Source organism: Ochotona curzoniae, unplaced genomic scaffold (assembly GCF_017591425.1).
Source record: "Ochotona curzoniae isolate NIBS_2020 unplaced genomic scaffold, NIBS_Ocur_1.0 patch81, whole genome shotgun sequence".
NCBI classification, from domain to species: Eukaryota; Metazoa; Chordata; class Mammalia; order Lagomorpha; family Ochotonidae; genus Ochotona; species Ochotona curzoniae.
This window is the reverse complement of record NW_024467063.1, coordinates 163,674-305,299: the sequence shown is the minus strand read 5'-3', so window position 1 is coordinate 305,299 and position 141,626 is coordinate 163,674. Positions and strand designations below refer to the sequence as shown.

The 141,626-nt window shown below is 49.2% G+C and overlaps 3 protein-coding genes and 1 non-coding gene across 6 annotated transcripts; 2 read left to right on the top strand and 2 right to left on the bottom strand.

Moving 5' to 3' along the window:
• Nucleotides 1-41,231: 41,231 nt before the first annotated feature.
• TRNAR-UCG lies at nt 41,232-41,304 on the bottom strand. Its single transcript has one exon. It is a non-coding gene; the product is annotated as a tRNA-Arg (tRNA).
• Nucleotides 41,305-41,927: 623 nt separating this feature from the next.
• Nucleotides 41,928-57,420, top strand: LOC121168252 (DNA polymerase subunit gamma-1). The gene is made up of 22 exons (XM_040998166.1): nt 41,928-43,107; nt 45,755-45,950; nt 46,501-46,665; nt 46,787-46,933; nt 47,047-47,126; nt 47,811-47,993; nt 48,109-48,263; nt 48,431-48,557; nt 49,369-49,608; nt 50,411-50,525; nt 50,653-50,739; nt 51,051-51,158; nt 51,537-51,697; nt 52,386-52,439; nt 52,533-52,650; nt 53,348-53,483; nt 53,559-53,805; nt 54,962-55,084; nt 55,195-55,363; nt 55,524-55,732; nt 56,482-56,642; nt 57,083-57,420. Exons 1-22 carry the CDS (start codon nt 42,467-42,469, stop codon nt 57,157-57,159), a joined length of 3,699 nt encoding a protein of 1,232 aa, XP_040854100.1. The 5' UTR covers nt 41,928-42,466; the 3' UTR covers nt 57,160-57,420.
• LOC121168251 (Fanconi anemia group I protein-like) lies at nt 56,812-114,655 on the bottom strand. 3 transcript variants are annotated; one of them, XM_040998164.1, is made up of 37 exons: nt 114,558-114,655; nt 111,537-111,609; nt 107,745-107,875; nt 105,315-105,474; nt 105,180-105,237; nt 99,487-99,528; nt 98,381-98,504; nt 97,798-97,883; nt 96,186-96,312; nt 95,419-95,508; nt 93,802-93,938; nt 91,225-91,405; nt 90,249-90,336; nt 87,006-87,136; nt 86,505-86,575; nt 84,328-84,442; nt 83,241-83,363; nt 78,083-78,151; nt 76,780-76,881; nt 75,697-75,867; nt 75,497-75,618; nt 74,888-75,052; nt 73,918-74,097; nt 71,073-71,239; nt 70,678-70,751; nt 69,554-69,670; nt 67,582-67,633; nt 66,416-66,543; nt 66,251-66,319; nt 65,966-66,074; nt 65,495-65,682; nt 63,731-63,784; nt 63,591-63,650; nt 60,172-60,243; nt 58,662-58,757; nt 58,332-58,439; nt 56,812-57,502 (listed from the first exon to the last, which is right to left on the bottom strand). In XM_040998164.1, exons 1-37 carry the CDS (start codon nt 114,651-114,653, stop codon nt 57,440-57,442), a joined length of 3,999 nt encoding a protein of 1,332 aa, XP_040854098.1. In that variant the 5' UTR covers nt 114,654-114,655; the 3' UTR covers nt 56,812-57,439. The 3 variants fall into 3 exon arrangements, with proteins under 3 accessions (XP_040854098.1, XP_040854097.1, XP_040854099.1); XM_040998163.1 differs by having other exon boundaries at nt 65,981-66,074; XM_040998165.1 differs by lacking the exon at nt 73,918-74,097 and having other exon boundaries at nt 65,981-66,074.
• Nucleotides 114,656-126,995: 12,340 nt separating this feature from the next.
• LOC121168263 (retinaldehyde-binding protein 1) lies at nt 126,996-137,315 on the top strand. Its single transcript, XM_040998185.1, has 7 exons — nt 126,996-127,007; nt 127,209-127,337; nt 129,065-129,269; nt 130,530-130,708; nt 135,305-135,463; nt 136,834-136,944; nt 137,157-137,315. Exons 1-7 carry the CDS (start codon nt 126,996-126,998, stop codon nt 137,313-137,315), a joined length of 954 nt encoding a protein of 317 aa, XP_040854119.1.
• Nucleotides 137,316-141,626: the final 4,311 nt, after the last annotated feature.

The window sequence follows — 141,626 nt, the reverse complement described above, 5'->3', positions numbered from 1 at the left end:
TTTCTGTCTCTTCTCTCTTTAAATCTGCCTTCAAAAATAAACAAATAAATAGTGAATATTAAAAAAAAAAAGTGGGGGGAGGGCTTTGGGGGCACTTCAGGTCCTGCTAGCTGGCAGCTGCTTTTGCTCCAGTTTCTATGGTACCAGTGCCAAGGCCCCTCTGCTGGGCCCAGACTTCCTTCCGCACTGCGCAGAGCCGAGGCGGCGAGGGTGTATGAGGCCCCTCCTGAGGCCTGCTCTCTCTGATGACTCAAGCCTGCACTGGAGTCCCAGCAGGAAGCACCCCTCCACCAGCAATCAGGAGTCCCCTTTCTGCTCTTGTGCTATGTCAGCCAGTATCAGATCAACATGGGTTTGCAACGATCAGCACCAGCGCTACAAGCACCACCATCGCAGCCGCTGTGGGCTGGAAGGGAAGCAGGAGATTCCTGAGGTTCTGCTCTCATCTCAACAGCGAGATCACCCAGAGTTGGGGTGACAGTGAGAAAGCTGAGACTTGGCATAACAGGAGACACGTGGCCCACCAAGGTCACCTAGTAAGTCAGTGGCAAGACAGTGCCTCCTGCTCCATCTGCCAAACCCCTTCCATTCAGGGTCAGGCCTGTATAAGGGCTAAAAGAGAGCTTCTCCATCATGTCCCACACAAGATCCCGGCTCAACCGCAGGGGTCCAGGGCCAGGAGGGACGTAATGCGATAAGCAGACTGGCCATCTGGCTCAGGGACAGAGCAGAGCCCAGAATGGTCGCTTTTGCTGCCCGGTCTCAAGGGGCCCTGGGTTGCGAGACAGACTGCCAGATGGACAGGCCCTGGCCTGGGTCCGGGAGGCAGTCAGGGAGTTCCCTGAAGTCAGAGCTGACCGACTTTCAGGTGTGGAGGGGGCACAGGGAGCATTACCAGGCCCCACAAAGGGCAGAAGGAGAACAGAATGGGGGGAGACAACATCACTCCCCCACCCCAGCCTGGGCTTAGAGCTCAGTGCTCCAGGTAGGCCCAGTCTGCCAGGGCCACAGCCCCCAGCCCTGGGCCAGCCATAAACAGGGCCCCCTCCTGGGGAAAGGCAAACACATCTCCCCTGGCACCTTTTCAGACATGCATGCAAAACTAATTAACATGGGGAGACATGCGAGCAGCCGGCCAGCTCCACACCCTCGAATCCACGCAAACAAGGCCAGCCCTTGTCTGGGGGACCTGCACAAAGCTTTGTTGCTAATTTAGGCATCTGTCTCTGTCTGGCCTGGTCCTCCTGCCTGCGCTGGGGTTTTTCCCAGCCCCTTGGACAATGCTGGGAACAGGCCCGCAGATCCCTTATTCAAATCACACCCTGGACAATGAGCTCATTGTGTAGGCCTCAGAAAAGGGGATGCTAGAGGGTGGGAGTGTGTACGGGGCATCGAAGAGTGGAGAAGGGTGGGGGGGGGTGTGAAGAAAATGGGAACCCAGGAAAGTGTTTACTAACACAGCCCCTGCAGCTGCCTCAGGCCCCTTCCCCCGCGCCTGCCTGGCAGGGAGCTGGGGAGCAAGTCCTGGGAGTCAGGGAGGGACGGATGAGGGCCCTTTGGATAAACCTCCATCTGATTGGCCTTTCCAACTTGAGCTGCCTACTCGGCTACCTCTGCAGGGCCAGGCACCTTCCCACGAGGACCTCTGGGAGCATCTCCCCTTGCTTCATCCCGGCTTGGCTGAGCGCTGCGCAGAACCCGCCACGGAGGAGGCGATGGGGCTCGGCTGGGCAGGGTGGGCCCTGCTGTCCTGGCCATTGTCTTTTTCAGGCAACATTTCATTTTCTCCTCCTTCCCAGCTAATAAATTAGAGAGCAGAGGACAGTGAGCTGCAAAGGGAGAGGCTCCCACGGGCGGCGGGTGGGCAGGAAGGCAAGGCTGGGAGCTCAGCACAGATGGGGCGCACCCTGCCAGCGGCTGCTCACAGGGAGCCCCACACAATGAGCAGCATGGAAAGAAAATCTCGATACAGGAGCCTCCCTATCATATATATAAGGGAACATCAAAGAGTTCATTATGAAACAGCGATACACACACTTCAATAATTTCACTACAATTTTACTAAAATAAAGCTAGCTTTTAATTCCATTTTTTTTCCCAGAGATCTTTTGCAGTACCCTCATATATACATTCATGCAACTTCTAGTCTCTGAGGGGAGGAGCTGGGGCTTTGAAATACACCCCCCCTTCTTCCTCCCAGCTCCTTGTCCCACTGATGGCGCCTAGACAGGCTGACATAAATAGACACACACAGCCTGACACTGACACGCAGACACAAAAAGAAACACACACTCCCAGAGGCAGCCCCAGACACACACACTGACAATGGTGTAATGAATGCAGGCCAGCTAGTGCATTCAATCAGAAGTCTACAACCTGGGCTGCCGCCACTAGGGTGGCTGAGGGGTTACAGTGAGGCTCTGAGCCAGCTCCCTCCCCCGGCTCCCTACACCGCTGCTCCTACCCCGAGATGGCTGCTGCTACCAAGGCAAGTTCAAACGCCACTGCTGGCGGCCAGGTGCAAGGAAATGCCACCAACACAGGGACCTGGAGATGGCCTCAGTCTCAGGTAGCGCTGGCTGGATTGGCCTGGTTATTCCTAAGTCAAGACAGAAAAGTGCTTGGATGGTGCTGGGCTCCAGAGGAGACCTCTCCAAGCTGGCTGGGGTAGTCATTCTGTGTGGGACAGCCCACAGGTTGCAGGAATCTCTTCTTGTTGCAATAACATTTCTGAGAAAGCCACCACAGGATGAGGAGCCGTGACGACTACAGAGACCCTGCAGCAGGTGCTTCCAGGGATCCCTGCCTGCTGTCCCCAGGGTCAGCAAGCATCTGAGGCCAAACCACAGGAAACAGCCAATGTTTGGTCGTTGGGCAAAAAGAAAGAAATTGGTTAAGATCAACTTAATGGGCAGTTGTTCCGACAGCAGCTGCTGGCATCAGCATAGAACAAATTCCCTCTGAAACACTCTTCCCAAGCTGGACTGTTTTCATCCTGAAGGAGAAAAATAATAGTAACCAAAGACCTAGACTCACCTTGGGCCATGAGCTACAGCTGCAACAACAGAATACATCCCACAGAGAGTCCTGCAAGCTGCAAATGTGTGTGTGTCCCTCCCAACCCTCCGCCCCTGGGCCTGGGTCAGGACAGGGACCCACCTTCTGTCTTCTGCCACCAGTGCTCAAGCTTCTCTTTTCTCTGCCTTCTGACTTCAGAGCATGTCCTGGAGGGGACAGAAACAACATGAGGGGGCAGAGCAGGCTGGGAAACAGGGTGGTGAGCACCAGATGCTCCAGCGTGGGAACACAGACAGCTCCCTTCAGCAGCCTTGTGACTAAACTGTGTGCTGTCTACCAAGGCCAGATTCTGTGCACTGAACATTCTACAGTAAACCACACCCAGGGAGTCCAAGCAAGGGAAGCTCAGGGCCGGGCCTGGACACCCAGGACTTACACACACTATCCTGTGGCTCACGGCTATGGCATCTTCCTAGGAAGGTGCCTTCATCGACCTCTCAGAAGCTTCCCAGGAAATGAGAGGCAGAAGGTTGCAGAAGCAGTGTTCAGCTCCACTGTGCAGCTCACGACTGCTTCCTACCTGTCCGTGAAAAAGCCTCTGCCATGATGCTCATCTCGCTCAGCAGCTGCCCTGGGCCAACAGACCCTGAGTGGAGCATGCCTACCCTGAGTCTTCTGGTGTCTGAGGACCTAGGGCTCCGTTCAGAGACCTGGAACTACCTTCCATGCAGCTAGATGAGACACAGTAACCCCTTTCTCCCACCCCTATGTCCTTGACAAGCACGATACAGTTTCCAAGAGTAACTCACACACATCAACCTCACCAACACAACCATCAAAGTAGTAATAATGTAAAATCTATCTGTGCTTCTTGCTCCCTGGAAGGCTCATGGGAGGATGATGGAGAACAAGTGGCCACAAGGATAAATCTTGCTCAGTGATGCACAAGTCCACCTGACAAGACTCACACTCAGTAACCAGGAATTCTAGTCTTGGTACTCCCAACATCAACTGGATTCTTCTAAGAAGAAACCTTCTCCACGAGAACTCATCCAGAGGTCAGTTAGCATTTGATTGCATTTGAGGTGTTGCCCACCAGTCTTCATATAAATCCCGACAGGTACTGGCTATTCTGAGTCTTAAGACCCAAGGTTTTTTTTTTTTTTTAATAATGAATAAAGGATGACAGATGTCACAGTTCTATACAGAGCCTCTGATGGAATTTAGAGAATTAAAGTTCTAGCTGAGGCTAACGGACAGCTTAAGGTGACCTGGGGCAAAGCATGAAATAGCATCTGACTGTGCTTTCCCAGGCTCCATGGACATGAAGAGCGGCAGGGAAGCCAAGAAACCACAAACTCAGGATACTTGCCCTACCCGCTGTGCCTGCTAAGCCAGTGCCCCTTCCCACCTCCCAGTTAAGATAGACACGTGAAACTCCTTGAGATGCAGCTCAAGTGCTAGCAAGGACTGTGGTTTCCTTCCCTGAATCCCGGAGGCCTTGCCCAGAGCTCGACACATAATGCATGGTCAATAAACACTGAATGAATAAATGAGTGTGGTAGATGTGGCGTGGGAAGACTTCCAGTTCCTGCGTGGCACAGGTCCTTCGCAAGCTGAGAGAAGGTACCAAGGCCTAGCCCTGTGGTTGCCGAAGTCGAGGCCAGGCACCATAAGCAGTAAGAGGCAGACACTTGCTGTGGCACAGAGGGTTGAACTGCTTTTTGATACCATACCCTGTTACCAGAGGGCAGATTGAGTCCCGGCTATTCTGTTTCTGATCCAGCTTCCTGCCAATGCAGCCTGGAGAGTCAGAGGTGATAGCTCAGGTGCTGGAGCCCCTGCCACTCACATGGGAGACTCAGATGGAGTTCCTGGTTCCTAACTTTAGCCTGGTTCTGGCTGTTTTTGGATATCTGAGGAGTAGACCAGCAGAAAGATGTCTCTCTCACTCTCCGTCAAAGGCACAGGGTTGTGTGTCTGCTAGTTCTGCTAGTTTGGTCAGTATGGGGCCTAGCACTCTCCATGCCCACCCGTGTTGCATGTGGAAACAAAACCAGACCCTCAGCCAGCTCCTGACTCTGGCTTTTCCCAGGCGTCACTTCTGAGCTGACCTCAGACCCACGCCTCTGGCCCAGTCACTTCTTAATTTCCCCTTTCACTTCTTAATTTCAGTCAGGAGTTCTGTGCCTTCTCCCATGCCCTACTTCCTTTCCAGCAAGGATGCCTTAGCCCACCATCCCAATAGCCTGAAAGACCTGCTAGGAATCAGAATGCCTTCCCTGAAGACATCACTCCAAATTCTAAACTCTTAAGGTCTGAATCAGCCTACATTGTGTGAGGCAGCCTCTCTCAGCTGCTTGAGGGTGAGTTCTCTGCTCCCAGAGGACATGGGCAGGTGAGGGCTCCTCCCTGCACGTCAGAGAACCCAGGGGACCAACAGCCCAGCCACCCAGCCATCACCTGCCTAGGACCTTCACCCCTGATGGATGTGTGACACACCATCAAGACAGCAGTGTCACAAGGTGTCACTAGCCCTAGTTTGCTTCATATAGTAGTGAGCCCTAGGGACCCTAACAAGGTAGGCAGACATTTCTCCCTAATGTCCACTGAGCCCAGGCCTCTCCCTCATCCCACAGCCCATGACGTAACTACGAAAGAGAGACACAGGGTAAAGAAAGGTGCAGACTCAAGGGACAGGAGAGCTGTAATCTCAAGATGCTCTCCATCACTGTCTCCCCAGTGCTGGCCAAGGCAGTGATGATCATCCTAGGAGACAGAAGGTTTGGGCCGCCTAACTCTGTAGACAGAAGGACAGCGTGGATCCCTTCCCTCCCCCAAGGGACTATGGGAACTACTGCAGAGAACAACAACCCTGAGAAGGAGGAGGTCTTGCTTTCCCACGGCTAGGCAAGCGGGCTTGGGCCGATGTCCCAATATCATGCAAAGAAGCACAGCAAGGCTAAGATCTCAAGGCAGTCTTGGGCAGCGCTGGGAGGGATGCTCCTTCCAGGGCTCCCACAGCCCAGCATGAACCCTCCTGTCTACTTCTCCAGGTCTGTTGCCAGTTAAAGCAGGGGATGGGGCAGAGTCAATGCCCGGTGACCCCAACAGGCTCATGCTGCTCCCCAAACTCAGCTGATTCCTCAGGAGACAAGAATCTACTAGGACCTGAGACTTCTCCCACTTGGAGCTCCTCAGCCATGCGCCAAGCAGGCACCCAGATGGTATCTGGCTGTGAGCAGCAGACCAGACCCAGATTCCATTTCCCATCCCTTCTTGTCACACCAGGCAGGCCGCAGAGGAGGTCCAGTGTGCACAGTTTGGCCGCCAGCTCATGATTCATAATGAGGCCCCGGTCCCCCATTCCTCACTTCCCAGGTTCTTCACGAACTTGGAGCTTTGGGAGCTAGAAGCCCCTCTCTCTGAGCCAAAATTACAAGAGGGGGAAAATGGAGTATCTGAAGGGGGCAGGGCCTGAAGGCGAGCTGGGCCCCTCAGCCAGGGGTCTGTGGAGGTGAGAAAGGTTAGGTAGGCCCCTTTGCCTTCCAGGAGCAGAACACTGTGCCTCCCCCCAGAAAGCATCTCTGAGGACTCCTGGCTTGGCAGGGGACCAGGGCAGGAGGCCACTCCAAGAAGATGCTGGCTTTGAGCCAAGGTGCATCTCAGAAGCTTCGGTGCCCAGAGCAGCAAGGCTGCAGGAGGAGGGGCCACTGGCCTGGGGCACCCAGGAGCCCTCAGCTTGGTCAGCACAGCTGCCTCTTGTGCTCTGCAGTCTCCATGTGGTTGGACGATGTGGAAATCCCTGTTGGGGGAAGAATATCTCCTGTCATCTACAACTGTGCCTGAGCACCAGGAACCCTTCAACCAAAGATGTTTGGGACTATCTGCTGGCCTTACCTCCAGCCTAAATGCTAAAAAAGAGTGGCCTGCAAATCCAGGTCCTGACTTGTGTCTCTGAGGACAGAGGGTGACCTCACCCCAGGGACCCTTCAGGAGGCAGTAGGTTTGGTGCTCTCACTGCTGCTCCCTGGCTCCTCCTTGGTCCTCTGAGCGTACAGCTCACCAAAGGCCTCTGAGCCAGGAGGGAAGGCAAGGAAGCATGAGGATTAGTTACTGAGCATCAGGGACAGACATGCCTTGATCCTGCAATCTAGACCAGTAACATCCAACAAAAGCACACAAGTGCCACATGTAATTTTCAATGTTCAAGAAGCCTCATTAGAAAAGAAGAACCATTGTTTTAATAGTGTGTTTATTTACCCCATTCATTGTCATCTCAGCAGGTGACATGGGCCACATACCGTATCAACAGTCCTCGTGCGTCCAGCAGTTATCATATCGGACAGCACGGCTCTTGACTGCTGCAACATTCCCACGTTCCTGACAGGGTGTGGCTCACGAATCTGAGGCATGCACAGCAGGGAGGGAAGGGGAGGATCAGACTGTACCCTTGCAACCAGGTCAGGCAGCATCCAGGGCCATGACATGGATCACTTCATGATAAACCAAAATCAAGGACCAGGCAACATAAGCCTATTTGAAACAGAGAGGCGTAGAAATGGACATGCTTGATATTACTAAGGGACAAAGACAACAGGAAGGAGGCCCTGGAGGCCTTTGCGTTGGACACAGGCCTTGCTGGGGACCTCAGTCTGTAATGTTCCTGGACACAGCCACCTGGTCCTACAGGGCGTGAATACCAACACTCCAGCACTGGGTCTGGTGAATTTTCCACAGTGTCTCCCTGCAAGAACTACCCACAAAAGCTCCTCTCTGCTTTAGAAGGCCAGAACAAGTCGTGCATTTACCCCGTGCTTCTCGTCTTCTTACTCTGAGTCGCCATGCCAACACACAGTCATAATTACCGAGGAACGCGTCAATAGTGGCAGCATTGACAAAGACACTATATCAGGGCCTGTGAGCTAAGCAAGGTCAGGCTCCTCACAGCCCCCAGCTTCCTGCCCACTTCCTTTATTCCACTCGGATCCATCTCTTTCCCTTCATTCTTTCTGTCCCACCCAGATGGTCTCTGATTATGTTTTTTTCTTTTTTTTTTTCTACAGAGAAAGGAGCTACAGCTCAGAGTATAAAACACTTTTATAGCAATTAGGACACAGATTCTCCTTTCAGTTCTGGTTTAACTTGTGGGAAAAGTCATTTTAACACCGAGGCCTCAGTTCTATTTTTTTGTTTTGTTTTATTTTCTTCTGTGAACAGGGAGAATATTTTGGACTGAGCCTGTTTGGCAATTGAGTACATTTAACACACTTTCTAAATCGGGGGGGGGGGCCAACAGCGTCATCTCATCATATCTAAAACAGCTTCTATGATCAGTACAAGAGGTCCCAGAAGCTCAGGGAAACAAAAGAAAATTCAGACCAGGACTAGTCTGAGGCTACAGGAGCAGCAGGGTTTGAACCTCCTTGTGAGAAGGGCAAACATTTCAGAAAAATGATCAGGAGCTGAACAGTGGGCTCTGCCCGCTCTTAACAAGATAGGTGGGACAGGTGAGAAGCTCTGGCTAAGTGACAGACATCCTGCGGCACCTGGAAAGAAGCGGGACATGCCTTGGGGTGAGAAGGAGCAGGCAGCCACCTACCTACCCTGGGGGCCCTGCACAAGAGCGCCCCAATTTCAGAACACCCAGCGCAGCAACATCTGAACTTACAAAGGAGATAAATTGGAGGCTGATGATTAGCATCACAAAATGATTATTCCCTTTGTAAAAGGCTTCACTGCAGGGCTGCTTTAAATAGTGCATTTAAACCATGATCTGATTTGCTAAATTTGATTTATACACATCTACTGTCTAAGCGAGCGTGTGGCTGTATTTACATGTCTTCCCTCGGCACAGAGGAGGGGAGATGCAGGCATTATTTGGGGCTTTTAATCCTGGTGGACAGTAACTAATCTGGGGAGCTGGATCCTGGTTTTCTTCTGTAGCTGGGGTTTCACTTGTCCCCACTGCCTTGCCCATTCAGACTCTGCTCAAGGGCAAGAACCAGAATCTAGTCAGAGTGTGACCCCACACCAAGATGCAAACCCCTCCCCACACTGGGGCATGCCACTTTCCCAGTTCAGATTTCCAGAGAAACCTGTCTGTAGCAGAGTCCCTAAGTAAAGTTAGCACCCAAGGGGATCAAGACATATACTAGTATGAGTCACCACCTGTATGCACTGAAGCCAGGGAACTTGGGACTCAAACCCGGGCAGGTTCAGAAAAGCTGACTCTCCACCCAAGCAAGACAAAAGAATGGGCCAGCTGGGGTCTCCTGGTAACCCTGCCAGCATAATGGGAAAGCTGAGTTCACCCAAAAGGGTGTGCAGGTCTCTCTAACAGCATGGGCCCCTAAGAGACCCATGAGGGCCAATGAGAAAACAGTAACTGAACCATATCCAAAGGGCAGAACAGGTGAGCACTTCAAAGAGTTATTGAAAACATAATTAAATTATAAACTTACTCTGGTGCAAAAAAGAAAAAAAAAAAAGAAAGGCAACGCATAGCTTCTTCATAACACACATTTTCTATGAGGTTTTGGAAGTACTCTTATTCAGCTCATACCAGTTGCCAGAGAGAGAGAGATGGAGAAAGAGATCGGTCTCTAGACAGTGTGCTCAGGAACCAGCTTTCTAGAAATAACCCCCCACCAGAAAACTTAAGACAGAGTCCCCCCTCCCACTCTATGCATCTCAGACTCAGGAAGTTAACAACCCCCTAGCTTGGAATTATCCACAGACTCCACAGCACCAAGGACTGGGAGTTAACAAACAGGCAGTACCCGGTTCTGAGGGGACAGGAGGCTCGTCTCCCGGCTGAGAAGTTCACCAAAGCCTGGCCAGGAGAGGATGAGCATGGGACCTTGACAGTGAACTCTCTGACCCTGGGGAAAAGCACTTAACCTCTCCTAGCCTGGTTTCTTGAGGTTGACGTGAGCATTTGACCTACATAATAACCACCAGGGTTTACATTTTCTATAAATCTCACGTAGAAGAAACCCTCACCCCTAAAATTCTGGTGAGCTTCCTCTCACTGAATAAGGTTATAAACCCTTTTGAGCAGTGGAGAGGTCCTTGTTACCAAGAAACTCAAAGAACAAGCAAATAATCATAAAATCTATTTGGGGGGCCAAGGCTTTAGGTGAGGAGGCTGTGGGCTGAAAGGCAAGCCCTCATGGCTGAGGTAAGGATGTGTGGGAATGGGGGTTTATTTGAAAGATGAGTCCACGCCTGTGATAGGCATGCATGGGCCAGATGGCATGGTGGGGGACAGCTCTGAGTCCACATCCTGGCCATGGTAAAAGTCAACAACAAATAATAACAGTAACAAATAAAAGAAAAGAAAAGAAAGGAGAGTTCCACACCCTACCTAACCAGGAGAGGCCCGCTTGTGTGTATTAAGGCTTCCAATGAGGTTTGGCGCAAACCAGGGTTCTAGAAACACAATCTAGCATCACATTAATGCCCTCGGTCCCTGCACCCAGCCCTAGGGACTGCTTGAGGCAGCTGGAGCAAGGCCTGCACTGAGGTTATTCACCCAGGTGCAATGGGGGCAAAGGAGACACAAGATGTGTTTGGAGGCCCGCGTGTTGCAGACCAGCCCTGCTTCCCGTATCCGCCTAGATCTTGATCCCAAGGCCTCCTCGGCCCGATCGCACCAAGGCCGCCCCACCGGGCCAGCACAGGCTCCCCAGCCAGCGCCTCCCTCCCGCTGGACACACGCCCAGCCCGGGCACCACGGCCTCAGCGCGCGGCCCACCCAGGGGGCCTCCGCTGCGCGGGTGTCAGCCACGCGCCTCACGCTCCTGGAGGAATTGGAGGCGGGATGGATATGAAAAGAGCTCCAAGCGCTCGCGGCTCCAGACTCCAAAATAACGCCTTTGTTCCTCACGGCCCGCCTCTCCGGGACAGCAGGCCTGGGCGGCCGCGACTGAGGACAGGCCGCCTCAGGGTGACTCTTACCTGCGGGGTCCGCCCGGGCGAGCGGCGGCAGGGCCTCCCCCGGAGCCTGGGGGCCCGATGCGCGTTCAGCCCGCCTGGGCCCCGCGACCCACCTGGTGCCCACGCAGCCATCTTGCGGCCGCTCCTCGCGCTCTCAAAATGGCCTCCCGGGCCCGCGGCGCGCTCGGCCGAGGGGATACGGCGGAGCTCTCCTCTCCTTCCTCCGTCAGCCGGGCCACGGAGCCCGAGTCCGGAGGGCGCTGCGCCTCCTTCACCCCACGCCGTCACCGGGCTGCAGGGTGCTCAGGGTTCCGAAGGCCTCAGGCGCTGCAAGTGTGCTGGTGCGGACGAGGTGTGAAGGGTTTACAAAGGACGTTGCGCTCCGGCTCGCGCCGCGGTTTCCGACAGTGCCCGGTTCTCCGTAGCCCCGGCCCGGGGCCCTGCTGGGGCCAGCGCAGTCAGGTGCGGCACAAGGAGGCAGCTTCGCCCTGCTCAGATGCGGCTCTGGCCGCTGCGTGCCTCAGGCCCCGCAGACAGCCGATGGGGGGCAGTCCCAAAGAGCTGCTTGTAGGTCCAGACCGTCGGGGCCACCATTTGCTTAGCACCTACTGTGCGCTGTGCGACGAGCTCTGCCGAATTCTCCCACAAAACACACCCAGCCGGCAGCGGTATTGCTGTAGGCACTTCACAGGTGACACTGGGTGTAGGTCTCCGGAGCGTCGCCTTTCCGGTTGACCCTGATGGAAACACAGCCGCTCTATCAATATGATCCTACAAAATTTCTCTGGCCGCTGTTTTAGGAAAGTCGCGCAGGTCAGCTCCCACCTAACGCCCCGCTCTGCCCGCTCACCTCCTCCGCTCGCCTTTTCACGATCCTGGCCGCAAGTTAGTGCGGACGAAGAGGGCGCACAGAGCGGCGGGAAGCACGCCAGGAGGAAGACACCTGTTGGGGAGTAGCTGCAAAAAAGAGCAGAGACATCAGGTACCCCCCCCCCACGCCCGCCCAGTCTATTTGAAGGTAGCCCTCGTGGTCCCGAAATGGTGGCCTGGGGATGAGGACGCACGCATCCTTCAGCTCACGGTTGAAGTTCTTGGGCACTCCCCCTCACCTTCTACCACGCCCGCCCGCCCAGGACGGATGCTGGAACTGCCGGCTCTGCCTGCGGCCACACACTTGCACGGGCGCTGCTGGGGCCAGCCTGCGGCAGGGACCCTCTGCTACAGGAATTCAGCCAGATGAGAGCCGGTGCAGCACTGAGTCGGGCTGACCGCCGAGGACACCTCTCTCTTTTCCCAAAACAGCTGCTGGTGAGTTCGGAGAGTGGTGAAACCTGCCAAGGCTGGGACTAAAACTGTTAGAAATCCCAAGCTAACGGGTCCCAGACCCTTTCTTGGCGTTGCAAGTCAATTCGGGGGTCTTGCTCCCTAAATCTCTAAAGACTCATGTAAGTCCCTCTCCTTAGCCATCCAAGCCAAATTTTGTAACAGTCCCTTCTCCAGAGCTGAGCTGGCATTCCTTGTGAGCCCATCCTACCAGCTGGAGAGCCAGTGGGTGTGCTGCTGCCCTGACAAGTATACTGTCTCCAGCTGGTGTTTCACATGGAGACCCTGCTCATCCTTTGCCCCAACCTGGAGATAAAGCCCCTCGACCATGTATGCCAGGCATTTTATGCCAGGCACTTTAAAAGACAGTGTTTTTTCCTTAATTTTCACATGATCTTGCTTCAACCAGTGGCAACTGTGACTTGTCCAGACACTGAATGGCAGAGGATAAAAGATGTGAAAGATCCCTCTCTTACAGGCATGGTGGTGGATGGAGTCGGCCTCCCCCGACCCCAGCTGCCACCTGCCCTTTTGGAATCGTGGGTTAGATTTAGTCTTGGGGTCATCCTGGGTCTTCTATCCTCCTGTCAGAAGTTGTCCCCGACAGGGTTAGAAAGTGGTCCTGCCACCCTCCCCATGACCAGGCTCCACACCTTGTGAGCACAGTGCTGCAGCTGGAGGGAACCTGGTAAAGCTTCCTACTGACCAGCCCTGCACTCCTGGATTTTGAAACCACAGTCTAGAAGTCCAAGGAGCAGGTGACCTGCACTATTACCAGGATAACACAGGCAGGCAGGGGTGAGATACCTAGGCAGGGAGAGTCTGATATGGATGAAGCCCCAGCAGAGCCACAAAGAGCATGTGGAGGAAACAGCCCCCTTTCTGGTTCCCAGCAAAAGGTTTCACTCCAACTGATATTTCGACAAGAGATGAGAGCTTTCCTAACCCTGGTTCTGAGCAGTGCTTTTTCTTTCAATAATGTCAATGTGACAATATTTCTGTTTTTTCTCTGAAAGACAACCTCCATTGGAAAAAGTATGTCCGTTAGACCTGAGGTAAAAGAAGCAAAGACAAAAATGAAAGAAAAAAAAAAAACAGTGCCAAGGACAAAATCCTCTTCAGAGACAACAAAATCAGCAGCTGGAGGACAAGATGAGGTGGGGACACCACGAAGGGGCTTATGCTGAGGACAAGGCTCTAAAGCGAAAGAGGGGCACAGAACTATAGTTGGTGACCCAAGAGCCACCTTCCCTGGATAGTGGCGGGATGCTCCGGCCCAGTTCCACCTCAAGCAGGAGAGGCACAAAGAGCCAGGGTTTGTTCCAGGAAGAGAAGGGGGAGGGCAGTACCCCCAATTCATGGGAGGGACAAAAAATAGGTTGCAAGCTGGAGTGGGGGTGGGACATGAGGCTGACCAGTGAGGGGCTCTGGTGCCTGCGCAGATGGAAGCTGAAAAGAAGTTCTAATTAGCACAGAGCTGGCACGTTCCATTAATAGCTCACTCCCGGCTCCTGGATGCCACTGAAGGCAGCCAAGTTGGAAGGTGTGAGGTTCACCTGTCCCCAGCTCATTAACAGACCTGGGTGAGAACAGGCCTGTCCTGGAGGAAGACCAGCCCAAACCAGCTCCCATCTTCTCCCCTCCCCTCCAAAAATCTAATTATGAGTCTGCCTTCCGGGCACTTCTGAGGGGAGTCTGTTTAACCCAAGCTCCAGTGCTCCCAGACACAGGCACAACCAGGCCTCCAAGGACAATGTTCCCTCCAAACTTGAAATAAAGTTATTTTTAAAACACCCCCTAGTATACAGTCCATTTTTACAAAACCCTAGACGAATGAATCTAAAACCGCAGCAAAAGACATCAGGGCAGACCGGGCAAGCCTTGTGGTACAGTGGGTTAAGCAGCAGCTTGGAATGCCCACGTCCCATTGTGGATTGCCTAGGTTTGAGGCTGCTCCACTTTCCCCACTTTCCTAGCTAGCATTCCTGCTCATGTATACCCACGGAGATAGCAGAGGAATGGCTGGAGCCCCTGGCCCATTCTCAGCTGTTTCAGGAATGAACTAGCAGCAAATGGTTCTCTATCCCTCAGCCTTTTAAATCTAATAAATAAATCAGCCAATGTTAAAAAAGAAGAAGGTAAGCAGGCTGGCAAGAGGTTGGAGAAGTGTCTGGAGTGAGGGAATCAAATCAGCCAGGAGCTGTAAATACATTTGTCAGACACATGGACCTGCACACCTACAATACAAATGATCCCTCCAGGCACCCTCTACATGTGCGCGTGTGCACATGCCAAGCGTCTACAGTCCACACACACACACACACACACAGGCCAAGGCCTCGGCCCCTGACCGATCGCGATCATACAGCAGCCTGTGATCTCACCGATGTGAAGGTTCGCACCCTTTTCAAGGGTCACCGTGGAGAAAGGCTCCGAGCACATCTCACAAACGCGTTGCCTCCGCTGGCCTGGTGGGGAGAAGGAATGTCTGAATTGAATCAATTAGCTGCAGAAAACTTCAGAAAAGAAGTAAGGCCCTTTATAAAAACAAAGCCCACTCCTTAATCCCCAAAGGCAATCCTCTCCCCCATTCCCAAGGCCATTCCTCAGTAAACAAAGAAACCCCTCCTTCCACATCCACACCTCAATATTCATTATGAGCTGATGCTGGAGGCGGCATTCCAGCCGGCTAGAGTGCCCTAATGACTGGAGACCCTGGGGCAGGCGACTAAGGGGTGTCCCCTCTCTCTCTCTCTCTCTCTCTCTCTCTCTCCCCCCCATCTCAGCCCTTCCAGGAATGGTTTGTTCTTTCTTTGCTTCTCTCTCCTTCAAATTAGTGAATAAGCAAACCCATCACAAGCAAATCAAGGCGCAGACATCACTAACTCTACTTTGTTCATTTATTTTGACAAGTGCAGTTTAATTTTAATTATTTATGATAATACTTCATAGTAGACGAGTAAATGTGCCGGGGTATATTTGGTAACATTAATGAAGTCTGCCTAATAGGAACCTTCACTCTGGCACCGCCTGAAGAGTGGCCTCCTTCAGGAGCAGGGGTGAGGCCACTGGGCTGTGGGAGGGCTTGTGATTTTTTTTTTTTTGGTGGGGGTAGGGAAGTGTGGAACTTAATGGGTTTGAGGATTAGCAAAGGGAAAAATTAACCCGATTCTGGAGAAGAGGCAAACACCCAAGCCCATAATCGTGTGATGTGGCTCACGTGTGTTTAAACACCGCCAAGGCACATTCCGTGATAAGGAGGCCCAGGCATGCCCACATGCCACTTGCTTATTTACACACGAATCTCAAATGTGCAAATCAGCAGAAGCCCCAAGAAATCAGGCTCCCGGCAATTAAAACATTGAAATAAAATGGACTCTGCAACACAGAGTACTCTATTTCCTCAAAGTACCTCTGCTGCGTATCACACACCTCATATAGGCAAACACGGGAGGGGGGATTTGGTCGATAATCAAAAGGTGTGTATGAGGGGGGCTTCTTTCAGGTGATTTACATAGAAATGCTTCCTTCAGCACACAAGGAACCATGCGACCCAGGTCTTAGCCAGTGCCACACCATTTTAAACAAGCTGACTTATAACAGCCACCCCCAACCCTGCCTTCCTTAACATAACTGTTGATACAAGTGTAAGATTCCATATATATATAATATCTATATCTAGATATATATATATGAGCAAACACATATATATATATATATATATATATATAAATAATGTGCAATCATCTGGTCCAAACACATAGGTATCTAGTACACCTCAAAATGTAAGCAACAAAGCATTCACACCAGAATGATCTACAAGAATGGTATATTTAAGTCATGACACAATTGATGCCTGAATTTTAAGAATGTAAAGAAACATTTGGCTTTTGCTTTTTTAAAAAGAAAAAGGATGCAGGCTTCCTATTTCTCCTCTCTGCCTGTCTAGGGCAGTTTAAGCCCATTTCCAGGGCCAGGAGTGGGTTCTCTTGGAACCAGCTGCACTGCCAGCTCCAGGACCGAACCCAGCTTCTCTCTGAATCTGCAAGCCCAGATTGGGTCAAGCTCCTGGAGCCAGAACTACTCACTTTGCCATTGCTTGCTGCTTTTCCTTGAATGATCCCAAGGGGAAAGGAGGGGAGTGCAACTTGTCCTCAACTAAACTACACCAAAGACTGAGAGAACACAGCGAGTGTGCGAGGGCAACGAACATTCTCAGCCAAGTTCCTAGAATCTGCTTGGCCCTAAACACAGATGCCCCTGAAGGCTCCTGGCAGAGGGATGGATGCCTTGCCCACCTCCAGCTCCAGGCATCAGGCTCCCAACTTTTACTCGCCAGGCCCCAAGCTCCTTGAACCCTTCTCCTTAAAGCTGTGGCCTGGCTCTGGCGTGGGAAAGGCGGTTTGGGGCTTTTCACAAATCCAGTATCCCCTTGAACCAAAACCAATTAGCCTGGCCCAAGGTCCTGTCATTGAGGCCCTGGCCCTCTTTTCAAACCCCTGCGGCTCAATTGCGGTGAGGGGCTGGCCAGTGAATGCCAGGACCACTTAAAGTGGTGCTTAAGCCGGACCGGGCTGGAAGGAAGGAGCCGGCGCTATAGGAGCCTCAGCGGCCCATTCTCAGAGCCACTGACCAAGGTTTTGTTCAGCCACAGCTCCCACCCTGCCTCTATTTTTCAAAACCTTTCCCTCCTCTCCAGATTCCCAGCTGTCTGGAGGAAAGATGAAAAGCTCGCTCTAGCGAACTGCGAGACATCCAAATCCGGGCAGAAAAGGACGCCCCCCTGACCCCAAAAGGCCTTGTGCTCTTGGGATGGGATCAACAGCTCTAACGAAGAGCACAGCCACTGCACTCTTGATGATTTGCACAGCAGCCCATCTTCTGGATGAGAAGACTAAGACTCAGGGCAAGTGGCTTGGCCAAAAGCACAGCCCTTGACAGTCAAGTGTTCTGAAGGAAGCCTTTGGGGCTGTGACCATCATTCTCTGGGGGAGACATGGATCAACACCAAGAAAGACAGGTCAGCTGGTGGGGGAAGAGCTGTGCCAGGACAAGTTCAGCTAGCTCTCAAGGGCCCGCCCATGCCAAGTCTGCTCCTAGCCTAACTGACCATTCTAGAAGGGGATGGATGTGGGGGTGGGGGGGCAGATGCCAGTCTTCTAGGGGTCCTCCCCCGCACCTGTCTTCACCATCCCTTCCCTTCACACCCTACCAGGTGAAGACCCTTTTGTGATGGGCAGCTCTACCAGGGCGCCCTGGCTGTCGCCATGGTGACGCACATCCCACCTTAGGCCGCATCCATCCGGGTTGGCATAAAAGGAGCCCAACTCAGAGAGCGGGATGGGGAACTAAAACCCCGGCTACACACACACACACACACACACACACACACACACACGCTAGGGAGAAATGCCAGGAGAGGTGGGATTGGAAGGAAGGCTATGAAAATGGCGCCGACGGCCTCCAAGGGCCGCTGCTCCCGGGGCGCACACCCTGGCTGGAGACAAACCCTGGCGGCAGCCGGGTTTTCTGGGGGCACTGGTGGGGACGGAATCCTAGCGTCTGGGACTTGTCCGGGACCCACGGCCCTGCGCTTCCCGCCGGCCCCTGCCCTGGACGCCCTCCCGGGCCGTCAGCCGGGACACCCCAGCGGGCCGGGCTGCCGCGCGCTCGGGCGCGCTCGGGTCGGCGAGCGCGGCGCGCGGATTAGCCCCCGAGGCCGCGGAGGCGAGGGCGCGGGCGGCCGGGCGTGAGGGCGGGGCGGCCGGCGGCTGCGCTTCTAATCCCGGCGCTGCGTGTGGGAGCGGCCGGATCAGGGAATTAGCGCTGTAACTTCGGATTAGTAACGCTCGCTAAATGAGCGCCTAATTCCGACCCTTTATGCTTTTCAGCGTCGCGGCTGGGTCCTGGGAGGCCTCCTGGCCTGGCTCCCTCCGCGCACTGGTCCCATTTCCCGGGAGGTCGAACCGCGGCCGGTATCCGGCAGGCCTGGGCCTCGCCGCAGCCTCCTTGGTGGTGGCGTCCCACTAACACCAGCTCTTCGTGGGTCCGGGCGGAGTCCCATCTGGTCCGCCGCGTGCGGGGCTGGGCGGCCGGGACAGAAGCCGGGAGTGGGGGAGAGGACACGGAGGGGCAAAGGGCAGAGGAAAGCTCCCCCATATTTGACTGCCAGGCTTCCTGGCCGGCTGGTGGTCTTAGGTGGGACCTGCAACAGCGAGCCCCGGTTCCTATCCTTGGTGTAAAATGAGTTCAGGGGCAGCGCAGCTCTGAAATGCCAAGCACCCCCTGGCTTCCAAGCTGTAGCTTCAACTGTGGTCTCAAGACCCCCCCCCCCCAGGCATTTCTAGCATGAAGAAAGAGTAGCATCAACAGTAAGTGAAAGTGAAGCCTAAATTTGGAGAACCAGTGGCCTGAGGAGGCCTGCGGAAGGGCTCTGGAGCCCAGAGTTGGCGCCTGTGGCCTGGCTTTCAAGTGGCGGAGGCGGTGGGCGGGTGAACTAGCCTCTCTCTGAGGGCCTTTTCCAGTGGGTGTGGAGTGGGCAGGGGGAGATTAGGGTTCTTATTCTCACAGTCCCCCTCCCACCATTCTCTCCCTGTAGGGGCATCAGCAGATTCTTGCAGAGAGGAGAGAAAATACACTCTACCTCACCCCCATCCTGCTCCTTTCCACCCCCCAGTCCGTCGCAGGCCCGCCCCCGGTTTTCAAGCCTGACACTCATCTGAACTGTGCAGGACACGCAGCCACGCGGGCTGCCGAAGAAACAGCAAGGGGATGGGGTGGTGGGAAGCAGAGAGGTCCCTGGGCTAAGGATCTGGCCTGGCCCCAGCCCAGGCCCAGGGGCAGAGGGAGGGAGTGCTGGACCAGCCCCGCAGCAAAGTGCTGCTCTGGATTTCTCAGAAATTAGGTCGCGGTTGGCACACAGGCTCCCAGGTGTGCAGAAAGGAGAGGTGGGGGGCAGGCCAGGGATGCTGCTGGCCGCTTCCTGAATCCCAAGTCAGGCTGCTCACCTTGGGCCGGCTTTCTGAATGGGAGAAGAGGTACAGGCACACACACAAAAACCAGTGAGGGCTAGGAAGCTGGCCAGGAGAGCAACTGATTTCCCCCAGCCTGGCCTTTTGTTTGTTTTGTTATTTTAATTTTTATTGTCCACAGCCAACACTTCGGTGGAAAAGCCTCCCTTCCCTGTTAACCGCGGCCATACAGTTCCTCCCAGAGCCAAAAGAATTTCCATTTTGGAGGTACTATCTGAAATTCTGCCTTTTACACATGTAACCTATTTTCAGGAGAATTCTGTTAAGCAAAGACAAAAAGGGGCTTGATGGAATAAAGAAGGAAAAAGAGTTCTATTATTACAAGGGGACTGGGTAGGTTCTCAGGAGAAGATAGGCTATAGGCATGCAGTACCCAGGAAGAATACAAGGTGCCCAGCTTGGCACCCCTGAGCCGTGTGACCCTGGAGGAGTCACTTCACGCTCTCACACCAGCGCCCTCACTGTAAAAGGGATAGGAGAAGGGGCTCGGGTCTGGGTGTGGCTCACACTCCCCTCTGCCTGCCACAGCACTTCCTCCTCATTCATCTCTCAGGAAAGCACTCTAACCCGACGGGGAGGAGTCAGGCCAGGTGGAACCTACTGCGAGGTACCTGGCCACACACCCACGAGTCCTGGCTTTCCTAGGCCGCAGGGGCCCACTGCTTCAGCACAAGCTGAAGTGTCAGGGAGGAGAGGGTTCTTGCCGCTGCCTGGGGCTGAGACCCCCAAGCAAGGAGCCGTGGCAGGCCCCACTCTGCGCCCAGAGTGGCCGGGTGTGCTGCATTGGGTTGCCATGGGAACGGAATTCAGATTTCCCCCAATTGCTTTTTTATTTGCTAGACATTGTAATACATCTTAGGTTGCCACTTCTTGGGGGTAGGGAGGAGGGGAGCTGCCAGAGCGGGGAGCTGCCGCCTGCACCTTAACCCCTTGGGGAAGGTGGGCAGCGCTGGCGGCAGCCGCCAGCCAGGGCTGACTTGGAGGTGGCCTGGGACTGGGCTCCGTCGCTCCCTCCCCAGGCTCTTGGTTTGTATGCAGGGCAGGGCCCCCGGTCAGGGAGGGAGGCCCCCATCTCAGCCTCTAGCCATTGAGCGCACTGCCCGCCAGTTCTGCTCCGCTTCACGCTGCACACAGACCCCCCAACTGCACACAAAGGCAGCTGCCAGAGCCCGTGAAAAGTGATCAAATTATCAAGAACTTGACCTCGCTGAGGGGCGAAGCTCCGGCAACCCCCCCAGCCGTATGCTAATGGCGTTCAGGGGCTGACTCGTCGAATAATTCGATAAAGGCCGCATTGTTAGCGGCAGGGCAGCCCCCTACCCACCCCTTCACTCCCCCTACTCCACCCCCTACCGGCCGCCGTCTCTCTCCCATCGCATTTGCATCCCAAAATCCCCGTCCCCCGCTCCCGCAGCGGATTGTTCCAGCCTGATTTATGGGGTGAAGGCGAAGGCTGGCGCCTCCTCCGCCAGCGACCCCTCTGCAACCCCAGCTGCCTGCCGTCCCCCGGCACGCTTCACTTTGGGGGTCCTGCTCCTATGCCGGGGTGCTGTGGTGGAAGGCAGGGAACGAGGAAGACTAGGTGGAGGTGGGGGGCAGCTGGAAGCTCCTCCAGAATGCCGAAAGGGTCACCGGAGGGCCCAGGTACCTGGTCCGGGCGCGGCCGCTCGGTCGGGCTGGAGTCCGCTGTGCCGGCGCGGGGCTCCTCCAGGCTCCTGGCGCTCGTGCGGGCCGGGCCAGCCAGCGGGCGGGGCGGGCGCTCGGTCGCACGCAGAAGTTTGAGAGTCATTTCTACTTTCGGTTATCTAGCTTTATGACGGCTCTGCGGCACTCATACAGCTAGATAACCAAAGAGAGAAACGGGCCTCCCTTCGTCCCGTCGCCGCCGCCGCCGCGCTGTGGGCCCCACGTGCCGCCACCGGCTAGGCGCGGGGGCCTGACCCGGCGCGCGGCTCCGGGAGCCCGGGGCGCACGCCGAAAGCCGGCGGGGGACCCCGGCACACTCGTCCCCCGCCCGCCGGCTCCCACCCCCGCGGCGGGCACCCCGCGCCCAGCTCCCTCCCTCGCCGCCCGGCCCGCCTCTCCGGGCCGCGCGTCCGGGCGCCCGCGCCGGCGACGCGCTCCGACGGCGGCCCGGTGCGCCCGGTGCCCCGCGCCCTGCGCTCCGGCGCCCCGGCTGCCCCCAGCGCACTGGACCGCCAGCCCTGCCCTCGCAGGCTAATCGCCCCGCGGGGAAGTGACGTCATTGCGGGCCGCGGCCAATGGCCGGCTCCCATTCAAATCCCAGCCCCCTTCCCGCGCTCCGCACCACCCTGCCTTACAATGGCCTCGGCGTTCACGGCTTCTCCACCCGGGCCCGGGGAGTGCCGCCTCGGCGCTCGCGAGCAGTCGGGGTGTTCGCCCCGCACGCCTTTAAAGTACCGCCGATGCCCAAAACTCTTCCGCCTTGCCTCAAGGCCCAGCGACCTTGTGCACCATTGGTTAGGGAGCCCAGTTATGCCCTGGAGAGGCATGTCCTGGGAAGTGCTAAACTCCTCTCCAACGCGAACAGTGTGCACTTGGGAAGCGAAAAAACCCAGAGGTGAAAGCATTGCGTCTGTAACTTCTCTTTCCCTCTCCCATGCCCAGCACCAACCGGAAGATACTGCCTACGAGGAGAGGGCATTGAGTGTTCCCCTGAGCAAGCATCAGTAGCCACTTGTGCCCAGAGGTTCCTGGAGGCCAGGCCCTGGCTCTCAACCCTTGGTACCAGGCCACTGGGCCCCTCCCGTGCCACTGCTAATAAGCAATGCTGCGGGTGTTCAGTTAAGGGGCCTGGTACCTTGTAGTGTCCTAGGACAAAATTCAGTTCCTGGTTAAACTCACACTCCACCAAAACCGCACACAGGTAGTCACATCTCTGCCATCCGTTTCTGCCTCTCAGCACACACCTGGGCCACTCACTGCTGATGGCCATATCAGGGGCAAAGAACTGACGCCCTGGATTCCCCCTGACACCCGTGAGCTGAGCCTGGCAGCAGGACTGGGGGTGAGGGCACCCACTACAGCCTTCCTGATGTGAGGGGCCTACCCCAGCCCTTGCTGTTGCAGCCACCCTCCAGCTCCAAGCCCTTAGACCCTCAGACACAGCCCTGCCTGCCAGCTGCCCACTGGGAGCACAGGATTAAACACGAACAATGCGACATCTTTGCTTCCAAGTGGCCCCAGAAAAATGTTAAGTCCCAGTAGCGAGGAAGAAATGAGGCATCCCCAGCTGCAGCAGTCCGTACCCAGGAGGGGCAGAGATCCCTGCTGCGGCTCAGGGCATCCTGGGGTGGGTGAGTAGGGCCTGGGAAGCCGAGCCACCGTGGGTCAGGCAAACCCTTATAGGCTGGGCTAAGGGATAGAGTGGGTGGCCAAAACGGGATTGCATGACATTCCCTAAATCTCCCCTTCTGTATTCTCTGAAAAGGACACGTCTGGATTTTTTTCAAGTTTCAGATTTTGTCAAGTGTTCTTTCCACACTGCTTTTGTCTCAGATTTGTTCTATTTTCGTCCTGACCCTAAAATCTGAAACAGGCTGCCTCCCCTTTCTGGCCCAGCCGGCTAGGCACCCAGCAGGCCTGGTGAGCGCGTCTCTCCCCCAGATCTGGACTCACTGACAAGTCCCTTTTCTCAGCAAGTAAACCAGGGTCAATCAGAGCTGAGAGTGGGGAGAGACAGGGAGAGAGGCCAGCAGCATGGTTTAAGAAACCTCCTTATACGGGCCCAAAACAGTGCATTTCAAAGGATTTCCATAATGGGAATGGGGGAATGCACCCCTCACTTCCCTCCTACGCAGCTTCACTGCCATTACGGGAGAATCCTGCCCTCTTCCCTTCCAGTCTGGGGGTGGGGGTTGGCCTCCGGAGCTCTGGTTCTTCCTGACGGGCCCCAGGATGGAAAGGGTGGAGTTGTGAAGGTGGGAAGGGACCAGGGGTGCTCCTTGCACCTGAGAGAGAGGGAGACAGGAAAGGAGGGGAGAGGAAAAGCTAGGAGAGGGCCCCTCCGAGTGTGGTTTAAGCAAGATGCTGCACAAAATGGCTCCTCGGTGAGGTTCGCAGTAACACGGTGCACACGAGGCTAGGGCAGGCTGGGGCGCTGGAAGAATGCACTGAAAGCCGATTCAGTTCAGCCACGCCAGGCCCCCCACCCACCCCTCTCCCCACATGCTGCCTCTCTTTTTGGAAACCAAGTCCATTGCTGGGGACCCAGCATGAGTGGGGCAAGTTCTGGAATCGGGGACTCCTGTACCTCCACCTCCAGCAGCTAGATACTAAAGCCACACTCCAGGAAGGTGTCCGTGGAGATCCAGAGCCTCGAGGCCCTCAGGTCGCTCCGTTTGCCGGCCCAGCTCAATGCCAGGCATTGTGTGGCTGGAGCACTGGCAGCTGAGGCCAGCAGGATGCAGAGCAGCGGACTGGCAGCCCAAGGTGGGGAAGCCGACCACCACTGGCCAGGACCCCTTTAGCTGCAGTTCAGACTGGGTGTGGAATTCTTGGACTTTCCCCCTCAGCAGTCCCTAAGGTTCTGAATAAGCAGGCAGTGGGGTTTGGCTGGCCCCTGAGTTAGGCCGGCAGCCAGGCTCTGGCCATGGTGCTGAGAGCCACCGGCCTGGCTCCTGCTGCTTTGCCAGCCCTGACCTTCCTCCTCTGCCTCCTTCCTGCAGTCCTGCACCCAAGCTGCCAGGACACTCGAGGCTACCAGGAGTGAACGGCCTGAGACAGAGCTTCAGCGACAGGCATCTTCGCCAAGGACTGGAGAAAACACTTTTCCTATTCAAAGCTCCACTGGAAGACAAAGAACTGTGACACCCTAACCCATATCTACAGAAATCCCCACTGCTGTTCACCTCACTGTGTGCCCTGTAGGTCTTCAATTTAGGACACCTGCACAACACCACCTGCTACACTCGGCCCATACACAGGTCTAACCGCCTGCCCGGCACCCTCCCTTAGCGCGCGCACACACACACACACCTGTGCACAAAAATGCTGTTGTCCCTGTCAGCAGTGGTGACTGCTTGAGTCCCCCCCGCTGGCTTTGGCCCAAATCCCTGCTTCCTATCAGCAGCTGTACAACTCAGTGCAGGGTCCCTGACAACCCCCGGCAGTGGGCAGTGTGCCTTCCATTTCGGGAAGGATACGGGGCTGTTCTGACTCTCACCAACCTCCCTGTGCAGAAATCCTTATTCTGGAGCAAACGTGCCCAGATCTGAACGCTTGGTGCCCGAGGCTGGCGGAGCACTAGAGGCTCCAGTGCAGGCCAGTCGGCCTGGAATTGCTGCTCCTGCCCTGAGTAAGCGGAAGACAATATGTAAGTCCACGGTGCCATTTCCCCACTGCCACCTTCTCTCTGGCACTCGCCTCAGGCTGCAGCTTCCGTGAGCTGATTTTCCTATTGTCTGGAGGCTAAGGAAGGTGCCAGGCCAGCTCCTAGGGCTCCGGCTCCACCTGCACCTTTGGGGGGCCTTCCACACCCACTTGCATGTACACATGGCCACTTCTCCAGCAGCTGCCACCTCAGTGTCCAGGAGCTACCCTCTGGCCGCTGACTGGGAGCCAGATCCCGAACTCCAACCTCTTCCCTTTTTTCCCTTTTACGGCTTAGAAATCTGCCTCCTCCATGAAAGGGGCTCAAAGAGGGCTCCTCTTCTGGGCTAACACCTCCACCTCCTGCACCGGGTGCTCTGATCTCAGAGTGCCTCCCAACTTCTGCCACCTCCTTGCTCTTCTAAGGCCACCCGGGGTCACCTCCAGAGCAGTCTCTCGCCGGCCTCAGCCTACTAGGCCACCATCGCACCACCCCTCAGCTGAAACAGATCCAGAGTGAGGGGCTGAAGGGGGCAACGTAACAGAGAGGACTTCCCAATACGGCCCATTTCAGAGGGGAAAACGTCACGAGTCTTGCCGGGCATGGGTGCCAGGTGTTGCATTTTCTCAGGCTAATTTTTCAGGCAGTCGCTTGCTTTCTACCTTACCGTTTTTGTGGGGGGAAGGGACAAGAGGAAAGAGGAGAGTCAGGGGCGGAAGCTAGGAGGGGGACAGTCCCTGGAGCCCAGCAAAGAACCTCACTTCAGAAACATTTTCCTTCTCTCTGCGGGGTCCCCCACCTTTCCTGCAAGCCAGGGTCCTCATCTGGGGGGACAGTTGCCATTGCCCCCACGACCCTTGTCCTTGGTTTCCATGCGTTGCCCAGAGTGGCTGAGCTCCACTTCCCCTCTGCAGCAGAGCGCACCCCGCCTTCTCCTGCCAGTGATGAAGCGAAGCCCGAGGCTGAACCACCGGAGCTGCCCAAGAAGCCAGCCCCAGCCCCCTTCCCGGTCCAGCCGGCCTCCCAGACGCTGCCTTGGCCAAGGCCACCGCCCTCGCTCCCTCGCTCCCCAGCCTCGCCGAGACACGGCGGGCAGTGGCACTTACGGACCGGGAAAAACGGGTCGGGACCCCGTGAGGCAGCGGCGGGGGTGGGGCGGCTGCGAGAACGCCGGCTCCCCTGACCTGGATCCGGCGCTTCCCAGGCTCAGGCCCAGCTCCGGCCGCTCTGCAGGCGCCCCTGCCCCGGCAGCGCACGGCCGAGAGGCGCGGCGGCGGAGGCACGGGGCTCCCGGCCGCGCGCGGGGCTCGGGGCTCTGAGCGGCTCCCAGCGCCGCCTTCCCGGGCGGGCACGGCCCGCAGTGACGTCAGCGCGGCTCCCCCGCCCCCTCGGCCGGTGCGCACGGAGGGGGCGCAGGCGGGCGGCGAGGGGCGCCCCGGCCGGTACCCCGGCTCGGCCCGGCCTTTCCCGGGGAGTCGCGGCGCCCTCGGCCCTGCCCGCATCGCCGCCGGGTGGGCGCACGGCTCGGCGAGAACCGCGGCAAGAACTACCGGGGAGGGAAGCCTCGCAGGCGGCTGCAGACTCAGGGACCCGGGCTGCTTGGGGAAGAGTGCAAGCCGAGGGGAGGGAAGGCTGTGCCTCCAGCCGCAGAGAGAGCGGTTTCTTCTCCGCTGCCTCCGCCCCCCTGCATGCGGCTGCAGGTCCCGGGGTCCCCACGTGAGAGCCAAAGGGGTGTTGCTACCTCGGGGTACCGTCCGGAGCTGGGCATGCCCTCCAGGCTGGGTCCCGTTTCTCCTTCGCCCCCGGCGCGCGAGGCTGTGCGAACCCGCGAGGCCGACGGCGCCACGAGCCGCTGTCCAAATGCTGAACCCGGGCCGGCTCGCCTTGGCGGTCCGCTGCTCGGCGTGACCCACCGCGACCGGCCGGGGGCTCCGGGTCGCGCAGCGCGCAGCCCGGGAAACTTTGATGCTCCAGGTCGGCGCGGGGAGCCTCCAGGAAAGGGGGCGAGAAGCCAGAGGGAGGCGGGAGCCGAGAGGCAGGCTGCACAGCGCGCCTGCCCCGCGGAGTCGCCAACCTCCCCACGCGCCCCAGCGCCTCCTCCGGTTCCCTGGGCCAGGGTGTGTGGCTCCCAGCGCCACAGCAGGGGAGGTCCCTTCGGCTGAACTTGTCAGCGGGTCTCACCATCCATCACGGGCCAGACAGACGGGCCAAGTTCACGAGCAACGCTGTTAACCCCTTGCAAGCCGAGCGCTCGCCGCTGCGTCTTTCTTCTCTTGTCCTCTCTGCTGGCCACTTGCGCTGTCATCTTACTTACTCGTTCGGTCCCCACAGCCTCTCCAGTTGCTTAAGTTGGTTTGATCCTATTCTGACTGCTTTTCTAAAAGTCGTCTCTTCCCCCCGCCATTTTTGTGATTGCGCCCATTGTGGAAAAATTGGAAAGTTTAGAGAAATAGAAGATAGAATAACTGGAGTCAGTGTTTACATCTATAGGCCCGACTTTAAAAAGAAAAAAAAAGATTTTTTTCATTACTAAAACCTAGCGGTTTATGAGGTTCAAGAAGGGAAGAAGAGAGGGGAGGAGGGGGAGGATATGAATGCAAAATACCCCGTGTCTTTCAACCGGATGGAAATACAAAAAAGCCAGCCAAGAGGGAGAGATCAGAGATGGAACGGTGTCCCGGGTCAGTGACGCGAGGGTGAGGGTGGAGGGACTGGACCGGAGAGAGAGAGAGAGAGAGAGAGAGAGAGAGAGAGAGAGAACTAAGAGTCCCGGGTGGGAAAGCGGGCAGGGCCCTGCCAGTCATTCTCCTCCTTAAGGGTCCGGGTCCGGGTCGCAGCCACCCAAACCCAAGGGCCTCCCTGGTGAGACCACCTCCCAGGCTAGACGGTGTGTGCGTGTGCGTGTGTGTGTGTGTGTGTGCGTGTGTGTGTTGGGGTGGGGGCCCTCGCCCCAGCCGGGAACCCCGGCTGTCTCCCCGCGCTCCCGCCGACTCGGGCCGCTCTCGCCCCTCCCCCTACTTCCTATTGAATTGCCGGCGTCTGGTAGCTGGCGGCGACTGGGGCGACCTACCAACTTTTCCCCGGGGCATTTTCTCACCCCCTTCACCCCCCAGGGCTTTCTTTTCTTCTCCCGGCGCTCCTTTTGAAAGGAGGCACCCAGGCCCGGGACGTGTTCTGCAGTTTAACTACTTCCAAATTCTTTGTTCAGGTCACCCCGGGACTCCATTGTCCGCTTCTGAGAGAGCGGGCAGGCCGGCGGGTGCGCCTCTGCAGCGCAGGCCTGAATCCATTAGGCCGCCGCCCGGGCCCTGCGGCCCATTGACGCGCGCCGCCCCCCTCCCGGCCCCTCCGCTCCCGCCCGCGGCCGCCCTGCTGGAGTCCCCGGAGGCTGAGGCCCGTGCAAAGGTTCATCTGGGTCTCACCCTGGTGGAAGGGCTGGGCGAGGCTCAGCGCAGGTGCACTGGCGACTTCGAGCCCACCTGCAAGCCCACGGGGTCCTGTGGAATCCTGTTGCTTGTCCCCCCACCCCCACCCCGGCCTGAATCCTCTTCGCACGACAGGAGAGCGCCAGGCTGCTCCTAGCAGGTGCCCAAGTCGTTCTCTAAGGCTGGTCCCACCCTACTCACCCCCATCCCCAATCCCCTGCGCAGGGACTGGGAAAGGCGCGGGAGGCGCTCTGGCCCTGGGTGTGCCTTGCAGGAGAAGGGTGCCCAATCCTTCCTCCTCAGGCCTCACCCCAGGGACTCTGCTATGCCAGGCACTTCAGCGGCCCTGGAGGCCGCAAGCAGACGCCGCTGTCTCTGATCTGAGGGAGACCTAGGAGAGGCCGAGTATTGGTCTCGAACCCACGGAAGGACGCGCATGCAGCTTGAACGCAGAGGACTCGCCGCTGTTTGCGCAACTCCTCCCCACGCCCGAGGATTCCCTTCTCCCGCTCTCGAGAAGGCCTCGCTGGCTCTGGGACCATAGAGTCACCGAGCCCAGGGCCAACATGGACACCCAGGCCTGGGACTTCGTGAGGCCACTGAGGCCTCTCGTTTTGTCTAGTTTGAGGACGTGTTTAACTGTTCCAGGAGCGGAACTCCGGAAGGAAGCAGTGGGGGAACCCGTGGGCGCGGCGCCCTGGTCCGGGACAGGCCGTGGACCTCTGCAGGGAGCCGAAGAGGCGCACTGGATGGAGGCCGTGGCTCTGTGCAAGCCGAGGAGGGAGGAGGCAGGGAAGACGCCGCCGCCACCGCGCGCGGGGCCAGGACTCTGGGCGACCCAGACGCGGAGACCCGGCGGAACTTTACGCGGAGAGCCGGACCAGCACCCCCTGGTTCCTCCGCCGGCACTAGTGCAGTGTCCGCCTCCCATTGAACTCCCAGACCCGGCTGGATTGCTCCAAGGCTCTAGCGGGAGACAAGAGTTCGAGGGTCTTGCACGCTCCAATCCCTGGCGTCCTCCTTGCGCCCTCACCAGCCGGCCCGGGTTCTCCAGCCGCTGGCCCTGACCTTGCGGCTCTCTCGCCCTACGGCGTGGCTCTGCGCGCTGTCCAACAGTGCACTCTGGCGGGCATCTACGGGAGGTGCAGTGCACGGAGGTTGGCAGGCTGAGGTGGGCCAGACCGGAATCCGTGAGCAGGTGGACAGCTGGGCAGCTCGGCACCTGGACACCTGTCTCATGGACGGAGCCCAGAATAGAGGTGCCAGGGATGCCCTAGCCTACGAGGAGTCAGGCACCTCTTTCCTCTCTCGGGTTCTCTTTGCCTTTCCGCCTCCGCCTTCAGCGCTCCTGTCTCTGAATGGCTCCGAGATCTTTGAACCTCCCCTCTTCCCTGAAATTTTTTGACCAGACACATCCGCTGCAACTAAAAGATCAGAAGGACCCAGTGTCATGTTAACATCTCCTGCATCTTCCCCTGCCCTTGACAGCCATGGATTGGGTCTGGCATGGCCTCTGGCTCACAGGGGTCCATACCAGGCCCTGTAGTCCACCGCGATCTTCCAGTGCACTGAAGTGAGTCGCAGGCTGCACAGAGAGCTTAGTAGATTGCTGGTGGCAGCACTGTGGTCTGACCAGGGAATGAGCAAGTAAGGAAACCTGGAGCAGGGTGGAGCAGGGTGGAGCAGGGTGGAGCAGGGTGGAGCAGGGGGCAATGAGGCTAGTAGAGAAAAGCGTGCAGGGCTCCTGAGAGCGTCCCAGACCTTCTCGCACAGCTGGACCCCTTGCGGCAGTCTTGCTCCTTTGCATCGGGTGCTTGGGATAGGATACTAGCTTCGGCTGTAGCCCAGCCCTCCTTCTGTGTGTGCCTTCTCAGTGGCAGCCCCTGGAGGCCTCCCGCTGGCCAGCTCCCAACCCCAACACGATTCAAAACCGTCCAAACTCAGGTATGTCTTTTGAGTCGACCTCAGTGCGCCCCCAAGTGGTAATTGTGACAAGCACAGGAGACAATTCACCGGGAACTGAGACTTATTGATTAACGTTTAGAACGTTTCAGGATTTGCGTCCTTCAGGCTTGTTCCCAAGGGGAGAACCATCTAACAGTTTGCAATTACTGAGTGGAGATGCTGTGCCAAACGCTGTCCTCAGCCCTTCGTCATTCGTCTTCCTGGTGTCCTTCTGCGACAACTCGTCTTCCTCTCATCCCGCAGGCACAGACTGAGGAGTTTACCCCAGTCACAGGTGGTCAGTGGCCGAACCAGGATGAGGACTCAGAGTCCACATTCTTAACCACTCTGCTTTTAGTCACAGCTCTGTATTGTCCCATTTCCAGTTGCAATAATACAACTATCCACAGAACCAACCAGCCAGCACTTGCCAGACCGATTCTGCTGTCAGCCTCTCTCCATTCATCCGTGTTTTCCATGCAATGGTGGGTCTAGGGGAGACAGGGATCCTATTGCATCCATCTCCACACCTCCAGCCCGTGACACAGGAGCAACTTCAGATGCAGAAAGAAGTGGGCCCCGGGGGTAGGCGATGGCCTAGTCTGCCTTGTACCTGGGCAAGTGCTACACTGCTGGGAGAAAAGCAGCTGACAGCTGGTGGGCACCCTGGGCCTGGTTAATGCCAAATTTGTGTTAAGTATACCAGTGTGCCAGCACAGCCACTTATTTTATTTTTAATATGTGAGGGACAGACCCTGGCATGCCAATAGACAGGATCTGGGGACCCATAAGCGAATGTGTGTGGGCCCTGGATAGGCAGGCAGGGCCCCAGGCTGGCATGGCACACCACCAGAGGATCGGGTATGGGGGCTGTGGACTGCTCCAGAAAGTGGCTGGAGATGTGTGGGAGGGAGGACTGACTTCTGGGGGACTTCCACCAACCTGGTTACTGCACTTGCAGGTGAACAAGGAGGGAAACTGGAGGAGCTTTGGGGGCCAAACCGATACACCTACCCACATGGGAGACCTGAGCTGGGCTCGTTAGTACTGACCTTCACCTATCGGCACGCACAAAAGCCTTAGCTGAGGGGCCTGCTTGGCAGGGCTCGAACACAGTACCTGCCAGTGAGTGTTGGGGCAGCGGGTGTACCATATTAGGCTGGACCATGACACTAATCAGTTCAAAAGAGAAGTGGGTGTGGGAGCAGATTCTGTGAGGGATCGTGGGCTCACCTCTGTGGAATTGCCATACCAGGTGGTTTGCTCAAGAACTAGGGTAGTGACAAACTAAGCATGGAACTCAACAATACTCATGGGTATTGGGACTGGTCCAGGCTGTAGCACCCACAGGCACACCCAAAAATTGGGTGTGGGGCAGGCCAGACTACAGCATCCACCAGCACACACAAAGGCTGACACTGGGGGGTAGACTGCTGGGTAAGGGCCTAGCACCCACTGGCATGTGTGAGATCTGGGTCTGGGAGTGGGCCTGGTGGGCTGTAGTTGCTGATGGTGAATGTGTGAGTCAGGGCTAGGTATTGGTCTGGCAGGGTTGGGCTGCTTCATTTGTTGGCAGGTTTGTGGGTTGTCTCCGTAGGGAGTGGACTGGGCAGGGCCAGGCCACACCGTAGTTCAATGGCATGTGCAGAATCAGGATGGGGTGCGGGCCATGCCAAGCTAGGCTAGATTATCATACCTATTGGTTTACATGAAAGCCAGGAATGAGAGCATACTGGGCAGGGCTAGGCTATAGGACCCAGCAAGAGTTGGGACTGGGGACAGACCAGACCAGGACAGACCAGGCTGCAGCATCTGATGGCAAAGGCCAAGATGGGTGATGGGTTATGCCAGGCTGGGTCAGAGCAACCACTGGCATGCGTGAGCTCTGTGGTTGGCAGCAAGCTTGGTCGAGGAGCTACAGGGATAGCCCTGCTGCACTGCAGTTTCAACTAGTAAGTGAGAAAGCTGGAATGGGAGCGGCAAACTGGTATGGACATGGCTGCAGCATCCATGAGCATGGGTGTGGACTGGGTCTGGGAGTGCCAGACTGGACCAGCACCTGTTGGTGCTCACAAGAGCCAGGGTAGGTATAGGACAGGCTGGGCTAGGTCTCTGCACTCGTGGAACCATGCGAGAGCTGGGTCTGGGGGTGGACCAGGTGCGGCTGGGCTGTAGCACCCAACAGTAAGAGCCAGAATGGGTGTGGGCTGATAGGGCAAGGCCACTGTTCCTGCCAGGACAGGAAGTAAGCCAAGTCAAGCTGGGTCAAGGACCTACTGGTGTGTGTGTGAGATCTGCCCCTGGCAGGAGACCTGATAGAGAAGCTTGGGGAACTCCTCTGTTAGGTAAATGCAAGAACCAAGGCTGGGGATCCGGTGGCGTGGTCTAGCGGCTTAAGTCCTCACCTTGAACGCCCCGGGATCCCATATGGACGCCTGTTCTAATCCCAGCAGCTCCACTTCCCATCCAACTCCCTGCTTGTGGCCTGGGAAAGCAGTCGAGGATGGCCCAATGCTTTGGGACCCTGCACCCATATGGGAGACCTGGAAGAAATTCCTGGATCCTGGCTTCGGTTCGGCATAGCATTGGCTGTTGCGGTCACATGGGGAGTGAATCATCGGACAAAAGATCTTTGTCTCTCCTCCTCTCTGTATATCTGACTTTCCAATAAATAAATAAATCTTTTTTTTTTTTTAAAAAAAAAAAAGAAGAACCAAGGCTGGGAGCAATTCAGACCAAGCCAGGATACGGTACCTGCCAGCACATGTGTGGGTCAGGTCTGGGGGCAGGCCAGGCTGGGCTAGTTCATAGCACCCACTGGCAGATGTGAGAACCAGGACAGGGTACAGAACAAGTCCAGTTGGGCTGCAAAACCAGGCAGTTTCCAGGACTGGGGCTGGCTGGGCTGGGCTAGGCTGCAGCAACTGCTAGCATGAGTTGGAACTGGAGTAGGCCGGGCTGAGCCAGGCTGCAGCACCCACTGGTGGATGCCAAGGTGAGGTGAGTCATGCCAGTCTGGGCCATAGCTCCCACCAGCACACGTCAGACGTGGGGGGTGAGCCCAGCAGGAGAGCTGTGGGGGTTCCCCTGCTGGGCCACCACTCCTGCTGGTGAGTGTGAGGCTGGGACTGGGGCAGATTGGGGGGGTCATATGTCCGGGTGCTGCTGTGAAGGCACAAACGTTTTCCACACTGGCAGACTGAGTGAGGCAAGCTCTTCTCCGCGACTTGGGTGGGCTTTGTAGAAGAGAAGACTGGGATGTCCTCCAGAGGGGACATCTGTCTCTAGGCTGCGTTGGGTCTGCAGAGTCAGCTCCTGCTGCACCCCCCCAAGTCTGCACCCTGCCCTTCGTGTGCTAGATCTGCCAGCTGGCATGCTCGGGTGAGCCAATTCAATGTCTCTCTCTCCCACACACACACACACACACACACACACACACACACGTAATGCGACACACAAGTACACACACGCACATATAAGCACATAGCACATGTGTACATATATACACAGCCACACAATACACATATGCACACAATATAATACACACAACACACATGTACACATCACACAATGTGGCGTGCATAGGCACACATATGCCCACACATACTCACACATGCATGCAGACATACAAGCATGCACATGTGTACATTGGCTCTGCTTCTTGGGGAACCCTGGCTAGGATGGGCTTTGTTCAGGTGGTGGAGCACAGCAGGCAAGTGAGCCAGGGCCCTGTTGGCCTGAGACTGGGGAGCCTTCGGGACTCCACAATTATCGGGGAGCTTCTGCGGAGGCTCCAGAGTCCCATGTCACAGGGCCATGCAGGCCCACACCAGAACTCATCCCAAGGCATCCCTGAGGACTCCCGAGCAGCCTGGCAGAGGGCATGGGCTGTGAGCGTGCTGACTGGTGCCAGAGCCCTCCCTGGCTCTCCAGCCAGAGGTGAGCTGACTTCCCTGCTACCTGCCCGGATCAGGGAAAGGTTCCAGGGAAGGCCACCTCTGCCCTGTAGATCTCCTGGGCTCTCTAGGTCCCGGCCAGTGTTCTCGGGCCCCATTGTGGTTGTGGTGTTTGTATACCTAAGTTTTCATGCCTGGGAAATGGGTCACCCAGGAGGCCTGTCCTCTTGGGGACTGCTGCCTTGGGCTGACTTGAAGTGCTGGGGATGGTTTGGGTTGAGTTGAAAAGCTGGGATTGGCACCTGCGCTTGCCTTACTTGCCCTGGTTTCTGCTCTGGCCATAGCCCCCATCGCCTCTCCACAGTGTGGGGCTAAGAAACTAGCATGGCACAAGGACGAGACTGTCTTCATGTCCTCCCCAGGGCCTCCTGTGGGGTAGTGAGCTCCCTGTTTCTGGCCGTGTGGAAGCAGAGTCCCAAGCATGGGTCCCTGGGTGACAGCTCCTGCTCTGGGACTTTGACATGCTCCTGCAGGCCCTCGTGTCCAGCGGTCAGTGGGTTGCTCTCTATCTTTGCATTCATGCCTTGCTTCTCTGTCCCTGCGAAGGCTCTGTGACTTAGCTATCTCTCCATTCTTTTTGAAGAATGAAGTCACTCTCCCCGCTAAGGCCGCAGGACGCCAGCCAGGCCTCAGCTACCTCGTAGGGGCCTGAGACAAAGAGTATTTGGATCCCTGCCCTGTCCTCAGAAAGAGCCTGGCTGGCACTTGGCCTGTCCACAGACATCTCTGCCTGATGTGGTTAGTGCAATCCCCACGCTGCGACAGGTCCAGTTTTGACAACTTATGGAACAACCAAGTGTGTACCCCGGGGACGAGGGGCAGCTGTAAGCCAGGGCTGCTGTGGACAGTTGTACAGGTTGGACACAGCATGAGTCCAAGGTGGGGAAGGGTATCTTGCTTCTCTCCCACCAGGGATGCAGAGAGAGAGGAATAGCAAGGAAAGGGCCTATCCATATTAAAACCTTCAGGGCAGGGATATTTTCTTTAAAAACTTCAATCTTGGGGCTAAAGTCCTCGCCTTGCATGTGCCAGGATCCCATATGGGCACTGGTTCTAATCCCAGCAGTCTCGCTTCCCATCTAGGTCCCTGCTTGTGGCCTGGGAGAGCAGTGGAAGATGGCCCAAAACCTTGGAACCCTGCACCCATGCGGGAGACCTGGAAGAGGTTCCTGGCTCCTGGCTTTGAATCCATGCATCTCTGGCCATCGCAGATGCCTGGGAGTAAATCAGCAGATAGAAGATCTTCCTCTCTGTCTCTCCTTCTCTCTGTATATCTGCCTTTCCAATATAAATACAATAAATCTTTTTTTTTTAAAAAAAGTCCAATCTTGGGATATAAATTTCTTTAAAAAAACAAAAAACAAAATCCTACCTGGTTGACAAAATGCCACGGCAGAAAGTAGAGTGAGGGTGGATGTTTGGCTGAGCTGCAGGGGCCTCTGAGCCCGAGTTTGGAGCACTGGGGTCGAGTCCTGGCTCCAGCCTCTGACTCATGTATGGCAGCCAAATCCTGCACACAGGCTGGTGTTCACAGCAGGCATTCCTCATCTCTGTCCTCCAGGAGGGCTGGCTTGTCGGTGGTTATCCTCTCCCTGTGTCCGCACAAGGATCCCCGTGGATGAAGGCACGGCGGAAAGTCCATGAGAAAATGGAGTTGAGAGGTAAGTTGAGGGCTGGGTATCTGGCATCGCAGCTGAGACGGGGCTGGGGACGCCCACCCCGAGTACTAGAGTGCCTGGGTTTGACTTGGTCCAACCTTGACTCTCAAACTGAACATCTTTCTCTCTGCCTCTGAAACAATTGATTCATTAAAGAAAATGTTTATCTTGGTGCAAAATACTTTTAAGTGTATGCACAATTTTTTAATAACATGTGTTTTCTGAAAACTTTTTGAAGTGTGGATTTTGTATGTTTATACCAAAAGTTATTATTATTTTTAATTAATGTATTCAAAAGGCGGAGAAAGAGACAAACACACACATACACATTCAGAGAACTTCTACCTGCTGATTCTTTCCCCCAAGTGGCCAGAACAGCCAGGGCTTGGCTAAGCTGAAGCAGGAGCCAGGCGTTCTCATGTTGGTCTCTCACCCGGGGAGTCAGGAAGCCAACGTGTATCTAGGAAGCTGGATTGGGAGGGGAGTTCTTGGAATTCCAACCAGAAGTCGGGAGCTTCCTCTGGGTCTCCAATGTGGGTGAAGGGTCCCAAGGCCTTTGGTCATCCTCCACTGCTTTCCCAAGCCATAAACAAGGAGCTGGATGGGAAGTGGAGGAGCTGGGCCAGGAACCAGTGTCCATATGGGATCCCGGTGCTTGCATGCAGAGGATTAGCTTGTTGAGCCACTGTATTAGCACCCCTACCCCATTCTGGTTCCCGAGTACTCACTGTATAGTGGAAAGTCGTGGCTTCCATCTCTTAGCCAGAGGTACCAGGCACTCTGGGAGGCATTCTAGACATCGTTTGACATTCAGACATGTCAGAAAACCATGCACTTGTCCTTGACTGCAGGTGTGATGGGTCTGGAGGAGGGCTGGGCCACAGCCAGAACCAGGAGTGAGTGAGAAGCACGTCGTTCAGGGTGGCCCATTGCATCTCACCAGAAAGGCCTGCAGCATACAGCAGCCCCTGTTGACTGCCACTGTATAAAACTCAAACGACAGAAGTGACACACACCTCGTGTCACCCAAGGAGCCATGGGGAGGTGGGTGATGACAGAGGCTGACCTCTCCATGCCCCAGCTCACAGAGCCTTCTTATTTGAATAATGAAGGTACTTTACAAAAGTTCATGGAAAATAGAATTAAAGGACTAGTTGGGCCTCAGCTGTAGGCAACTGCCTAGGTCGCCTAGTGCCTAGACAAGTGTTGCACTGTAAATGTCAATTGGTGGGCATTCTTAACTAACTAGACACTGGAGTAAATTTGTGTTGTGTTAACTACACATAGTTTTTTTTTTAAAGATTTATTTATTTTTATTACTTCCTCTAACTATGTAAACATGCTAAAGAAAGATTTAAAAATCGTTTTAGAAAGAAGCTACAGTTAGGTATCACCTCCCTTGCATCAACCCTATGGGCTGTGCCTTACTTCACCGATACTTGGTGTTCACCAAGCCTGGCTTGGCACAAGCACCTGCCTGGTCCCGGCCAGCTGGCGCCAGGGAAGCATGACCAGTTGACTGGGTGATGGGGCATGCTGTCATGCCACTGAGCTCATCAGATGCCACCTAGAGCTACTTGCCTGGTTTCTGCTGGCACAGTAAGAATGATGTGACCGCAGCTAATCTCTGCCACATGAAACCAGATCAACCCATACCAAGGGGCATGTCAAAGATGTGATGAATCTACAACTTTCAGCAACCCTTAGTTAAAGGTCAGAAATCTCTGGAGGGAATGAGATGGGACAGCTAGGGAGCCAGCTCGGGGCCAGGAGGCGGAAGCCACACCTCCCCACTCTGTAATTCCGCCCTCCAGGAAGATGCACTCCGGCCAGGCCAGGTCCTGCGGCCACTGACCACTCCATTTCTCGGGCAGAGAAGTGCGTGAGAGCCCTGGCAATGCAGGGGGGCTCTAGCCGCTAACACAAGGTGGAAGGTAGAAGCATCTCTCTCTCACCCACCTTTCCCTCCCCATCCCAGAACTTGGCCTACAAATGCCCTTAAGACAGAAATGAATTGCATTTTTTTTTTTGTCTTTTCTGGAGATATGTTGAGATTCCTGAGACTAATAATAAAAACTAAAATTTATTATTGTTTGAGCACCTCATTTTCCTCTCAAGCTAAGTGACACCAACTGCAATCTCCTTCTTTATATTCTGTTCTCCTTATGGGGGAATTTATTTTCAGGCATAGATTTTTGTGATCTGATTGAATTTTTTTTTCTGGTTACTTGCTATGTTTTATGCATCAAATTGCCTATTAAATGTGTATTTTGTTTCAGTTTTAGCTTCATTTATCTTTGTTTTTTTCGAAAGACAGAGGTACCTGGAGAGAGATCTTCCAAGTGGTGGTTTACTCCCCAGATGACTGCAAAAGCCAGGACGGGGCCAGGCTGAAGCCTGGTGCCAGGGGCTGCACCCAGGTCTCCCATGTAGGCAGCAGGGGCCCAGCCTCCTGAAGCAGCACCTGCTGCTCCCCAGGGTGCACATTGACAGGAAGCTGGATCGGCAGCTGAGGAGCCAGGATTAGCCAGCCCTCTGATATGGAGCGTATCTGACACAGCAACGTCACCCTTGTGCCAAATGCCCACACAATATCTATTTTACCACATAAATTGTATATTAAGTAGTAATTCGCAGTTACAGCTATTAAAGTTGGATGTATGAAGAGTCTTCAGGACGTTCATGAGAAGCAAACATTATGAAATGACTGTGCTCTGAGCCCAGTGTGAAAGACTAAAGGCTAAAGTCCTTGCTTTCCATCCGCCAGGATCCCATATGGGTGCTGGTTCATATCCTGGTTGCCCCACTTCCCATCCAGCTCCCTGCTTGTGGCCTGGGAAAGCAGTCGAGAACAGCCCAAAGCCTTGGGACCCTGCACCAATGTGGGAGACCCAGAAGAAGCTCCTGGTTCCTGGCTTCGGATCAGCTCAGCTCCAGCCATTATGGCCACTTGGGGAGTGAATCAGCCAACAGCAGATCTTTCCTCCCTGTCTCTCCTTCTCTCTGTATATCTGACTTTCCAATAAAAATAAATGTGAAATTACTGTGCTGCTGCTGATGTTGTGGTATAGTAGGCTGAGCCACTGCTTGCACCCCTGACTTCCCGAATCAAAGCACCGGCTTACTGGCTTGTGTCATAGATGCCTCTCGTGCACAGGCTGTTGCGGAGCTGAGGTGAGCTGTCAGGACTGCAAGCCACAAGGCACTCTGCTGAAGCCGGGCTCTCCAGCACCAGCCTCAGCATCTCAGCGGGACGTCCTGCGGCGTAGCTTTGTTGAACACCGTTTTTACAGAGAGCTTACTCATTGGTTCTGCAAATATTTAATAATCTCTCCATCAGCAGGAGCTCTTCCATCCCAAGTCACAGCAAAAGCTACAAGGGTCGATGGAAATTTCAACACGGACTGGATACATGATGATAAGGGGGGAAATGCTGAATTTTATTTTGGGGTGTGGGAGTGGAAATTCCTGATTGGCTCTGAGGACTGAGCCGGCAGTTCCTCAGCCCTCCAGGAAGGGACAGTGCATGGTAGTGGTAGTGTTGGGGCAGGGAGCTGGGGAGGGACAAGGGCAACAAGCCTGCTGTTGTAGGTGTCAGGTGCTAGGGCTGTCCTCCACTGCTTTCCCAGGCCACAAGCAGGGAGCTGGATGGGAAGTGGAGCTGCTGGGATTAGAACCGGCACCCATATGGGATCCCGGGGCGTTCAAGGCGAGGACTTTAGCCGCTAGGCCCAGGTTCCATGCTAGGAACACGCAATTCCACAGGGCACCTTTCTGACTCCAAATTTTCTCTCCACTTGTCACATGCTTCTGTGAGAAGCAGCTGAAGAGAGGCTGGTACACAATTGTCCTCTGAAGCCAGCTCCGTGGGTCCAGCTCTTCCAGACACAAATGCCCTTGAGGTGCCTGCAGCCGTGGGCACAGCCCCTGTGCAGCGCTGCCCTAGGGACTGCAACCCTGTATGTGTTCTCCTGGGTTGGCGCAGCACTGCTTTGAGGACCTCAGACACCAGGCCTCCTTTGCCTTTGCAGCAGCTCCTGTGCTTGGGGCTGATCAACTCTTCTGTTTTCCAGATGAGGAAACCATCAAAATGCACAGTGAGTACTGTTCTGGTTCCCATGCGCCCTGGGACCTGCCACGTGCTCACCTGGGTCTTCACGTCCAGTCTCTTTGAGAAGCCCATTGATCAGGCACAAGAGAATCCCGATGGAAAGCCTTGGTAGCTTCTCTTGGTGCTTTCTGACAACGCTGAGAAGGGCAGAAGCCTCCGGGATCCCACGCCGACCGACGCATCATGGGCCACTGGGCGGCTTGCTGCCTTCTCCAGCTTCCCTTCCCAGATACCAGGTGGAGAGCCTGAAGCCATGATCCTCACCTGGGTCTCCCCTGTGCGTGCAGGAGCCCAAAGATCGGAGTAACCATCTGCCGCTTCCCCAGGCCGTAAGCAGGGAACTGGATTGCAGAGTAGCCAGGACACAGATGTCTCTCTGGTGCCACAGGCAGATTAGCGTGCTAGCCACTGTGGCCACCCTGCCAATCATGTTTTTATTTTAGTTTTTAAAGATTTATTTATTTCTGTTGGAAAGGTATATAAACAGAGGAGAAAGATCTTCTGTCCAATGATTCACTCCCCAAGTGGCCACAACAGCCGGAGCTGAGCCCATCTGAAACCAGGAGCCAGGAGCCTCCTCCGGGTCTCCCACGTGGGTGTAGGGTCCCAAGGCTTTGGGCCGTCCTTGATTGCTTTCCCAGGCCACAGGCAGGGAGCTGGATGGGAAGTGGGGCCGCTGGGATATGAGTGGGTGCCTTTATGGGATCCAGGCGCATGCAAAGCGAGGACTTTAGCCGCTAGGCTACTGTGCCAAGCACCGTATTTTTAAATATAGCAAACACATAGCGTTATGTAGGAAACCAAAAAGTACTGAATGATTGGGAGGAACAAAGAGGCGACCCACTATGCGCGCTTTTGCGTGCACTGGTTAAACAGAGGGTTCCGGTAGCAATGTAGTGGCCATTGTTATTCTGAACTACAGGAGAGGGTAAGCGATTCTTTGCAGCCTGCAGCAGCTGTACTGTACTAGAAGATGGAAAGTCTTCACAAACGTATACTATGAAAAATGAAAATTTATGTTATGAAAAAATACACGAAATTTCAAAATGCTTCATCTCCTAAACTTGGATTCCATTTTCTGTGAAATCTCCAGTGGCTACTGGATTTCAGATCAGATCTGCTTTGCCAGGTGCGGGGTCGGTGGGAGCAGCGCCAGCGCAGCAGGACGCTTGCCCCAGGGAAGCCAGCCCTGCGCGCCTCGCCTGGTCCGGTCCCCAGGGTCGCCCTTCTCTCCTGCCGGCAGCGGGGTCTGCACACTCCACGCCCCAGGCCCCCGTGCCTCTCGCAAGCCTTGACCAGTATGGGGTGCGACTGCTTGGCATGGGCCGGGGTGCAGTGCGAGCTCCTGCCGGGCTGCTTGTCCACCGGGGACTGACTGACTGAGGTCGAAGGGTGTGTGAGATTTTCTTATAACTGAAGACACAATTGTACCACCAGCTGGGGAACACACACTTAGGGAAAGGGTGAGCAAAAAGCAAACCACAGCCTCTCACGACCGCGGCAGGACTCGAACCTGCAATCTTCTGATCCGAAGTCAGACGCCTTATCCATTAGGCCACGCGGCCAGCCAGCAGCCTTTCTCTATTGAGCGACCTAAAACGTTATTATTACAGTCTAGCCGCTGGTTCGGGAGCAGCCCACCGGCTTTTTCAGAGGGGGAGGTTGGCCCTTGGTTTTTCCGTTTTTGTAGCGAGAGCCCACTCAGGATTCCCTCTGCTCCCCCCGCGGACGGGCCGTTCCATTAGTGGCTCTCCCATTGGTCGCGCGGGCAGCATCCGCCCGCCTCTTGGGTGGCCGCGGGAACCAATCGGGAGCAGACGGGAAGTTGCGGCTGCCGGCGAGGCTGCACGGTGGAGGTGTCCGGGCGCCCGGGGCTGCGCAGGCCGCGCGGGGAGACGCCGCGTCCTCGGCCGGGCTCGGGCTCCGTCGGCCGGGAAGCAGCGAGGTCTCCGCCGGTTCGCGACGGGGGCCGGGCCGCGGAGGGGCGCGGCGGCCTCTGCGCCCGGGGAGCCGCGCCCGGAGCGGGGCAGCCCGCAGACACCCGGACCGCGGCCGGGTCGTGGCTGAAGGAGGCCCCGGGGGCGGTGGCCCGATTGGCGGGTTCGAATCCAGGCGCTGGTGCTTTGGGAGGTGCGCTCTGCCCTCGGGCCGTAGTGGTCGGATACATTTGGGGAGCACCTGCCGAAGGCGGCGTACACGCGACTTCTGCGCTCGGGATCGCTCACAGTGGTCCGGTGTCACTGGACAGCTCTGTGACCCCATTTTTCAGAGCAGGAAACCGGGGCTGAAGGAGCTTACCCAAGGTCACAGCTCGTGAGCGCCAGAGGCAGAGGCCAAGGCCGCGCTGCCCTCCTCCAGCATCTGTGCTCCTGACTTTTGCAGCCTCCCCCAAGCCCCCGGTGAACTTGTGTGGCCCCGGCGTCTTCAGGAGCGTATTGATATTTCCCGGGGTGGGGAGAGGCGTAACAGAATTCACACCAAAGGTGCTGCCCCACGAGTGAAGGGCTGTCAAGACCATATGTGATCCATAGGCGTGCATACCTGCTCTAAATGCCGTCTGTTTCCTCTAGGGTTTGGATTGCGGGCAGCATGGTTGGACTGGTTGCACTGACAGGAACCCAGAGACTGAATGTGTCTCTCTGTGAAGCTCCCAGACAGTGAGAGCAGCCAAGCTGGAGCCCAAAGTCAGGGGTTCTGAATCCCAGCTGCGGCCTCCCTGCACCGACCATGAGTCTGAGCCGCTTGCTTTGGAGGAAGGTGGCCATGGCCACCACCGGCAGGCCAGGCCCGGTTCCAGCTCCGGGACGCTGGGTCTCCAGCTCTGTCCACATCCCCGACCCTGTCCCCAACGAAGGGGAACCGCCTTCGCCGCAAGTGCCATCCTCGGAGGGCGGGCAGCTGCGGTACAATCCCTTGCACATCCAGATGCTGTCAAGGGGGCTGCACGAGCAGATCTTCGGACCCGGAGCGGAGGGACCCGGAGCGGAGGGACCCGACGAGGACGCGGTGCGCCGCAGCATCGAGCACCTGGAGCAGCACGGGCTCTGGGGGCAGCCGGCCACGCCCTTGCCAGATGTGGAGCTGCGCCTCCCGCGCCTCTACGGGGGCGACCTGGACCAGCACTTCCGCCTCCTGGCCCAGAAGCAGAGCCTGCCCTACCTGGAGGCGGCCAACCTATTGCTGCAGGCGCAGTTGCCCCCGCAGCCCCAGAGCTGGGCCTGGGCGGAGGGCTGGACCCGCTACGGCCCAGAGGGGGAGGCCGTCCCCGTGGCCGTCCCCGAGGAGCGGGCCCTGGTGTTCGACGTGGAGGTCTGCTTGGCAGAGGGAACTTGCCCCACGTTGGCGGTGGCCATATCCCCCTCGGCCTGGTAAGTAGGGGCCGGGGGGGGGGTAGTGACCATTCAGTGGGGCTCACCTGGGCCCTCTGGTGTTGTCATGCGCTGGAACAGGCTCGCCCCTGCAAACAGGGACGGGTCAACAGACTCCCCCTGGCAGCCGGGAGCTGGTGAGAAAGGCCTTGCAGGGCACGCTGTGCTGTGCTGAGACCAACGGGGCCAGTGGAGGCGGGCTTGGGTTTCTTTATTCCTCTTGCAAGCTGCATCTTTGTAAAGAAAGCTGCGAAATGTTAAATGTGCAGTTGAACATGGTGCAAGCATGGCTAAATAGATCCGGTAGGCATTGGTGGCTGAAGCAGAGCAGTCTCAGGAGGCCGCGCGCTGATGCAGGTCCAGGTCCCTTGCAGCACAGGGGGACACCGGTCATTGTTCCAAAAAGTCACAGACTTTGGACCAGGCTGCGAGAAAGCCCAGGGAGCCAGGGCCGAGAAGGAGTTGGTTTTCCGTCTGCTACAAGTTGTTGGCCAATTTGCTTTTTCTCCTCCATCCTTTCACTCTGCCTTCTGAACTCGCCGTTCTCTTCCTCTCCGTCCCATTCTGCCCTCATGCTCATTCCGTTCCTGGCCGGTGGTACTGGGGACGTCACTTACTAAGTCAAGTGGTACCAGTGAGCTAACGCCTGGGCTGCTGCTGGCCCCTGGGGGTCGGATGGGTAGGTGGCTGGGACAGCACATGGTGCCCTGAGAGCAGTGAGTGCCTTGCAGCCTGGCATGCTCCACCACATGGCCGCACTCCTCAGGGCCGCTGTTCCCTTCTGGGAGGCGGGAGGAGCCTTGGGCAGCCAGCGCTGACCATCCACAGGTACGGTCGTCACCCAGGCTGCTCCGTGCTTTGGTTCAGAGTCACAGGAGAGTGGGGAGCAGTGGCCTGGGTCCTGCCCCTCTGGAATTTTTCTGCGGTGTTTGCATTTTATCATCCTCATTTGAAAATCAGGAATACTGTCAGCGTGCCTTCCTACACAGCTGCATCCGTGCATCTGGACCACAACTGTGGCTTCTTCTTGTCGCTAAGTTCCCTGTCATTTGCTGTCATCTTGGATATTTAGCATCATTAGCCTTTTCTTAGCTTCTTTTTTTTTTTTTAATGATTTATTTTTATTGGAAAGGCAGATACACAGAGGAGGAGAGACAGAGAGGAAGATCTTCCGTCCAGTGATTTGCTCTCCAAGTGGCTGCAATGGCTGGAGCTGAGCCAATCCGAAGCCAGGAGCTCTTCAGGTCTCCCACGTGGATGCAGGGTCCCAAGGCTTTGGGCAGTCCTCCACTGCTTTCCCAGGCCACAAGCAGGGAGCTGGATGGGAAGTGGAGCCACTGGGATTAAAACTAGTGCCCGTATGGCATCCTGGCTCATGCAAGGCGAGGGCTTCAGCTGGGCTATCGTGCCGTGCCCTTAACTTCTTCTACTTTTTTTTTTTTTAAAGATTTATTTATTTATTTATTTGAAAGGGATAATGACAGAGAGGGATGGATGAAGAGATTTTTTTTCATCTGTTGGTTCACTCTCCAAATTACTGCATCCACCAGGCTAAAGCCAGGAGCCAGGCACTCTATCCTGGTCTCCCATGTGGAGCGCCTGGACCGTCATCCTCTGCTCTCCCACGTACATTTGCTGAGAGCTCCACTGGAAGTGGAGCAGCCAGGACTTGATACAGGATGTCGGTGTCACAGTGGTAGCTTAACCCACTGTGTCACAGGACTAACTCCTGTGTGGTTTCTAAGGGCTTTGACGTGGTGAGCACCACGGCAAACATATTCACTTTGGCTTTTCCCAGCATTTGCAGTGTGAGGTAGATCATTTGCCAGCTTGAAAGCTAAGATCCTCTTCTTTTCTCTCCCCTCTGGCTCCTTGTGGAAACTGGGTTTATATGTGTTGAAGGCCCGTCCTCCCGTCTGTGAGGGCCGCAGTTTGCCCACACCCGGGGCTTTGGCATCAGCCATCGCTCGCTCTGATGCCTTGGCCCTCTTGGAAGTCTGTGGGCGGCCACAGGTGTTTGCTCCTCCACGCCTGGCCTTGTGGATCTCGCGTGAACAGCAGCCTTCTCCTGAGTCGGTGTCAGCCCCCAGCCGACAGTGCCCGCTTCTCCTTGACGCCAGCATACATGCTGTCATCCTGGCACTTGCCCTCCCTGCTCTCTCATTTAGGATGGTCACACTGGTGTGTGATTTGCTCCGAACCTTTCCCACCATGAGATGACTCCTCCGTGTGTGTGTGTGTGTGTGTGTGTAGCATTTGCCGTCTCCTTTGGGTTCCCTTGTCATCCTGTGTTCCTCCATTAGCTCGTGGGCACTGGCTGTTTGCACTTACAGACATGAAGAGTAACCGTGTTCCTAGAAGCCCCCCAGAGCCCCAGGTGTGCACTCTGGCCGTTCCACTTGACAAACACTGTACTGTCCTACACTAAGCTGCTTCCATGTGGCTCCTGATACTGCAGCACGGAGCGCCAGTGTTACCTGTGACAGTGCAAAAACTTCTGTATCTCCCTTCACCTGGCACACACATGCCCCAGCTGCCGTGTGGCCCTGAGGGTGAGGGTCACCCTGGTAGTGTGGGACTCGGTGGGTGCTGGGGAACAGAGTTGAGTGCCTCCGGGGTGAACCCGCCTATCTCCTGCCTCCCACAGGTATTCCTGGTGCAGCCGGCGGCTGGTGGAAGAGCGTTACTCTTGGACCAGCCAGCTGTCGCCGGCTGACCTCATCCCCCTGGAGGTCCCTGCCAGTGCTGGTGGCCCCACCCAGCGGGATTGGCAGGAGCAGTTGGTGGTGGGGCACAATGTCTCCTTCGACAGAGCCCACATCAGGGAGCAGTACCTAATTCAGGTAAGGCTCCTGGGGCAGACTGCAGGTGGCGGGGACTGGGAGCCCTGGTGGCAGTGCTTGGGGAAGTTGTCACCCTCTGGGCCCCAGTAGGTTCTCCTGTGACCCAGCCCCGCCTGTGGTCTCCGTACCCAGGATCACACTTCCCGGGCCAAGGCAGCAGCAAAGCCTGAGATGCCCCATCTCCACGTGCTCTTTGGAGGCTCTGGCCACAGCCTGAGCTCACGTCCTGCCTCAGCCACCAGCGAGCTGTGTGAGCTCCTCAGTATCTCTAAGCTCCAGTTTCTTTCACTGTAAGGAGAGCAGGTGCTAGCTTACGGGATTAACGGAGGAGGTGTGGACAACACCTGTGAAGTCTGTCAGAACCAGGCCTGGCATGTAGCAATGAGAAGTGCTGCTTTGTGGTGCCTTTCCAGCAGCCCTGGGGTGGGCGACAGTGGCCTGCGTGTGTAGGACTGTGCTGGGCTCAGGCAGCTTTGCAGACTGCCTCGGGCTGGGCTTGACACCAGCACGCCAGTGGCAGGCTGGCCCCTCAGTGGCATCCCACCCCCAGGGCTCCCACATGCGCTTCCTGGACACCATGAGCATGCACATGGCCATCTCGGGCCTGAGCAGCTTCCAGCGCACTCTGTGGATGGCGGCCAAGCAGGGCAGGCACAAGGCCCAGCTCTCCGCACAGAGAGCTCAGAAGTCCCAGCGGAAAGCCAGCGGCCCAGTGGTGAGCACAGGCTTCATGTGGGCAGGAGCTGGGTGCCTGGGACCCCCTCCTCGCAACAACAGTCAGCCTCTTGGGCATGAGGCCAGGCTGACCTGCTGTGCCCCTTGCCCTGGTCCCCTAGATTTCGTCCTGGGACTGGGTGGAAATGAGCAGCGCCAACAATCTGGCCGACGTGCACAGCCTGTACGTGGGGGGGCCTCCCTTAGAGAAGGAGCCTCGGGAACTGTTTGTTAAGGGGAGCATGAAGGATATCCGGGAGAACTTCCAGGTGAGGTCCTGGCTCGGGGCTGAACACGGGACTGCGGCTGCGGGCTTGCCCTGAGACCTAATGCTGGTTGTGGGTCGACTGTGCACTCCGTGTCTTCCCTGTTGCTTGTGCAGGCCCTGATGCAGTACTGTGCCCAGGATGTGTGGGCCACTCACGAGGTTTTCCAGCAGCAGCTTCCCCTCTTCTTGGAGAGGTGAGGGGTAACTGGGTGGGCCAGCGGGTCCTGGTCCCTGAGGGGATCAGGTGGTGCTGGTTCTCTCTCAGGCTTGGGACATTAGCTCATGGGCTGAAGGAACGGAGCCCATCTCTGTCCATGGGCCATTTTGTCCCAGGATTGTGGCTTTGTGCATGGACCCTGGAGGGGAAGGCTGGGGACCAGACCAGTGCCTTTGCTGCACCCACGTGCTGCCCAGAGGGTGTCACAGATGCCTTGCCTGTGGCCACCCGTTAGGTGTCAGCCAGATCTTGTTCGGATCTGGAGTGCCCTGTCCTATTTCTCTGACCTTGTGCAAGTTTCTGGGTTTTTCTTCCTCAGTGCTTGTCCGAGAGGCGCACAGATGTGCTTGGCCAGGTCAGCCGTGGGGTTCTTGGTTGCTTCTGGTGTATACAGTTAGGAGCAGAGGGCCTGGCACAGTTATCACTCAGCAAGTGCCCACCATTTTCATTTTTGGGACCCATAATTCCCATATTGCCTCAGAGAATAGGATGAAGACACTGAGGCACAGACCTCCGGTGCCTTACCCAGGGTGCGGTGGCAATGGAGTTGTCTGACTTTAAAGATGTGCCTGAGGGTGATTAGGGTGAATTTGCCAAACTGGCTCAGGGCCCGGGCCAAAGCCTTGCTTCCTATGGTCAGTTTCTGGTTTCTAATCCCAAGGTGTCCCCATCCAGTGACTCTGGCTGGCATGCTGGAGATGGGTGTTGCCTACCTGCCAGTCAACCACAACTGGGAAAGGTACCTGGCAGAAGCACAGAGCACCTATGATGAGCTGCAGCGCGAGATGAAGAAATCGCTGATGGATCTGGCCAATGATGCCTGCCAGTTGCTCTCAGGAGAGAGGTAACCAGGCTGCAGTGGAGCAGGGGCTGGGCAGGCGGGGGCCAGGCGGCAGGAGTCTGCAGGAGGCCTGGTTCTTGGTTGGCCTCAGCCCTGCACTGGTGACCCTGCTCTGCAGGTACAAGGATGACCCCTGGCTCTGGGACCTGGAGTGGGAGCTGCAGGAATTCAAGCAGAAGAAGGCAAAGAAGGGGAAGAAGAATGAGTTGGTCTCAGCCAGCAAGTCGCCCACCGCGGGGGCTGGTGCCCCTGAGAATCCCATGGATCAGGAAGGTGGGAACATGGGTGGGAGGTTGGGTGAGGTAGGGTGGGCCCTGGGAAAATGCCAGGAACCAGAGGCACTTGGGCAGGGGTTGCCCTGGCCTTCTGGAGTTGTGGAGCCTGGAGATGTCTTGTCTGGGAGGATCTGGTCCCAGATGTCCCCTTGCCATCCTGCACAGACCCTGGCCCACCCACTGAGGAGGAGGAGTGTCAGCGAGATGTCATGGCCCGTGCCTGCTTGCAGCAACTTAAGGACACCACAGAGTCCCTGCCCAAGCGGCCCCAGCACCTTCCTGGCCACCCAGGGTGAGTCCTCCACTCCAGCGTCATCCTCAAGACACCTGGTCTGCACTTGAACATAGAGACAGGGTGCATGTGCACCTTGCAGCCTGCCACCATCCTCTCCATCTTCCTGTCCTGCCCTTCCTTCACTGATCCACGGCATGGTGCTTGCATGGTGTGTTGTGCACCTACTGTGTGCTGCTGCATGGCAGGTCCTAGGGGGCAGAGAGAAGCGTTTCTTTCCTGGGAGACTATGGCGTGTGGACCAACCAGTGCAGTTGGTGTCCACTGTCCATGATGGGACAGTGAGCAGCTAGCGGGCAGCACTGATTCCCGCTGAGCCTTCATTTGAGCCTCAGAGAGTAGAAGTGATGGGGCAGGTGCAGCCAGGGTGAGCAGGGTGCTGACTCTGTACACATGTGCCCCTCACCCCACACTGCTGGTCCTGGCCCTGGTGAGCAGCTGCTGAGAGGCGCCGCTCAGGGAGCTGGTGCGTCTCCAGACAATGGCAGGCCTGCGGTGGAGGTGCAGCTGTGCCTTCTGCCTGGTTTCACACAGGACTTGGGAAGGAACCCATCCTTGCTGGGCATGGATGGGGTCCTGGCTTCTGACTAATCAAGTGGTATGAACATATGGTCTTTCCTTTCGAAATATTCTTATTTATTCCAGGAAAGTCCATTCCTGATCAAAGCATTCCAGGAGAGGGGGCAGTGACTGTAGGCTGAGGTTGTCAGGAAGTCCTGGGCCTTTGGAGAGTGGGTGGGTACATCATGGGAAAGACCCTGCTGCATCTCCAATCCCCCGTCTGTGACTGCTGTCTTTGGCCGTGGTGTAGGTGGTACCGGAAGCTTTGTCCTCGGCTAGATGACCCTGCCTGGACCCCAGGCCCCAGCCTCCTCAGCCTGCAGATGAGGATCACACCTAAACTCATGGCCTTGACCTGGGATGGCTTCCCTCTGCACTACTCAGAGCGACATGGCTGGGGCTACCTGGTGCCTGGGAGGCAGGACAATCTGGCTAAGGAGCCAGCGAGCAGCAGCAGCCAAGAGTTGGAAGGGGTGCCCTGCCCCTATAGGTAAGGCTCTGGGGGAGAGGGACTAGGCTTGGGGCTCCCTTCTCCTCCGGGGAAACTTAAAGTCAGCTCGGGCCAAAGGGAAAAGGTGGAGTCATCCCTCAAGGTTTCCAGGAGCTGGGGCCTCAGCACCTGACGGGGGATTGGGACCTTCAGAGTGGGGAGGTCACTGACACTCCTGGGCCCAGTGGCTTCTCAGAGTGGGCAGACAGGCTCTTGGAAGTAGTGGAAGACATGGGGCTTGCTTGCTACTGGCCAGTTGGGGAACCCTTTTGCAGCTTTCCTCATTGGTTCCCAAGCAACCCTGGGAGACAGCATGGCTCTCCCTGCCCTGTAGCTCATGAGGCCTAGCAAGAGCAGTTGACTTGAGGTCACAAGCCCTGACTGTGGACAAGCACATGCTGGGGACAGCCACAACATTTGATGTGGCTCAGAATTCAGAGGCTGGCTCTGTAGGGAAGGCAGGGTCCAGGTTTGATCCTGCTCCTTGGAGCCCATGGGTAGACAAGGGCAGGAGCCCCCGGGGCTGGGGCCCTGGTCCTGACTCTCCCAGTTTGTTCTCTCAGCACCATTCTTCAGGCTGCAGCTCACTGGGTCGGAGGAGCTGGGACCGGAGGCAGACCAGGCATGCAGCCCGTGCCTGCCACTAGGACACTTCCTTTTCAGTTTGTCACTCCCTAGGTCAAGCCAGGGAAGCGTTGTCCACTTCTGCCTCAGAGTTGGTTCTGGGGATTAAGCAGCAGGAACTGAGACTAAGCCAGAGAGGCCCCGGTGACTCAAGCTGCTGCCGCTGTTCTCTACACAGAGCAATCGAGTCCCTGTACAGGAAACACTGTCTGGAACAGGGGAAGCAGCAGCCCCAGGAGGCAGGCCTGGCCGAGGAGTTCGTGCTCACTGACAGCAGTGCTATGTGGCAGACGGTGAGCGAGGCTCTGAACCTGGGGAAGAGGCAGCCTGCTGGCTGCCTCAAGTACCCTGAGGGTGGCTGGTGGATTTGGAGCACCTCTGGCCCCTTGCCTCATCGTGTTGGTGTCTGGGTCCACCCAGGTGGAAGAACTGGGCTGCTTGGACGTGGAGGCAGAGCCCAGGATGGAGAATGTTGGCACTGTGGTGTCAGGCCAGCCCCCAGCTCTGGTGAGAGGATGCCTGCTTAGTGGTTTCCTGGGTGGGTGCTGCCCTGCAGGAACTCCCTCTTGCCTATGTAGCTTCCTTTCTTCCAGAGTTCTCTAGGTCTTGGGGTGGGGGGGTGGGGTTGAGGTACTACCCTTTCCCTGGGTGGCCCCACGTGATCTGGGGGCCAAGGAGCACACTGGGACCTTGGGCTTTCTGTCAGTTCCGAGCTCATCTGATGAGCTTCAGGCCCGTTTCCCACCCACCTATACCCCATGGCCCTTCCTGAATGCGGGTGTTGGTGCAGAACCTGATGGGGTGTGTGGTTCCCCCAGACTGCTGTTGGTGGCTGCAAAGCCAACCAGCCCACCTGTCACCACGGCAACGGACCTTACAACGACGTGGACATCCCTGGCTGCTGGTTTTTCAAATTGCCTCACAAGGTGTGTGTCCTGGCCTGTCCTGTGCTTGAGGCCTTCCGCAGCCGCCACTGTGATTCCAGCCGGGAAACTGGCCCTGCTGGGGAAATGACAGGAATAGTGGGAGCAAGTGTGATTTTGAGTAACTGCTCTTCTCTGAGCTTTTCTTTTGAAAATTGTGTGGTAAATATCGTAGAGAATCCAGTGACACAGGGCACGTTCAGTGTCCAGCACAGTTGTATACGTAGGTTCAACTAATAGCTGTTATGGGAGGACCAGGTTTGCCCCTGGATGTGGGGATGTAGGGGATGCAGTTGGGAGCCTGCCCTAGACTGATAGAGGTTTGGGGCTGCCAGCACTCTGCCACCTGACTCTGGCCCCTGCTTCCTTTATCTTCTTCAGGATGGTAACAGCTACAATGTGGGCAGCCCTTTTGCCAAGGACTTCCTGCCCAAGATGGAGGACGGCACCCTGCAGGCTGGCCCAGGGGGAGCCAGTGGGCCCCGGGCCCTGGAAATCAACAAGATGATCTCTTTCTGGAGGAATGCCCATAAGCGCATCAGGTAAGGCCTGGGAGAGCAGGTAGGCCTGTCTGTACCCCAGGTGAGGTGTCTGTAGTCCAGATCTGTTCTTCATGTTCACCCTGGGCCTTCTGACTCAATCTGGGTGGCCAGAGGGACAGCTTGGCTGTGGTCCAGAGGTTTCACCAACTTGTCCTGGTGGCAGATACCACAGGCAAATCTTCACCTCCTCAGCTTTGGTCTCCCTGCTTATTTAGTGTGGCACTAGACTTAGGGCTCTGACAGAACTACTTGGTGTAATGGCTGGAGCCTTAAATGTGGCAGACCCTTGGGGACGGCGATGCCATAAAGCCCTGCTGTGGGCTGGGAGCTGGGTCTTGGAGTGTGGGAATGGTCAGCAGATGGGTGTGAAAGACCATATCCAAGGCCGTTAAAGCTACCAGCATACTCGTGTGAGCACAGTGCTGAGATGGGTTAGTGCTCTCTGCTGTAGGTGTGAAAAGGGCAGTGGCTTAGTTCCCAGGAGAGGGACAGAAGCTGCCTCAGCCCAGACAGTTCCCAGCTGGCTTACCCTCCAGGCTGTTCTCAGCCCCAGACCTTGGCCCAGCCATGACCCAGCCTGAGTCCAGTTAGCAGCAAGGAGGTTGAGGTACTGCAGCCTTGAGGGATAGGGCATGGTGGGATGAGGGTGGATTCTTCTCCCCAAGACTTGCTGAGTTTGTCTCCACAGCTCCCAGATGGTGGTGTGGCTGCCCAGGTCAGCTCTGCCCCGTGCTGTGACCAGGTAGGGTCCACTGGGCAGCTGTAGGAACAGAATTGAGTGGGGAACACCCTGGGACCAATGCAAGTTATTGAGACTGCTTTCCTTCCACCTCAGGCACCCCAACTATGACGAGGAAGGCCACTACGGGGCCATCCTGCCCCAGGTGGTGACTGCTGGCACCATTACCCGACGGGCTGTGGAGCCCACGTGGCTCACTGCCAGCAACGCCAGGGTAGGTGTCTGGTCTCACCCCTGGTTTTCTGCACCTGGGTATCTAGGAATTGGGCCTTCAAGTGCCTTGTCTTTTGCCAGGCACAGGGACAAGAACTCAAGATCTGAGTCAGGCAGGACTCCAAGTTCAAACCTGGCTAAACTGCTTTTGCAAATGTATTTTTTAAAAAGATTCATTTATTTTTATTAGAGAGGAGGAGAGACAGGAAGATCTTCCTTCCGCTGTTTCACTCCCCAAGTGGCCACAGTGGCTGGAGCTGAGAGAATCCAAAGCTGGGAGCCAGGAACTTTTTCTGGGTCTCCCACATGGGTGCAAGGTCACAAGCAGGGCTCTTGGGATTAGAATTGGTGGTCATATGGGATGCCAGCACTTGCAAGGCAGGGACTGTAGCCAATGGCTATCATGATGGGCCTGCAAATGTATTCTTGGCACCTGTTTCTGGCTGGACAGTAATAGCTTCAGCTGTTGGGGAGTTTGGAATGAGGCTAAGTAGGGAAAAGACAGCTAGGTGGCCTTGTGGCCTCTGATGCCGACAGGTGGGTATATGTTACTGTGAAGTTTGAAGCATTGCTTAGGATGTTCTGTAAAGCTGTCCCCTTAGGAAATGCTCCATTACCCTCTCAACTATGGCTCCAGAAATGGGCGCTTGGAGGGTCGTTTGGATACCTAAACAGGCCTGACCTCATTCTCCCTGCAGCCTGATCGAGTGGGCAGTGAGCTGAAAGCAATGGTGCAGGCTCCGCCTGGCTATGTGCTCGTGGGTGCTGATGTGGACTCCCAGGAGCTGTGGATTGCAGCTGTGCTAGGAGACGCTCACTTCGCTGGCATGCATGGTGAGTCCGCCTTCTCGGGGGCCCTGGGGGCCGGGCAGTGTTCCAGAGCTTCTTGTGTCCTGTTGTGTTCTCCAGGCTGCACAGCCTTTGGCTGGATGACACTGCAGGGCAGGAAGAGCAGGGGCAGTGATCTTCACAGTAAGACAGCCACCACTGTGGGCATCAGCCGCGAGCACGCCAAAGTCTTCAACTATGGCCGCATCTATGGGGCTGGGCAGCCTTTTGCTGAGCGCCTGCTGATGCAGTTCAACCACCGGCTTACACGGCAGGAGGCAGCCGAGAAGGCCCAGCAGATGTATGCGGTCACCAAGGGCCTCCGCCGGTAAAGTTCCTTTCCCAGCCATGTTAATACTCAGCCTTCAGGCCTGCCACCATGCTCTTTACTGCTGATCCTGCTACCTTCCCCTTACCTCAGCTCTCTGTGTCCTTGAAGTCCTGAAGCTTGCTTTATAGTTAGCCTTCCTCGTTAGGATAAAGCTTACTTCACTAACAGTCACACGGAGGTCGCAACCCCAGTGCCTGCAGGGAATGAGAGCAAGTGGAGTGTGCAAGTGGGTAGCACAGTTGATGATGGGAACGCAGGGAGACTGACGTGTAGGCCGCTTTTGATAGAGGCTTTTAGTTGACCAGCCCTGCGAGCATCATCAAGTTTGCTTGCTGATAATACTATTAACTGTGCTCTAGGCCCTAGCACTTTAGTGAATCATGAGGGGGCAAGGGTACACTTACAGCTTCCTTAGGCATAATATACAGAACAAACTACTTTAGCCAACTCATTGTGGAAACCTACCTCCTCATGAAATAAGTGAAAAGTATCATGGTGCGGAAAAGGGGTGCTGAGCACCACCCAGAGTGGATGGTGGTGGTGAGGCTGCTACTGTGCTATGTGCTGTGCAGAAAGGACAGTGATGAGAAAGGAGACGGGGCTAGAGGCCCAGACAGTGAGGGAGGTCCCATTACTTCTTCAAGGAGGCGGGTGACATGGCCCTGGAGTCTCTGGGTGATAGCCTGGTGGTATCAGGGAGTCCAAGCAGTGGACCTGGGTAGTGAAGCCAGGCATGGCAGTGTGTTTTCCCATTTTCTGTTTCTCCAAGTCTTTCTTGTCCACCCTCCAAATTTGGAATGACAAACCCTGTTGAATGAGGTACCTGTAGGTCAATGAGCAGCTCAGTGTCCCAGGCATTAAGACAGTAAGAGCAGTGATGGCTCTTGTGTTGGTCTCTGTCCTCCTGGGCTACCAGGCTGGAACTCAGCTTTTGTGGCCCAATTCCTGGAATCCTGTTAGGGTTGCACTGCTTCCAAGTTGCATGACTCCAATGAGTCACTTAGCTTCTTGCACCTTTGATCTCTGAACTGAAGCCTGCAGTTTGGACAACAGGCTTGACTCCATAGTGGTTTTAGAAAACCAAGATGATCTGTGAACACCCTGGTGCGGAGGCGGCAATCCCACAGGAACAATGCGGATACTATTCCTTCAGGTACCGGCTGTCAGATGAGGGCGAGTGGCTGGTGAGGCAGTTGGATCTGTCTGTGGACAAGACTGAAGATGGCTGGGTTTCCCTGCAGGATCTGCGCAAGATCCAGAGAGAAGCTTCGAAGAAGTGAGAACCTTCCGGATCTTTTTTGGGGGGGGCGCGCGGGTCGGGGATCCTTTGATTTTTAGCTGAGCTGCTCAAAGATAAAATTTGCCCTCTCTTTCCTGGTCCCTCAGGTCACACAGGAAAAAGTGGGATGTGGTTGCTGAACGAGCATGGATGGGGGGTACAGAATCAGAAATGTTCAATAAGCTGGAGAGCATTGCCATGTCTAAGACACCACGTACCCCGGTGCTAGGCTGCCGCATCAGCCGAGCCCTGGAGCCCTCAGCTGTCCAGGGGGAGGTACCTTGTTACCCTTGAACATGGGGAGGAGGGTGCATGGCCAACACGCCTCACCAGTGTATTAGTGACGTGAGGGCCTCCAGCAGTTTGACTTCCGCCCCAGAGCTGAGTGAGGGCTGTGCAGATGAGCCCCTCACCTGTGCCCACCTCTATCCCCTAGTTTATGACCAGTCGTGTGAACTGGGTGGTACAGAGCTCTGCTGTGGATTACTTGCACCTCATGCTTGTGGCCATGCGGTGGCTGTTTGAAGAGTTTGCTATTGATGGACGCTTCTGCATCAGCATCCATGACGAGGTTCGCTACCTGGTGAGGGAAGAGGACCGCTATCGCGCTGCCCTGGCCCTGCAGATCACCAACCTCCTGACCAGGTACAACCCCGCCTCCCCGGCTCCTGCGTAGGGCTTTGGGTGGGAACTCTGGACCTGGCTGGGCAGTTTTTATCTCAGAAATGACTTTGCTTTTATCTCTAATTTTAAAAATGTATGAAAGTCATAACAAAATTGGCAGGAGTTGTTAAAAGAGTAGGAACATCTCATTCTGTTTTCAAAATCAAAGGTCAGAAAACATCAATACAAAGAAAATTGAGGTTTTTTTCTCTTTCACCCCAAAATATTTTCTTAGCTGCCAAATTTTCTTCTGTTCACAGAAAGTACTGTTAATAGGGAAGCCCAAGTCTAACTTAAAAATATATATTTTATGTATGGAGGTGTAATTTCTTACAGTAAGATTCTTACCTTATGTGGATGATTAAATGTAGTACCAAGTTCAGTGTTGATCTGCTACCCAAAACCAGTTTGGGAATCATGAACTATCCTGATTAGTGGGTAGATAATGAATGCTTATGAAATTTAGCATTGTCACCACTGTCCTCTTGGTCCAAGGGGTTAAGCTCAACAAAACTAACGTCCATTCCTCAAACTCTAGCTCAGTGGTTGGAAGTACTTTCAAAAATATGTATCAATAAAGTGTGCCAAACTGGAATAAAATGTGTTCCTAGTTGCATTTCAGTGGAGGATTGCTTGGTTAGGCCCTGCACTAACATGTGCTCCTTCCCGAAGCGATGAGCTGTGAGCACAGCATGGGTCCCTCTGCTGAAAGGAGCCTGGGTTTCTTTCAGGTGCATGTTTGCCTACAAGCTGGGTTTGCGTGACTTGCCCCAGTCAGTGGCCTTTTTCAGTGCTGTTGATATTGATCGGTGCCTCAGGAAGGAAGTGACCATGGATTGTAAAACCCCTTCCAACCCCACTGGGATGGAAAGAAGATACGGGATTCCCCAGGGTGAGCCATACCCCTTTGTCTTTGATACACACATGACGTGAGGGAGACACAAAGCAGTCCTGGTCAAGGGAGTACAAACTACACAAGGACATTTCTGCAAAGCTCATCACAGGAAATGAGTGATGTACCCGAGCGTCACACACTCCATCTTTAGCAGCCACACCAGAAATTTTTAAGGTTTATTAAATAAAGTCAAAGTACATTCCCAGGTGAAAAAACACCCATGCTTTAAATGCAAATAAGTAAATAAGAAAGCTTATTTTCTATATAAAATGTAACTAAGGCAAACTTACTTTGTGCTAAGAGAAAATGAACCCTCCTAACATGTAAGGAACTGTTCCCTGAGTTAGTCTCACCCTTTCCACACACCCTTCTGCCACATCTGAGCTCTCAGCTGAAGATCGGGAGCAGGCATCCTAACCAGTTTGCGTGTCTTGCAGGTGAAGCACTGGATATTTACCAGATAATTGAACTCACCAAAGGCTCCTTGGAGAAACGAAGCCAGCCTGGACCCTAACTGCCCGGAGACGCCTCTGAATTTGCTCCTGTGGAGCTTCATAGAGGTGGCGCACATTCCCAAACTCGGGCTTTCAGCTATGCTTTTTACGAAAGGCTTGCCCTACGCCAGGCATTTTCTCACATCAGGACCCATCAAGAAGATTCCTTTAAGTGAAGATGCAGCTGAGTTTAAAACCAAGATGCCAACTTTGGTTTAGGTTGTAGGACAAGTGGCACTGTTGCTTGCTGGGCAAAGAGGAAGCAGGAGCCTCACAGTTCACACTAGTTAACTCGGGAATTTATTTTTTCTGTTTCTTCCTGGGTGGTTCTTTCTTCTGTCCCTCCTGCTCAGATGCAGTGCCCTAGAAAAGGTAGAGAAGTCAGCGCTTACATGATAAATCTGAGGCAGCAGGGATGGTCATTAAAACAAATCAAAACAAAAACCTTACCTTACCATCAAAGCCTGTGTTAGTCATGCTTTCTCCCCATTCCTACTCAGGGGATGTAATTATGTTGGAAAAAGGTAGTGCCGACTCTGTCCCTTGGGACTTTTATCATACTGACAAGAGTCATACATAGCACAGGACGACACTGAAGGAGCCTCGGGCATCAGACTGAGGCCTGACCCTCCTGAACTCCAACCCCAAGTAGGTGAAGGGAGTAGACAGGGCTGGGGCATTAGGCCCTGGAGTGTGTGTCCAGAAACCATAAATCAAAGGTGCCTTATGTAAACTTCCAATTTTGAAACAGGGATAGGCCATCTTTTTGGCTGCTTGTATCTTAGACAAAATGAGAATTTTTATGTGCCAGGAAAAGAAACATTAGGGCTCCGCTTCAAAATGGGAAGACTAGCAGGTCAGGATGAGGCCAGAGGAAAAGGGGGCCGAGAAGCTGGCGTGCACTGAACTGGCAAGGCCTGGCCAAGTCAAGAGGCTCTGCCGCGAATAAGGGCATGGAACAACGGAAAACTGATACCGAGGACCCACACCAGGACTATTATGTCATCACCCTCCACCTGGAAATGTCTGCCCAAAATGTGTGCAGCCTGGACAACTTCATAGAATTCAAAGTTTTCATCTTTGCTTGACCAGCCTTAGCCTTTCCATGTCTGCAGCTGCCTCCGGACAGGCTATCAACAGCCTGCTCAGCAAGTGGCTGGGGCATCCTGCGCTCTGGGCAGCAGGTACTGACCTCTTCGTCTTCATCCTCCCCATCCTCCCGGAGGACCATGTCCAGGATGTTCCCTTTGATCTTGAAGTCTCGTGAAGTGCTGAGCTTCATGTGCTGCATCAGGTTCACCTGTGACAGGAAAGGAACAGCTCACTCGTGGGTGGTGCTGGGGCACCCCAAGCCATTTTTAGAGTACTCATGACACACTCTTCAGTTCCTATTTAAAGCAGGCACAATCCCAGTCAGCCCCTCTCCCCAAATTTCCTATGTGATATTTAGACTCAGGCCCTTGGATCAGATATAGCCAAGGCAATGGACTGCAGATAGAAATGATGACAGATAATTGTTTACCTTGGATTTCTTAGAAAGCTGGATCAGAAATTTTTCATACTGTTCAATGGCAAAGATGAGATTGGGGATTGGCTTGGTTTCCCGAAGAACTCTGGCCTATGGACAAAGAGAAGACTTCAAAGTTCATATTTGGTAGTTCTTGCAGTTTTTCTCTGAAGCTAGTATAGAACTGCACATGGGTTTGGGAAGAAAATTAGCCTGGGAGCAAATGCCAACTGAAATGAATGAATCTTGGACCCCCTATAGAAATCGAGTTGCTTCTCTGACACTTATTTTCAATTTTTATTTGAAAGGTGAAGACCTTCCATTTGCTGGTTCACTACTCAGATGCCTACAAGAGCCAGTACTGGCCAGTCCAAAGCCGGGAGCTCTGACAGCTCTGAACTCCATCTGGGTCTCCCAAACAAATAGCAGGGACCCAAATACGTGAGCCAGTAACCCCAGACACATCAGGAGGAAGCAGAGGAGCTGGGACTCAAACCTACATTCTGCTATGGAGTGGAGTTTCCCAGTGGCTAACTCCACTAGCTCTAACATCTGCCCACTGATTTATTTTTATTTGAAAGGCAGATGTACAGAGAGGAGATACAAAGGGCAAAGACTGTCTGCTGGTTCACTCCCCAAATGGCTGCAATGGCTATAGCCAAGTGTCTGCAGCCAGCTGATATTCTTAGATTGATTTATTTTTATTTGAAAGGCAGATATACAGAGAAAACAAAGACACAGAGGAAGATACTCCATCTACTGGTTCACCTCCGAGTGGCTGCAATGACCGAGCTGAGCCGATCCGGAGCCAGGTCTCCCACAGGGGTACAGCGACCCAAGGGCTTTGGGCCATCCTCAGCTGCTTTCCCAGACCACAAGCAGGGAGCTGGGTAGGGAGTGGAGCAGCCAGGATTTGAACAGTGCCTATACGGGATCCGGGCGCATGCACAACAAAGACTTTTGCCACTAGGCTACTGTGCCGGGCCCAGGAGCTGATATTCTTAAAATAAATATGCTTTTATATTTTCTTTTTCTGGTCTGCACATTAATTTTCAATTTAAATAACTCAAAATGTGAATTTTTCAAAATGATTCGTGTGTATTTGAAACTCATAAGTGAGGACATTGTTCTCATCTCTTGGAGATAATTCTATGACTGAATATGCACTACATTTTGAATTTGCCAACAATGTGCTGTACAGCCAATTTCCTGCATCCTCACCAATGTATAATTCGGCAGCTTCAATATATTCAGACAGTTATGCGGCCATTAGCACAATCGACTTTACAAGTTTCATCACCCTCAAGGTAAACCTCAGACCCTTTTTAGCTGTCATCCCAGTCTCCCAGTCTCCTTAAGCCAGTCAACTGGAGTCAGTCATGAATACCTTTTTGCCTCAGATTTGCCTTTTCTAGATCTTTCATGTAAGTGGAATTATACAACATGCAGTATTCTTGTAACTGACCTCTGCCACTCAGTGTTTTAAGTTCACCAGTCACCGAGTGCCCATCAGCAGCTTACTTACCATGGCTGTGCTAACAGCGGCGGTTTTCTTTTTCTTCTCCCCTGTAAGTGTTGAGTTATTACTCTTCTTATTCTAAAGAAATAGAAACACATTTTTGTTTTCCAGTCCTGAAGGTTTTTGGTGTTAGTGGTAATTTTCTAGAAGGCTGAAAGATGGGAAAATTTGGGTTATGCTGCATAATCCTGAACTATCAGCTCTTTTTCCTCATCCCCTGCCCTACCCTTCAATTTTTCCCTCTGTTGCTCATGAAAACGGCAGATGAAAACTGTCCTGGGCCAGCCAAGAGACCAGAGAGCAAAAGGAGATTTACAATGCCAGCTGTCAAGGTGTAGGCAGAATGGACACCTTCCTGCTGGGCAGCTGCCCAGGAAGCTACTCCGGGAGCCTGCACACCTCCCACTTCGAGGCCCTCACTGGATGCATATGTACAGTTGATTAGCAGGAACTCTTCCATATGTTTTACATCGTCAGGCAATAAAGAACTCCTGGAGTTAAGGATGGGAGACATGTGAACTAATAAAAAGATTCAAGTAGTGTAGGATTCTGACAAAGAGAATCAAAATATGAGTGAGGAAGGATGGGGGAGGGGGAGGGGACCCAGGTGTGAAGTACACAAAATGTAGGAAGCTCTGACCCAAGAACTTCTAGGAAGGAACCAACAAAACAAGCTTGAAAATGCAGAGAAGCTATTGTGCTGCAGCCTCAGGGTGACGGGAGCCTTGTTCCTTAGGCTAGCTTCTGGAGAAAGAGCAAGATTCTAGAGAGGCTAGTTTAAAGAAACCCACTTTGGGCCCAGGACGGCATGGCAGCTAGGGTGAGGTCTTACTTCTGGAGAAGGAGAGCAGTGACAGACCTCCAAGTATAAGGTGAGCCTCTTCCTAGAGGCCGCAGCCTCTGAAACTCCCTAAATCAACCCTGTTCTTGGCCAATTGCTATTCAACCAGGTAAGATCTTATAAAGACATTCTTCGGGGGCTTGCATTGTAGCATTCCACCTCTGTCCTTACTAACTCTGACTTTTAAATGGGCATTTTTTTTTAAAGTGTGATTCTAGGCAGGATGGTTTTCACTGCTTCCCATCAAGATCTAAGGTGCTAGGTAAGAAAAAGGGGCTTATTGCCCCAGGCTTTTCATTAAATACCTGTCAAAGATGGAAAACATTTGGCCTGCAGACCACCTAACTTGTCAATGAGGCACATTTGGATGGGGTAAAAAAAAAAATGCCCAGGGAATATGCAAAATGGATTTTACGTAATGTGAGGGAAAAAAGCTGTCTGGGAGGTACCTAGTGATTTGTAGAAGAAAACTCTTCAAAATGGGTTCAGAAATTAAAAAAAAATCTAAACTCTAACATTTTGGACTTACACAAGTACCCGGTATGAGTCTAGAGTTGGGGGGATGGCAAACTACAGTTCCCAGGACAAATCAGCCCACTGCCTGTTTGAGAATAAAGTTTCCCTGGAACATAGCCACAGTCATTTATTTGTATGTTGTCTGTGACTACTTCCATGTTACACTGGCAGAATGAAATAGGTGTGGCTGACTGTATGGGAGACAAAGCCTGCAACATTTTCTACTTGGCCTACTGTGGAGACTGACTAGCTGGGGTTAAGCCCAGCCCTGCTTCTTGCTAGCTGTTTGTTCTTGGACACTCCCATGAATTTTCCCCACTACTTAACATGAGAGTAACTACTGATCTCAAAGTCCTGACAGTGAATAAGGTGACACATGAGCAAATTTAACACACCAGACACAAGGTCCAGGGTTCTTCAGAATGTAGTAAATATGGCCAACAGCAATGTTTCCAAAGCCAATATTTATTAATTTTCTATAAAAGAATAATGTTATTATTTTAAGAAATATTCCTGGAAGGGTTTGAGAAATAAGATTGAATGTACTGATGGTCTCTTTAACATCTTTAATATGCTAATGGACACCATGAATGTTTAATGTAAGGAATATTTTGAATATCATTTTTCATAAGCCACCTCCTCCCCTGCCTTAGGTCTTAATCTATTTTATGAATTGTGGCTTTAGAGGCATCATTAAGATTTGGACATGGAGAAATTCAAACCCAAATTTAGGACTGGGGGGGTTATATCCCATTATAGATGACAGATGCGTTTAACAGAAGGGCACCTAAATCAAAATTTCCAAACAGGAAGCTTGAGGAAGCCAGCTCAGGAGCACTGGGCTCAGAAAGCAGCAGCAGCCTGGAGGCGAGCAGGCTTGACCACAGCAGGCTGCAAACCCTGGCCAGGTGAAAGCCAACGATGCTTTCCTGAAGCAGCCCACAAAACCAGTACAAAGGCAAGGTGGCAGCCCCAGTTACCAGTATACTACTGGACTTGAGGTACATCCATACAGAAGAGAAGGCCACTTGGTTACTGAGTCTCAAAGGGAAAGGGTTCCCTTTAAACGAATAAGAATATCAAAGTAATCACAACCCGGTACTTTAATAATTGGCCCTTGAATCTTGGATGAGACTGACACTTAGTGGACCCAATCCCTAGTTTTTCCAGGATCAGTAATAGTGGTAAAATGTTTACTGTATTATCTACGTGGCCTTAGAAGACAGGAGGTGTCCCATCAATCAAGCCAGTCAATAGGAATGATTTTATTTCTGGGAACATTTTTGTTATCATAATAGGGAGAATATTAGTATCTAGTTCAGGTCGGGGAACCTTTTTCTACGAGCCAGATGGTTCACACGTTATGTAAAATTACCAACTTAAAAATGAGCCTGGTACGAATTTATCAAATTTCTAGTTGCCTTGATAGGATCAGACCAAAGATTTCATGGGACTTACAATGGCCCACTTACCAGATACCTCCACTCGTGGTGGATAGAAACCAAGGACATGCTAAATGTCCAAAAATGCATACAACAGGCCAAGGTTTTCCTGACCCAAATGTGTCAATAGTGGTGTGTCTTAAAGAAAAAAAAAATAAAGGAAGTTCTTGTACAGCAAGAATCAAGAATTTGATGGGATTTAGGACCAGGTAACACTTGAAATTTCTCTACACTCTATAAGAGCCCTAGAGGGAGAAGAAAAGGGATCTGGATAAATGATAGAAAAAAGCTCCTTTTCTGGTATCTCAAGTGCTGCTCTCAGCCCTTTCGTGTGTGCTTGCTGTTACATTAATCACATTCCCCAAGTGTGTCTGTCAGTCACCGAAAAATAAGATGTTACTGAATCCCCGCATGCTTATCCCATCACTGCTCCAAACACAAGCCTATCAAGCTCACGCTGCCTTCAGTGTTTCCTTTGAATGAATCAAGAGCTTGCTGCAAAGTCCCTGGACTTCTGTTTCTATAAACAGGCCTCAGCCTCTTGGTAAGCAAGGAATTTGTATACACTAGCTTGCATGACCAAGCAGTCCCCATGAAGCAGGAAGTCCTGCCTCTGAATTACCCACCTGTACATAAGAAATGAAAGAATAACACAGCGGCGTCAGATGAGAGCCAGACAGCTTCACCTGCAGCAAAGAAGGAAACCAATGTAACTGTAGCAATAAAAGCTTTCCACATTCCCTAGGAAAAGTTGTATTTAACTCACCAGCTTTTCCATATTTTTCGGAATTCCTCTGGCGCTCCGGCACACCTGGAGATACTAACAGAAGATGCCCAGATTTAGATTATATTATGAAACTTCTGATGACTCTTGTGGAGAGCTCATCACTCTGACAGCAAAAAACAAAACCCACAAAAAACAATCCTTCCTTTTCCCTTTCCTCAGACTTCCCAAGCTTCCCAGATTATAAGCAGTGACGGTTTTTGTTTGACTTGTTCAGGTGACAAAAATTGTTTCAGCTGAGAGTTCCTCTTGGCCTCAGTCCGGAATAATCCCTGGCACTGTGGTCATTTGGGGAGTTAATCAGCAATGAAAGATTTCTTTCTCTCTTCCCCTGTAATTCTGTCTTTCCAATTAAAAAAAAAAAAAAAAAGAGTGAAAATCCTAATTTAGGAGCAGGCATTTGGTGTGGCAGGTAAGCTTCTGTTTGATGCCCCAGCACACACAAAGCAGTGAGTTCACATCTTCCCTTTGCTGTTTTTTTTTGTTTGTTTTTTACTTTTTTAAAAAACTGGAAATAAAAGAGAAGTAAAGCCACTAGTGGCTGCAATGGTAGAAGCTGAGCTGATTCTAAGCCAGGAGCCTGGAGCTTCTTCCAGGTCTCTCACATGGATGCAGGTCCCAAGGCTTTGGGCCATCTTCACTGCTTTCCTAGGCCACAAGCACGGAGCTAATGGGAAGTAGAGCTGCCAGGACACAAATCAGCGTCTATATAAGATCCTAGTGCTTGCAAGGCAAGGACTTTAGCCACTAGGATACTGCACCAAAAAAAATAAAATTTGAAAAATAATAGTAAAATAAAAATCTTTTCTTCTTTAGGCATGTACTACGAAATTATAAATAAAAATAAGAGAAGGAATAAATGCCCTTTTAATGCCCAGTTAAAAATGGTACAATTTTTAAAAAGACAGATTCATTTATTTGAAAGAGCTAGAGAAACAGATCTTCATCTGCTAGTTCACTCCTCAAATGGTCACAACAGCCAGGTCAGGACTAAGCCAAAACCAAGAGCCAGGAACCTCACCTGAGAAGCAGGAATCCAAGCACCTGGGTCATCTTCTGCCTCTCCAGGTACCTTAACAGGAAGCTGGATGGGAAATATAGCAGCCAAGACCCAAAGGGGCACTCTAATATCAGACACTGGCATTGGCAGCAGGAACTCGAGCCCCAACAGCGGCCCCCAAAACAGTATAGTGTTTTCTACAACATGAACTCAAATTTAACTATATAGCTATAATTTAGATAAAGCCTTCTAAAGTATCTGAAAGAAGCAATGAGTCTCAATTGGTGTACGTATCACACGTCAAGGAAATAAGACCGGGCACACAGATTTAGAATCGGCCATTAACTGGTTTTCCCTGGACTGTGGAGAGAGATCCTTATGCTATTTAAGATTTATTTTACTTAAAGTCAGAGTTGGAGAGGGAGCGACAGATCTTGAATTCATTGGTTCACTCCCAAATGGCTATAATGGCTAGAGCTGGGCCAGTCCAAAGCTAGGAGCCTCTTCCAGGTCTCCCACATGGGTGCAGGGGCCCAAGGCCTTGAGCTAGATCAGAAGTGGAGCAGCCAGAACATGAACCAGTGCCCATATGGGATGCTGGTGCCACGGGGGGCTACGTTTGGATGAAGCTAAAATAAAAGCATGACTCAAAATTAAGAGGTGAGAGCTCCACTGAAAGCATTCTGCAGCAGTAGGTTGTTGCACTGTGGGCAGCACAGTGGGGTGAATCTGACTGAGATACTCACATATCGGACGAGTGCTGTAAGGGTGGTGTACATTTTACAGAGGCCCTTTAGTAAGGTGTCCACACAGCTGCCTGATGGCAAGGCCGTCTGTACCAGTTCATGGAAAACTGTAAGCAGAGTTCCCAGTTGCATGATGACAGCTTTCTCAGTGGGATCATTCGCTGAGGCTATCTGAGATGAGGCTTCTTCTGAAAGGAAGTCAGCACATCTAATCATAACCAGCCTTATTTCCCAAAAGAAGTAACTGTAAAGATGAGAAGTAAACGAAGTACTACTAACTAAAGTCTAAATAGAAAATGAGCATTTATTATGCAGAGTGAATCAGTAATTATGTTCTCATGATCTTACCAATGCCTTTCACTTCTTTCATCACTCCAACTAACAGAAAATTCAGTAGAAGAGCTCCGACTTCGAGCAGTATTCCATTCAGATTTTGACTGACCTTGTTCTTGTCAGTTCTTAGAACCCAACCTGAACTCCTCTTACCTGATGGGGGTTCTGGGATCCCTTGTCTCTTAAGCTTGGTAATCAGCCAGTCCACTTCTTCCAGGACCTTCTCAGCCTGACCCAGAACAAGTAACTGTAAAAGGAAAGAATGCCTGGCATGGTTCATGAAACACAGCTGCTGGGCTAAGACATAAACTGACTATCTGCAGGTGGTCACAGGCTGAAGGACACAAGCCACCAGCGTGTACTCCTCCCAGGCAGGTGGAAGGAACAGTAAGGCTATGCCCGCTGCTCAGGATCAGTACTTACACAGACAGTGGGGGCAGCTGTTTTTAAATTCACCATTGCAAAGTGGTCTGTTTTCTCTACTTCTACATCCTAGGGAAGGCAAGAGACGAGAACTCTTGGTGGCAGGCCTGTTTCCTTGGCCTCCATCCACACCCAGACTATCGTACTGCAATCTCACATTAGTACCTCGTCAATGTCTCCCAGTTGTCCATGGATATCCTGAGACAAGTCACGCAGCAGGGTAACAGGACTCTTATACAAAACAGACAGGCTGAAGAACAAGTTCATCAAGCCCTTGCAAAATGAGGCGTCCTCTGGAGTAAAAAGGAAAGAAAATGAGTTAAAACCCAGTCAGGTTCTTTAGGTTGCTGGGGACAGGGGTGGGGTGTGTTTTCTAACAACTCATGTCCCAGGGATAGCCCAGTGCTGTGCAAACTCCACCCAAGTGGCTCTACTACACCCTTTCGTCCTGTGCCTCAAGAAGGGATATCTGTGTGACTAGTACCCAGATCAAGTGCATTATCAGCACTCTAGAGACACTCTCCCATCTTACTTGCCTACTTGCAGTATTACGATTTAGTTCTGTTGCATGTTAACTGTTTCTACATGCACTTATCAGTAAGTACTTTCCTCTTTCTGGCTGTTTTTGTTCCACATTATGTGAGAACCTCTCTGTGTTGTCAGGTGCAAATACAGTTCGTTTATTCTCATTGCTGTGTATACTTCACTACTGAACATATCAAAATTACTTTATCCATTCTAGTTCTAACAGATTTGTGCTTAACTTTTTTTAAAATGTATTTTTATTCGAAAGGCGGATTCATAGAGAGGAATGAGAGATCTTCCATCCACTGGTTCACTCCCTAAATGACCACAACAGCTGAGCCTGGGCTGATCCAGCCAGGATCAGGAGCTTCTTCCAGATCTCCAGCATGGTTGCAGGGGCCCAGTCCACAAGCAGGAAGCTGGTGAGGAAGTGGAGCAACCAGAAGTATAACTGGTACCCATATGGGATGTCTGTTGAGTCACTGTGCTGGCCCCTGTGCTTACCTATTAATATATTACTGCTATGAGAAATTTTCTACATATTTCTGTTGGGGTAGAATTGCTGGGTAATAGGCATATACTTAAATTTCCTAATTAGTTTGTGCCAAACAGCTACAACTCCACCAGCAGTGAATGAGAGGTCCAACTGCTAGTGGAGTTGGCCCATATTTTTGCCAGCATTTGGTATTGGTTTTATGCATTTTTAAAATTTTTGGTTACTCTGGTGAATGTATAATGCAGAGCAAGTTTTCCTTTCTAAATTATATTTAGTATACGAATTTATATTTAGCCTTTAGGAAACTTACCTTGGCTGTTTTCCTTGCAAATCTTAGATGTCCATGATAACATCTGCATAAACTAGAGAGATCATTCAGGTATTAAAGAACTTGCCAAAGACAGGTGTTGTCAAAAGAACACTCTTAGACCTTTTATAAGAAAGTCAACTGCCAAAACATAGGGCTAGAGTTAAAGAGATGATCTACTGAGATTAACATTAAAAATAAGTTCATTATGAAAATCTCTGCTATTACCCTCACAAAACAGCACAGTTCTATTCTTCTGTCTATGCCTTCATTTCAGCAGTCTGGGTCTGAGTCTCATGCTCCAGCTTCCTGTTTACCCCACTGCACTCCTAAGGTTCTGGGCTGAATCTCCTCTTTCCCATGCCCCCCGCTAGATTGAGACCTCTTTAAAGATCTTTAACTAGCAGATGTGGCAAGAGAATCCTGGCATATGAACAGAATCAACTTCAGGAATCAAGCACTCAAGGGAGCTTAGAAGAGGGTGAGGGAAAATAGAAGAGGGGAAAAAAAATGATTTTGTCTTATCTGTTGATTCATTCCCCAAAAGCTTACAGGTTAGGGTTGGGCCAGGCTGAAGTCAGGGACTCCACCTGGGACTCCTACGTGGGCAGCAAGGACTGCAGCACCTGTGTCAGTATCTGCTGTTTCCCAGGAGAAAGCATTAGAAAGTGGGATTGGAAGCTGAAGCAGAATTCGATTCCAAGCACTCAGATACGGAACATGGGCATGCCAAGAGGTGGCTTAACCTCCCGCACCACAATGTCCATTCTCAGACAGAATTTTCTCAGGTGAAGAAGACTTCGTCCTGGGACAAGAAGAATCTTGAATGACCAAACGCAACAACTCACAATCTGGGAGAGGCTTTCAAGCAAATAAGGAAGTAAAATGCAGTGATAACTATGTGCAAATGACTAGTAAGAATTCAATTTTGACTCACTGGGGAAGAAAAACCTTAGTGAAGAGGCTAACTTAGAAATACATAAACTGGTATTAAAAGATCTGCAGAATACAGCACCAGATAAGGAGGATGCAGAACAAAGTTTTGTATGAAGGGCAGGGCAGGGAGTAAGAACTGATGTTCATGTTTGCTTCTGCAAGAATAAAGAAACTCAGGAAGAATATGTAAGAAAGCAGAAATATGTAATTATCTAGAGGAAAGAACTGAACAGATGGGAACACATAGGTGGGGGAAGACTACTTACTATAAACTTTTTGATAATTTCTGGTTTTCATACCTCAAGTTAAAGGACATGAATAGGGAGCAAGAAGTACATTAAAATATCCCCACCCTCAAATTCTGTTTCTTTCTCACTCCTCCCTGCAGCAGAAGTAGCAGGACAAGAGAGTGATGCTAAAATAAGAGTAAATTATTTAGAGAAGGGATGATGTTAGCAGCATAAAGGACTTTCTTCCTGCTTTGTAGGATATAGGACAGGAGAAAGATCCATCGGAAGCAGGGACAGGTCTTAAGTCAGGGACTCCAATATGGGATCCAGACATCCACAGCAGCCGCCGGTCGCACCACCACACATACACCTGACTCAATCGGCTCTTACAGATTCCCACCCGCCTCTAAACTCAATATCAGGTAACTCTGCTGCGAGTCAACTGCTGAATGTCAGCTACCTTCTTACTATACTCTCATCTGCAAATCAAAATGAATCTGCTAAAAATTAATTAAGAATAAATAATTCTAAATAAATAAATAAAAGGAAAACCACCAAGAGTCAGAAAGAAGACTGGTTAAAAAAAATTGGAAATATCAGAGAAAAACATAACATTTTTTTCTTTAGTGTTACTTTCCCTTGAGAAACTGTTTGCCCTGTACAGTTGGTTGCATAAAGTATGTTATGGTAGAAACACTAGGCAAGAAGATTCATCTTATAGTAACACAGCCACATAATTAAACATATTATAATACAATAATGCTTGCTATCCAAAGGATGCTAAATGGTTCTGAACAAGGTACTAATACCTGAGTAGAGGAGGGCTCCAGCAGCTTGGACAAGCTGGACAGGACAGTCACTAATAGAACGGCTTCTTTGCTATTAAAATCTTCCTCTTGGCTGCTAAGCAAATTCAATAAGGATCTCTGAGAAAACAAACCATTCAAATATCAGCAGAAATGTTTCTCATTAGAAGAGATACTTAAGCAGAAATTTTGAAGACTAAGGTAGAAAATTCAAAGCTATCAAAATTTGGAGTAAAACACAAAAATAAATCCGGACTGAACAGTAGTTTCTTGTTTTCAACCATAAACTTGAGAATTCTTTTAAACTTAAAATCTTGGAACAAAACCATAGAATTTTTCTCCTCCAACCATTAGCCAGATGCATGCTAAGGAAGGAACTGTGCAGTTCCTAGGGATTTCTAACTCGCTGGGTCCTGTCCACTGACATAAGGTTAGCATGACAATCCACCAATACTGGTCAGTCTCTTCCAGCAGCAGTATAAGCTCCATGAGAACAGGACCATCTATTGTTCCTGTTAGGGGAAAAATATGCTTTACTCTTCATTATCTAAAATATTCTTTATTTATTTGAAAAACAGAGTGAAAGGAGAGAGAGAAAAAAAGAGAAGGGGACAGGGAGGGAGAGCAAGAAAAAGAGGATGAGTAGAGAAAGACAGAATGTCTTCCAGCAACTGGTTCACTCTCCAAATGGCACCCTGCTCGGGCAGCAGCTCGCTGAGACCAGGATCCAGAAACTCCATCTGTGTCTCCAATGTAGGGGTACAAACTCAGCTGGACCATCATCCTCTGCTGCTTCTCAGGTGTACTAACAGGGATCTGGACTGTAAGTGGAGCAGCTGGGACTCAATCTGGCATGCCCCAATATGGGATCAGGATGTCACTAAGCCGCTGGACCACAGGCCAAACCTCCATAGAAGATTTTAAGCAATCTGACAAAGCCAAATCATATCATGTACTCAACAGCATATTTTCTGTGTCTTGAAAGGCACTTGGAGGTCTCTTTAAGTCAACTCAGTGATTCCTCCTCCCTAGAACCACTTTAAATGCATTTGTCTTTCATGCTAGCAGTGCTGTCCTGTCCATTCTCGTCCGCTGTCCCTGCTGGCAGCACACCATAGGCTTCTCACCTGGAACTGTCGGATCTGGAATGCCGTTCTTTGAGTGATACTGACGTCTCCGTCTGCTTCCTCATCTGTGCCATCTAGGAAGAGAAGAGAGTTCTTCTTTGATAGGAGTTCAGGCTTTGTTCTGTTTTTTTGCTCTTTCAACAGTTAAGCTACAATTCTGGATAGCTAAATAAAGTCTGGGAGGCAAATTTAAATGTAATTTTTTAACACCACAGTCTACGGTCCAGTCACTGTAGTTACATGCAATCCTGTCAGTGCCAGTTGTGAATGCACTAGATGTCACTCCTTAGCAACATGAGGGCTACTCTCTAGTGGTGTCTGGCAGTTTCACCGAATCAAGGTATTTGGTTACAAAAGATAAGCCCAGATCAAGCCCATTTATTGGTGATACTCACCCAGAGCCTTGAAAAACTGGGGAATCTTGTGTTGATAGAACTGCTGCACAGCACTGACTATCTTCTGCAAGCCCTCTAAGCACAACAGCGAGATGCTTTTTCCTTTTTCTTTCTTTACTGACTCTTCCACTGAAGTAGGGACTGAAGTGTATCTCCATAGCAGGACCCTGAAGAGAAGTGACCTGATTTATCCTCACAGATCTGTTTATTGTTGAAAGACAGAGTAAAAGAAGATGGAAGGGGGGAAGGAAAGAATCTCTCATCTTCTGGTTCATTCCCCAAATGGCCCAACAGCTACTTTTGGCCCAGGCAGAAGACGAGTGAGGAACTCCATTGGAGTCTCCCACCAAACACGTGAACTATTTTCTGCTGCCTTCCCAGGAGCATCGGCAAGAAGCAAGATCAGAAACACAGTAACCCAACCTGAATACCCACTCAGAGATGGGATGCCAGTGTCACCGGTAACAACTTAATCTCCTGTGCTACAATGCTGCCTCTGTGATTTTATTTTTAAAATTTTTTAAAAGATTTATTTGTACTGCAAAGTCGGATCTATAGAGAGGGGGAGAGACAGAAAGGAAGATCTTCCATCCATTGATTCCACTCCCCAAGTGATTGCAATGGCTGGAGCTGCACAATCTAAAGCCAGGAGCTAGGAGCTTCTTCTGGGTCTCCCACACAGATGCAGGGTCCCAAGTCCTTGGGCAGTCCTCGACTGCTTTCCCAGGCCACAAGCAGGGAGCTAGATGGGAGGTAGGGCCACCGGGATTTGAACTTGTGCCCATATGGGATCCTGGCGTGTGCAAGGTGAGGACTTGAGCTGCTGGGATGCCACACCTGGCCCAGGAATTAAAAAACCAACCAACAACCTCACACAAGTTGGTCATTTGCCCATAATTAAGGTATTTCCATTATCCCAAAAGTTCCCTATGCTTGTTGATCTATTTCCAAGCAACCACTGATCTGCTTCCTATGCCTAGTTTTGCTGATTAGAAAATGTCATCCAAAAGCGGTATGGTCAAAATGTATCTTTCAAAGCCTACCAAGTTTAAGATTCATGCATCATGCTGCACATAGCAGCTTATCATTTTCTTGCTGAGCAGTGTTCCAGTGTGTAGATTTCCCCAGGCTGCCCACTCACCGCCAGCTGCTCATCCATGAGCTCATGGACATTGGGGTATTCCTAGTCTGCCATTACGAATAATACTATGAACATTTGTGAGCAAGTCGTTGCATGCGCTGCTGCTTTAATCTTTTCTGAGTCGATGCCTGCCTTAGTGGCAGGGACACTCTATGGGTGCTTAGCACGTGACACTGACAGTTTTTCTAATTACTTTGCAACACATCCATCATCTACTGCTTCCTGCATTAGCAGGAAGTTAGAATTGGAAGCAGAACTGATGCCTGAAGGCACACACTCAGAGACCCTAAACAGTATCCTAACTGCTGTACAAAATGCGTGCCACTGATTATGCTTTTAATATGTTTTTACCCAATGACTAAATATGTTGATCATCTTTTTGTGTGGCAACCTGATACATCTATACAGCTTCTTTAAATAAGTATCTGTTCAAATATTTTACCAAACTTTAAATTTAGCTATTTTCTTAATCAGTTGGTGTTATACATAGTCTGATTACTAAACTTTCATCAGACATTTTGACAGTATATTCTAATTTGTAGCTGGCCCTTTCAAGTAAGAACGATTTCTTAAAAACAGAATTCAAATTTTTAATGTAATTTTGTGAATTGTGATTCCGTTGCACCTTAAGAAATCTTAGCCCAAAACAACACTGTAAGATTTTCTCTTACGTTTTCTTTTAGTTTTATCACATTGGCTCTATATTTAAGTCCATGATTAATTTCAGGCTTATTTTTTATAAACATATAGATGTTCACTTGTTTCAAGCATTTAACAAAATTCTTTTTTTTTTTCTTAGCATTGAATTAACTTGGTAATTTTTAAAATAAAGGTCTACTTTATCCATCCATCCGTTTGAAAGGCCGAGTGACAGCGTGCGAGAGACATGTTTTACCTTCTGGTTCATACCTGAAATGTCCCCAAGAGCCAGGCCCTGCTCAGGTTGAAGCTGAGAGCTAGGAACTCCGTCCTGGCTTTCCCTTGGGTGACAGGGACCCAAGCACTTGGATCATCTTCCACTGCCTTCCCAGGCACATTAGCAGAAAGCTGGACTTGAAGCAAAGCAGCCTGGATGTAAACTGGCACTCTGACATGAGATGCTGCTGTTGCAGGCATTGATTTAACCCACTGTGCCACATGGTGGTGGCCTCTCCTGTTCTCATTTTCTGTGACTCTGCTTTTGCCTTTATTATTTCCTCTGCTCACTTTCCTTTTAATGTGCTCTTATTCTAACTGCACCCATATTGTACCTCAGCACCTCTAAGGTGAGAACTTTAGCCACTAGGCTACAAAACCGAGTTGGCCCCTTATTCTACTTTCTTAATGAAGATGCTTAAATGGGAGCTTGAGATTTAGAATCAACTACTATACATTTCTTGTACTTTTACATACAAAGTTATAATTTTTAAATTTCTGATTATAATAATTAAGGAGTTGTCCACTTCCTACTTTGATTCTGTTTTGCTTGAAGCACTTTAAATCTGTTATCAGCTACATTCAGTTAGAACTGTGTCTACTTAATGAATCATTGCAATACCCTGCATTATAATGTAACAATTCCCATTTGACTAAGTGCACATCAAAAGAGGACTAGCTGGTACACATCACTAACTTTTAAGGCATGGCTAATCTGATACTGTCTTTATGCTCGCTCCTGAGAATACATGGCAGGTAGCACAGTTTCTGAGGATGGGAGTGTCTTACCGTGTTATGTCACAGAGGTTCTGGAAGATCTTGTCTGGGTTGTGGCCATCAGGGCCACTCACATGCCCTGTTTCCTTTAGCTGCTGCAACTTCTGCAGAGCTACGCTCACGGCATAGCGCATAAACTCTGTACTGGCCCTGAGGACAGACAGGCTTTCTTCATGGCTTGGGGTATTATCCCTAGAAGACACAAAAATTCCCGCTGGTCTTGGGATCTGAGATGAGGCTTTCTAAGGGATCCTTCATAACAGCAGCGTCCACGAAGCTCTGAATGGCACCTTCTGCACACTCTGCCCTTTTAGAATCATCCTTTCAGTGTTACTTGACTTAACCCCCTGCCCAGACCCTTTACCTGGATAAAATTTAACTGCCAATTTAGTATTTTTATTTTTTTTTAAAGATGTATTCATTTTAACAGCAGAACTACAGAGAGAATGGGAGAGACTCTGAGGTCTTTTATCCACTGGTTCACTTCCCAAATGGCTACAAGGCCAGGCCAATGTCAGGAACTCCATCTGGGTTTCCCACATGAGTGGCAGCGGTCCAAGCACTGTCTTCTTCCCATTAGCAGGGAACCGAATGGAAAGTGGAACAGCTGGGACTTGAACAAGTGCCCTCATGAGCACTGAAGGCAGTGGCTTTATCTGCCACACAACACTAGTCACCCTCCTTTGGTTTTACAAAAACGTTTTCCCCCCTTTTGTTACTGTGTTGAAGCTACTTCAGCAGATTTTCCTGTTGAAATTCTTCCATATCTTTCTGCTCATTAGTCTACAGTTTCTGATGTTTCCTTTAATAATCTAAGGTAAATCTTTACACTACCTAACCAGGACTGTTTACCTTTCATTCCTATAATTTCAAATTATAACTTTGTAACTTTGTACTGTAAGAACTGTGTATCTGAACTAGAGGATCTAGGCAGGCATTCTTCACTCAGTTGTCACCTTTAAGTACTGAAGAGGAACCTTACCTGAAAAGAGCAGTGAGAAGATCTGACACAAATTTCATGGACAATAAACTATCATTCGTTTTGTGGGCCATTTTAGTTCTGCCTTTACCAGCTTTTTCACTGAGGATATCAGCCAGTTTCTTGTAACACATAAATAAGCTCAGAACATCCTCAAACTTATTCTTACTGTGAAAAAGGAAAGAGTGCATCAATGACAAGCATCAGAACACTGGGGCTCACTTTTACTAACTGTAATGAAAATCAGAATTCTTTAAGAAATGTTAGATGTAACATTAAAAGTTAGGGGACCTACCGTAACACAGTATTCCCAAATCACTGGCTTATTTTTTGGCTTCTCCATCATTTACACCAAATTTTATTAATTAAAGTTTCTCTATTAGAACAAGAGTTCTTTAATTCAACATTTGGGGAATTTTGATTAAATGGAAGCCTGCTAGAAGGACAACATTCACAAATCTGACTGGCTTGTGCACAGTACTTCCTGACACAGATATCTATGCATCAATGCATAGGGCCATAGCCTGTGGTCTGTTGAGTGTCAGCACACTGCAATAAGATGAATAAAATGAGAGTATTCATTAAGTATCAAGTGGAGAAATGACATCTTACCTGAAGTTACTTATGGAGAAATTATATTCTATTAGAACCTCACAAACTCCCATCACAAGAGATGCACAGATATTATTTTTGATGCCAGTATCATTGTTCTGAGAAAAATCTGCCGATTTATCCTAAATGACATGAGATAAAAATGAATAAGCTACGAAAAACCTCCATTTATTCAATGTAACTGAGGATTTAGTAATTACCAGTTCAAAGTCTTCTAGCTCACTTTTAATCATTCTATTAGTAATAGATTCCAACATATCATCTAAATCTTGGTAGAATCCTTCTTCTTCCTCCTCATCTCCCTGCTGTGTGGGCATCACTCTGCTCTTATACCAGGCCAAACAATGCTGAATGTAACACAGCAGATGATCCTGTAGGAGAAAACAAGTAAATTAAATGCTTGAACAGTGAAGCTGTTCAAAATCAGCAAACAACGCCTATCCATAAGCCCAAAGAGAGTTACTTAATTGCATCACAAATTAAACCTAAATGAAGTGTAAAACTGGAAAAAACCCAGTGAAGTACTGAACTAACAGAAGCACTTCTTCTCTCTGAACCTTTCCCAAAGCAAATGCACCATCACATGTGATCTCCGATATAAATACTCCTTGTAGCCAGCCTGTGAAGTGAAATGCTCTCTACAGTTCCTTGGAATCCCAAAACCTATTCTATGTGCTGTGACAGCGAATCCTTGGGAGACAAATGCAGCTTCTTGGACTGCAGCTGAGGACATCTCAATTCACACGAGGACATCTCAATTCACACAAGATGCACAAGTGAAAGCAGGATGTGACTAATAAAACCAGTCTAGACTTTTTCCTACTATGAGTTGTAAGCCATTTGGTATGGGGAGCTCATTTTCTCCTCTCTTCCCTGTGTTGCTGAGGCTAGAAGGATGAGAAAGAACACATGAAACCTGCATTTCAGCGAGGGTCAATTCCAAATCAGCCTAAGTCACAGCCTTCTTCCTGACTAATTAAGCAGAAATTCTGGGTATATGTGCTCCATGGTGACAGCCCCTCTTGTTCTAATGCATATGTATTTACTGTACATACTCAGAAACCTCTACCATTGCTCCTTCAGGAAAGCATGCCTTGATAAAGTGCAGTGCTATCATGGAGATACCTTTCTTGCAGATGGGTCAGAAAGAAGCAGAGAAGATGTAACAGTAAAACTTCATTAGAAGAACTAGGAGGAGTTTCATGGGAGAACGAGCTCCTGTTGAACATCAAGTCCATCATCAAAACAGCAAAAACGAGTGCTACATAAGGAGCGAGTCTCACCAATGGTTCTTGCAGACAGATTTGATCTCCTTGGGTCAGAATGCAAGCTTCTAACTTCAGAGGAGGAAGCAGATCAGGTTTTGGCTCATAAAACTGTTTTAACTGTGTATAACAAGGGGGAAAAAGTCATAATTCATGAATACTTCCTGTTTTCTAAATGGTCAAAGCTATGATGCCTTCTGTCTAATTCTCAGACTTTCCCAAGAGCAATGTGGTAAAAGTAGTAAGTACTGCTGTGGCTCCCAATAGCCTCTGCCCTTACTACAGGCACATTAATAATGATGATAACCTTTCCTCTTCCACTGCTATCCTATTCTCTTGTACAAATTCCTAAACTTGCAAAGGCAACCAACATTTTCAATATAGCTCGGAGCCTAATATAGGCTGCATCCTCACCTATTACCAATTCTGATTTTTAAAAAATCCACAGCCTGGTTCCTTCAGCAGCATGTGGGCATGTGAGCGTGTGCACACACAAGTTCTGGTGGTTGTACTCACCTGGTCAGTTCTGTCCCAGGCCCCATGATATAAACAAATCCATGAATGCTGCAATTCAGCCCATCCCTGCTGCCCACACTTGGCCCTCATGCACACCAATGGGAACTGCAGCTTAGTTAGGCTGCTCCACTTCTGATCCAGCTCCCTGCTTATGACCTGGGAAAGCAGCAGAGGAGGACATGAGGCTTTGACCAATGCTGAGACTCGGAGGAATCTCCTGGCTCCAAACTTTGGACCACCCAGCTCTGGCAGTTGCACCTATGTGGAGAATGAACTAGTGGGTGAAGATGTCTGTCCCTCTCCCTGTAGCTCCGACTGTGCAAGAAAAATAAGCTACCTTAAGAGAAAAAAGAAAAGAAAAGAAAATCCTTCTGGGAGCTTGGATTGTAGCTCAGGATGCTAAGCAGCCGACTAAAATGCCAGCATAACATAGGAGCACTGGTTCGAGTGAGTCCTGGCTGGCCCACTTCTGATTAAGCCTCTGCCAATGCGCCTGGGAAAGCAGCAAAGGAAGGGCCTGTTGAGCCACGTGAAGAGTGAACCACCAGAGGGAAGATATTTTTCTGTCTCTCTCCCTCTCTCTGGGTAACTCTCCCTTTCAAGTAAGTAAAACAAAATATCTTCTGATGTCAGATACAGACTGTTTTGTGACAATGTATCAGGTAGAAAAGTGGAGACCAACAACCCAGAGCAGCCTGATATATCCCAGTATGTTCACTGCATACCAATGTACTAGTTGGGAATTATTTTATATTGAAAGATCTGGAAGGCATCAACTGCCTCTCAATGTCTCGTTCTACTTTACCTGTGAGAGCAGAGTCTGCATGATTGAACTAGCCAGCTTTGAATTCCTTCGAAGAACATCATAGAATCCCTAAAGGGAAACAAAAATAAAGAAATAAACTCTAACAGAGAAAATTACAAAATTTGGACATTCATAACTTTAACATAGTATCTTTTTTACCTCAATTTCAGTTAGATAAAAAAGGATATCACATTTGCTACAGCAAAACACAACTGGAAAAGTTCAGACTCTGCCTAAGCTAAACAGAGATCTCATATCACTTAGAGCCAGATTAACCAACAAAAACTGTCACAATTTTTTTAAAAGAATTATGTATTTTTATTGGAAAGTCAGACACACAGACAGAAGGAGAGACAGAGACGAAGATCTCCTGACTGCTGATTGACTCAAGTGGCTACGGCAGATGGAGCTGAACCAATCTAAAGCCAGAAGCCAGAACCCTCTTCTGGGTCTCCCATGCGGCTGCACAGTCCCAAGGCTTTGGGCCGTCCTCGACTGCTTTCCCAGGCCACAAGCAGGGAGCTGGATGGGAAGCAAGGCCACCAGATGAGAATCGGTGCCCATATGGGATCCCAGTGCATGCAAGGCGAGGACATTAGCCACTAGGCTACTGTGCCAGGCCCACTCATCACAACTGTTAAGCAGAGGACCACTTTCTGTGGAGTACTTTGTCCCTTTCCATGCAGGGATGTTCTAGGCTTCTACCCTTTCCTCTCACATTAGCAGTATTCCCTTTTAGGTCATTCTTCCCACTTTGTACTCCCAAATTGCTGCAAGGCCCTAAACACTCTACTTTGAATGATCACAATTATTTTTCTCTATTCAAAATTTCTCAGTCTTAGTTTAAAACTGCTCAGATCAACATCGTGAAGAGAATTTCCCTTTCAGAAAATGGAAAACAAGTTATGTACTTCACCTGTAGGAAGAACTAAATGAGAACTGACAGGAAAAACGTCTAAAGAAACAAAAGATTAGCTTTAATGGGTACTGAAATGTATTATACTTGTATAATGACAATAAAAAAATAAGCTGTCTTGTCACAAGAACTTTATTTGTAGGAGAAACAAGCACAGTATATTAAAAGGTAGTGCTGGAATTGGTTAAAGTTAGATGTTTACATGACATCAAACCACAAATTATAACTAAACATAAACGAAATCATAGAAGTAGGGGCTAGTATTTTTGAGTACTGGACAAAGCCATTGCCTGGCATCCCATATGAGTGCTGGCTGGTGCCCAGGTTGCCCCACTTCTGATGCAGCTCCCTGCTTTTGGCCTGGGAAAGCAGCACAGGATGGCCCAAGTGCCGGCGGCACCCACCTAGATCAGCGTGCAGCGCCAGGCTTTGGCCCAGTGCTGACTGTTTTAGTTATCTCAGAGTCAACCAGAGGATGAAAGAGCTGTCTCCCGCTCTTCCTGTAACCCTGCCTTTTAGACAAATAAATCTTAACAAACAAAAAATATAAGGGGATATTTCTAAAATAGTAGCAGAAAATGGATTCTCTATATACAAAAATAACAAGATACTTTAAAAGAAAAAAAATGCACTGAAAAATAAAAAATCATTTATGTCTAAAAGGATCATAACTTTTATATTTATTTGTTGATTTATTTATTTTTTATTTAGCTGGATGGGAAGCAGGGCCTGCCGGGATTGATACTGGTGCCCATACGGGATCCTGGTGCATTAAAGGTGAGAACTTTAGCTACTAGGCCACTGTGCTGGGCCCAGTGGCCAGCTTTTAAGGGCCAGCTTTGCATAATGGCCTTAACGGAGATGGGCAGGTTTAGACTTCCTGTGTTAACTCTTATGTAAGTCATCTAAACAAAGTGAAACAAAAAGATTATTTTGAAATGAGTCAGTAGACCTAAACCTGTTGAGATATTGGTATTTTATTTGTATTTAGTTTGTAAAAAATAAATATACAAGCATTTCAGAATTATTATCCTTGATGCCCGGAGCTGTGGCCTAGTGGCTGAAGTCCTCGCCTTGAATGTGCCAGGATCCCATATGGACGCCGGTTCTAATCCCGGCAGCTCCACTTCCCATCCAGCTCCCTGCTTGTGGCCTGGGAAAGCAGTTGAGGACGGCCCAAAGCATTGGGACCTGCACCCGTGTGGGAGACCTGGAAGAAGTTCCTGGCTCCTGGCTTCAGATCGGCACAGCACTGACCATTGCAGTCACTTGGGAGGTGTCAACAGATGGAAGATAATCCTCTCTGTCTCTCCTCCTCTATGTATATCTTACTCCCCCTCCCCCCCAAAAAGCTGGTGGTTGGAAATTTGGATTATAAGCAGACCCCTAAATAAATAATTTCCCTAAAAGATCAAGGTGGCTTGCTGTGCAAACATACAGAGTGGTTTAACAGAATACACGGATATTTCCCTTCCTTGGGAGCATGGAATCTTGGCATATACTTTATAACTAGCCCCAGTAAAACACTTACCACCAAGCTTCTAACAAGTTTCCCTGCTAGACAACACTTAGCAAGTGTTATCACAAATTCCATTTCCAAAGAACTCTTGAAAGCAAGTACCTGCTTTCCTTCAGACCGTACATTGAGGATTTTGTTTTGTAACCTTTAAATACAGTATAGCTTAGGGCCTGGTGCAGTCGCCTAGTAGCTGAAGTCCTCGCCTTGAACGTGCTGGGATCCCATATGGGGATTGGTTCTAATCTGGCGGTCCCACTTCCCATCCAGCTCCCTGTTTGTGGCCTGGGAAAGCAGTCGAGGACGGCTCAAAGCCTTGGGACTGTGCAGCCTCATCAGAGACCTAAGAAGCTCCTGGATTCCTGCTTCGGACTGGCTCAGCTCTAGCCATTGTGGCTGCTTACGGAGAGAATCAGTGGTTGGATGGATCTTGCCGTCTCTCATTCTGTCTCTGTAAATCACTTTCTAATTTAAAAAAAAAAAAAAACCTTTAAAAAAATTGTAGTACAGTTAAGTCATGAGTTTTGCGAGTCCTTCTAATTAAATGTTTAATCCATGAGTAATCTTGGGGACCCTGAATATAAAGCTTAATTGTTTTAGTCCCTATTGTTCAAAGGACAATATTTTGTCCTATTGCAACAATTAATGACCGTTCTCAAAACTCCACTGATCAACCTACGTCATTTCAACTCGTTTGATTTTTCCAAGTCCTTTACATTCCATATAAATTTTAGGATCAATTTTCTAATTTTTACAAAAAAGCCTTCTGGGTTTCAGCTAGGCTTACACTGAATCTATGGATCTATTTGAAATTTAAAATATTTATACTGTGTACCCCAACCTGCAAACATGACATATCTCCTCATTTACTTAGTTTTTAACTTCTCAAAGAGCATTCCGAGGTTTTCGGTGTACCCACTCCTACATATACTTTATCAAGGTTAGCCTTAAGTATTTTACTTTTTACCTATTTCACATATGTGTTTCTAATTTCTCAATACCAGTATATAGAATTATAATTGGTTTTTGCATGATTGTTGACATCATGCCCCATAACTGTGTTAACCCACTTTTTTGGTAGTCTCTTGATACAGTCTAGAGTATTAAGACTCAAGACACCTTGACGTCTTCCTTTAAATCTGTGTGTCCTGGGGTTGGCACAATGGGTCCACCGGCTAATGCTTTCCCTGCAAGTGCCAGCATCCTGTATGGGTGCTAGCTCCTGTCCCAGCTGTTCCACAGCTTTTGGGCCCTGCACTCCTGTGAGAAATCCGGAAGAAGCTCCTGAATCCTAATCAGCTCAGCTCTGACCATTACAGTTCATTTGGAAAATGAACCAATGGGAAAAGATATTTAGATATTTCTCCCTCTCTCTCCTTTTCTATTTATGTTTTCCTTTCCGACAACAGCAAATAAATATTGGGCCCGGCACGATATGTGAGTGGTTGAATCCTTGCTTAACAAGCATTGGATCCCATATGGGGATTGGTTCCTGTCCCAGCTTCTCCACTGCCCATTTAACTCCCTGCTTACAGCCAGGGAAAGCAGGGCGAAAAGGCCCAAAGCCTTAGGACCCTGCACCCACGTGCAAGACACAAGAAGCTCCTGACTGCTGGTTTCGAATCAGCTCAGCTCTGGTCACTGTGGTCAACTGAGGAGTAAACCAACAAATGGAAGATCTTCCTCTCTGTATTTCTTCCTCTATGTAAATCTGCCTTTCCAATAAAAATGAAGAAATAAATAAAAATCCATAAATCTCTAACAACAGCAATAAGTCTGTGTTTTCTTCTTGCCTTATGCTCTGGATAGGATCTCTGCTAGAACAGAGAGACACTGAGAAAAACTATCTTTGTTCCTGGGAACAAAGGAAAAGCCATTCTTGCACTATTTACAGCAGATGTAGAGATAGCAGCAATCTGTCAGGTAAGCAAGTTCCCGTAGCTTCCTATGATGTTTCTGGGAGATGCTAACACAAAAGAGAAACTGAACAATCCTTCGTGATTATGAACTAAATGCTCGTCAAGAGACCTTAAAATGTTCTAACCGTTGATATGGCAGCATAGTCAAACATTCAAACAACTCAGTGAAAAATTGTAGGCAACAGAAAAAAATTCCAAAACAGTGAAGTCACTGCAGTTCCAAAATGTACTCTGACATTAATATCATCTTGTCAAAGAACAGTTAATGCAAACTGATTGACATACACCAATGACATGTATATACAACTTCTGATTGTAATTTGTAAAGTTACTATATATAAGTGGTGAGTGATAATAACATTAAATTTTGTTTTTCACAATCTGTATATTCTACAATCAGCCTAAAAGTCCAGTGCCTGTTACAGGCTGAGAACAACTCTTTGCTCCTGATAGTGCTATCCAAAGATATCAAATCAAATTATCATCAACTGTTCCCTGGAGAAACATCTCTAACACTCTTCACATCTTCTACGAAACATATTCAGAAGTATATGCCAGGCTTTGTCTTAAATGAAAAGATGAACAGTACATTTTAAAATTTCAAAATAAAATGTCTAAGGGATATCAGCTATTATTTACAATTTCTACAATTTTTGATTTAAACAGTTTGACTCAATATCATGATCTACTAGTCCTAACTACTTCAAACAACGGTTATTACTTATTGTATTGTTACAATCAGAGAAAAAAACACGATCATAAACAGGTATATTAATTGGAAATGACTACACTGTTTAGCTTACTTACTTCATAAAGCATGAGTCGGACATCAGCCTGCTGGCCAAGGCATCTCCTCAAACTATCTATAATCTCAAGGCAAAATGTTTCATTGGCAACAGAATTATAACGACTGTGAACATCCACAGAAACCTGAAAAACAAAACAGAGGCCAGTTTGTAACTAACTTACAGAAGTAGCTTCCATTAAAGAATAAAACGAGCCTCCATTTTGGGCAAAAAACCCAAAAGTTCAGATTCAGCTTTCTCCGTATGTTAAAGCCAAGAACTCAGGCCAATATTATAATCATCACCGTGCAGTGGTACGCTTCCTCTTGTCTGGGATAGAGTATTTAGTACCATCAATCACCTCGCCGATCCCTAAGGTTTCCTTGATGCTGTCAGCTGCGTAGGAAGGCACACCGATGACTTCATTCCACTACACATGACTTTACCGGAAAGGTCTACTACTTCCTTAAACAGCTTCTCCAACAGCTAAAAGGAGCTAAGCCCAATTCTATAGGCAGTCTTCTGTTTAGGAACAGAAATTACAAAGGATTGACAGTGCTTGATTTATGTAATAAAATTAGCAATTTTGGATCAAGAATTCTGCTCTACTTCCAATCTATCTCCCTGCTAACTGTCTGGGAAGGCAGCAAATGGTCCAAATGCTTAGTCCCCTGCCTCCCACAAGGGAAACTGGCTGAAGCTCAGTGCTGTCCAACAGAAATACAACAGGAACCAATATAAATTACACATGTAACTTAAAACTTTCTAGTAGTCACAATTAAGCAACAAAACAGGTGAAGACAATTCTAATACTGTAATACTCAACACATCCTGAATCTTATCTCAACATGCAACAAATATCACAAATTAATAAGGTATTTTATACTTTTTAACTTCACAATGAATCAAGATCTGGTCTGACTTTTACACATGCAACACAACTCAATTTGAACTAGTAACTTTTCAGTAGGAACACTGAAGCTAGTAGCTGACTGTGGACAGCACAGTCTGGACCACACAGTACTGTTTCAGGATTATTATCTGTAAAGGAACATGTGCATCACTGCTTCATCAACACTCTCACTCCAGGTCAGCATGAAGATTCTTACCTGACTGGCACCGATGGCCTGACTGCACTGGGAGGATGACAAGCTGCCTAAAACCTTAAAGTTCTTCAGGAGCAGCAAAAACCCAGCAACTGCAGATTTTCGGGCATCAAGCTGGCTACCTCAGGAATACACAGAGACGTTATCAAATGGTACTAATTTCAAAACAATATACCAAAAAAAGAAGTTATTTCTACCCTAAAGAAATATGTACAGAATGAAGAATAAAACTTTGAACTTATATGCTCAAGTAGGACACCAGAAGTTCAAGGGAAGTAGCAGTACATGAATTCTGCTGAAGTTTATCACCCCACTTAACCTTATGATTCTGTACGTAGTTTCTTCTATCCAGTTTTCAAATCTGTCTGAGCTATGAGATTCAGTTCTGAGAGGCTGTACAGCAATGAAGGGTAAAGGAAAGACCTGCTTTTGGTTGTATCCAAAGGAGAGCTTCACTTCATGTGTTTCATCTCCACACAGTGATATATTCACTGGCTGAGTTCAATGATTAACTCATGTCACAGACCCTACAACATACAATCTTGGACCCCGTGTGATGGCTCAATGGCTAAATCCTTGCCTTGCAAAAGCCAGGATTCCATATGTGTGCCAGTTTGTGTCCCAGCCACTCCACTTCCCATCCAGCTCCTTGCTTGTGGCCTGGGAAAGCCGTTGAGGACATCCCAAAGCCTTGCGACCCTACACTCGTGTGGGAGCCCCAGAAGAAGCTCCTGGCTTCTACCTTTGGATCAGCTAAACTCCAGTTATTGCTGCTACTGGAGAGTGTTGGGGGGAGGGTGGACCAGCGGATGGAAGATCATTCTGTCTCTCCTCTCAGAAATGTGATTTGCCTTTCTAATAAAAACACATAAATCTTTAAAAATAAATACAATCTTGGTCTATTAGCTATGCCTTTCAGTGAGGAGTAACAAAAAGCAGGGAATTTGGGGTCTGTATTACAGCATGATACTAGCCACCTGCAATGACATAATCTCGTATGAGTACTGGTTTCAGTCCTTCTGCTCCACTTCTGACCAAATTCCCTGCTAATGCACCTGGGAAAGCAATGGAAGATGGTCCAAGTACATGGACCCCCGCATCCATGTGGGGCAGCATCTGGCTCCTGGCTTCCACCTGGCCTGACCAGCTCTAGCCAATGCGGCCACTTGGGAGTGAACCAGCAGATGGAAGATTCTTTCTGTTGCCACGCTTTTCAAATACATAAAATCTTTAAAACCAAAAAAAAATTTGTAATTCTAGGTGTCAACATAGAGCTAGCTACTTCCTAGCTGCTCTTCCGGCCACCCATGCAGGTATCATAGCATGTTTAGGATATGATATTACTCTCTTTAACTTATATACAACTAACAAAGAAAAAGAAGTCAGGGGCCCCAATTTTAAAAGTAACTCGGGTCCCTTGACAATTGATCAGGGCTATTAGTCATTAGACTACCATTTTGATGTTCAATAAAATTAGATGGCCAAGTGTAATCTAAACTGCGGTGATTTCCTTTCTGGAACTGTTCCCAGGTCAGGTTTCAAAGAAACCTGCTGCTGTAAGCTTATCCTGAAGATCATTCTAACAGTAGTATAGCAGAGAACTTGGGATCACAAACTCTGAGGTTGGATTAGCTCCACCATCAACTACGTTCTGAAAGTCACTTACATTCTTACTCTAAAACAGGAACTGTAGTAATTTGCACCTTAAGGATTACTCTTAAATGTAAATGAAAAGAAGTACATAGAGCCCTTAACACAACACTTAATTTAATGAAAGTTCTCTGCTGGGTTAGGGAGCTGCAGGATCATAGGCGGTACTGGGAGACAGCAGTGGCAATTTTTTTTTTTTTTAAATATTTATTTAGCTCTATTGGAAAAGCAGAGAGGAGGAGAACAGAAAGAAAAATCACCTGTCCTTTGATTCATTCTCCAACTGGCCGCAACACAGGGAGCTGAGCCAAAGCCAGGAGCCAGGAGCTTTTTCTGGGTCTCCCACATAGGCCATCCTCTACTACTTTCCCAGGCCAAAAGCAGGGAGCTGCATAGGAACTATAACAGCCGGGAAACAAAGCATTGCCCATATAAAATCCCAGGGAATCCAAGGCAAGGAATTAATCTAGGAGACTACCACAAGAGGTCCAGTGGTCACTTCCAATCCCAACATTAGAAGGCATACATACCTGGCAAACATAGCTTTCCGCAGGACAATTATCAAGGAGTCTCTCATTGACATGCTAAGTTTAAGAAGCGGCTGAAAGAGAAAGAATCAGTACATAAAGAAGTTTACCTACTAACCTTGGTGTAAACAAGTCTACTTAGTAACTGTAGCTCATTTCTACTCACTGTTACCATTTGCTTACATAAAGAACTATGTTTCAATATTCACCATACTCAATAATGACAACAGTATACTTTTGAACATTAAAGTGAAACTGCTTAAATGCCTTCCTAAATCTTACTTCACTAACTTGAAAACAAGTCAAAGAAAACACAGTACTATGAAAACACAGCAAACACAGAAAACCGTTTGGCTCAGTGTTTCTGCCCTTTTAACACAAAACTGCGACGTTTCAGACTTCATGGGTCAGGATCTCATAGACACGCGTCTATAAAGACATCAGACTTCCAGCAGACATCTAAGCTTTAGTTTGGACAAAAGAATTAGGACCTGGAATGCTTACCTGCACTGCCTTGAGTAGACCCTGTACTGTCTGAAGGGGCAGAAAAGACAAAAAGTCAAAAGTTTCCGTGACTTTTGAAGAACAACTCCGAAGAACTAAAGGTGCATATGTGATGATATCTGAGAGCAGATCTGAAAAAAAAAAAGGCCTAAAATAACTAAAGACATTTAAAATAAAAGGAAGATGAATATGGAAAATAAAGCACAGAATATTTTGATTCCTTTCTGAAAGATATCAGGTACACCACAATTGAAACTTTTACTGTTTTTCTCCAGTCACTATAACCAGGCCACTGCTAGCTTTTTTTCTGGTGATAGAATATCACAGAAATTAAACTATCTGAAACAAAACGAGAAGCCCACCATACTGCCTAGGGAAGCAGTATAATCTCTACATCCCACACTAAAACCTGTCATTCATAAATTTTTAATATTTGCCAGTATATTAGCAGGGTCCTCGCAGGTCTACAAATATCATAAAACATGATGCCCTTTCCCTTGAAGAGTAATAGCTGGAAGAAAAACATATTTAAAGAACTAAATATGTAACCAGCACAGTAATATCAAACATCTAAGAACTGTAAGCATAGTTTATGGTCTACCATGTGGTAAAGAAGGAGCTGAAACAGAAGTTCAAAGTAGAAAGAGTTAGCTATGAGTTGCAAAAGGAAGTGAGAAGGAATTCTACACTAGTTTCTGAAAGGCAGAACATATATAAATGTGTGCAAAGAGCAAGAAAAGTTTAGTATAAAGGGAACATTGTGAGTAAATGTATACGGAACATAAGTAAACATATGCTAAAGGGACAGTGGAGAAATTAGTGGAGTTGAGGTGAAGGATACAGAAAAGAAAATAACGCAAGCTAATGTTTCAAAGTCAGTCTGGATCAAACAGCCAGGGACATGAAGGGCCAAGAGAAAGAGCACAATCCGTTATTATTAAAGAATATACGAGCGAAAGAACACAGGACTCTGTGAGGAGCCGGGGAGGGAGGAAAGTGCGATGTCTTCTTGGAACTGTACCTTTGGAGTGTATAGAATCCATTCTATTAATGTTAATAAAAAAAAAATCACTTAAAGACCAAAAAAAAAAAAAAAAAGAAGGAATGGAGCTGCAGCAGCAGAGACACGAACTGGCGCCCATATAGGATGCTGGTGGCACAGGAGGCAGTTTCACTGGCTATGCCACAATGCCATCACCTACTGTTACACTGTTTTTAATGAAAAACACAGTGACTCATCACTATAAATAGCTATTGTAAAGTTTACCACTAATTAAAATAATACAACTATATTTGTCCTACTATATGCAAAATATATCTTTGAGTTTAAAAAATACCCGTAGGCATGTCGGGGAGCTGTTAAAGCTTGATGCCTGGGACATGCATATCCCACAGGAGAGACTGTTTGGAGAAGCCGTTCCTCTGCTTCTGATCCAGCTCCCTGCTGATGCACATCCTGAGACACTATGCCATTAGCCCAAGTGCTGGGGTACCTGCTACCCACATGAGAGACAAGCTGAGTTCCTGGTTCTCCGTTCTGCAGGCATTTAGGGAGTTAATAAGATGATAGGAGCTGTCTTTCAAGTGAGTGGATAAGTGAGTAATTTTTAAAAGGATTTATTTCCATTGGAAAAGCAGATCAGATTTATGGAGAGGAGGAGACACAGAGAAAGATCTTCCATCTGCGGGTCCACTCCCCAAGTGGTAAAAACAGCTGGAGCTGAGTTGATATGAAGCCAGAAGCCAGGAGCCAGGAGCTTTTTCCAGGTCTCCCACGTGAGTGCAGAGTCCCAAGGCCATCCTCCACTGCTTTCCTGGGCCACAAGCAGGTAGCTGGATGGGAAGTGGAACAGTTGGGACACAAACTGACACCCATAGGCAATCCTGGCTCTTGCAAGATGAGGACTTAGCCATTGAGCCATCCTATTGTGCCTAAATTATCTTTGTAAAGGAAATACTAAAGTTAATAATTCAGGAAAGCTGAAGAATTTACAAGGGAGGATATTGGTAAAAGAAAAAGGTTGTACAGAAAGAGCACTTTTACGATTTGTAGGCATGGGCCCGGCGGCGTGGCCTAGCAGCTAAAGTCCTCGCCTTGAACACACCGGGATCCCATGGGGCGCCGGTTCTAACCCCAGCAGCTCCATTTCCCATCCAGCTCCCTGCTTGTCGCCTGGGAAAGCAGTCAAGGACAGCCCAAAGCCTTGGGACCCTGCACCCGTGTGGGAGACCTGGAAGAAGTTCCTGGATCCTGGCTTCAGATCGGCATAGCATCGGCCGTTGTGCTCACTTGGGGAGTGAATCATCGGACGGAAGATCTTCCTCTCTGTATATCTGACTTTCCAGTAAATAAATCTTTAAAAAAAAAAAAAAGATTTGTAGGCAGTGGGCCTGGTGCAATGGCCTTGGAAATCCCAAAGCCTTGGGACCCTGTTCCTGCGTGGGAGACCCAGAAGAAGCTCCTTGCTCCTGGCTTAGGATCAGCTCAGCTCCCTGTGTTGTGGCCATTCGGGGAATGAACCAATGGATGGAAGACCTTTCTCTTTGTAATTTTGCCTTTCAAATAAATCTTAACAATAACAAATCTGTTGTCAGCAGAGTTCTGGAGTGATAACGTGGGTGAGGAAACTGTTTGAGACGTCAAAGAATCACAAGATAGATTCATTTCCAGGGGTCACAAAGATATTAAGCAGTTCATATTTGCAACAGCTGAAATGGAGATACTTCAACATGTAAGGCTGAGTACTTATTACTTCAGCAACGAAACAAAATTGGTCCCAGATTAAAGACTACCCTGGTTTTGCCTAATACAACATTAAAATAACCAACAAAATAGTAAATGTTTTCCAAGAAAATTGGAGCTACAAGAGAAATAATCTGGAAAATAATGTAAAATTCATACAAAGTAGACTCCACATGCATGCCAAGGACCCAACTACTTCAGCTATCACCTGCTATCTCAAGAAACTGGAATAGCAAGCAGAGCTGAGATTCCAACCCAGACACTCCTATATGACACACAAGCATCCCAACTTTGGTTACCCCAAGTGCTGTCACAACTGCTAGGCCAAATTCCTGATCCAAGATTTATGGTTTCACTGGCATCACAATGAGAGTTACTACAATAAACTATGCTATTGTCATAAACAAAACAAAACAAACAGCGCTCTTTGAGGACCAAATCATGGTGTAACACTTAAATATAAAACATTCCCAAGAAGTTATCCTTTTGAAGTCCAATACCTAAGTAATGACTGATGGGAGAGGTTGCTCTGGTAACAACTCGGTTGAAGATTTGCTCCAAAATTTCTTGTCTGACCATCTCATGAATCTAGAAAGAAGAGAATCAACAAGATATTCCTAGGTGACCCTCAGCTTGTGAGGGAGCAATGGCTTGGATACAGGTGAAACTTGATTCGACCTCACAGATAAAACAGAACACACTGTGAATCATCTGGAAAGACAGTCAACTCTTCCCTCTTGTGCTCAGATGCTTCTCTAGCAGAACACCATGTCTACACATCCAAAAGCAGATCACATGAAAACACTACCACCTCTGAGTTTCAGCATCAAACAGGAATAATTCTGCAACATATCTACTACATGCTAGTACCCATAGTTCTGACAGAACACACAACTTTCCTTCTAAAAATTAAAATTTAAAACCCATGAAAATATCTAAAAGCTGAAGTCTTTACTAACGTCAGACCTTCTCTACTTTTCCAGTTAGATGTCAGATGAGATTTCTTGGAGAGGTCAGTGACTTAGTGGCAACTTATATGCTCTACAGCTGCTCTGACAAGGCAAACATTTATCTAAAATCAAATGGAACTTCTCTGAAGTTCTGAAAATATAAATGTTAAGCAAAAATGCATTCTAAGAATGTTTTAATTTAAGCCATATTACTAAAAATTACATAGATGCTGATATATGTTAATTAGGGAGAAATGGGATGAAAGGTATATAGGAATTCTTTGTTGCATTACTACCTCACAATTTCTGTCTTGTAAATTTCAAACTGTTCTGAAATAAAGCATTAATAAACAAATAAGAGAGGACAATTTATTTAAAGAAAAGCTACATCTGTTACCTTCCAATACATCCCAATTCCTATTACATTTTGCCAAGATGCCACATATTCAAGCTTTATTATTTGTGAACTCCCAGGAAAATTATCATGATCTATTTACAATATCTTTTAAATAAAATTAAGTCTCACCCTGAATGTTTCCAACAGGATACGAGCTCCCAGCTTACATGCTTGCTGGCTTGGCATTCTAGAAAGACCCGAGCTGGTTTCAGTGGTTTTTCCATCAAGGATCTTCTTGGGCCCATATGAATCCATTAAAATGAAACCAAGGTCCACCAGGCCTTGAGTAACATGATCCCAGCAGTGAACACTGAAAAGAAAACAAAACTAGGTTAAGAAGAAAAACTTATTAAGAAACTTCGCCCTTATACTCATGTTATACACTTCCAAAATTTAACCTGGATAACCAACACACTGCATATGAAACTTACTTCACAGCATCAAAACAAAAACAAAATCTTAAAAGCTTTCATGAAGGAAAGAACAGACTATCTACAATACAACAAATCAGGTAAGATTCTCAGATTTTTCCTTAAAAATTCAAGATAGAGAAACAATTTTAAACTTAAGTTTTACAACTGATCAAATTATTGTTCAAGTGTGAAGTTAAATAGTAAAGATAATTTCAGATATGAAAAGACTCAAAGTATGCTAGTCACAAAACATAACAGAATTATTGCAAAATAAATATTTATGGCACATTTTCAAGAGAAAGGCATGTGATTCAAAAAACATCTGAGAACAAATGAACATAAAAAAACAGAAAATGTATTAAGTTTTGCTTGTTAAGAATAACCTTAAGGGCCCGGCGGCATGGCCTGGCAGCTAAAATCCTCTCCTTGAACGGGCCGGGATCTCATATGGGTGCCGGTTCTAATCCCTGCAGCTCCACTTCCCTTCCAGCCCCCTGCTTGTGACTTGAGAAAGCAGTCGAGGACGGCCCAAAACTTTGGGACCCTGCACCCACGTGGGAGATCCAGAGAGGTTCCTGGTTCTTGGCTTTGGATTGGCGCAGCACCGGCTGTTGCGGTCACTTGGGGAGTGAATCATCGGACGGAAGATTTTCCTCTCTGTCTCTCCTCCTCTCTGTATATCTGACTTTGTAATAAAAACAATAAATAAATCTTAAAAAAAAAAAAAAAGAACAACAACCTTAAAATGAGGATGGCAAGAAGAGGAGCTTCAGTGGTCCGCCTTAGGAGACTGTCTCTTAGGAGCTGCCTCTTCCGACTGTTAAAAGCTCATATGGTAAACAGTTAGCCTAACCTGGAAGTTCTTTTCTTTCTCATCAGTGATGCTTTTCTAGTACATTAGTGCTTTGTATCTCTAAATATCTGTAAGTAAATATCCAAGACATCAACACAGCTGAATGCAGCAAACCACAGAGGGGTATGGAAGCGTTTACAATGTCCATTACCTCATTTTCTCCCACTTGGATTAGGCCACACACATATCAGTATCTTTGAATCATGCAGGTCTCATTAATATTGTGCACCTTGTTCCAACCTCCCTAACTCAACAGCCTCAAACTCTTTCCAAGTTATTGCAACTTGTTGCTAACGTCTCACAGTCTTCAGGAATCTATACTATTTACAGACATTTCTAGGTCCTGTGGTTTATAGACTATGGAAAGTTGACAGCTTTCTAGAATTTCCCTGGTTAGTGTTTATTTCTTTAGCCCAACCTGGAGATAGGGTATGCAAAATACAGGAAACCCAATATAAACTTTGAGAAAAAGACTAACCAGATTCAGGGCAGATAAAGGATGCAGCTAGCAGATCAAACATTCAGAAACCATGAGATCTCATTTAAAATTTGCCCTATGCTAAATTCATATAAATTCAAAGTTAAGTTACATTATGAAACTTTAAGATATAAAGACACAAAGAAAGAATGACACAGTAAAGACTATTACAATAGCCAATGCTTATACCGCAATTAAAGATAAAACCCAGAATGGTTTACCGAAATTTTCATGAGGTTTTAAATGATTTCGTCTAAACTGCTCATTAATAATTCAGTCCCAATCATCATCTTCAAATTTCAAGTCTACAAACTCTTCATGTAGCTTATTCATTTAAAAAGTCAATAAAGATTTAGGCTATTAGATTTGTGATGTCACACACAGAACAAAGACACACATTCTTTCAGTGTATTCCTGCTGTCAAGGGAGCCAAGAAATCAGGCTCTGAGATTGAAGGATCTTTCTGCTAGCATTACTTGACTGATTTTAAAGGAACAAAACATACTAGTTGAGACCGGCTCAATGGATAAGTCCTTGCACATGCCAGGATCCCATACAGGCAATGGTTTGTGTCCCGGCTGCTCTACTTCCAATCCAGCTCCCTGCTTACAAGCTGGGAAAGCAGAAGAGGATGGCCCAAAGCCTTGGGACCCTGCAACTGCGTGGGAAACCCAGAAGAAGCTGATGGCTTTGGATTGGCTCAGCTTTGGCATTGTGGCCACTGGAGAGTGAACCAGAGGGTGGAAGATCTGTCTCTCTCCTCTCAGTAAATCTGCGTTTTCTAAAAACCAACCAACCAAACAAAAAACAAAAACAAAAAGAAAAACGGGATATTTTAACAACAGCTACATTCATGTTTTCTCTGATGAGTCATAATATGGTACCTTATTTTACTTTAAAAAATAAAAATCTTGTAAACTCAGAAATCTCACAAACCCTTGGGATATGGTTCACCAACTCACCTATGGCTTATCACTTCTAAGATCATGGCTGAAACACACGTTCTATGAGGCACTAGTTTCTGAAGAAATTTTGAGCCTTGGAGTAGCTGAAGATCCTTAAAGCTTTTTATAACAGAAGTTTTTAAAAGATCAAACACCTAATACAGTGAAAATACAGGAAAATGAAGCAAAATTATAGCTCATGCTATGAATCTTAACTTTGTAAATATTCCTAAGAGCTTCTATTCATTTGCATCTCTATTTAACTGTTTAATTAGATGAGAACTTAAAATGAGTTGAAGACAGCCCTTTCTTAAGTAACAAGAAGGGCTAAAAGTATTATTAACTACAACTTGAGAACACAGGAGATAAAAGGAGTGACAGATTTTATATTTTCAACTAAATAATTCATTCATTTCAAGTGGGTAAGGGAAAATTTCTTGGAGAGCTGCATACAAAACTGCTGGTGACTATGTAGGCGAAGCCTTTGCTGTCACTCCCACCTCACCTGCGTCCCACAGTAAGAAGAACCTCTCACCAAACAAGCTTCCCAGCAGCCTCCAGGGAACATCAAAGGCCTGTGTGTCTCCCAGCTTTATTGCTAGCAGGACAGGGGCAGAATTAAGAAAGGATTCTGGGGCCCGGCGCGGTGGCACAAGTGGTTATAAGTCCTCGCCTTGCATGCCCGGGATCCCATATGGGCGCCGGTTCTAATCCCGGCAGCCCCGCTTCCCTTCCAGCTCCCTGCCTGTGGCCTGGGAAAGCAGTCAAGGACGGCCCAAAGCTTTGGGAACCTGCACCCACATGGGAGACCCGGAAGAGGCTCCTGGCTTTGGACCGGCATAGTATCGGCCGTTGCGGCTCACTTGGAGAGTGAATCATCGGACGGAAGATCTTCCTCTCTGTCTCTCCTCTCTGTATATCCGCCTTTCCAATAAAAAATAATAAAAATAAATCTTTAAAAAAAAAAAAGAAAGGATTCTGGGAATTTACTCAAAGGAAATGCAATCAGAATATGAAAGTTATTTGTATCCCAATGTTTACGGCAATTCAGGTCACAATAGCAGAAATAGGAATCATCTCAGACGTCCATCCACTGATGACTGGACAAAACAAATGTGATGTGTATGCACTATGAAAGCTCAGTCATAAAGGAAGAATAAAATCTTTGTCTTCTGGAAATCATTGTGCTTAGTGAAATAAGCCAGTTCCCAAAGGACAAATATGTTTTCTCTGACATGTGGTACTTAACACAGAGCACAAAAAATGCCAATGGAGACAGATAATTGTGTGTGCGATTTTGACTGTTGCTTTTGTTTACACTCCTGGAGAACTATGACTTCTTTACTTTTTACTTGTTGAATATTATGACTTGTGGTGTACTGAGCCTGTGATTAAAGTGTATAGATATGTTTTTGCAGAAACTGAAGAAAAAAAAAGAAGGAAGGAGGGGCATTACGGGAGGGAGGATAGAAGAGAACGAGATATGGTTGTCTTAGACTGTACCTATGAAATACATAAAACCTGTTGCCTTAATTTAAAAAATTATAATTAAAAACAAAAATAAAAGGAAAAGATAATGAAGGCAGATTGTTTTCTTACTAACTACACAATAAACCAAATGTCATTTAAAAATACCTGTTCCTCAAATCTTTGTATTCTTGCTAGTGAGAGAAGCAGAGCAATGCTGAAGGGACATAGGTTACTGGAATCTCCTTGCTGTCCTGCCTAGAAGACAAAATAAAAGCAACCATTTTAATTATCCAAAATATAAGTCATAGCCTGCTTAAAAATAGATCAATGAATGGATCAGAAACTTAAATGTAACTAAAACTGTAACTTTCAAAAGAAAACACACAGATAATTCTACAGATCCAAGACTAAAGATTTCTCAGAGACAATACTAGAAGCATTCTCTCCTACATGATTTATAAAGCAGGTCTCACCATCATTCCTAACTTTTATGCTTTGTGTTACATACGGGCTCTGGCTTAGCCAGGCCCAGTCCCAGCTACTGTGGCCATCCGAGAACTGAACCAGCGCTCAGCGGTCACAGCACTTGGACCATCCTCCACTGCTTTCCCAAGCACAATAGCAGGGAGCTGAACTGGAAGCTGAGCAGCTGGGACTCAAACCAGCAGCCATATGGGACGCCAGAAGCACAGGGACTAGACCTGGTATGCAAGGGCGCTCACCCTGATATTAGATACTGTGAGGGAAGGTCTTTTAAATTAAATGTCCTTGTTTGTTTATGGATATTTCCACTGCAAATATTACCCAAAAGGGGGGGGGGGACCTGTAGTAGATACAATTCTATACTATTTCTGATTCCTGTCACTAACTGACTTAAAAGAAGCTTAAATTCACATACTCTTCTCTATATCACAAGATGACTTTGGCAATACCTTTAAGTGTTTCAGGAGTTCTCGGCCCAGTTCACAGTCCAACTTAATGGCAAACACAATGTGTAGAATGATGGTGCCTTCCACATGACGGAGTTCATTTGATGGCATCGTAACAAGATCCAGCAGCCTACAAGATTCAACAGAAAAGCATGAGCTACAGTTTGAGAGAGAGGTAGGTGCAGATGCTCCAATCAACAAGCGTCCAGGCTGAACTCGCCTATCAGAAGAGATGGCAGATTCCATTTCTCCCACTCTGTATCCTTTTTACAATACAACTTCTTGAAAGAATAAACTTTATGTTTTCTTCCCAGTCCATTTCAATTCAAATAGGCTTCTACCCTTCCCTTTTCCCCCTCCAAATTCCTTTTAATTTTGATTTCTGCAAAGGTCACAAACATCTCCAAGTTTGCCAAACATGGGAGTCTCTCGTTAATGCCTCAGCAGATCTGACAAAGTCAGCACTGGGTCATTTGACACTTTTTTCCTCCAAGAATTTCCCCTCTTAGTTTCTTGGGTGCTATCACTGGCCTTTTCTCAAATTTCTTGCTGGCTTATGGCCGCTTATTGTTTGAAATTTAAGTGGAATCCTAGCTCAATCTTGGTTTCTTTCTCTCCCCAGTTTCCCAGGTGATCCCACCAGTCCCACAACCTTAGTTCCTTCCGACTGTGTCCCTCCCTACAAATCCAGACTAACTGCTCAATACACACACCTTTGTAGGATACTAACGTACATCTCAAACAAATCATGGCCCAAACCTGCTTCTATTGGTAATTCCCAACACAGTATTCAACCATCTCCTAACCAACTGCTCAAGCCAAACAACTAGGAGTTATGAAACAGAAGCAATGGCAGCCACGGGATTAACAGTACCAATTCTGCAAGCTAACAATCTGGATCCAAATCCCAGCTCCACTTCTTCCAGCTGGGTAACATCTGGAAATTTTAATTTCTTGGACTTTTGGGGTTCACATCCATAAGACATAGGCCAAACAGAGTTCTAAGGTTTCAAGTACTCAGAACAGCAATGGCCCCAAATAAGCAATCTATAAATGTTTGCTAAAAAGAAATGTAAATATTTTCTCAGATGCCACACTTTCTCCTGCCTTTTTACTAATGATTGCCGGACCCAAGAATTTTCTCCCTGATCTACATACAGTGGCTCATATCATGCAACAGTTAAAACAGCACTTTCTCAGAAAAGCTTTTTCTGACCCAATCTACTAAAAGCACCTTCGCATCATGGTTCTATCACCCTCTTTATGATCAGCAAAGCATCTTCCACGCTATTTTGTTCACACTAAAATTTAAGTTTCACAATATAGAGAACTTATCCGAGTAGTTCATTATTGAGGTCCCAAGATCAGCTTCTAGCATAAGAACGAACACTTAATTGTGAGACCTTAAACAAAGAATAACTGCTATTTTCCTGAAGGTAGAAATGAAAGAGCTGAACAATCTATATTATTCTGTTAATCTTATTACTAAGCAGCAAGAAGAGGATTAGGGAAGTTTTTCACTAAAGTGACTGTAAAGAATGAAAGTGAATATAGTGAAGTTATTAAAATAAGAATTAGTACAAAACTTCTTTATTTCTACACTATTATTACTTACTTATCACCACTCTGTTCGTCATTGTACTTTTTATCCAGTTCATTGAAGAAAGCTATCATTCTTTCCAAAACATTCTTTCTGTTTCCCTGAAGAAATGCACAATTGGTAAGGTATCCCAATTAAATGGCAAGATAAGTAGGCGGAATTTATTTTCAATTTAAAGGGGCAGTTTTAAATAATCAAGGTGAAATCGAGCCATGCTAAGATTATATAGAACATTTTCATTATTAAATATGATTTAAAATTTCTCTAAGGGACCTATAGTCCACAGCTTTTTAGAATGTTGATCCCTTGTACTACCACAAGAAAATGTGATCAAACAAGAGGTAATGCAGATTTTCATTCACTGAGGGGTGTGATCTATTTACTAGACATGAATTATCACACACAAAATGAAGGCAGAGACTCACATATGTCTACAACCTCCTCACCTACGTAACTCACATTAATAAGTAAATTTAGATTAAAAATAAGATAGAAAAAAGAAATTATGCCCTGGTATGTAAACTCTGTATATAAGTAAGCTGAATGGCCATACAGGTCATACCACCAGCACTGAAGGGAAACAATGCTTAACTCGTACCTTTGAAGAGACAACCAGAAGCTGATAGACTAAAGCTGGTATTTCTTGAAGATTTAACTTGCAGAGTATGCTCAACACTTTTTCCAACACAATTTCCACCTCTTCTGCTGTCAGAGGGACATCTCTGGGGATTGAAGATTTAAAAAAAAAAGATTTATTTATTTTAATTGGAAAGTCAGATATATAGAGGAGAGGATCCTGTCTCTGCTGGTCCACCCTCCAAGCAGCTACAACAGCCAGATGATCAGCTGATCCGATCCTATCTGAAGCCAGGAGCCAGGAGCCTCTCCCTGCTCTCCCACGTGGGTGCAGGGTCCCAAGGCTTTGGGCTGTCCTCAACTGCTTTCCCAGGCCACAAGCAGGGAGCTGGATGGGAAGCGGGGCTGCCAGGATTAGAACCGGCGCCCATATGGAATCCTGGCACATGCAAGGTAAGGACCCCAGCTGCTAGGATACGGCACAGGGACTTGAATTAAAGATTTTAAAAGTTATAGCAAAAACCTCATGTCTTGTTTTTAGATGCTTGTTTCAGTGTTTTAAAATGGTTAAAATTTAAACTTTTTCAGAAACATATTTAGGATCAATATTAGTATAACTGTTCTTAGAAAAAAAAAAACATTTATTCTGATTGGAAATGCCGATTTACAGATGGGCGAAACAAAGATCTTCCATCTGATGATTCACTCCCCAAGTGGCCACAATGGCCGGAGCTGAGCCAAGAGCCATGAGTTTCTTCTGGGTCTCCCACATGGGTGCAGGGTCCCAAGGCTTTGGGCCGTCCTCCACTCCTTTCCCAGGCCACAAGCAGGGAGCTGGATAGGCAACGGAGCATTGGGACACAAACTGTCCCTTTTGATTTTTCTCTTACAAAGAGCCTTCAAGGGGATAAACAACCTTACATATAGTAAGTCATCTTGACGGGAAAAAAAATCAGTTATATTTCAAATAATTAAAATCAAAAGGGTTGGGACAAGGAGGAAATTATGTAACGGAACAGAAGAACAGGCAAGCTGAGGTGAGAGTGGTGACTGCACTCACTGGTTCCGTTTCTAGTACATAGAAATTCATAAAGCAGGATATTAAGAGAAAAAAGGAATGCTGCTTACTTGAACATGGAGGTCAGTCGGATTACATATTTCTGATTCCACCTGGTGAAAGAAAATGACAAAGAATGTGAAAGCTTGCTGCAACTTCTTTTTATACAACATGTGAAGAAAGAAAAAACAATCCCTGTTCACGTTTTAATTTTCTAACACCTGGAAATTAGACCAAAGAAATATCACTGAAAACAACAAAATAATGGGTTGCAACCTATCGGCCTAGCAAAATCAGTCTGAAAATATCTAATGCTGGTAAGACCGTGAGAAACAGAGGACTATTTTTCAAGACTTCAAAAAATTTATTTTGGCTGTGTTGCACTAAAAAAAATTGTGAGAAACACAGCTCACATGTCATTTTAGGACATGTATAAGATGTTTCCAATACTCATCAACTTGAAAAATATGTTTAACTACAAACTCACTTAATGTAAAATGTTGTTTGGATATGCAAATATATTCATTTGCAACTCTTGGCTACAGCAAAAGATTGGAAACAACTAAATAATCTAACAACTGGAGATCAAAATACCGACTATTAAAAGAACCGACACAGAAAGGTGTGTTAAATGAAAAATACAAAACATAACACAACTATATAAATTCCTGTGTAACTAATCTTAGGCATTTTCTTGTTTATCTTAAGTAACAGAACTGTCTTTATTTGGTTGCCTATAAATTTTCACCTTTGAAATGTCTTCCTATATTTAATATACAATGAGTATAAGTTTCACGGAACGGCTCTACTATCTCTTACATATCCTAATTTACACATCTGTATTACTGTAGGCTTGCACTGGTTACAAATCTCTGTGTTGAACGTATTCATGTTCGAGTTCTTATATGTTAAGTCTTTCCTTAGGATAGATGCCTAGAAAGACAATACTGGCTAAAGGATACAAATAATCTCTTGGCATATTATTTTTTTTAGAGATTTATTTATTTTTACTGGGAAGTCAGATTTTACAGAGATAAGGAGAGAAAGACAGGATCTTCTGTCCATTGTTTCACTCCCCAAGCAGCTGTAACAGTCAGAGCTGAGTCGATCCAAAGCAAGAAGCCAGGAGCCTCCTCCAGGTCTCCCTCACAGGTGCAGGGTCTCAAAGACTTGGGTTCTGCCGGACTGCTTTCCTAGCCCACAAGTAGAGAGCTAGATGGGGAGTGCAACAGCTGGGATTAGAACCGGCACCCATATGGGATCCTGGTACGTGCAAGACAAAGACTCTAGCCACTACGCTACGGCACCAGACCCAAATAATCTCTGTATATTCTACTCACTCACTCATACAAAAGCAAAAAGCAAAGTAATCAAACCAAACAGATAAAACAGAAAGATGACTTTCCCAGCCTTAAGACCTTAGAATTTCAACAGTTAAGAAAACGAAATTGCTAGGTTTCAGACTGACAGTAAACAGAAACTGTATATGTAATCTCAGAGCAAAAAATGCAGTAAATAATCTCTTTCTCAAAAATTCATCCCAGATTAGCTCACACTGGTAAATCATAACTAAACAAACAAACAAAGCAGGGATGGCACTGAAAACTTCAGAGATAAATTCCTGAAGAAACTGTTAGTTCTGGGGCTGGTGTGACAGCTCTATTAGCGAATCCTCTGCCTTGCACATGCTGGGATCCCATACGGGTGCCAGTTCGTGTCCTAGATGCTCCACTTCCCTTCCAGCTCCCTGCAGATAACATGGGAAAGCATTGGAGAATGGCCTCAATTCTTGGGACCCCATACCTACATGGGAAATAAGGAGGAAGCTCCTGGCTATTATGTTTGTATCGGCTCAGCTCCAACCCTTGTGTGGCCAGTTGGAGAGTGAACCAGCCGACAGAATTTTTCTCTCTCCTTCTCTCTGTAAGTCTGCCATTCCAATAAAAATAAATAAATCTTAAAAAAAAAAAAAAAAGAAGAAGAAAAGAAAAAAATGAACAAAGGAAGGAACCTTTAGCTCGTTTCTGGGCCCAGTTGAGGCCTCAGAAAATTCTACATATAAATCAAAGCCTCTTCAGCCCATCTGCCTGCCAGATGTTCAGAGCCAGAGGGGCTGAGCAGCCCCTGGGGTGGGCTCCCAGGCAGCAGGGCTTGGGGCAGTGGGATTTTGAGGGGGGGAATGCAAGGACCTTTAAGGTTCAGACAGAAGCACCAGCCCTCATATGATAGCAGAGCTGGGCCAAAGCTGAATAGCACTCACTGGTGCACACTAAAGCCAGGGCTGGGGGCCTGCCTGGCTAGATGACAGTACTCACCAATGAGAGTTGAAAAGGGGGACGGGTAATGTTAGGCTGGACCATGGCACTACTCAACACACAAGGAAACTGAGTCCGGGAGCAGATTCTGTGAGGGTATGTGGGCCCAACCCTGAGATCTGCAATTTCAGCTTGTTTCCTTAGAGCTAGGGGTAGCGACAGTCTGAGCTAGGCATGACCATGGAATCCCCGGCCACTCAAGGGTGCTGGGGTTGGGTACAGGCTGGGTTGTTCCAGGAAGCAGCACCCATAGACACACCCAAGAATACGGTGTAGGGTGCACTGGGCTGCAACATCCACCGCTCATACACATGCAGGACAGAAGCAGCCTACGACCAATTAGGGCCCAGCACCCACTGGCATGGTCAAGGTCAGGGTCTGGGGACGAGTCTGGTGGAAAAACTAGGGAAACTCTCCTAATGGGCCATTGCTCCCACCGGTGAGCATGTGATTCAGGCCTGGGTGTTGGTCAGACTGGGCAGGGTAGCTCCATCTGTCCCGTCTGTGTGGGGAGGTTTGGGAAGGGAGTGGACCAGGCAGGGACAGGATAACCTTGGCTCACTGGCAAGTGCAAGAACCAGGCTGGAATGAGGGGCATGTAGGGCTAGGCTATCACACCTGCTGGTTTGCATGAGTCAGGGATTGGAGTGGATTGGGCAGGGCCAGGCTGTACCACTTGCCAGCAAGGTTGTGACTGAAGGGGCCCAGCACAGCAGCCTCCTGGTTAAAGACCTTGCCTTGCACACGCTGGGATTCCATATGGGTGTTGGTTCTAATCCTGGCAGTACCACTTCCCATTCAGCTCTCTGCTCGTAGCCTGGGAAAGCAGTCAAGAGATAACCCAAAGTCTTGGGCTCTTGCACCTGCATGGGAGACCCAGAAGAAGCTCCTGGCTTTTGGATTGGCTCAGCTCCAGGCATTGTGGCCACTTGGGAAGTGAATCAGCTGATTAAAAGATCTTCCTCCCTCCCTCCTTCTCCTCTCTGTATATCTGCATTTCCAATAAAAAAAAATCTTTAAAAAAGTTGGGACTGGGCCCGGCGCGGTGGCGCAAGTGGTTAAGTCCTCGCCTTGCACGCCTGGGATCCCATATGGGCGCCGGTTCTAATCCCGGCAGCCCCGCTTCCCTTCCAGCTCCCTGCCTGTGGCCCGGGAAAGCAGTCGAGGACGGCCCAAGGCTTTGGGACCCTGCACCCGTGTGGGAGACCCAGAGGAGGCTCCTGGCTTCGGATCAGCATAGCATCGGCCGTTGCGCTCACTTGGGGAGTGAATCATCGGATGGAAGATCTTCCTCTCTGTCTCTCCTCTCTGTATATCTGCCTTTCCAATGAAAAAAATAATAAAAATAAATCTTTAAAAAAAAAAAAGTTGGGACTGAGGGCTGGCTGGGTCAGGTCAACATGCAGCATCCGGTGGATGCTATGCAGAGCTGGGTCACAGCAAACACTACCATGCGTAGACTGCGGCTGGGAACAGGCCTGGTTAGGGAGATAAAGGTATGTCCCAGCTAAGCTATGGTTTCCACCAGTGAGCACAAGAGCCAGAATGGGGGTGGTGGTCTGGGCTGGACATGGCTGTAGTCTCTTTCGGCATGGGTGTGGATAGGGACTGGGATGCACCAGATTGGGCTAGACTCCAGCATCTACTGGTGCTCATGAGAGCCAGAGTGGATATAGGACAGGCTGGGCTAGGTTTCTGCTCCCATTGGGCCACATGAGAGCTGTGTCAGGGCATGGACCAGGTATGATTGGGCTGTAACACCCAACAATAAGAACCAGGTTGGGTATGGGCCAGTTGGGCAAGGCCACTGTTCCTGCCAGGACAGGACGTGGACTAAGTCAGACTGGGCCAAGGACCCACCAGTGCGCATGAGATCTGCCACTGAGAGAAGACCCTAGAGAGGACTTTGGAGAACTCCTTTGCGACAGCACAGTCCCTGTGGGTGAACACAAAAGCCAAAGCAAGGAGCACCTCACAGCAGACCAGGTTACAGTACCTGCCAGCATACGTGTGGCTCAGGTATGAGAGTGGGCCAGGCTGGGCTAGTTCATAATACCCTCTGGCAGATCTGAGAACCAGGATGGGGTGCAGAACAGGCTGGGTCTGGCTGCATCACCAACCAGTTCACATTAGGGCTGGGACTGGGGGCTGACTGGGGGCTGACTGGGTTGGGCGGCAGCTCCAGCCAACACAAGCTGGAACTGGGGACAGACTGTGCTGGCCAGGCTATAGCAACCACTAGCAAATGCCGAGGCGAGATGAGCCACAGCACTCACTAGCACACAGAGACCAGAGCTGGGGGGTGGTGAGCCTGGTAGGGGAGTAGTGAGGACTCCACTGCTAGGCCACTGCTCATGCTGGTGAGTGTGAGAGCTGGAACTGGGGGCAGACCAGGCTGGGCAGGGCTACAACACCTGATGGCCTACATGTGAGCTGGGTTGGGAGACAGCCAGGCTGGGCTAACCGGTTATATCTACTGGTACAAGCAAGAGCCAGAGTAAGGGCATGCAGGTTGGGCTTTGCAGCAGCATTTGTTGGCAAATGCTGTGACTGGGGACAAGTTCTATAGAGCTAGACTGCAGAACCACCTGAAGAGTATAATATCCAGGGGAGGGAATGCGTGCAGTGTAAAAGGTTGTGGGCTCCTCTCTGATGGGATGCAGCTCCCACTGGTAAGCATGAGAACCAGGACTGGGGGTGGGCCTGGCTGAACAGGCAGTGGCAACCGCTGGCATGAATGTGTGCTGGAGGGTGGAGTTGGCTGGGTTGAGTTAGACATCAATGCCCAATGATGTATACAAGATCTCACTGGGATGTGTGGCAGGCCAGACCAGACCAGTCCACTGCACATGCTGGCAGGCACAGGAACCAGAGCAGAGTTCCGGTCCAGAAAGGGTTTTTGGGGGTCGCTCTGACTGGGCTGCAGCTCCCCCTGTGATACATGGGGGCCGAGCATGTGTTAAGCAGGGGAGGGCTGCGCCACAGCACTCACTGGTTTACTAAGGATGGAGAGCAGAACAAACTGATCAACTACAAAACACCACTGCAGTGAAGCTTGACAAAAAACATTTGGGCTAATAAAGACCTACAGATGGACTATGACAGCCAATCGATCTTAGAAGGATTTCCTCATCTGTGGAGCAGTGATAGCAGCAGCATCTCAGAACTATCAAAACCACATGAGCAGAATCCTCAGAAAATGTTCCACAATGGGGAGCTGGGATGACATCAGGTGGCAGATCCCCCATCCCCCGGGTAGCATGGCTGTTGAGAGGCTAGGCATGGTTTCTCCTCTTGTATTCCCCTCTCCCCCATACACAGGAAGAAAAAAAAATGTGTAAACAATGGTCTCACCCACTCTCCTTGACTGTTCACACCTGATCAACTATGTAAACATCATCAAAAATAAAATAAAAAATAGAAAATTTAAAAATAAATAAAAGTCTCACCTGCTAGAACAGAGGGTGTTGATCAACTGCTTCTTACATTCTTCCCCATTCAGTTCCTCTGAAATGCAAAATACACTGAGAAACCAATTTTCATTAAGTGAAAAAAGAAGTCCATTAAGTTGGAAAAATAATTACCTTTTCCATAAGCCAGATTTTCCTTTTTAGTTGCCAGGGCAGTGAGAATGATAGGTAATAACTCCAAAGATTTTCCAGTCTCTAGCGTGCCGCCCTCTTTGATAGCATTAACAAAGTCTTTGGCTAATTCAACCAATACTGATCCTGGAAAACGGTGAGCCTGAAAGGTCATGGGGTAAAGCAAATCTTCAACAAAAATCCAGTGCTTGATATTTGTTTCCAAGAAACAAACATTTACTGCAATAGCTGAATGAAGACCCTGAGAGAGAATCACAGAGTTGACTGGCTCTGACAACTGTTGTGGACTTCAACTAACTCCATCAATTCCTTGGTGTTTTCAAATAGGACAAGCATTCAAAGATAGAGTAAGGGTCTTCAAAAAAAATTTCATGAAAACATGGCAATTAAAAGTTTAAAATTTTATTTTCATATAAATAAATCTGAAATCCAGGTTGGGCACTGTGGTACAGTGGATTAAGCCATTGCTTGGTACAACTGGATTCCACACTGAAGTGTTGGTCTGGTCCTGGCTACACCACTTAAATTCACCTCCCTGCCAATGCCCATGGCGTCAGCAGACTAACAGCTCAAGAACTTGACTTCTGACCCACCCTTAGGCCCAACTCATATATATGCTGACCAGAGCTGCAGCCCAGCCCGGCCTGACCTGTCCCAACCCTGGCTCTTGCACTCAGCATCGGGAGCTACAGCCTCACAAGGAAGTTCCCCAAGTTCCTCTACTAGGCCCACCCAGGCAATGGATCTCATGTGTGCCAGCAGGTACTGCAGTCCAGCCTGACATGGCTGGCCCCAGTCCTGGCATTCACTAGAGGGCACTGTAACTTAGCTTGAAAGGCTGCACCCATTTCTGCTTGCAAGTGTCAAGTGAGTGCTACAGTCTAGACCCACCTATCCCACACTCATTCTGGCTCTCCTAAGTGCCAGCAGGTGCTACAACTCACCCAGTCTGACCCCTTCCCAGACCTAGCCCGCACGTATGCTGATGGATGCTGCGGCCTTACCCAGCCTGGCCTGCCTACAGCCCTGGCACTTATACTCGCCAGTGTCCCCAGAGTTCCCTTATCAGGTCCTACATGTGCTGGCAGGTGCTTCAACCTGGCCTGGCATGGCCCATCATAGTCTCAGCTCTTACTGGTGGGTTACAGCCTAGGCCTTCCAAGTGTAATCCATATTGGCATGCTTCTCATGCATACCAGTTGGTGCTAAGGCCTGCCCTAACCCAGCCTGTCCCTAGATCTGTTCCACACAAATGCTGCTGAGTGCTGTAGCCTTGCCTTGCCTGACCCACCTCTAGCCCCTGCACTTGTGCTCCCCAGCAGGAGCTGCAGCCAAGTAGGGGAGTTCTTCAAGTTCCCCAATCAGACTTGCTTCCAACCCCAGACAGATCTCACACATACCAGCAGAAGCAACGGTCCTGCTTGGCATGTCTGCCCTCAGTCCTGGCCCTTGCATGTGTTGGTAGATGCCACAGCCTAGTCCCACCCAGGCTTCTCTCAGCCCTGGTTCATGCAAGTATCATGTGGGTTCCTGTAAGTTCTGTGGTCCAGCCTGACTCAGCCCATCATTACCCTAGCCCCCTATGCAAAATGGTGGGTGCTACAGTCCCACAGAGGGAAGCCCTCAAGTCCCCCACAGAATCTATTCCCAGATCCAATTCTCTTACATTCTGGTTTAATCTGCAGTCCAAACTGATGTGGCCTACCTCCTGCTCCCACACTCACAGGCAAGTATTGTGGTCTAAATAAGCCAGGTTGCCCACATGGTTGGGCACCTAGGGCTGACCCAGATATACCCTCCAGTGTACCCCTCTAACTCACTCCATCTCAGCTCCCTCACCTACCTGAGATTCAGTGGTCACCGTGTCTGTGGACGCCCCTAAAAGTCATTCTTCCCCTGTCAAACATACCCTTAGCTGCTCCTGCTCCAAATGTCCCCAGACCCACTTCACTGGGCAATCTGCAGCCCTGACCCTCTCCCCACCCACCTAGTGGTCGGGGTGGCATGTCCTAATCTGCAGTTCCTGGCTTTTCCCACATATCTTTAAAATGAAACAAAATAATTCACTATGCTGGCATATCAGTATAATTAACACAAATTTGGCATTAACCAGGTCCAAAATGCCCACCAGCTATTGGCTGCTTTTCTCCTACAAGTGTAACATTATGCATTTTAATAGCATGGATTTTTCGTGAATTTCTGAAGACCTCTTGTATATCCACAGAGTAAAATTTAACGTACACATTTAGAGACTTAATGCTCTACTCATTCACTTCTTTTTTTAAACAAAAACTCTTATTTATATATAGCAACTAAGAAGTTTGGCATTTAAGTTTTTCTTTCTGCAACAAATTACAAATGCCCCGAAATCTGTAACAAAGCAAAGAAACTTTTATTTTCCACCTTACTTACCTCCAGCATCAGTAATCCTATGATCTCAGACGCTACTTCTTTCTGCAAAGTTCCTGATTCCAGCAACTCAATGCAACATGAGTATATCTTATGTCTCCTAAGGGTGCCAGTTTCCTCAGAACAGGGGGAACCTTATTGTTTTAAACAAGCAATAGGAAATTAAAAAAAAAAAAATTCTTACAAGGTTGTAGAGAAAAACAGGAAAATCGAACAAATTTACTGTGTAAGAGAAAAAAATCCAACTACCAATTACTATGGTATTTAGAACACCAATACTAGGAGGCCTTGAAAGAGTGCTTAACTGAGCCACAGTAAAAGGCTTGAGATGTCATCTTACTGATTTTTAAATTAGCATAGAAGACTATCCTATAGCGTTTTCAGTGCCCACCCAATTTATTTAATACCTTCAATACACTTTATTTCACTTTTTTATTTTTAAAGATTTATTTATTTTTATTGGAAAGGCAGATATACAGAGAGGAGGAAAGAGAGAGAGGAAGATCTTCCGTCTGATGGTTCACTCCCCAAGTGAGCGCAACAGCTGGAACTGAGCCAATCCGAACCCAGGAGCCAGGAGCTCTTCCAGGTCTCCCACGTGGGTACAGGGTCCCAAGGTTTTGGGCCATCCTCAACTGCTGTCCCAGGCCACAAGCAGGAAGCTGGATGGGAAGCAGGGCTGCCAGGAATAGAACTGGCGACCATATGGGATCCCGGGGTGAGGCCCTTAACCACTGTGCCACCGTACCAGGCCTCAATATACTTTATTCCAAAACATGATCTCTAAGTGTCACTAATAGGAATGATAAAGTAATAAGGATATTGGAAATTCTCTCTTCCATAAAAGGTACAACACTGACAAAAATGATTAAAATCAACTAATTCAGATCTCTGGAAATCAATCAAAGGTTGCAACAATCCAAAGAGTGTTGATTCAGCAAGAACAGCTGGTCTCACAGAAGAGGACTAGAGCTTCTCCAGAGCCTGCTTTCCAGGTAATAGTCACTGACCTGTCTGGCTGTTCACTAGAAACTCCCAGAGCCAGTAGTATGTGACAGCAGGCTAAGCCACCTCCAACAATGCTGGCATCCCATACCGGTGCTGGTTCTAGTCCCAGCTGCTCTACTTCCAATCCAGCCCCAGTAATGTGTCTGGGAGATCACTAGAAGATGCTCCAAGTGCTTGGGCCCCTACCACTCAAGTGGGAGATCTGGAAGAAGTTCCTGTCTTTGGTTTGGTCAGCCCCAGTTATCGTAACCATGTGGGGAGTGAACCAGCAGATGAAAGATCTCTCCCTCCCTCTTTCTCTGTAACTCTGCTTTTCAAATAAATAATTTTTAAAAACAAAAACAAAACAAAACAAAAAAATCTTTCTTTTCCCATTACCAAGGGTTGTCTTTATTTGATCCGATCAAAAACTCAAATGCTGTACACAATCTTTACCTTTGTCTAAATCAGCTGCAACTGATATTAATAGCTAAAATAATGTTAGTTAACAGCTAATAATGATAATAATTAAAGCAGAAGTTAACAGTTGGGCAAGTGTAGGAATTCTTCGTACGCCCAGTATGCTTAGTATGCTTCGTTTTCTTAGTGCGCTGCTCAGGCCCAGTAATTACCATGGCAAGCAGGGAACAGGTCCTCTCAGGGTTGGGCACTCATTCCTCACAGGGCTACCCCTGGCAACCTCACTGGATGCGTGGGAAGGCTAAGCTCTGAACTGGCTGCCTGGCAGAGGCGATGATAACAGTAGGGAAGCCTGTGTTTTGGCTAAGCTGTAGGGAAAGCTTCCTGACTGAGTGCTAATCTGAGCATAAAAGGGATGATCAACCACCTCTAACTCAACTGCCCAGAACCAACAGGATAAACAATAAACAACTAATCATGTCGCTGAGTCTCTGTGATCTTTTCCTTTTTTACAAGATCTTCAGATCTTGGTAATGACACGCTGGAAGCAACCTGCCCATTCATTCACCTGGGAGTGTGTCAAGAACCCTAGTCCCTGCTATTAATCTTAGTTCTTTGCTCATTTCCTGTCCTTCAGCCTTGCTTCTTGCAGGAATGCTATGTGTTGCCATGCAACAGGCAAGCAGGTTTACTCCTAAAACTTTTAAATCCTGGAGCTTGTTCATATGAGTAATATTCTGACATATTTTTGAGAATATAGAAATTCATCCACTAGGGTTTTTATGTATCTAGCAAAGATCTGAGAGGGGCTGACATTGTGGTTCCGTTAAGCTGGTGGATGACAGATTCCTACATTGCAGTGCTGGCTCAAGTCCCAAATGCTCCACTTCCAATCTCACTCCTTGCTAACGTGCCTGGGAAGGTGTGGACACCCGCCATCCACATGGAATTTCAGGCTGCTGGCCTGAAGGTGGGAGTCCAGCACAGTAGTTAAATCAGTTTGGGATGTCCCAGAGCCTGGTTAGAGTCCTGTCTCCATCACATAGATCTTCCTGCTAACCCATACCTTGGGAAACAACGAATGATGGCTCCAAACCACTCGGCTCTCTGCCACTCATCTGGAAGATCCAGACTGAGCTCCCAGCTCCTAGCTTCAGCCTGGCTCACTTCTTGCTATGGCAAACATTTGATAAGTGAACCTGCAGACAGAACTTTATCCTCCATTTGTCTATCCAACTCTGTCCTTTAAATTTAAAAAAATTACATTTATTTTAAAATTTGATTTAAAACAACAAAGTATTTAGGAAAGATCATCAGTTTACTGAAAGTCTACTTCAACCACTACAAAATATCACAGAAATTAATAAAGACAAGTAAATAAAACGTTCACAGGCTGAAAGAGTAAATAAAGTTAGTTCCAATACTATCCAAAACAATCATCAATATCAAAATAATTTCTATTCTTGCCTACTTGTATTTTCCCTACTATACACTGTAAAATAAGGTTTCTACTTTTTTCTTTTCCTTGGAAAGTCAGATTTACAAAGAGGAGAGAGAAGAAAGATCTCCCATTTGCTGGCTCACTCCCCAAGAGGACACATCGGTCAGAGCCAGAAACCAGGAGCTTCCTCTGGGTCTCCCATGCAGATGCAGGGTCCCAAGGTTTTGGGCCATCCTCAACTGCTTTTCCAGGCCACAAGCAGGAACCTGAAAGGGAAGTGGAGCAGCCAGAATACGAACTAGTGCCCATACGAGATCTTAGCTCTTGCAAGGCGAGGACTTAAGCCATGAGACTACTGTACTGGACCTAAAATAAAGTATTTTAAAATGTCAACTAAAGGGGCCCAGCACAGTGGCATAGCGACTAAAGTCCTTGCCTTGAATGCGCTGGGATCCCATATGGGCTCCAGTTCTAATCCAAACAGCTCCACTTCCCAGGATGGCCCAAGGCTTTGGGACCCTGCACCCGTGTGGGAGACCCGGGAGAGACTCCTGGCTTCAGATCGGCATAGTACTGACCGTTGCGCTCACTTGGGGAGTGAATCATCGGATGGAAGATCTTCCTCTCTGTCTCTCCTCTCTGTATATCTGCCTTTCCAATAAAAAAAACAAAAAACAAAAAACAAAACAAAACAAAAAAAACATTGTATCCTTACAGGCCCTCAAATCAGCAATACAACCTCAGGTGGCCATTTCAACTCCTTGCAGACAAATTATTTAGGTCCACTAGCTAGAAAACTTCTGTTTTGGCTGATTACACAGAATCCCCAAAACACAAAAAATGTTCCAATGGGGCCTTCAAATAGTAAGAAAAGTAATCTTCTATGTCAAAATAAACAAATCTACCAAAGAGTCCAACCAGAAAGAAGAGAAAATAATAACAATTACCTTTAAAGACAGCTCTCAGGAATGCTCCAACATTTCTTCCTTTCACTGCTTGATTCTGAAGATGATTAGTCAACTGCAATCAAAGAAACAAAGAAACTTCATGTCTCTGGCAACAGCTCCTCTACTACAACAATCTAAACACTCGTAGGAAAAGCACTCAAATGCTGCATTCAGGCCCAAAGTGCTAAATATCAAAAATGCTGGATAAAGGAAGACCTTCCGGGGGCACAATGGCTCAACTGGCTAATTTTCCATCTCCAAGTACCAGCATGGGTGCTGACTGTGTCCCAGCTGCTCCACTTCCCATCCAGCTCCCTGCTTGTGGCTTGGGAAAGCAGTCAAGGACGGCCCAAAGCCTTGGGACCTTGCACCCATATGGGAGACCTGAAGAAGTTCCTGGATCCTGGCTTCAGATTGGCTCAGCTCTGGTCCTCATGGCCACTTGGGTAGTGAATCATTGGACAGAAGATCTTCCTCTCTATCTTTCTTCCTCTCTATATATCTGACTTACCAATAAAAATAAAATAAATTGAGGTTAAGCCGACTCCACTCACTGTTACTAATTCAGCAGATCTAATGCAGAGCTCAGAACCACCACTCTGAAGTCAAACAGGGAATGCAGGGGTACTAATAAACAAGCCAAAGGAGTTCAGTCAACAAAGCTCAATGGAAATGGATGAAACTATCCAGCAAGACAAGGAAAAAAGAGAAGCATTAACACTCAACAAAGGTCAGTAACATAGAGGGATACTCAGAAAATCTTAGACTAACAAAACAGTGAATTTTCAGTGTTTCCATAACAATTCCTGGCCTTATTTTTTATATGAATTTTACAATATCTAGGTAAACAAAATAATCCACTGAAATTGTTACAAGCATTGCATTAAACATTAACAATTTACCTCAGGAGAAATATACACCTGGATCATGCTGGAACTCTCTAACTGAAAACAACCAATAACTTATAGTTGGGAGAGAGAAAAAGGCTGGCCAAGTGACCTGGCAGGCTAATCCTCTGCCTATAGAGCTGGCATCCCCTATGGGCACTAGTTCATGTCCCAGCTGCTCCAATTCAGCTCTCTGCTAGTGGCTGGAAAAGCAGCACAAAACGGTCCAAGCCCTTGGGGCCCTGCACCCACCTGGGAGACCTGGAAGAAACCCCTGGCTCGCAGCTTTCGACTGGCCCAGCTCCAATGAGCAAATGCAGCCATTTGGGGAGTGAACCAGTGGATAAATCACTCTCTTTCTCTGTAATTCTTTCAAGCAAAAATAAATTAATCTTAAAAAAAAAGGCAGTACTATTTATTTGAAAGGCAGTTACACAGAGACAGAGAGAGGGGGAATAAGACATCTTTTACCTATGAATTCATTTCCTAAATCCTTGCAATGGCCCAGGCCAGAGCCAGGCCAGAGCCAGGCCAGAGCCAGGCCAGAGCCAGGCCAGAGCCAGGCCAGAGCCAGGCCAGAGCCAGGGCCTGGAGCTCCACCCAGGTCTCCTGCCAGGATTTCAGACAGCCAAGTGCCCGGGGCCACCTCGTGCGGCTTAGACATGCACTAGCAGGAGCTGGATCCCAAGTGGACTCACAACACTGTTCATACGGGATGCTGGTGACACAGGCAAAGCCTTAACTCACTTTTCTATCATTTACAAGTGTTTCATAGTTATCTCACAGGGGTGTTGGGTATTTCTTAAGTTTATTCCTAGTTTAACTTTGTATCTACTATGAATAGGACTTTCTCATTCGCTGTGTAGGGTTTATCACAAACTAGATATTGAAAACTTGAGGTTTATCATAAGCCAAGAACACGCAGGGTGTGATGGTTTGTCTAGGAACCATTGCAATCTCCCCTTCAAGTCTCTCTCCCTTGTAAATTACAGAAGAAGGCCTCATCACCCCAAGGCTATATCCTCTCTCCCTTTGTTCAGCTTGCATATCCTGGTCTTTGTAAGAGGAGCTTTGTCACCCTGGTTTTGGGGGAAATAAGTCTGTGTGTTCTCAGACAATCCTAAAAGCATCATCCTAAAAGCATGGATTGCACAGTGCAGTTTAATAAAATCTTTCTCTGTTAAGCACCTTCTCCTTGTCTGTTTGATCAATCCTGACAACTGTGATCTTATAATTGGTTATCACATTGCAATGAAGTTAATGATTCCTTGATGAATTCTTGCCTAGAGATGATATTATCACTGACTCTCCAGGGTTTTCCAGGTATACAATACTGTCATCTACAAAGAGAGATTATTTTGCATCTTCTTTTTCAATTCATAAGCCTCTGATAGTTCTTCCTAGCTAGCAGACCAGGGCAACATTCAATGCCAGTGGGGAGAGTAGGCACCAGAGCTTTGTTCTATACTTAATGGAAATGCCTTTACGCTTTCATATTGAGATGCTAACTCTTGGATTCAATTTCATGTTTTATCACAGTATGGGAATAGTTATACATTTCTTTTTTTCAAACTTTAGGAATTGATCTTGAGTTTCATCAAATGCTTCCTCTGATCTATGAAGATAATCTTAGTGTTTATAGCAATAAGCTTTCCAATACTGAAAATTGTAAGTCAATGTGTTAAGCCTCACTTCATCATAGTATACGATTCTGTTTAACGTAGGGTTTTTTTTTTTTTAAAGACTATTTCATTTTTATTGGAAAGGCAGATATACAGAGAGGAGGAAAGAGAGAGAGGAAGACCTTCTGTCTGATGATTCACTCCCCAAGTGAACACAATGGCCGATGCTATGCCAATCTGAAGCCAGGAGCCAGGAACTTACTTCCTCCAGGTCTCCCACGCGGGTGCAGGGTCCCAAAGCTTTGGGGCCGTCCTTGACTGCTTTCCCAGGCCACAAGCAGGGAGCTAAATGGGAAGTGGAGCTGCCGGGATTAGAACCAGTGCCCATATGGGATCCTGGCGCATTCAAGGCGAGGTCTTTAGCCGCTAGGCCACGCCGCCAGGCCCGACTTTTGTTTTTTGTTAAAATGCTTCCAAATACTAACACTACTAAGTAACCTCATTATACTCACATCATCTCTGTTTAGGGTCTGTAGGAACTCCTGCAGTTTGTCTGCTGTTCTTTCTGCTGCAAGAGATAAAATTGTCTTTTCCATTTTTGTGCTCATCCGGGACCTGTAAGGAAAAAAATGTTGAAAAGGAAGATTTAGAATAGAGAAATTTAACTTGCTTCTTTGCCTTCTGTACTTTACTTGTCTTACTTGCTGAGAATAGCTGAATAGGATGTCTTTGGTAAATGATTAGGTTCAATTGGGATTCAGGATACAAAATTCAACAGTGGCCCTGAGATAAGTATCTCAGGAGGAATCAAGGTAAAATAGTGAGGAGCTGAAAAGTCCCTGACTTCTTGGAGGAGGCTCCAAAGGTCTGAAAAAAGTAAACTCGGTCTGAGAAAAGCAAACTCAAGGAAAATTGTGACAAAGAACTGAAAGAAACAGCAGTCTTATGATGTAATGGTCAGGAAAAAACAGCCCCTAACTTTATTGTTTTATGATTCTATTTGTACCTATTAGTAAGCTATTTTTCAAAATACTGTGCAAGTGATTTTGGCCTACAAAAGACAGGTGATGTAGCGACTTGGTACGGATGTGCCACCCTCCTGCGTGAGGAACTGGCCTCCGTCCCAGCGCGCTGGCATCTGAATAAATCCTCCTGCTTTTGCATCAAGCCTCGTCTTCGTTGATCATTGGGGAGACTCACTTTCTTGAGAGTTGGTAAGGCTGTCCTCACTTCACGCGGCCTTACAATGTCAGAGGTAGAAAAGATTCCAGAAGTTAGCAGCTTGATTCCCCACCCCCTTCTGTATCTATTAATCGCATGTCATATTTAATTTGGACTACATTAATTGGTATGACTGAGTGCATCATAACTAAAAATAATCCCGTGGCCTGTCCCTATTAGCATTCTATATTCTAATCAAGTGGCTTTACAACTTTTGTCCACATCTTTAAGAATAATTTTTTTTAGGGCAATTGTTAGAGTCCAGGATAAAGCCTCCTGGATGTCAGTGTCCAAGCTAGTCAACCCCCAGAGAAAAGAGTCTCGCTGTAATGCAAGCAGCAAACAGTTTATTGGGCCAGCATACTGGGGTCAGATGGTACTTGGGGCAAGCAGGCCAGCCGCCCAAGCAGCCCAAGACAGAAGATTATATAGGCCCTTTTGGGCTGAGAAATACATCAAAAGTAACAACCTTAGACATGTTAATTTTTAAAAAAGATTTATTTATTTATTGGAAAGTCAGATAGAGAGGAAGATCTTCTGTCCAATGATTCACTCTCCAAGTGAACACAATGGCCAGACCTGAGCCAATCTGAAGCCAGGAGCCAGGAACTTCTTCTGGGTCTCCCACAAGGGTGCAGGGTCCCAAAGCTTTGGGCCGTCCTTGACTGCTTTCCCAGGCCACAAGCAGGGAGCTGGATGGGAAGCAGGGCCACTGGGACTAGAACTGGCGCCCAGGGCATTCAAGGCGACATGCTGAGGGGCCCTAGACATGTTAATTTTTATGGCCTTCAGGGGCAGGCAGTCAGTTCCGTTCCCATTCCCATTATCTTTATTGCTCATCCCATTCTCACACCCTTATTTTCCTCCTGTTCCTGGGACTGGAGAAGAATTACGCCCTTGCCCCCAAGCAACTGGGTTCACAAAGTTGCAAGGCAGCAAAGAACAGATTTATCGCTAAAGCGGAATCCTCCCAAAGTCCAGGCGCCTCCTGGCCTAGCAAAGTAGCAGTTACTTCAGCACAAAGGAATCTCACACTGCCCAACAAAAACATTCCATTCTAGCATTCTAATATACTATCATTCTAACATAGCATTCTATTATTCTAACATTTTACCCACACTCTTAACACAATGTCTTCCACCTACTACTGAGAGCTGGCAGTGCTAATCCCAAAACATTTCTCCGATGTTTGCTTCCCTCTGTCTCCACCACTATTATTACTCCAAAGCCACAATCGTCTTTCACCTATTATAATAATTCCTAATTTGTTTCCCTCCACACAAATAACGTGATATTTCTGAACCAGAATCCAGGTAATACCAATGTACTCCCCTCCACCCCATCCTCATTTTAAATCCCCTCAAAATATTAAGGATTTTAAAAAGTGTTGCAGATCCAGCCCTTGCCTAACTCCCTTCATCATGCTCTACTCCAGCCACACTGCACTGCTTTTAGTTCAAATCTCTCATTCCCTCCTGCCACAATCTCTTACACATGATCTTGTTTTTTGGAACTTTTAAGCACTCCTTCTTGGACTCCCTGCTCCCTAATCCTGCTAATTCCTACAAATCCCTCCGTCCTCTAGGCTCATTCCACACTTCCTGAAAAGCTCAGCCTGGGTTACAGCTCGCTCCTGGTTACATCTTCCCAAGACAAGAGCAAACTGTGTCACACACTACCTCAATGCTTTGTAGGATTCAGAAAAACAGAATAAAAGACAAGGCTGTTCTGGTGCAATTTTTTGAAATTCACACATGGTGTTTTCTTAATACTTAACTTCTAATTGCTTTTTGACGCTCCCTCATATATAAAGATTGAGATCAACTGAACAAGAGAATATCACAATGGCAAATGTACATGCATCTATTGCTGGAACACCCAACTTATTAATAATCATGTAAGTATAATTGCTGTACCTGGGGGTGGGCTTCATTGTAATTCATGGTAATTACTCATGACTCTAACAGTGTCTCCAACCCTTTGCACAGTACCCAGCTCATGCTAGTTAACCTAACAAACACGAAACAAATCACGGGACCTTTATAACAGACAAGACACTGCACACAGCGGCAGCGTTTTATGTTCATTTCTTTGCTCGTCCAAACAACCCTGGGAAGAACTTTCGGGATCGCAAACTGAGGAATTTCCCCAAGGTTAGAAGGCTAAGAGGGCTGAAGCCAAGTCTATTCAGACCCCTGTCCAGCACCGGGCTAAGTGGACGCAAGCGGGGCACACCAACCAGAGGTCGGGGCCAGAAGAGGCAGCTTCCGAAGGGAACGGGCAGACACATTTGCTATTAAAAAAAATCATCCTAAAACCAGAGGTGGCATGCAGCTGACGACGAGGCACACCTCCCGAGCGCCCCAGGGACGCCAGAGTACCTCAGAACGCGGGAAACCGAAGGGCCCAAGGTTGTCTGCTCGTGAGGACGTGCACGCCGCGGTCTGCCCTCAGGCCGAGCACCGCGCTGCAGCTGCCGCAGGAGCCCCGGACGCGGCTTCACCCCGCGAACCTGGCCGCGAGCGTTCTCGAAGAACGCCGGCGCGGGGGTTCCTGCGAGGCCAAGGGCAGCGGCTTCCGAGGGCGTCCGCGCCTCGTCAACACACCCGCGGCCTTCTCCCGGAGCCCCAGCTTACCGCCCGGGGACGCCGACGCTCCGCCGCCAAGCTGCGCCACAAACTTCCAAAAAGCCCGCTCCGCCGCCCGACGCAGCCGCTTTCCCGCCAGCCCGAGCAGCCGGCCCGCCCCCTCGACGAACTTCCGCCCCCTCCGCGAACTTCCGCCCCCTCGGCGAACTTCCGCCCCCTCCGCGGACGCCGCCGGGATGTACCAGCAAGGCAGAGAAAGGAGGGGAGCCGCCCAAGTGCCCGGCTCGTCCACTCGGAGTCACAGGGACACGAGGCCTGTCCCTGAATGAGCATGTGCGGCGTGGCCTTGGCCCAAGTTCGGGACGCTTAGTTTTCTCTCAAGTCCTACAGTCGGAGTAGTGTCTGTAGCAGGGAACCGGGCCGGTGAAGACCCCCAAGTCCTCCAGTTGGAAGCGCCAGGAAGGCGTAGCGGGTTTCCTCACAGCTTCCGGTGCTAGGGGAAGTCACCGCTCCTGCGTTAGCGGGCTTTTCGCGAAGATCTGTGTTTATGTAACCCAGACGTTAAGCTCGTAACGTGCGAAAAGCAGGGAGTGCTCAGCAAATATTAAATGTGCAGCAAGAAGCAATGCAGGATGGTTTGCTGAGTCTCCTTCAGGCCCTTGAACAGCTGGGAGTGGGAAACCGGAGATTGCAAAACTTTGTTCGGGAGAGCAGTGAGGAACGGCTGCCGGGAGGGCGCTCGGGACTGCCGAGGGGAGCACGTTGTCCCCACGAGGTCCTGGGCTGATGGGCAGCTGGGGGTGGCGGGAGGGAGAAGGAGCGGGTGGGGGGCAATGCAGGGGCCCCGGGGTTGGGCTTGCCCCGTTTGGGTGTTGGGTGCGCATCCCTCTGGGCGTGGGGAGGCTAGTGAGCGGCTTTGCGGTGCACGCCTGGTCCTGGCTAAGTATTTTGTCCTCATACCATGTTCCTATTGAGAGAGGAGTTAGACTGGGTAGTAGGCAGTTAGGGTATTCTGGGTCCCCAAGTCATTTTCTCAAATATAAAATCCCCCACCATGTCTTAGATTCACCAGAGCACGTCTCTTCCAAGGGACAAGGATGCTATTACCATATCAATTACCCACCTGAAGTATTGGCCACTACCTCCGGCCATTGTGGGAGGACCTCAGGCTGATCTCTTTATCATTGGAAGGAGAGCAGGAAGAAGTGGTACACGTCTGCCCAAGGCCTGGAATGTCCTATGTCTGGCACCTCTGTGGCCTTTTGTCCCAAGGCCAGGTAGCATGGAAACCAGGAATTTTCTTTGTTCATGGAGAAACATCTTTGAGGGAAACCTTTAAAAGGTGCATTCCTCACCGTTGATACAAGTTCGGGGTCTTGTTTTCCTCCTCCCACTACGGAGGACTAGGGTCTTTTTTACTTTTCCTCCTGCCACTATGGCAGGGGGTGAGGGTCCTTTCTATCTCAAAACCCCCTCCCGTTGCTAGGACAGGAGTTTTCTCAGCTTTTCTAACAAATCTCGCTTTAAAACTAAACTGTGTCTGCACGAATATTCTTTCTTGCAAGACAAGAATTGAAGTTGCTGCCATACTGGGGGTCAAAAATCCTGCAACACTATCCCCAGTGTAACACCCTGTTACTTTGCTAAGACCAGCAGCTGAGGGAGACAGTGATTGGCAGGGGAAGTTGAGGGATTTTGGAGGAGACACCAGAACAAGTGTAAAGCACATGGGATGGGGGGGCGGGGTGCATACCCCCAGGATTCCTCGTACCCCAAGAGGAGTATGGCCGGAGGAAGGCGGGTGATGCTCCCTTCCATTCCAAGGTTGCCTGCTAGCCGAGTTCAAAGAGCACGCTATTGAGTATATCGATGAAAGAGCTGGAAGCAGGGTCCAAGGCGCCTGGATGTCAGTGGCGGTGGCGGATACCACAGCAGTCAAACATGAAGGCAGAGCGAGTGACTAGCTAAGAAAAAATGCAGTGTCCCAGTGCCAAGAGAACAGGCTCAAACACCATAATCCTGAGTGTTGAAATCTTAAAAGATCAAAATCCCCAGCACTAGAAATCCCAAAAATCAAGGCCTTGAAAGATTAAAATCCTTAATGTTAAAATCCTAAAAGCCCCAAATCCTGAAAACTACAATTCTCATGACTAGGGGTGGGAGTGGGAAAGGGTAATATAAGAGGGATAGAAGTTCTGGGGAAGAAATTGGCTGTGCATTACAATTATGAAGCTTTAGTTTTAAAAATTCCTCATTTATCTATGTTAGCATTCTTCTTAGCTGATGAATTGCCAGGGGGCTTTTACTGAATTAAGTCACGAGTGCCTGAAGTAGCCAGCAAAACAACTGAGTAGTTAAAAAATAATTGTGTGTGACTGGCTAAAAAGACATTCAGTGGTGGTCTTACTCAGTCACTGGTGTTGTTTTCATCAGAATCGTGTCTGTATATGAGCACCCAAGGAATAGATTTCTTCCCCATAGCCAAAATGACAGAACCATATCACAGAAAAGAGAAAGACCTGGCCCAGCGACGTGGCCTAGCAGCTAAAGTCCTCGCCTTGAACATGCCAGGATCCCATATGGGCACTGGTTCTAATCCCAGCAGCTTCACTTCCCATCCAGCTCCCTACTTGTGGCCTGGGAAAGCAGTCAAGGACAGCCCAAAGCTTTGGGACCCTGCACCCGTGTGGGAGACCTGGAAGAAGTTCCTGGATCCTGGCTTCGGATTGGCATAGCATCGGCCGTTGCGCTCACTTGGGGAGTGAATCATCGGACAGAAGATCTTCCTCTTTGTCTCTCCTCCTCTCTGTATATCTGACTTTCCAATAAAATAACTAAATCTTTTTTTTTAAAAAAAGAAAGAAAGCTTAATGGGGGTGCTCATATCAGTGTCTCTATCAGAAGAACTTTTCTGGAAGATTTATTTGAAGAGACAGATTTCACCCACTGGTTCACTCCCCAGGTGGCGGGACTGTCAGGATTAGAACTGGTGCCCACATGGGATCCTGGCCCATTCAAGGTAAGGACTTTAGCTGCTAGGCCATGGCACCAGGCCCAATGATCCCATTATAACTCAGTGTCTATAAGGAGCCTCTGTCCAAATACAGCCAAATTCTAGGGATTGAACAGGAGCATGTGAATTTAGCCTGGGGAAAGGCTCAGTAGACCAAGAATATCATCTTACAGATGAAGCAACCCAGGGCTAAGAGAGTCAATGGTTTGAAGCAGGTTGGTCTAGGCCCAGGACTGTTAAGAGACCTTGCCTCTGTCCCTGCCGCCGGGATTAGAACTGGCACCCATATGGGATCCTGGTGCATGCAAGGCGAGGATCTTAGCCGCTAGGCTACTGTGCCAGGACCCTGGAAACAGTTTCTAACATAACATGACCCAGCTCATGCAGATACCATGGCTTCACGCTACACTTTGAATAGTAGCAAGATTTGGATTACGATTCTGTCCATGGAGAGTTAGAATATGAAGCACTCATGTCACCTAAAAAGTTCCAATCATCACGCAAAGAAATTGAAAACGTGAAATTAATATATTTTAACCCAGTGTATCCAAAACACTATCATTTCAGAAGCTTAAGCCATATAGAAATCATCCAACATACTTTCATTCTTTGCACTCTCTTCAACATTTAGTAAGCATTTTCTGATGAAGGGATCTTCAGAGTGTTCCCAGCTGCGGAATCGGTGCCGGAGGCTGGCAAGATGCCCATGTCCCACATCAGAGAGCCTGGGTTCATTTCTCAGCTTCCGTTCCTCACTCGTGCCAATGCAGACCCTGTGTTCATTCATGTTGGAGACTGGATTGAGTGTTGGCTCCTGGATCCAGCCTCTATCCAGCTGTGGCTGTTCAGGCATCTGGGGAGTGAGAAGTAGTTGGGAACTCTCTCTTCTCCACTTCTCTCTTCTCCACTCCATATATATATATATGTAAAAATCATAATAAATAATTAGCATTTTTTTCTTAGCAGAAATTATCATAAAAGTTGATGTTGAAAAATATGATGAAAACACATACTTAAGATATCCCAAACTTAGTAAACTTGAATTCAGTATCAGTTTTTTTTAATGTATTGATATATATATATATTAAGATTTATTTTATATTCATTACAAAGTCAGATATATAAAGAGAGGAGAAACAGAGAGGAAGATCTTCCACCCAATGATTTACTGTAAGTGAGCGCAATGGCCGGTGCTGCACCGATCTGGAGCCAGGATCCAGGAACTTCTTCCAGGTCCCAATGCTTTGGGCCGTCCTTGACTGCTTTCCCAGGCCACAAACAGGGAGCTGGATGGGAAGTGGAGCTGCCGGGATTAGAACCAGCATCCTTATGGGATCCTGGCACGTTCAAGGCGAGGACTTTTAGCTGCTAGGCCACGCCGCCGGGCCCAGTATCAGTTTTTATATTAACATTCTATCAAAGAAAAGTTCAGTTCTTGGATCAAATCGTTCCCATTCCAAGTGCTGAAAAAGCTACATGTGCCCGAGGCTACTGTGTAGGACAGACAGGACTGGGGAGAATGAAAGGAAGGGTCCTAGGTGCCAGAGAGAACTTGAGAAACAAACAGCCAAGAGTTACAAGCAGCCAGAGCAGGGGCCCTGGGAAGGGACTGTTGGCAGGGAAGGGCCTCAGGGCACTTGGAGCACCTAGCATCTAAATGCCTGGCAGGAAAGGGCCTCAGGGCACTCAGGGGCACCTAGCATCTAAATGCCAGCCACTGCAGCCTGCTCAAGGGGAGAGTGTGCAGAGGCAGGATGCCCTTCATCAGGGTCCATCTCATAGCCTAGGCCATCCGGAGAGGGTATGCGAGGTAAAGAAATCCCATACCTGTGCAATAGGAACAGGTAGAAAAGCCAGACGGGACCCCTTTCTCTCTTTTTTTAAGATTTATTTATTTGGGGGCCTGGCATGGTGGCCTAGTGGCTAAAGTCCTGGTCTTGTACGCACCGGAATCCCATATGGGAGCCGGTTCTAATCCCAGCAGGCCCCACTTCCCATCCAGCTCCCTGCTTGGCCTTGGGAGAACAATTGAGGACGGCCCAAAGCCTTTGGATCCTGCATCCACGTGAGAGACCCAGAAGAAGCTCCTAGCTCCTGGCTTCGGATCAATGCAGCTCCAGCCGTTGCGGCCAATAGGGGAGTGAATCACTGGACGGAAGATCTTCCTCTCTGTCTCTCCTGTCTTTATTGGAAAGGCAGATCTGTGCAACTGATTTTATTTATAAAAATAAAAGAAATATTTTAAAAAATGATTGATTTATTTTGGCGCCTGGCACAGTAGCCTAGCTACCTCTCCTGGGTCTCCCATGCGGGTGCAGGGTCTCAAGGCCTTGGGCTGGCCTCTACTGCTTTTCCAGGCCACAAGCAGGGAGCTGGATGGGAAGTGGAGCAGCCAGGACAGGAACCAGTGCCCATACGGGATCCCAGCCCGTGCAAGGCAAAGACTTTAACCACTAGGCTAACATGCTGGCATGAGTTTCTAAGCAAATAGTGAAAACAAGGAACTTCTTGCCTTGGGAATCCTGGAAAGAATGTGCTACTCCCATCTCCATCCCTGTGGAATATTAGAGCTGAGGCTTAGGGCTGCACCTGCAGGGAGCCTGGGGGCTTTCAGCCAGAGCCTATTGATTCTGCACATGAGGAACTGAGGGTACCAATGGGCTTGTTTTCCAGTGTTAGGAGCCAGGCCCCTGGGCTGAGCACCTCACTGACATCTGTGTCCAGTCACGCCATGAGCCTGGCCCCGGAGTTACCTCCACTTCTCAGAGGAGAAAACGGAGATGCTAAGTGGTGAGCAACCCCTAGCAGCCAGAAAGGGCTGGGGCTGGGATCTACAAGGGGGCAGTCTGGCACGGTCTGACCACTGGATGATGGGTCCGCATGCCTTGTCCTCCGCCCTCCTCTGGCTCTGTCTTTACCAGTGACCTTGCCGGACAGCCACATTTCCTCCTGGAGTGAGAAGTGGGGCGGCAGCCCTGCGGACTGGGGAGACGTGGGCAATGGACTGAGTGCGGGGAGCAGCCGTTATATCTTCAGTCAGGTTTGCAGTCCCCTTCTTCTCTTTGCACACTTTGCCCTGGAGCCAGGGTACTCACTCTGCTGGGATTTGCAAAAAAAAAAAGAGTGCAGAGAGGGGGGACTGGAGCTGGCCCAGCTCCCACGACCGGCCGGCTTCCACACGGCTGAACAGGAATTCTGGGCAGGAGCACACAAAGGAGAGCTTTGATGCACCTCCTGCCAGGCGCTGGCTGTTCCCCTCTGCCTGCTGGTGCTCTGCCTGCCCCGCTCTGGGCCTCCGGGGAATCTGATTTAGCAGGAGGCTGTGGGCAGTGAGTAGCTCCTTGTGACAAAGTAATCCCAACCGGCTGACTGAACCTGCCCCCCAGGAAAGGCACCTCCAGAGCCCCAGCACGATTCAGGCACCCGGTGGCTCCAAGGAGGAGCTGCTGACCCGGCAGGTGAGTCAGTATCCAGCAACCTGCCTGGACCAGAGAACCCAGTCCTGGGGTGAGGAATCAAGGGAGGTCCGGGGAGGCCCCATCCCAGCCCCAGGTTGGCCCTGACCAATCTTGGCCAGTTTAGCAAACGTGTGAATTTCAGGTGAGCAACAGGTACTTTTTGAGTGTAATATGTCCCAAATTTGGCATGGAACAAAGCATTTGTTGTTCACTTAACATTCATACGTACTCGGGTGTCCTGCGTTCCTTCTGACAACCTTGACCGGCAGCGAACAGCCTGGGCCTGATGTGAGAGGTGAGTTTTCACTCATTTCTTCATTAATTAGTGCTTTTAAAAAAAAACCATAGTTAACAGCTTGGGCACGTGTAGAAATCAGTTGCCATACTTGCTTTAGCTCTGTGCTTTAAAGATGTGAGATCATGTCCTGCTGTTCACTTTACCGGCCAAGGGTATCCTGCTCTGTCCCGCCTGCCCGGGCTCCTTGGACTTGCCAGTCCTGTTTGGGAAACAGCTGAGAGATGGCACGGCAGCACTTCAGGCTGGCCCTCTATATCCAGCAGCCAGAGATGGTCGTGGCTTAGGTTTGGTTCTCAAGGATGAATCAGCCCCTGTAGCCTCCCTGTCCTCTTGGGGGCTGCGCAGTGGGAAGGGTGGGAAACAGGCAACCCTCAGACATGCTTGGGGAAGCTCCGGGTCTCTTTGTAGAGTCAGAATGATCAGTATGATGCTAAGAAAGGGAAGGGAGCCATTTTCCAGCGAGATATTGTGCCTGGTGCATTACAGGAATTACATGGTCGGCATGACAATTCTTTTTGGTAGGTGCTATTATTATGTTTCATTACCTGACAGACGCTGAAGCCCAGACACGTTTGATAATTTGCCTAAGGTCCGATAGCTAGTGAGGGATTGAGCCTAACTCCAACCCAGGTCCCTCTGACTTTTAAGATTTTGATGATGTCTGTTGTTGTTGGGACTTTGCTTGGAGATGTCTTAGCTCCAGGTGTCAGACTTGGTAGGGTGGGTATTTGGCATAGCACTTGACACCACCCAATTTCAGAATACCTGGGTTCAAGTTCTGGCTTCACTTCTGATTCCAGCTTCCTGCTAATGCAGACCCTGGGGGCAGCAGTGACGGCTCAGTTGCTTGAGTCCCTTCCACAGCTGTAGATGACACAGATGGAGCTCCAGGCTCCTGGCTTCAGTCTGGCCCACTGCTGGCTATTGCAGGCATTTGGGGGAGTGAACCGGTAGGCGAGAGATCTCACTGTGTTTTTGCCTTTCTAAACAAGCAAGCACACAAGTTTGAACAAACAGGTGTGATGTCAGGCATAGGTTCAAGTCCTAGCTGTGCCACTTCTATGGGTAGGTGACACAACTGAACAAAAGGACCCACAGGTACTAGAAACGTTTCGGCAGGAGTGGAGACAGTCCAGAAACAGAACAGCAGGAAGACGTATGAGTGACCAGATTGTCACTGCAGGCTGTCATGGCCAAGCATCGCCTATGTGTACAATAATCATATCCCATAATATTTTTAAAAGATGTATTTATTTATTTGAAAGGCAAAGTGACAGAAAGACAGAGACAGCAAGACAGAGACTGAGGTTTACCCAGTGGTTCATCCCTGAAATGACCACCACAGTCATATCTGGGGCCAGGCTAAAACCAGAACGAGCAACTGCATCTGGGTCACCCATTCAGCTGGCAGGGGCAGAAGCACTTGCGCCATTTTCTGCTGGTGTTTTTGTTTGTTTGTTTTTTTTTTCCAGTGCAGCAGCAGGAGGCTGGATAGGAAATGGAGCAGCCAGAACTAGAACTGGCACTCCAATATGGGACACTGGTGTTGCAAGTGGCAGCTTAAACTGTTACACCACATTTTTGCTCTGGATTTTATCAGCTTCCTACCTCATTTTATAGGAGACAACCAGGACTCCTGATCATTCACACAGCCTGCACGTGGAAGCTGCCAGGTCCGACTTTTGAGCTGATACGAAGTCGCAACTTGGGTTTGAGTCTTGATCCTCAGCTGTTTTGGGTTGTACTATCCTGGACAAATCGCTTCTCCCTTGGCCCTGCTTCCTCTTAATGTGAAATAGACAAAAAAAAAATACCAATAATTCCATTTGAGATGATGGAGTTGAAAATACCTAGTGTGGCACAGAGCCTAGAACACATACCCACTGTCTTGGTTACATAACGGTCACCAACATGCCTGAGGATGAAAGTACTGGGGAAAGAGCTGCCCCCTGGGCTGGGAGCTGGGGGAAGTGGCCACAGAAGGGGCAGGGGGCTGACATCTCCTGCAGTGGTTACCTAATTGAGCATGGAGTCTGATTCTGGGCTTTTTCTCAGTTGAGGTTTGAGGGATTTGTGTGTCCCTTCTCAAAGCAAGTTTGCCAAGGGTAGCTCAGACCCATCTTCTCCAGAGCCACCAGGGGGCGCTCCCTGGGAACCAGTCGTGACCTCCAGACAGCATCACAAGGTGGTGGGGGTGGAAGGATGGGACCGCACCTGCCTTTCAAACAAATGCCCCTGGTGGTTCTGAGCCAGCCGATACAACTCCAGAATGGTGTCTCTAACACCCTGACTTCCTAGGTCAGGACCGCGGGGGAGGCCAGGAGTGAGAACACAGAGTCTTTCTTTGGAGGACTGAGTCTCCCAGAGGCAGTATGTCAGAGGGGGTGAGTACTCCAACCTCCACCTTTCTGCTTTCTTCTCGCCCTCCTATTGCTTCTCCATCATCCACACCTTGACAACCTCCCAGTGGGCTCTGACCTTGGGCAGAAGTGCTAGGTGCACTGAGCCAGCCATTGGCTATGCTCCCTTATACTGGTGGGGGACAGGGATGGGTTCTCACTTCTTCCTAACCCCTTTCTGCCCAGGTGGGCACGTTCCGCATGGTCCCAGAAGAGGAGCAGGAGCTCAGGGCTCAACTGGAGCAGCTCACAACCAAGGACCATGGGCCTGTCTTTGGCCCATGCAGCCAGCTGCCCCGCCACACCTTGCAGAAGGTGAGGCAGGCAGAGATGCAGGGAGGGGCAGCTTTGGGAGCTGATACAGGGTGAAGGTGGGTGGGGTGGGGTGGGGAGGACCATCACAGAGTACCCCAGCCTGTAGAGGGTGTAGCCCCAGTTTTCCAGGTCAACCTGTTCATCCTGGACACCTGGAAAGTCAGGGCTCCATTGGATGGACACCTAGGCCAGCCTAATCTGTGACTGCAATCTGGGGTTTCTGGATTAGGGACCATCCTGGAGTCAGATGTGGAGAACATTGGCTTCAACGTGGCCCTGGAGTATAGGGTCCTGCTGCTGCCCCCACTGGACAGGCAAAAGGCCCAAGTTCCAGCTTCCCCCACTCTGGGTCTCGCTTTCCGAACCTAGGAATACAGCGTTAAACTAGCTCAGCGATGACCAGACTGTATTCTGTGGATTGAGGGGTAGGGGTCGGGGATAAGAGGTAGCTGAGCTGGGCAACCCAATGGAAGGAGGCACTGGCTCCCCCTCCTTTTGCTCTCACCCTCAGGCTGTCTTCTCAGGTGAGTCCTTCCGGCCCAGCCAAGGGGAGGAAAGTGAGGTTCGGAGGCAGGAGGCAGACTGCCATCTGCTGGGGGCTCTTTTTGTTTTGTTTTTCCTTTTGAAAGGATCTGAGTGAGGTTTGAGACAGCAGAATGAGGTAGTTAAAAGTGGAGCAGTACGGACCAGTGTGCAGTGCAGTGGGTAAAGCCTTTGGCCTGCAGTGCCCACATCCCATATGAGCGCTGGTTTGTGTCCCAGCTGCTCCACTTCTGATCCAGCTCCTGCTGATGGCTTAGGAAAAGCAGCACAATTGCTTGGGCCCTTGCTGCCCATGTGGGAGACCTGGAGTGGACCAGTGGATAAAAGATTGTGCTCTCTCTACCCCTCTCCCCGCCTCTTTCTTTGTAACTTTTGCAAATGAATAAGTAATCTTAAAGAAAAATTGTGGTCACCATAGAAATGTCTAGGTGATCCTGGATAAGAATACGTTCGCATCCGAGCCTCAGTCTACTCATCTGAGAGATGGGGAGAATACCCACCATGCTGGGTTGTGGCACAGATTGAAAACCAAGGTCACAGACTGCCGCTGGGATGCTGGCATCTGATGTCAGAGTGCCTGAGACTGCCTGAGATGGACACCCACCTCTGCTTCAGGTCCAGCATTCCCACTGATGCACCTGCGAGGCAGTAGATGATGGATCCACATAGCTGAGTTTCTGCCACCCAGGAGGGACACTAGGTTAGAGCTTCTGGCTCCTGGCTTCAGCCTGGCTCAGCTCTGGCTGTTGTAGGAAAATAGGGAATGAATCAATGGATGGAAAGCTTTCTCTCCTCTCTTCTTTCTCTGTCACTGTTGTTTACAAGTATAAAAAAACAAACAAATAAATCTTAAACAAAAATAAAAGAAAAACAAAAAGATAATGGATTCACAGGACTTAGCAGGATGCTGAATAAGGGCTAACCGGAGGCCATTCCAGTGAGACAGACACCCTCTTCCCCTCATTCTGCCAACGCCACCAGGATGGGCAGTTCGACCTAATTTTCTCCAAACACAGCAACCTGTTGTGCTGCCAGTGCAGGCACTGCGCTTGCGGGCAGGAGGGCAGCTGTGGTCCCTAGCTGTGGTCACGCGCGGCCCTCCAGGCCAGCGCGACTCTGGTGTACAGGAAGCTCATTGCCAAGTTTCTTTTCCTCCTCTGCATCTACACCCTGCCTTGCGCCAGGCCAAGGACGAACTAAACGAGAAGGAGGAGACCCGGGACGAGGCCGTGCGAGAGCTGCGAGAACTGATGCAGGCGCAGGCGGCCACTGGCGACGAGCTGGCTGTGGCGGTGGCCGACAGGATGCGAGAACGCGACAGCGCCTTCCTCCTGCGCTTCATCCGCGCGCGCAAATTCAACGTGGGCCGCGCTTACGAGCTCCTCAAAGGTGAGGGGTGCAGCTCCGGACAGGAGGTAAGGGCGGGAGAAGAATCCGCCTCCATGGGACTGCAAGACCCTCGCTCTCAGCCTCCTCTCCTTACCGGTAACATGATGCCTGGGAACAATGGGCTTTCAGTGCTGGCAGTGAACCGATGAACGAATGAGCCTGACTGACACCACCCGGGTTCTGGCGCTCTAGCCCCTCTCTCCCAGCCTTGGGACTCAGTGAGTGTATGGCCGAGGGGAGCATTTCCTTTCTGGCCTTCCCCTGCAGGGCTGCAAGGAGCCGTGTGGGGCACCTGGGTCACTGCGGGTCCCAAAGCTCGTGGCCGTGGCACTGGGGATGATGGGAACAGCTCTAGCTGTCAGTCCTGGGGTCAGTAACAGAATACTGACACCCTCTCCTTCCCCTCCCCTAGTCCCCAGTCCTCTTGGAATTTACGCTCTCACAGTGGAAATAACATGAATAAAGCAGACAGAATAAAATAAAACATGCAGTGTTCCCTGGTGATGAGGGAAAGAGAACAGCGGAGAAGGGCACATGTCCAGGATGGAACAGCTGACACCACAGCTAGAGTGGGCATGAAAGCCATAACCCAGAGGCCACTCTTAGCAGGAGAAAGGTGAAGGGTGAGATTTGCCTGGAGGACTCCATACAGGGAGGAGTTGGCATGGCTTCTTCCTGGTACATGCTGGCACAGCCTGCTGGCATCCCCTGGCACACACTGCTGGAACACCTGCTCTGGGCCCAAACTTCCCAGGTACTTAAGATGTGGTGAGGGAGGCAGCCTGCAGGGGTGAGGAACTGCTCAGAAAAGGGATGGCTGGGCTTGTGGGGCAGCAGGTGGTGCTGTGGCCATGAAGGGCCTCAGACCCGCCTGGGGTTTGTATTTGATTCAGGAGTTCCTTCTAGTCCTACCCACACCCTCACTATACCAAGATTTCTTGTCTTCATGAGAAAGAAAATAAGTAGCAATCACCTTCATATTTAGGTCTAGATCTGGTGTTTGCACAGTTTACAGTGATGGCCACAGCTTGAATCTTCTGACTGACTCATGATTTGGTGAAATGGGCTGTTGTCATCATGATTTGGTGAAATGGGCTGTTGTCAGACCTGGGAGGATGCTGTCAGTCTCCCCCCAGACTGTGTGTGGAGGAGCCAGGCAGGGGTCCAGGTCTCTGCCTCCCGCTCTGGGCCACTTCAGAAGGTGCACAAGGCAAGGAGGGCCTGGTACCCTAAGGGGCTCCTCACGTCTCCCACCTGTAGGTTACGTGAACTTCCGGCTGCAGTACCCCGAGCTCTTCGACAGCCTGTCCCCAGAGGCCGTTCGCTGTACCATTGAGGCTGGCTACCCCGGTGTCCTCTCAAGCCGGGACAAGTATGGCCGAGTGGTCATGCTCTTCAATATTGAGAACTGGCACTGTGAGGAAATCACCTTCGATGAGGTCAGTGACAGCTTCCCTGGCCTTCTCCCTTGTCCCCTCACCCCCAGCCTTTGTGGGACTCTCGGTCTTGGCTCCCAGAGGGAGAGGTCTGTAGAGGACAGGGCAGGTACCTGCTGCACAGACTTTGCAGGGATGCTCTGGAGCAGCTGGGAAGACTTTGCAAGCCACTTCTATGAGGCTGTCCTTGGATCCCTATCCGATGCCAAGTGGGGCAACGGCTGTGGGCCATGAACTGGGGGCAGTGCTGTCAAAAGCAGAAAGGGATTGCTGTGCTATGGGGCTGGAAGAGATCTGCAGGGCGCGCCTTCCAACCTGCTGAGCAGCCGAGCTCTTTTCACTTGGCGCTAAGGTGTTAGATTTTGCTTGAGAGAGCTCTTGAGAAAGCCGTCTAGATTGGGGCATCAGAGTTTGTCTTTGGAGAGCTCCAGCTTGTGTCATGAGCCGTAAAAGGATTTTTTACATAAAAAAAAAAAAACCAAAAACCTCATTTTGGAAAATGCTATGTAGTTGCCCTAACACATTTTATTGAAATGTGCATTGTTTCTCAATGACTCGAGATGCAATCTTCATCATATTCTATGTGAAGGTCTTCAAGAAGTTTGTGGAAAATGCATATTATGTTTATCTATCTATCTATCTATATATATATGTAGATATATATCTATATATAACTATGCATGGGTTTCAAAATTTTGCACCAAAATAAACTTATCCTTTATTATGTTTATGTATTTATTTGAGAAGCTGAGAGACAGGCAGAGAGAGACAGTTGAGAGAGTTTTTCATTCTGTGATGATAGGAAGGGGCTGCAGTTGGGGCAGGGCTAGTGGAAGCTGGGAGCTCGCTCCAGATCTGCCATGTGGGTGACAGGGACTCCCTGAGCCTTCACCTGTTGCCTCCCAGGGTCTGTGTCCACAGAAGACTGGAATTGGGAGAAGCTGGGAATCGAACCCAGGCATTCTGATCTGCGATGGAGGCATTAACTGGCATCATTAACTGCTAAACAAATGGTTGCCTTTGAGTTTATCTTTTAATTCCATTTTCTATGCATTTGTGGAAGTATTCTTGTATTTTTATATGTGCTTGAGTCTGTTTCTGGGCTTTTTACTCTGTTCTATAATTCCTTTATTCTATTTGTACTCCATAACACACTGTTTGAAATTGTAATATGTTTAATGTTGATTAGGTTTAGTTATATCCTTGTTGCTCAGAGTTTTGGGGGGACCTTTCCAAGCTATTCTTCCCAACTCCAAGTTTTTATTAATTTGTTTGAAAGGAAAGAGAGAGATATCTTCCATCTGCTGGTTCACTCTCCAGAGGGCCACAAAAACCAGGGCTGGACAAAGCTAAAGACAGGAAACTAGAATTCTGTAAGCATCCTCAGCTTGTTCCAAGTATATTTGTATTTCCCATTAAATGAGGTAATAGCTTTAGCACAAATACTTCTTTTTTATTTATTTATTTTTTTATTGGAAAGTCAGATTTACAAAGAGAAGGAAAGACAGAGAGAAAGATATTCCATCCACTGGTTCACTTCCCAAGTGGCCACAATGGCTGGAACTGAGCTGATCTGAAGCCAGGAGCTTCTTCTGGGTTTCTCCATGTGGATACAGGGGCACAAGGACTTGAGCTATCCTCCACTGCCTTCCCAGGCCATTGTCTGAGAGCTGGATGGGAAGGTGGGGCAGCTGGGATATAAACTGGCACCCATATGTGATCCCAGTGCATGCAAGGCAAGGACTTCAGCCACTAGGCTATCACACCGAGCCTTCCACTGATCTTTCTTTCTTTCTTTCTTTCTTTCTTTCTTTCTTTCTTTCTTTCTTTCTTTCTTTCTTTCTTTCTTTCTTTCTTTCTCTTTCTTTCTTTCCTTCCTTTCTTTCTTTCTTTCTTTCTTTCTTTCTTTCTTTCTTTCTTTCTTTCTTTCTTTCTTTCTTTCTTTCTTTCTTTCTTTCTTTTTAAAGACTTATTTGTTTTTATTGCAAAGTCAGATATACAGAGAGGAGAGACAGAGAGGAAGAGCTTCTGGCGATGATTCACTCCCTAAGTGACTGCAATGGTTGGTGCTGCACCGATCCAAAGCCAGGAGCCAGGAAACTTCCTCCAGGTCTTCCATGCAGTTGCAGGGTGCTAAGTAAGGCTTTGGGCTGTCCTCGACTGCTTTCCCAGGCCACAAGCAGGGAGCTGGGTGGAAAGTAGAGCTGCCAGGATTAGAACTGGCACCTATATGGGAGGACTTTAGGCACTAGGCCACTGTGCCAGTCCCAGCACTTCTTTAAGGAAGAGATTTAAGTACAGGAGTATATGTGTATATATACTCTGAAATATATATATATTTTCTTTCCTAACTACTATTCACTTATTTTAGAAAATATCAGGAGGTCACACATTTAAAACCATCTATCACCCAGAGATGTGTATCAGTGATATCTTCTAATCTTTGTCTTTTATTAAAATATTTTGTTTTACTTATTTATTTGAAAAGCAGAGTGACAGAAAATGCAAGAGTAAGGTGAGAAAGAGAAGAGAAATTTCTATCTGCTGATTCCATCCCCTAGTGGCCACAGCAGCCAGGGCTGGGCCACGCCAAAGCCAGGAGTCAGAAAGTCCATGAATGGCTCTCACGTGGATGGCAGGGGCTCAAACACTCGGGTAGTATAGCCGGGACTTGAACTAGCACTCTTACAGAATGCTGGTGTCTTGAGTTGTAGTTTAATCCACTGTGCTTCACACATGTTATGCACACCCCCATATTTATTTTAAAACAATGGATTCATACTACATGTTACTATACCTGTATCATTAGTCTTTTGTATCATTAAAAAATAATTTTAGGAGGTGGCCTGTGGCTTGGTGCTTAAGACACGTGTGTCCCATATCAGAGTTCAATTCCTGGCTGTGACCAGCTTTACGCCAGTGGACCCTGAGAGAAGCAATGGTGGCTCATGTGGTTGGGTTTCTGCCAACCTGATGTGATACCTGGATTGAGTTCCTGGTTCCCGGCTTTGGGGTAGCCCAGCCCCAACTGTTGTGGGCATTTGAGGGAGTGAACCAGATACTGGGATTTCTTTCTATCTCTCAAACAAATAAATAAAATTTTAAAATAATCTTTATTATTTTTTTCATATTCAGTGAGCATTTCAGACATTGTGAGCTAATATGTAATCATTGCACATATTTAGGAATAATATTTTAATTCTGGGTCAGTTTTAATTGCTCCAAGGAATTCCATTGCCGGAGTCCAGCTCCAGCTGAGTTCCGAACTCGCAAAGGGTGCGTGGATGAGGCGCAAAGAAGAAAGAAAGACAGACCACTAGGATTTCATCATAATGGACAATGCACAAAAGCTGTCCCCTTTATTTATACAAAATCAGTCAAAACTCTGGCTCAGAATTTTTACTTTTTACGTCATGGTCAAGTGGGTGTTTCTAAAGATAACTCTGCCATTTGTTTCACCTAAGGCTAGGATGTTATCCACCTGGCACCTGGCTAGGAAAAAGTTCTCAATAGATGGTGCATATCAATCAGTAACACATTCCTACCACAATTCTCATTCTACAGCTTGGTCTTGAGACAGTCAAGGAAGGAAGAACTTCACAGGAGGGACCTAAAAGATCAAAGAAAGAGGGAAAGAATAGATTCCACTACACCTGAAGACAGAACACCCTTGATTAGCATAGGATCAAAAGGGGAGTTAGCACCCTTGATTAGCATATTGCCACAGGATGCAGCCATAACAGCAATAACAGCTTTTTGGCTAAAAAAAAAAAAAAAATGGTAACAGCAACATCAGCTTCTAAGCTCCTATTGATATTTAACAGTAACTCCGCAGAGGCAGACAATGCCTAAATAGATTACAGAAATCTCAATGGGGTTGTCTGGTGTCCATGCAAAGGGAGGCAGAGCTGCATTCAGGTGGTCCTAGAGACATCCGCCAAACAACCAGAAGTTCCTTGCAGCCCTGCCTGCAATGGAACAGTACTCTTCACACCTTCCTGTCTTCCACACCCATCACACGGACCCCAGCATTCCATGGCATAAACATTCCGTGATTTCACCAGTTCTTTTTATTTAGATGGGTCCCACCTTTATTGGGCTGGGTTGGGGGTATGGTGTGGTGTTTGTGATGTCCTCATCCCATATCAGATGCAAGTTTGAGTCTCAGATGCTCCATCGCAGATCCAGCTTCCTGTTAATGTGCCTGGAAAGGCAGTGGGAGGTGACGGGTGATTGGGCTGCTGCTACCCACGTGATAGATGCGATGGAGTTCACCCTGGCCCAAATCTGACTGTTGCAGGCATTTGGGAAGTGAGCCAGCAGGTGGGAAGTCTCGTTTCGTCTCTCTCTGCCACTGTGTCTTTCAAATAAATAAGCTAATATTTTTTAAAATATCTTGAACTTTGGTACTGGGAAAAAATTCTTCCATCTAACTGTGGATATGACAGTTCAGGTTATTTTCTAGGTCTACTTTCTCAAACGCAGAACATCCCAGATGGAAACCTTTGGCAAATTAAACTGAGTAGCTCGCTCCTAAAGACCTGGAGCCTGGGATCTCTTTTGGGTTGGAATTTACATCCAGTTCACTCTGTGCTTGAGATCTTGCAGGCATATTGCTTCATCCTGGAGAAGCTGCTGGAGAATGAGGAAACCCAAATTAATGGTTTCTGCATCATCGAGAATTTCAAGGGCTTCACCATGCAGCAGGCTGCGGGGCTCCGGCCTGCGGACCTCAGGAAGATGGTGGACATGCTCCAGGTGAGGCCTGGGAACTGGTCCTGGCTGGACCTCCCAGGGGGGTGAGGACACTGCAAGGCAGGCTGGCAAGGACATGAGAAGAGGCCCCTTTGTGCCACAAAGAGCAGAGTCAACTACATTTGCAACCACAGACACTTGCAAAGTGATCAACACTTTGGCAAGTTTGACTCCTTGCAAATCTTCTCTCAGTGACTCCTTGTTCCCTTTTACAAACCTGAGAACCGAGGCAGCAATCGAAGTGACTCTCAAGGTCACAGTGATAGAGTGGCAGAGGCTCGGCTTGCCCCTACCTGTGCCCATCTACAAGCTCGTGTTCTCCGTCCGTAGCTGTCATGCCACTTCTGTCTTTGAATGAGGATGAGGAAGGGATAGCATCCCGTCACTGGCAGCTCACTCCTCCTAAGGGGCCTTCAAAAACCTAGCAGAAGAGGCAGGCATTGGGTTTAGTGATTAAAATTCCTGAATCCCACTTTGGGGTGCATGGGTATGAGTCCCAGCCCTGGCTCCCACTTCCAGCATCCTTCTAATGCTCCTGGGAAGGTAGCAGATGATGGGCCAAGTGCCTGGGCCCCTGCTCCGGAGTGGGAGACCCAGCTGGAGCCCCTGACTCCTGCTTAGGCCTGACTCAGTCCTGGCTGTTGCATCTGTTGGAGGAGAGAACCAGCAAACAGAAGATCTTTGTCCTTCTCTCTTTCCTGCTGTCTCTGTCACCCTAACTTTTAAATAAACAAATAAATAAATAATAATAATAAATAAATAAAAATTAAGTTCATGGAAAAGTAAAATTATGAAAAAAACCCCTATGTATGAAATTTAATGTTTAAATTGGGAAGGGGATAAGGGAAATACCAGGAGTCTATGCAGCTGTATCATAAAATGATGATGATGATGATGATAATAATAATAATAAAAAAGAATTTCCATTTTCAAAGTGAAAAAAAAAATAGAAAAAAAGTAACTTAAACGTTTGGACCAAAATAGACTTTAATTCCATTTTCCATGAATGCTTTGAAGTGTGCTGTGTATTCTGATGTGTCAGGAGTCCTTTCTTACCCTGCTCCTTGGAAATCTGGGGATGGGGTGGGACAGGTGCATGGGAGGGGCTGACAGTAGTTCCCAGTGGTCTCCAACTAACAGTTTCCAATGAACTCCACAGACCAGTGGATTTGAAAAAGCCCAATCACCAAAAAAAAATTAGCAAGGTTGCTGTTTTGCTTCTTCGCCTAATTCTGGGGCTCATTGCCTCTGCAGGGGCAGAGTTGAGTGGTGGCCCTTCTGGGGCTTCCCACTTGCAGTGTGGGTGCCACTGGGGAAGGGACGGGATCGGGGATGGAAAGAGGAGGCCACTGGGAGTCTCTCTGCCAATGCAGGATTCCTTCCCGGCCCGGTTCAAAGCCATCCACTTCATCCATCAACCATGGTACTTCACCACCACCTACAACGTGGTCAAGCCCTTCCTGAAGAGCAAGCTGCTGGAGAGGGTGAGTGTGGGGCCTGTTGTGGAAGGATGTGATGAAGAGAGGAGGCCAGCGGGCTGAGGGCCCCACCGTCTGCACCCTGGTCCTGAACCACCCAACCCTGATGGCACAGCCTGCAGGGCCCTGCAGAAGGACCTCATGGTGCGGGGGAGGGCTTGTTCCCTGTCCTTGGCTGGAGCCCCCTCCCACTCAGCTGTCTCCTCACTGCCCTGCAGGTCTTTGTCCATGGAGATGACCTGTCTGGCTTCTTCCAGGAGATTGATGAGAACATCCTGCCGGCCGACTTTGGGGGCACCCAGCCCAAGTACGATGGCAAGGCTGTTGCTGAGCAGCTCTTCGGCCCCCGGGCCCCAGCTGAGAACACGGCCCTCTGAGGATGACTGGGCCAGGTCCCTGGGCCCTCTCAGCTGTCCTGGGGCCCAGGTTGGGCAGCGAGCTGCCTGAGGAGACTCCCAGACCTCCTTAAGCTCCTCCCTCGCTTGGGGGGGGAGGCAGTAGAGCAGAATTCCCAGGGGGCAGTTATAGTTTCACCTGTCCCTGAGTCTGTAGGACGGTAACTGGTATGCACTTGAATTTCCAATCAGACTTTTCAGTGATTTCATTTCTAACAGATGCTTGCTACTTTAGGATCTGTGATAATAGGCAAGGGGCCTGGGGTGAAAGTCCTGCCCCAACACAATAAAAAAGAAATAAAGGAGGGGGGGGTGAAAATCCCAATGACTTGATTCAGCTGACACACTGATCTTGGCACCTGCAGACAGATCGGGGTTTTCCACACCGAATTTCAGGTGGAAGCAGCTTTGCAGCAGCTTCCTATCAGGTGGCCTGCCGCGGGTCCCCTGCAGTCTCCTGCGTGCAGTGAGGGTCAGGAGCTGTGCCCTCCTCCCAGGGCAGCCATGCCATCCCACTCCATCTGCAGTGGAAGTTTCTCACCCAGAGAGCTCTGCTCTGCACCCCTTGCTTGATGGATGGCTCCGTGCATGGGCAGGCCAAGCCTTTTCCTCCAGCCATACACCTAGAGCTCTTGGCTCTTCAGACTCAATTGGTTGACAATGATGCAATGGCACTTCTCGAATCTGCATATGTTGACAAATACAAATGATTTCTTTCTCTGGAGCTGGCTTTCCTGGGATGTGTGCTCATTTTGGACAGTGAAGTTGCCCGTGAAGATCCTCTCGGGGCGGGCATGCCGCTTTCCGTGGGGAGCGGTGGCTTCTCCTGGGCGTGAGGCTCCCAGGCACTGACTGAAGCCTCACTGAGGGGCTACACATACCTGCCACCTGGAATCAGATGCCTGATACTGCTGCTGGTCACGGATGAGGGCTGACTGGCCTGGTTGCTTCCACCCAGGTAGCCGAGGGAATCGGCCCACTTCCTTCCTTGTGGGGGCTTTTGGAGCAAGACTCCAACTGGTAGGTTGTTGGTTCCATCCAGTCCCATCTGTCTTCACACTTTTGGGAATTTTCCCAATGCACTGAGAGTCCTCTTTCTTGCTTTCCAGTGAGGATATGTATAAACACATGTACAAAGTTACTTGGCTGGCAGGAAGCTGGAGTCAGGTCACAGCCAGGAATGAAACTTAGACACTCTGATTAGGGACACACGTGTCTTAAGCACTAAGCCAAATACCTGCCCCTAGAGTAATTCTTTTTAAATTTATTTTATTGATAAATAATCCTGTTGAATCTGTGCCCCCATGGGCTGTTGATATCATAGGCAATGGCTTAACTCAAGTGCCCCACAATGCCAGTCCCCGGAATTTTCTAAAGGCACACCTCTAATTATTGTTTTCTTAAGAACTTTGTTCCAAATCTGAGAGAAACAGTTCTTGGTCCCTGAGAACTTACTTGCTTCTTTTCAGAACCCAGTATACTGGGAGCCATCTTGACCTGTGACAGCCCCATCTTTACAAATGGGGTCAGTCTACACAGAAAACTGCATGTTTGCAAGTTACTGACCAGTAGGCTCAGAGGGCAGCCTTGGTTCCCTGTCAGACCTGAAGGGATGCTGTGTTCTCCTTCAAGTCCACAGAGTTAGAGCCTCAGCCCAGGGTTCCTCCTGTCAAGAAAGCCCAGGAAATTTCTTAGAAAAAGTCCCAGCTTTGGGCTCCAGTGAGCATCTCCGATTATGGGCTCGAGGCGCCCCCTGCTGGCCCTGGCTGGCACTGCCCTTCCATGTACAAGCTAAGCGGGCAGGGAGTTGGGGTCGTTGGGGTCGTTGGGAGAAAGGGTGGAAAGACTGAATGTTGGAATTTGAGGTGTTTAGCCTCTTAAAGTTTCAGGTGCCTGTGTGTGATTCCTAAAGTAAGCCACAGCCCCTGCCCCCTCCCCTAGCTCATGAGATGGGAGGCCAATAAAGTGTCTTCCAAAGCTGCTTGCTAAGGGAACGGGAACAACAGAGCAGGGATTTGCCCATCACCACTTGACATCACAGAACAGTTTCACATCCAGAGACGCTGGGACAAAGTGGGATTCTGCGGAATAACAGGCGTTTGGACAGAGTCAGAGGGACACAGCAAGAGATTTTGGCCGTCCTCGTGTGACCCTTCAGAAACAGGAGACACCAATCGTGGGGCATTTCATCACCGTGTGGTTTGCAGCCTCACTAGGTAGGGGAAGGGACTGGCAGCTTCAGAGCGTCCTAGTGATACTGGCCGTCCAGCAGAGCCTTAGGAGGATGCCGATGTTGCTGGCCAGATTTCCTGGAGGAGGTGTGAACCCAGACCAACCAGAAGCAGAGGTGTGAGTCGGGCCACCTCTGATCCCAGGTGCCGGGTCTGGAGCCTTGCTGCTTGAAATGAGGTCGGTGGAGGGTGGCAGAGACCACAGAGTCCCCAAAACAGTGGTGACACCTCTAGCTTTTACACTCTCCAAGGAGGCAGCATGTCAGTGTGAACCAACAGCCGAAACCACTGCCTGAAGTAACACAGTTTTGCAAAATATTACAGGTTGAGTATGTTATTCAAAGAGGGAATCAGAAAGTGTTTTGCCATTACAGATTTTTTGGATGTTGGAATATTTGCATATTTAAAATGAGATATCATGGCGAAAAGAATCCAAGTCAAAACATGAAATTTAGTTCATATATGCCTCATACACATACACTGAAGGTAATTTTATATATTATCTTGTAATTTTGTGCATGAAGGAAACGTTTCCTGAACATCAGAAAGAGTTATCATTAGCTGCTGATGTGGACAATTTGCAGTTTCTTGGCATCATTAGGATTCCTGATTGAATTTATGTGTTATCCATAAGCAATCATGTCATTTGGTATGTTTTAAGATTTATTTTATTTTTATTGGAAAGGCAGATATACAGAAAGGAGGACAGGACAATCTTCCATCTGATTCACTCCCCAAGTGGCTGCAATGGCTGGAGCTGAGCCAACCCAAAGCCAAGAGCCTGGAGCTTCTCCTGGGTTTCCCACCCAAGTGCAGGGTGCCAAGACTTTGAGCCATCCTCGACTGCTTTCCCAGGCTGCAAGCAGGGAGCTGGATGGGAAGTGGAGCTGCTGGGATTAGAACCGGCGCCCATGTGGGATCCCGGCGTATTCAAGGCGAGGACCTTAGCCACTAGGCTTCTGCACTGGGTCCTGAGCAGCCCCTTCCTTTTCTCAGTATTATATTTTTACTAAGATTCCTCATAGGAAATCAGGTGTGGAATTTTTTTTACTTATGACATGGTGCCACTCAAGTTTCAGATTTGGAAGCATGTTGGATTTTCAGACTAGGCGTGTACAGATGAGGGGTATCGCAGCTACTCGATTTCCTGAGGTAGGCATCTAATTATTTCCATTTTATTGGTTAAATCTTGTTTGGAGGCTCAAAGACCTAGGAATTGCTTAGAATGGGACCATGGGACCCCAACCCACAAGTGCAGTCAAATCCCTTTGACTCCCTATTCACGCTTTGCCTCAAATGCTCCTATATTGATGTGGGCTTGGGAAGTGCAGGTAGGAGCAGGAAAAGAATGATAATGAAAAAAACCCCACTTATTCCAAGTCAAATTCTCCAACCATCAGCAGATAAAGGAGGAAATAACTTTAAGGGGAAACCTCTCTTCTGCAGAGATGCTGATCTAACCACAGAGGGAGGGGTTCAGTTTGATCTCTGGAGACAAATTCGGTAGTTCAAGGGCAAGCTGTCCTTCAGCCAGAGAGGAGTGCCTGGCGCCTTCCTGGGTGTCCCTCTAAGGATGCCCAAGAGAGAAAAGGAGCAGAGGCCGTCAAGGGCAAGGCCATCTGGTTAGGTGCTTGGTCCTTGCCATGGGCAAGGACTCTCTTTAGAGCTGGGAGCCCATTAAATAAACGAGAACTCTGATAAAAGTGTCAGCCCCACTGGGGCAGCGAATGAGGTGTTTGTCACATGCTTGAAGGCTGCCTCGGGAGAGCGATGGCAAATGACCATACGGGCAGGCTGTTGGCACCGTCCCACCTAGCACCTGCAGCCTGAGCCCTCTTCCAGGCAGCTTTTCCTAAGTGGTTGTCTCAGCAAGGTGACTTCCTTTCACGAGAGTCAGCTAGTTTTACAGGGGTGGTGGCACCTGCAGAAGCTTGCCCACCAGAGCTGTGAATCTTGTAATATGCTATTGGGCATTCTTGGGTCTTCCATGCCTCACGTTTTGCGAGGCAGTGTTGAGAGCTTCCGAGTACAGGGGTGACAAAAATCTCTTTTGGCTAAGCCA

Excerpts from the sequence above, each read along its gene's own strand:
- LOC121168263 (XM_040998185.1), top strand. Across the intron at positions 127,338-129,064 it reads CCCGCCACACCTTGCAGAAG|GCCAAGGACGAACTAAACGA; the intron begins GTGAGGCAGGCA and ends GCCTTGCGCCAG. Across the intron at positions 129,270-130,529 it reads CGCTTACGAGCTCCTCAAAG|GTTACGTGAACTTCCGGCTG; the intron begins GTGAGGGGTGCA and ends TCCCACCTGTAG.
- LOC121168251 (XM_040998164.1), bottom strand. The coding sequence starts at position 114,653 with ATGAGCACAAAAATGGAAAAGACAATTTTATCTCTTGCAGCAGAAAGA. Across the intron at positions 99,529-105,179 it reads AACACCCTCTGTTCTAGCAG|GTGGAATCAGAAATATGTAA; the intron begins GTGAGACTTTTA and ends TTCTTTCACCAG. Across the intron at positions 63,785-65,494 it reads TTACAGCACTCGTCCGATAT|TATCTCCAGGTGTGCCGGAG; the intron begins GTGAGTATCTCA and ends ATCTTCTGTTAG.
- LOC121168252 (XM_040998166.1), top strand. The coding sequence starts at position 42,467 with ATGAGTCTGAGCCGCTTGCTTTGGAGGAAGGTGGCCATGGCCACCACC. Across the intron at positions 43,108-45,754 it reads GCCATATCCCCCTCGGCCTG|GTATTCCTGGTGCAGCCGGC; the intron begins GTAAGTAGGGGC and ends TGCCTCCCACAG. Across the intron at positions 49,609-50,410 it reads GGGGTGCCCTGCCCCTATAG|AGCAATCGAGTCCCTGTACA; the intron begins GTAAGGCTCTGG and ends TTCTCTACACAG.